Genomic DNA, 144,179 nt, shown 5'->3' with positions numbered 1-144,179 from the left:
CTTGCAGAGTCCATGGCCCAGAGTTAATATTATGAGGATTTGAAGACTTCTGTAGTGTCAATGTGCATATTTAAAATGCACATGCACATTTTTCTCTGATGCCTGCCTACTTTTTAAAGAAAACAGGCTTCCTAGGCTTCTGTGTGTGTCAGTGAGAAAAGCTGAGCCAGTGTATACAACCAATGATAGAAGAAAACGTGCTTGAACAGATTTGTTTACAAAACAGGGCCCAGCAAAGTCTGTCTCTTAGTGCCACAGCAGGATCCATCCAGCAAAACAAACACACAGGAGCCCAGGGAGCAGCTCTTCCTTCTGACATAGGTGTGGTTCACCTGGGCAGTGTGCTACAATACAATCATGTGGCTCTGGCTTGCACTGGGAATATACTACACATTCCAGTTTATAATACACATACACAGCCACACACCTGTTTATAGAACAATAGTTTCAACTCTCCTTCCTCTGTGGCATTAGTCTCAAAGTTATGTCTGCAGCACTAGTCTCTTCTCCATCTTTAACACACTTCTATCTGACTAGGAAAGAAACAAGAAAACATATATATTTATTTATTTTACCTTTACGGTACAGCCGTCCAACCAGGCTTGAGAATCCAAACCCTGGAGACTGCTTTCACTGAGCCAAGCCAACCTGCCACCCAGTCTAGCCGCACTTGTCAATGTCTGCTGCTTCTGTCTTCTCTCCCATTCCTACTTCCTATAATCATTTCAGACCTCTGTCACTTTGTTCCTGGGTAGTTGTGACAATGAGCAACTGTGTGGTAGAAGATGCGCTAGGTGGTAGAAGACTGGTTCTTGGCCCAGCTCTGCCACAAGCCATGTGACTCCAAGGGGGTTACATTAATTCCCATGGGCCCCAGTGTTCTCCCCCCCACAGCATAATAACCCACTTTAAAAAGGCCCCACTGTATCAAGATCATTGCTGACATAACATGCATATATACACTTGTGTATATATTAAATGTTTTTTTTTTTGTTGTTTTCTACAAATATTCCTTCAATCAAAGAATCAAGAAGGGCTATTTTGAGGAAGATTTAATGGGACTTGTAACGCAAAACCTCAAATGAATTCTGACTTAACTAAAGACAACTCTGGAATATAAAGTGTGATTGTTGAAAGCTTGCTTTTTCTAGTGACTACAACCTAATTTAAAAAAATGAATTAGTCTCCCATGCCAGGAAGAAACCCAAGGAGGCATGCCTTGAGGAGACTCAGCGTTAAGTCAGTAAATTCTGAGGCACTTATTGTAAGTGATCAGAACACTCTCAGCGAGCCTCATTCCTCAAGAGGCCCTCTCTGATACTGTAAGACGGCTCCCCCTTTGAAAAGCAAATGTATTACTCCTTGTTGAGAAAAATCCAGAGCTGTGATCCACATGCTATAGTTCTGAATCCTTTTCATGTCCTTTGTATAGCTTTATCAGTGCAAAATTCACCTGTGAACATATGTGAAAGCCTTTCTGGAATTTAGAAATCTGAAACTGGAGCCTGAGGGAGCAGAAGTGAGATACCAAGGAAGAGGTGGCTACTTGGCAATTTGGAACTTTTAACCATGATTCCAAAAGATTTTTAACACAGCACTGGCTTTCCAAAAAAGAACTGTGTAGCCCTGACCCACAGGCAGTATAATGATGCTGTTGAAGTGTCTATTAACCATGGCCACCGATAATGGTATTCTCCCTTTGCAGACTGAACAGTCACTGAATGTGCACACAGCTAGGGCAGAGTGGGACTGCCTTTCCATTTAGTCCCTAGAAGCAGTGAAGCCTGTGCTTGAGACGCTCTGGGTGGAATGCTTGTTTTGGAGACCATTCAGCGGATAGCATTGGGTTTCCTCCATTTAACCAGGTCACCCAGGCATGGAATGCACAGCTCTGCCAGACAGGGAGCGTTGTGGATGCCTGAGAAACAACAGCTTGCCCGGGCTACTGAAGAGAAGAGAGGCCATGGTTTCCTTTTTCTCTGTTTTGAATGGCAGCCTTGACGTCACAACAGCTAGGAACTACTAGAGGGACAAATAACAAGGCACAAGCCAAAAGGGCCTTGCTCTTGTTGCAGTGGCAGGGCCCTTTTAAACTTGTTCTGATACCTTCTGTGGCTGCAGTGTTGGCATGAGTGGAGATGAAGGCCTGGAGCTTACACATAAAGGCAGTCTCTGGGCTGGTGAAATAGACCTTTGGCTAGTGCTAATTGCCTTCGAAACCTGGATCAATGACAGTTCCTGAATTAAACTTGTTTCAGACAGCACAGACTTCCCAGGGAATGCCTGTGGGATTTTGCTGATGGTTCAGTCACTGGCACTTTCCCTGAAGGCTAAACTTCCTGTATTTAAAAGCAGATCTCTTTTAAGAGCGTTGGCACATAAGCATCCTGGAAACACAGGAGCTCATGAAAGCTGGCAGTCTTTGCAGGACTAGGATAGAAACATCCTTTAAGAGGTTTTATAATTTAAGTTTGAGCACGTGAACATGTGCATTAGCACCCAACTGCAGGTGTCTGAACAAATGGGTGAGGGATGCTGGATGCTGGCAGGCTCCCCTCACCCTTGTCCACCATTGAGCTGCCTGTATAAGTCACCAGAGCAGTTTGAAAAGTATGATTACAAAGTATGTTTACAAATTATTTTTGGCTAAATGAGTGACAGATAATTTATTTCCATTACAAATGCAATGCTAACCCTAGGCATCCTGACAATCTGCAGACTGGATCTCAAAGTTTCATAGGAACAGAAAAGAACTTTCTGTTGCCACATATGTGCTCTAAGTCTATCTTTGGGGCACTAGAAACTTTCACAAAACCCAAACCCACAGTGCTCAGGGTTCTTTGGGACAACTTCTACTGAAAAACCAGAGGTTGAAAGGGATGTCTGTGAGGACTCATGCGCGCCATGCTGGAGGAGCGGGGATAGAACACAACATACCCAGAGGCAGTGGAAGCACCTGCTCTCACTTCTGTGCTCTTTCAAGAAGTTCAGTGAAAGGAATGAGGCTTCTGAGATACTTGGCCCCTTTTATCAGCTCTTTCCTATCTTAATTAAATGAGCACTCCCAAATCACTTTTTCCTAAGGTCATCATGTCAGTCTTGCTTCATGAGAATGATCTGATATTGAGACTCACACACTTTCGAAACAAAAGAAGATAAAATTCTTATCCAAGACTCTTTCTTACAAGGCCTACAAAAATAGAGTATTACCCTTCTACTGCTTCCAGGTGCTCATGTCAACCCATGTCCTCTATAGGTATCTGGGGCCTACAGGTGTTTGGCCTTTGGATTCACATGATTTTACCTAGGTAGATGGCAGCAAACCACTGTCCTGTTCCTGCTATCTAAAAAGATCTGAGTATGTTCATCGATTAAACAATAGAGAAAGTAAAGCAAAAATGACCTTTTTTTTTTTGTTGTTATACGCAAGAGGTTAAACTTATTCTAGCCCTATTTGGCTATTATATTCAAGAGGCAAGTTACTGTAGCCAAACCCTTGTTTTTATTTTATAAGAGCTTTTTACAGTTTAAGAACTATAATTAAGTTTCCTCTGAACTGACTTATTAAACCTAAGTTTTCAAGAAGAGAATGATGGGATTTCTCAAACTATTATGTTTTCAGAGGGGGGACAACTTGTTTTTATTGTTCTAGTATAAGGGATAAGACAGTAAGTGGCAAAAATGTTTTTAATCTGTATTCTGATTAGTATTTTTTAATGTTCAAATTCTTAGTTATAAACTGTAGTAAACAAGCAGACATTCATTAAGAAGCAACTGCTGAAAGGGAGATATTTCAAAGAGCGGAAAAAAAAAAAAAACATCATGTGATTAAAACCCTACACACGTCTTTACTCCAAGGCAAACACTGTGGCCATCTGGGTGTTCAGAAGGTGCCGACCATGGTTGGGATCTAGATTTGATTCATGTCATAAAGCAAGCAACATATTTAATGTGTGAAGACCAGAAGTCCTAGAACCCCATGGAAAAGATGGTGGTGACGTATGCTGGTAATATTAAAATGAAAGGTTTATTTTAAAATTATTTAAATATGCTGATTGAGAGCTGGGATTGTGGCTCAGTGGCAGAGTGCTTGCCTCGCGTGTGTGAGGCAATGGGTTTGATTCTCAGCACCACATATAAATTAAAAAAAAAAAAAGGTCCATTAACAACTAAAAAATTATAAATAAAAGAATGAATAAATAAATAGGCCGATCGATTAAACCTCAACACATAATGCTCTAATGTTTCACCCTTCATGAGAAATGCTGCAAAGATCATTTTCAGCTTTAACAAGTTCCTGCTCTAATTTTCTCTTCATTTGCAACTCCTTTTGGATCTTAGTGCTAGTTGCTTTTAGTCAGAAGGACTAAAAAAGATGAGATTTGTTCCTAGGGGACCCAAAGTCAGACCCTGAGAATTTATACCCTGGACATGCAACCTTTACTGAAAGCTCTGTTTTCTCTTGCTTTCCTGGGGACTGAGAAGAGCCTGAGTTCCATAATCCTCCTTTTGGGTGACAGGAAATAGGAAATGTGCTGTGCCAAGCCACTTCCAGCACACATGGAGGGCTTGGGCAAGCTGACCTGCTGTCCAGGGCCCCTCAGCAGGGCAGCCTGGTGGCTTTCCTTACATCACATGCTCTCTTACTGCCAGTTCTGCATGAACACAGGTTCAAACCCATCTCCAGGCTGAGGACGCTGATGAGATTTTCCTGTGAATTTTCTTTCAGAACTGACAGGCATTGTAAATGCCACATAAATGAGCTCTCCCTGTACCAATCCCTCTTTTGTACATGGCAGAGATAATTATATTCTAGATCAACTTACTTGTAAAAAAAAAATAATTTTTAGAAAGTTTTTTCCTTCTCTTTCTCATGCCCCACCCAAGGCATCATCTAATCTTATAATTCACACATGAGAAATTTGTTTGCAGGGTCTGTCACTTGAGTGTGTTAGGGAAACTAACTACCTATCTATTTATCTATCCTTTATGTACTTGACAAAAACAAAACAAAACTCGCTATGGTACCAGTTTCCAAGGGTGACTGCATAGTAGACCACTTTACAGAACCAAGTCTTTCTGCCTGTGACGTTACCCCTTGTAGGTAACAACAGAAGAGCCACACTGCCCCGGGCTTGTGGATGTGCGCGTAGCTGACAGGTGCCAGGCTCCCTGGGCTCACCGAGACGCGGGCCCGGCAGTGGGTGAGCCTTCCACTCCTGACTGTCATCACTGCTGCTGCTGCTGTCTGCGGCCTGTCTCTTCCGCTCCTCTGCACGCTTCATGAAGGCATGATGGAAGGAGGGAGAGGCAGGGGAAAGGCAAGGTAGGAGGCAGGGGACAGAAAGAAAGGAGAAGGAGGGAAGGAGGGAGGCACAGAAAGGCAGAGCAGCCACTACACTGGTTCCAGTAAACAGGAGTACTTTTGCAGTTTCATCTGTTTTTCATCCCTACAGTTTAAATTTCTATGGAAACTCATCAAAACTTGTCATAACCCATGACCCTTTAACATTAAAATAAAATCCTTATTTATGGCAGAGAGGAATAGAAATAATGAATGATCCACTCCTAGGCCTTTCTTGTTTTACCTGCCCAGCACCCACCACAGCAGCCAGGTTCTGCACTGCCCCGTCAAGTTCTCTGGTGTGAACACAGGACCGTGTGTAGGAGCTGTGATACATATTCAGCATTTTTTCCATTTTTTTTTCATTCAACATGTCTTGTAAACACAAAGCTCAGACTTTAACTTTGGATATATTTTGCAAAGGAAGAATTCATTCGTAAGCAATTCTCCTCATTTTTACCATCTATATATACAGAGGTTTCTGGTAATGACACTTTTCAATTGGGAGTCATTTATTACCAGTGAGCAGGGTCACTAAGATAGGTCATGTCACTGAGGGAGGATGCTCATGAACCCCCGGAATCCAGGTTCTGGGGGAAATGTAATATGCCAAGGGTTCTTCGTCAAACCACATATGCTATAATGTCAGAGACTAGGGCAACCACGCCAAAAAGACCTCAGAGGTCAATGAGTCCCATTGTCCTCCCTATCCAGATTTCAGAGCCAGATCAGAGGTCAAGGGACCTGCCCAGGCCTCCTGGCTTCTTGTCTTGTATTCTTTCCCTAGCAAAACCAACAGCACTTTACAATCACAGAAATCATTAGTCATTAATTAATCATTAAAACTGTAAGAAATCATTAATCCTTGCAACAAACAACCCATTACTGCATTTCAGGTAAGGAACTGGAGGTAGAAAGTGGTGACTTGACTGGCCCAAGCTTACACAGTTCATCACTTAATCAGGCACAGTGGTGGTGTACAACTGTAATCCCAGTAACTCAGGAGGCTGAGGCAGGAGGAACCCAAGTTCATGGTCAGCCTGGACAACTTAGTGAGACCTGTCTCAAACAAAAACTTAAAGGAGAAAAAAAAAAAAAAAAAGGCTGGGACTTGAAGACTCCTGGGCCAGGCCAAGGTCACATGGTTTAGCAAATCTCAGCAACTGACTGTCATCATGAAATGGGATCAATGTCACCTGTCTTCTCACAACTACCTAATGCCCCTCTGTCAAGGTAGTGGAACATAAACTTCTACCATCTGTGGCTGTCCTGGGAATCATGAGAATCAACAGCAAGAATGCATGCTCTCTAGAATCCTGATACTAGGTGTCTCCTATGATGACCCTCCCTCAAAGATCCAAACCACACCAGGCCACTCAGCTTCCATTCTGCTGAAACTCCTCTCTCAGTTATGTTTCTCAATCAACCCATCAGAATGCATCATTGGCTGAGGGACGAGTCTGTCTAGCAATCTTCTGGTGAGAAAGGTGATAAACCACTGCCCACACTCTCTGTCCTTAAGCAATTTATAACTCATACAATTCTTCTTTCTTTTCCTGGATATTTACATCTTTTCCTTGACCAATGTGGCTTTTTCATAAATGCAGGATGCTAATTCCATTATACAACAAGAAGGACAGGAAGGTGCCAATTCAGGTGGCTGAGCTAGTTCACCTGGGTCCTGGCCTGAATCACTAGAGTGTCACCAAAATGTCACCTCCCCATTACACCCTCCCAGTGGCAGTTAGCTGAGAGCTGCAGACTCAGGGAAGGATAGCATGCATTCCAGCTTCGTTTGCAAGAGACCTGTAAGCCCAGCTGCAGCTGTAGCTGCAGCCTTGCAGCCGCAGCACAGGCTTCACCCTTTGGCACACCCTGGTGAGAGACAGGATCGGGGGCCAGCAGTCCATGACCTAATCCTAGTGCCCACATGAATTTGTTAAAGGCCCTCAGAGAAAAATCATGTTTTCCCTGGCTGGGGCTTGGCATCCTTGCTTTAAAAAGGATTCTTCAGTATTTACTGCAGTAAAATTAAGTACTTTCAAATTTCTGCCAGATCCCCTGGAGATATATGGTTTATTAACAAAAAACAAATGTGACACTTGAAAGCCATGCCCACTCACTGGGTGGCTGCAGGCAAGAACATAAACTGGCAGACATCATTTTCAATGAGTGCAGAGTGGGCACCAGGTAGGGAGGACGTGCCCCATGAGGACTGAGGCCGGGCTCAGCAGCAAGACTAGGTACCATGGAGACAAAGCCCTCTGCTGGGTTCAAGGTAGAAAAACTTAAAATGTGATCTCAAATGTCTGCACTTTTAAAGCTGAAGGACCTGGGATAAGCCAAGAATTTAAAGAAGGGCAATGCCACACGGGAGCAAGGACACAGCTTTTAGAAGCTGACCCCATGGATTCAAATCCCAGGTCCACCTTTATGAGCTATGGTTTCCTCATCTGTAAATCATGAATAAACAGAACATACTTCTCACAGATTGGCTGAAGATTAGAACAGTTAACACAGGCAAAGTAGGTACTCAGTAAACATTAGCTAATAGCTAAAAGCTAACGAAGCACTATAATAAAATATAATAATTACATGCCCTATGCGTTTCATTTGACAAAACAAATTTATCTACATGGTTTCATCTGGATCTCACAAAACTCCCTGAAATAGATACTAATCTGAATACTTAACCTTCACCCCACACTTTTCTCCATTTTCTTAGAAGCTCCTATTCTCATTTCTTCCCTTGTATGTCACATTTCAGCAAAGTGACTGTGCAGATATGCAAACAAACACATTTAAGAAATAAAATGTAATCCCTGTTTATAAAACAAAACAAAACCCATAAGTGATGGGTTAACAGCAGTCAAGAAACAGCTAGAGAGAGAATGCATCAGACACTGCCGACGTGCTGATACCACCACCCCAGAACTCTTCCCAGAATCAGACTGAGCAGCCACCTGCTACTCACCAATGCTCCTGGATTTCTCAGACATCCCAAGCTCAGCATATCTAAAGCACAGCACTTTGCTTTTCTCTCCCTCTTCCCATAAGTAAGATAGTGTATAGATTGGAACATGGTCATATACTAAAAAATTACAGCCATGTAGATGAAGGAACTGCACCTATACCAACAATACAGAGGAATTTCACAAATGTAATGTGGAGAACAAATCTCAAGCTACTAAAAGTCCACAATACAGAATAAAACTATTTTTACATATCTCAAAGTATCTTTAGCAATGCATATTTATGTGATAAAAATATTTGCCTTAAAAATCAAGAAAATTATAAATAAATTAAAAATTTTATATAGTAGGGAAAAGCAGGAGAATGATAGAATCTATAATGTGCAAATTCTTAGGTAGTGGTTTGCTGACATACATTTTTGAATTATGCTTAACGGTCCATGTTACCTCGAGCGTCCACTTATATGTTACCTATGATCTTCTGTATGTATATACCAAATATAAATTACAAAGAATTGCTGCCCACAAAATTTGTACTGAAAGTAACTCATATTTGAAAACAATGAACTGAGAAAAGAAAAAAAGTAACTCTTGCTTAATAATATGAGGAAATTAATTATACTAATCAATTGGTGATAGAATATCATTACTTTAGCAAGGATGAATAAAACATAATAAGTGAATCAACAACAACAACAAAAAAATGACCAGGTTCACAGATCAGAACAAGTGTATTTAATTCAGAATCTTCCCCCTACTTTGCAAGGCTTTCTTTCTTAAAAGCAAAATTAACTGGTGCTACTTGCTCAGTATTATTTGGCAGATGGACTTGGACTGCTGGTCTTGGCCCTCTGGAGGCCAAGGCTGCCCAGAAGCCCTGGTGCTCTGGTGTAAGCCAGTCCCTAAGCTACTCTTCTTTCTTCCATTAGCACTGACTGCAGAGGTTTGCTACAGCAAAACCTCTGTTCCTTTTAGAACATCTCAGTTGCAATTCTTAAAATGAATACAGTATCTGAGGTGATTTTAAAGGAAGTGGCCGAGCTCAAAAAAAAAAAAAAAAAAAAAAAAAAAGAACCACCAGGCATGATGTGCCTTGTTTATCGATCTGTTTGAACAGGCATTAAAAAAGAGCTGTATATTTCTTCTCCTTTTTATGTAAGAATTGGATCTATGTGAATGGCCAGGGAGGAGGAGATAGTTTGGTTTAGATTTGGCATGTGGTTTAGGAGAATAAATGTCTTTGTAGCTGGTCCTAAATATTATGGTAACTTGGACTGAGTTAGTCTCCAAGGGAGAAGTTGCCACATGTTAAAACAGAAGCGACTGGGCTTGGCAAGGCAGGGAATGAAAGAATTACAATTAAAGCAACACTATCTCCATCATGGCAGATCAGCTTCCTGGGAGAGCCACGGAGCAAATGGCTTCCTCCTCCCTCCACGTTTGACCAAATCAAGCACCGTCTTTTCAAATCTGTCTTCACCATATTCGAATGAACATCAAATGGTGGAGTTAATTTATAATGAATTCTTAAAGAGAATTCTCTCCCTCCTTACTAATAAATAAATCTTAAAATCCAGAATAAAATTCAAAAAGAGGGGCACCAGCAAATATTCTGAGTTTGGGAAAGTTAGGAGGGAACGTTTTCCAATACATTAATTTTATAGCTCCATGAAATAAGATTGCCTTCCGTTTGGCTACATATGCTACCACCTCTCATTTAAATGTTTACAAATTACATTCCAACTGCATCGGTTTCACTATTTTGAGTGGTCATTAACCAATCACGAGTGGCCTTGCTCTGAAGCTTCTCAAAGCCCACAAAGGTGGCCATCAGGCATAAAACAGGCTGGTAATGAGTTCTTACTAAAGTTTCTACAAGGCTTTGGTTTGGATATCAATTTCAAGGTGATTCACACTGATAATGATGGAATTTGTAGCTATTTTGGTCATTATAAAAGGCAGCATAAATGAAACAGAATAATTATGTACACAGACCCATGTATTCATGTATTTAAGGAAACACATTGAGCCTAGCAACTATTCTTCTAGACCATGCCATCTTTTTTTACAGGGAAAAGAAATTCACATTATTTACTGTAGCTCTGCTAGGAATCATCTTCATATTATTTGCACAATTAAAGATAAGAATATAAGGAAAGTAGAGAGTAAACACTGAATGCCACCTAATTCTGATTTACATTTTTTTGGTCAAACTTTAATAATAATTTATCATTTCCCAGAGGAAAAAATAAGCTTATATCACAGTACTGAAGAGAATTATCATTGATATCCAGTTATGAGAATCAAAAACAATGAATTTAAGGGTAAAAAAATGCTACAAAATATAAACAATACAAATTTCAGTTTATATGGCTCCCTGTGTATTGTCATATATTTTGTTTTAAAAGCAAGGAGATATGTTTATGAAATTGGTGACAAAATAAAGTAGGAGGATGGATGTGTGAGGAGAAGTAATGAGATGATTTTGGAATAACAAAAGGAGAGAGAACTTCAGGAATGTTTAAAAAAATATATAATCTGAGGATTTCGTCAAAGCACTGGTATCACTTAGGTGTTATCCTAGACCACTGAGAAGTACAGGCGCTAAGATGGATCTGGCTGTGGGACAGAGCTGTGGAGAGGCCTCACCCGGGCTGCTCCTGGGAAGGAGAGCTAATGGCAGGGCACAGAACTCCCTGACTACAGCCCAGGCAGGTGCGCTCAACTTGAAGAATGGATAGAAAAACGTCCTCAAACTGTAGCTTGAGGGCTAAATCCCCACGAGTCCATAGTGTCCTCACAGGTCTGTGCACTCTCCCTGGCCCTGCAGTGAATTACAGAAGGGATGTGGTGTTCCAACACACAGCCATTTGGACATGACCACAGAAGGCACAACGAGCCCATTAGTCACTCTACACACACACTGATAACATACCAGGCACTGCGTCTGATAGAAGTGAACCCAGTGAGCAAAGTCCATGCCCTTACGGAGCCTGGCTCTACCAGGCAAGAGCAGTGGGCTCCAGGAGGTACACTGGGGCATAGCAACGTGTCTGAGAGCACTGGCTTAGGAGTCATTCCCATGAGGTTGAAACTCCTTGTTCTGCTACTTAGCCTGGAAATGTTATGTAACTCCCCAATCACTGCTTGCTTTATATATAACACGGGGAGGGATCAGCCTACCTTCTTTGGGCTGTTGGGAAGACTCAAGGAGATGTTTACAAAGCACCTGTAATGATACCTGGCACACAACAGACCTAATAAATGCCAGAGAACCAAGGGACACAAATGAACTTTGCTATCTTCTTCCCCAAAAAATGTGAGACAAGAAGCCAACCCACATTACCACTCTGTCCTATTACTACCTGAATCTGGGCATTAGATGACCACTAGTGTCAGCCACAGGAAAGTGCAGTGACCAAAACACACCTCAGCAGGAGGCCTACAATGTTGCTGTAATAAGAATGTTGTTTTTTAAGGAGAGAAGTAGCAGTAGGCAGCCTCTTCAAAAATAACTTACAGCGTTTTCTTTAACACATTATTGCACCATAATGAATGTTCTGGACATAGCTCCAAAGGGAGAGATGGACACCCTAAGCTGAGCAGTAGCAGAGTGGTATAGTTAGGAGCACAACCTCTGCAGCCACACTGCCTGAGTCCCCTCCCCACCCAGTCCCTGCTCTGCAGTGAAGACCATACTGCCTATTGGGTATCAGTGTTTAAAATCTACAAAATGGGGATTATGTTATTATGTTAGTCCCTATTTCATTGGGTAGTTCTAAGAATTAAAATTACTAACACCTGTAAAGTTAATTACAACAATCTCTGACAGATACCAAAAATTCTGTATTAGTAATGATGATGCATGGCAAACCCAGTAACGTTATTACCTTGCTGATAAAAACATGGGACACAAATAGTAAGAAATCAACTGAACTACGCCAGAGGACCCTCACACTTTCTCTTGGCTCTCTTGCCAACTTTCTGCATCACTGTGGGCATACCATGTCCCTTCTAATTTCACTTTTCTCATCTACACAACAAACAATATACAGGTAACTGAGAATGCGTGGAGAAGTGGACACAGCCGTTTGCTAGTACAAGTTAGGCATCTCTAATCTAAAAATGTAAAATCTCATTTTTTTTGAGCACCATGTTGGAGTTTCAAATTGGAGATATTCGAGAGGGTTACAGTCTACACAAGTATCCCCAAACTGAAGGAACCTGAAACCTGAAACACTTCTTGTCATAGGCATTTCAGATAAGGGACAGTCAACTGTACATAATTCAAATTTCTACATCTTCTTATCTGTATGAGTCAAGATTCTCCAGAATGGAACCAATGGGGTGTGTGTGTGTGTGTGTGTGTGTCTGTCTGTCTGTCTGTCTATGTAGAAAGGTGGGGAGACAACATTTATCTTATAAGGAATCCACCTGGCTCATCTGATTACGGGGACTAGAAAGTCTAAAATCTGCAGGGCATGCCAGAAACCCAGGAGAGCTGACACTGCAATCATGAGTCTGGAGGCAGAATTCCTTCCTCCTCATAGGACTTCTGTCTTCTCCTAAGGCCTTCACCTGACTAGGGAAGGTAATCTGCTTTACTCAAAGTCTATTAAATGTTAACCTCATTTTTGAAACATCTGCATAGAAACATCTAGCCAAATATCTGGATAGCATGACCAAGCTGGGCTGAAACAAAATCAGCCATCACACTGTTTTTTTTTTTTTAAAAGAAGAGGTACTGAGGACAAAGACTTTTGACCATAAAGAAACTTCACTTCCTGTTTCAGATAATATTTGGGGTCAGAGAGTCTAGTAAAGTGCACTTTCCTTAGAGGTGAATTCAAAGTCTGCAGAATGCTTCAAACCAGCATCCAGAGGATGCTGATTCTGGGCAGTAGGATGAGCCACTGGGAGGATGCATACAGTCCCCAGGAAAGACAAGGGGCAGAACCAGGGTCCATGCACAGTGCTGTGAGTGTCAGGTGGATAACAGGAAAGGTGGGTTGTAAAGCCAGGAGAGCACCCCCAGCTAAAATGGCTGCCCAGTCCACTGTCCTGTCACAGTGGACTCCATCCCAGGCAGTTCCAATGTCCCACAACTCTCTAGGCAGTTCCAATGTCCCACCTCTTGCATCTCTCTAGCTTCTCCACACCCATAGTGTCCACTCATTCAGGTGTGGCTCCCCTCCTACCTGTATTATCAGGACATTCTGCAGACTCCCCACTTCTGGCCATTCACTGACCATGCTACCCACAAGGGGACATCAGGCTGGGCTTCTTCAGGGAAAGCCCACTGCAACTCCTGAACCACACTCTTCAACTGCTCCCCAGGGATTTATTAGGCTGAGATCATTTAGTCTCTGACATTTAAGGTCCTCCCAGAGCTCACCTCTGCACACGTCTGCCATCTATCTGATTGTCTTCTTACTCACTTCTACACATTGCTGCCCAGCAACTCCAGGTCAGTAACTGCCCGTTCTGTATGCCAGTGCTTCCCGTCCCTACGGATGCCTCCGCTCAGATCTCCTTGGTCAGGGACATTCTCTCCCAGGTTCTCAACTACCTTTCTTCCAATATCTGCTTCAAATGTTCCTTATCCATGTGGCATTTCTACATCTTCCTGCTACAGATTAGATTTCCTTTCTACAAACTTGTGGCAGGCATTAACTTTTTCTTCTACCTTTTATTATACATTTATCCCCTCCTCTGCCCTCATTCTAATTATTTCCTCTGTGCACAGAACCTTAGCTTCAAGCTCTCAAGGGCAGTGTCAGCTCCTGGTCCACAGGTCCTGTTGTGGAAAGGCATGCAGGTCCACCTATGGACCCCAGACTCCTGCTGAGCACTAGCCTTCCCTGTCTGCAGTCACGCAGCACGGGCTTCCAATGGTGCCCAGCACTGAGCCACACTCAAGTGAGGTCATCCACAAGGAATGCCAACTAAGCCATAGGATAGAAATTCTGTCTGTCTGGAGTGTAACAAAGGGGGATGAGAAGATGCCTTCTCCCCTACATCCAGAGGTGCAAGACACCTTCAAGTTCACTATCTCCGAAAGCACTGTACATCTTAGCATGTAAAGTATTTAGTGTGACACAAGTACCCTCTTTTCTTTTTGGTGTATGTGGGTACTGGTATTTGAATCCTGGGGCGTTCTACCACTGCACTACATCCCCAGCCCTGCCCCCATTTTTTAACTTTAAAATAAGACGTCACTAAATTGCTGAGGCTGACCTTCAACTGTGATCCTCCTGCCTCAGCCTCTTGAGTTGCTGAGATTACAGGCAGGTACCACAAGGCCTGAAACGAGTACCCAATTTAAACTTTCCAGGTGTGGTGGCACAAATCTTTAATCCCAGCAACTTGGAAGGCTGAGGAAGGAGGATCTCAAGTTGGAGGCCAGCCTTGGCAATTTAGCAAAATCCTATCTTAAATGAAAAAAGAAAAAGGGCTGAGGATGCAGCTCATTGGTAAAAGTACCATGGGTTAATTCCCAGTATTGAAAAAAATTTTTTTTTCAAAAATAATCTCCCTTGGAGAATACAAAGTTATTCTAATAATGTCCAAAACCTTTTTGGACCTCGTATTTTACGTAGCCATGATTTCTTTTTATGGAACGAAAGTCTTTCAGTGAATTGAGAATTAGAATTTCAGAAACAAATCCTAGTCTCCTCAACCTTAAAATAAAGAAATTTTTGAGGGCATTCATTTCCAAAATTCTATTATAAAAGCTACATTAAAAATCATGAATACAATTTGTATTTTCCTACCAAGGCTTAAAATTTGACTTTCAGGCCAGCTGGTTCTAGAAACACCCTGGTACTGACCTCTGCTGTGGCACCTGTCAGCCAGCCTGCAGTGTTACTTCCATATATGTAATTTGCTCCACTACATGGCATGCTCCTGGAATGACACGTCCATGACCTGCACACGCCCAAGTGAGGTACTTACTCCTGGGATGGAGCAGATGGCCCATGGAACGCTGACAAGAATCAGTGACTTGCCAGGTGCAGTGGCACATGTAATCCCAGAGACTCAGGAGGCTAAGGCAGGACAACTGCAAGTTCGAGACCAACCTCAGCAACTTAGTGAGGCCCTAAGGACTTAGGGAGACACTGTCTCAAAATAAAAAATAAAAAATGGCTGGGGATGTACCTCAGTGGTTAAGCAACCCTAGGTTCAATCACCAGTTTAAAAAAAAAATCATCAGTGACTTAAATCTGTGGTTGGATCATCTATCTTATCCATCAGAGCTTACTGTTGGATCCTCCTTCCTCCTTCCTGCCTGGAGGACCAAGTTTCCCACTATTGTGGATTAACAGAGAAGATGGAAGACTCTTAAAGCTACAGCAGATGTAAACTTCTCAATGAGTTCCTGGCAGAGGGAGTATCATGGTGGTGAAGTTTAAATTCTTCCCAGCCAACACTCACTGGCATGTCTGTCTGTCTCTTGCCATGTGAGTCAACGGTATTACTTCAGAATCACACTTCAGTTTATTTAGTACTCTTGAAATAAACACAAAAGGAAAAACTGAATCCCTTTAATCATATCTTTAAAAAAGACAGTCAAAAATCTACTTAAATATCTAACATTATTTCATGAAAGGAAATAAAAATGCCAGGAAGACCTGCCTATTCAGCACTGTGCCCTTCACCAAGGGAAACCCACATCTCCAGTGTCGTCAGTCACACAAATGGAGCACCAACATCTTCAGAAACCTGCACATGCCTGTCCCAGACTCAAAACAAGTATATCTATGTTTCCAAGAAAGTTCATTACAAGTTGGTAAAAAATTGGGAAAAAGAGTTCTAAATGAAATCATACAGAACTCTCACATTTTGTTTCACATAGATTGTAATGGGTTTAAGTAATATCACATTTCCACATCATGAACAGGAGTTCTATGATCTGGCATATTGTGGCAAGTTCATACTATTGCCTGGGAGCTAGCAGAGTCATTTTAGATGACTCCATATTTTACATAAGTATATAAAAATATGATATGTCAAGAGCTTTGTAATGTTGTGAACAACCAATAAAAAAATAAATAAAAAATAAATATTAAAAAAACCCTGAAATTAAAAATATCCAAAAATTTTAGAATGTTTCAGTTCCAATACAGTTTTTATGGAAGACAAAACATTACTTCATATTCTCTTAACTAGCTAGTTCTAAAAACAGCACATATTTATTCCATTGATGGGGAAACTGAGGAAAGAAAACTTTTTTCATTTTGCTAAGAGAATTCTACTTCTCAAAAGCAATTAAGCCATGGCCCTAAGCTGGCTAAATTCTCCTGTAACATATTCTCATGAGACAGTAGCTAAAAGGCTTATTGCTTAACTGAAGGATAAACAATGTGAATTATTCCGGTGATTGGTTCAAGAAGCTGCAGCATAGCACCGAGCAACTTGGACATCTGTTCACATCCTTGCCCAGGTTCTCCCCTGAGATGGCAGTATGTATTGTAAATTAACAGGTACCCTTGATTTTGTAAGAATAATATTCCTGTACACCCCCACACAGACTGTACACAACCATATGCTGCCATCTTCCAATTGTACCCAGAGGAATGTGAAAATCTTTCCATGAAAAAGTAAAATCAATAAAAGTAAAGCTCCCCACTTTCACTGCCAATAGTGTCCTCGGTAACAAAAGGGACAGAGACAGCAACACAGAGATTACAATACTCTCAGACCTAATTCAAGCGGAATTCTAAATGGATAAATGCACGTTATAAACTTTTTGTCACAAGTGCCATGCATGCTTATGTTACTATTCATTCTGAGACAGGCAGATCTTCAATGACCTTCTGGGTCACTGACTAGGGAGAAAGCTGGCTATAAAAAAGAGTGGGAGAAAAATAGGGGGGGGGTGTGTGCTTCCTTCCACCCCAGACCCCCTACTGCCTTGAATGAAAGAAGACAGATGGCGGCCACCTTCCCCTTTAATTAGGAGGGGCAGCTCACAAGGGAACAGCCCTGCGCACTTGGCACCATCTTTAACAAGACTGTTTCGATAGTAATGCTCTGCTCACTCACCCTTGCCTCAAACTGCTCTTGATCTTTAATTTACAAACTGAATCTCTGTAAATTTAAAAAATAGCTTTGGCCATACCAGTATATTAAAATTAAAAAAATAATTAAAGATGTTTGCTGAATTAATAATTTAGGGACATTCAAATGGAACACAGCTACTCTAGGTCCTATCACCACGACTTTGAGATACAAGGTGAATCCCTCTGACACTGACGTTCTAACTTAAATCCACACAACATTCCACACTGGATTTAGAAGACCCCTGCTTCTACTTCTTGATTCTGCACCAAGTCATGCTGCAGCTCCTTCTACCTTCACAACATTATTATTCAAACAGGAAAAAATTCAAGAACAGTCTGTGGCAAAATCAGTCTGCTTTATAAGGAAAGATAAGTTAATTATAAATCACAAAGACTCTGCATTTCTATTTGTTTTGCATTTTCAAAACCACGGAACTTTGTATTAAAAATTATAGAAGGCATGTAACATCTCCGGAGACAGGATCAGCACAAAAAAACAAAGAGAATGGAAGCCGGCCGAGTGTCATATTTAGGCTGGGGCTAAAGAACATCTGTGTAGGTGAGAAGCCTCTTATTTATCTTCTGGAGACAAATGAACACTTTCCCATCAATCTACAATTCACAAAACTTTCTGACATAAAGCTCAGTTTCTGCTGACTCAGATCTCTATATATTTTTGTCCCATCTTTAGGTTAAGTGTTTTTCCCCATCATCATTATATAATGTATATTCCCTCTGCTCCTTTCTGTTTCCTAACAGGTTATTTAATTCCAGCCTCCTGCCCATGACCCCTTGGCACCTGGCTTCAGCACAATTTACACTTGGGGCCCCTCTGCCTTCACATCTGCCCCGGGGACAGGTATCCTTGCTGCTTCCAAATGGAAATCAGAGTGGCAAACTGGGGCAGTCTTGATAAGGAGTTCCTGGCCATAAAACAGTCTTGACAGTGTCACTGCCATTTATCTAATGACACAGTTCTTGGGTTATTTAAAAAAAAGGAAAGAAAAAAAAAACTTTCTGTTTTCTCCTTGATAATACATTTCAGTCTTTTGCTATCTATAAAAAGCAAGCCAGCATGCTAGATATGGGAAAAGAGAGAAAAGATAAAAGAAGTCATTAGCTATTTAACAAACTCCATTTCTCACTTTCCAATGAAGGGGGAAAAACTTGGCATTTGCCAGATATTAAGTGTCTAACAATGTTAGCAAGAAAAAACATGCAGAAGACTAACAAAGAAACAAACAAAACTTACTTTGCGTTCCAGCACCGTGAGCAGATTGGGCATAAGATGACGGCAATTCCTTCCTCAAGGCCCCTGCTTTCGTTTTAAAAGCTCAGTGTGTTCTCACACCCAGGTTTGCCCTGGGACTCACAGCGCCTGCGCTTCTGCAGATGCCCCAAGTTCACAGTTCATCTCAGAGACACTGCAGATACTTCTGGGGACCAGGAATCCCTGGGGCAGACTAAGGCGACCTCTGGGTGCCACGTGGCACCACTGCTGTTGTTACTACACTGACACACACACCCAGGACACCCACTTGTTACCTCTGGAACCCTGCGGCCAGCAGATGACTGCTATCACGAATGCCCAGAGACTCAAGCCTCTGGCATTCTCAGGTTCAAGGTTGGAAAACGCATCAAGACAAGAGCCACGCAGTCAGCAGTATTCTGCGCCATTAACTTTCTTGTTTACGCCTGTCCAAATAAGAACCAAAGGTATAAAACTCAAGGGACTATCTCACTATTGGTTGTGACTGCTATGTGCTGTGCTTTGAAAGGACTGGGTCCCATCTTGCCCTCTCAAGGTACTTTTAAGAACTTTAGATCAGAAGTATTCTTATTTCCTTCCTATGTGGGGGTCAAAAAAAAAAAAAAAAAAAACAGAAAAACCAACTAAAGACAGAAAAAAAAAATCAAAACCCCAAAACAGTTCTGTTTAAAAATGTTAAGCATTACTAAATCTCATCTATTTTTTTAATCTTAAAACACACAACACACATATAAATGTGAAGTTTGTTTTGAAAAATTACTTCATCCATGTACTGTCCAGCTCATAAAAACAAACCTTCGTTTCCAGCAAAACGGGACACTTTGACCTTGTTTACTGCAGTGTTTTGAAACTGCTGTCTTGTAACTCCTGACATCACTGGCTGTGCATTAGCACCTTTCGGGCTGCTGGCCGCACATGCTGCTACCCCGCTCTTCATGCCCACGGCAAATACCCACACAACAGTAAGGACGGTAGCATTAGCCATGAGCCCACAAAACTCATCTCCCTGGCCACTTTTACAGGAGAACAAAAGCACTATACAACTGATACTTTTTAAGCCCCAGCATCCAAACCTAGTCCCAGTCCCATTCTTTCTCCTGACCCTCCCCCTGCCCAAGAGACAGGCTTCCTTGTTCACCACTCACCATGACTGGCAAGAATTCCTGCCACACAGCTTTCCTCACAGAGGATCTCGACCTACTTTTCAACAATAAAGAACTCCCTCAAACTTTTCTAAAGGAGAATTTGTTTTATAATATTTTAGAGCTTCACAGAGGACTGCATTTCTCAGTTTGATAAATCCAAATTTACTGATATTTTTCCTTTTATGGAACGTGATTTTGGAGCTGTATCTTTGTTGCATTTTAAAAGAAATTATTTTCTCCTGTAAGTCTGATACCTCTCTCTTCTGCCATCCCCAATTCTTAATCTAAATATGTCTAAATCAAAGCAAAGGATAGTTGTAGCCACTGGAATTAAGTCACAATTACATCTTGGCAATATCTGTAACTTTCCTCTTTATGTAAAACAAAATCTCGGTCCTACAGTGATAGTCTGATTTTATAGAGTAATTAAAAACCTATGTTAACTATCTGATATCAACTGATGGCAATCTTGTTCCTGTACTGAAACCACTAAGTCCTTGCAGTCATCAAGACATAAAGAACATAAAATCCACCTTTGAGCAAATATAGCCCTTGTCAGAGGGGAGGAAAAATACCAGGGTTAATAAAATCAATTAATTCGGGCTAAAGAACTACTAACAAGACCCTCCAAATGTCATGCTGTTACTATGACAACTTCAAACTGCTTTGAGTACATGTGATACGATTGTAAGATCGAGATAAACGGGTCATCCTGCTTGCTACAAGTTACTGTCACTAGGACCAGACAGAAGAGGATTCCACAGCCACTGGCGCGTCTAAAATATCAGATCGTTACCTTTTGGGAGCTGTTGTACTCTTCACTCGGCTTGTGAAAAGAGTAGCAAGTAAATGACTCTCTCAGTCCTGTGACTGTTAGCGCCCCGCCATCTATCTAGCTGGCACATTATTTTTTATAATGAAAGCAAAGTCCAACTCAATCTGAAAGGGAAGGAACCAAAAAAAAAACAAAACAAAAACCTCTAATAGCCTCTCATCGCCAAGTACAAATGGGCAAGCACACACTCACTCTGATGCTTAGGGGTTAACAGTGAAGATGAAAAGAAAACATCATTTTCCCCTTAAAATCCCTGCTCTGAGGTATTTAGGCTGATTTACAGTTTACGTAATCTTGATGGCTCAATCAGGAAGTGAAAATTTTAAGTGCGTGTGCTATGGACGGGAGGAATCATGTGACCCGCAGCAATGAAAATTATGCCCCAGATAAGTACACTAAGAAAAAATAAACTTAATAGGAGTTTAAAAATAGGATTTTTTAAAGAAATACCAACCCATGAATATATTATGGCTTTTGAGAAGCAATAATTTGTTTGGAAGCCTTGAAAATAATTCCCCGGGACTGTTTTAAAAATATTACAAGATCAAAGAAGTGCTCAGTGAGAAATTAAAGCTTAATTATCAAAGGAATTATTTCTCTGAAGATCATATCCACTCAAGGCTTATGTTAAATGCTACTTTTCAATGCTATCTGCAGATCATATGATACATAACATCATTAAATAAAACAGTTTCAGCTACATATAAACACTTTTGCTTTATTTAGCATATAGTGGTATTAATTCCTGCAGCACAAAAACTGCTTAGTTTTATCCAGACTACACTCTAAGTTCTACAAATTTCAAAAGGTCATTGTATCATATTTAGCAAATATGTTCTCAAGAAGAAAATGTAAAAGCCCTAGAAATTTTCATTTGAGCTTGTGACAGACCACCCCTGGATAGTCTGAATTATTCTTGTGAGTTACATAAGTTGTGGTGCCGATACTGGACCATGTGCGTCCATCTACACTAGAAATCAAAAGGTGGGAGATGAAGGTTAAAACACCACAAGTGTAATGGACTGACTGGCTGATAGACAACTTTATATTACAGAAACTACTTAAGATATATTTTGGGCTACTTTTCTAAAACAGAATATATTAATAAAAGTATACTGAAATTAAAAGTTTTGGCCTCTGGCTGTTTTCTCAATGAAATTTCTGTTACTAATATGTTAATAAGTAATAATATATTAATACCAATAATAAAAATTTAACAAGTATTTGTAACTTCTAGTCATTACTGTTATCACTTTAATGCATGTTTCAAAGTAGTGTTCATAGTTTTATTTTAGCCTTTTAAAAAAAATTATAACAGCTCTGGGCAAGTGACAGGGTAAGGTCAGAGACATGAACCCATTCTGAATTTTCCTGATTATTAGTTCATCTTCCTTTAATTCTTAAACACAAGCAGTGGCTGGAGCAAAGAAATTATCAGCATATTCAGTAATCTTACAGAGAACAATGTTACAGTAGATCAAGAAAAGTCAGGGAATAAGGAGCATAGATTCTTCCAAGGTGGGGTATTAAATAACATCTGTCATCATCTTACTAAACTTGGTATCATACTTGCTGACCTCATTAAAGAAAGATGAACTGGTCATCAAGAAACATCCCAACAATCACCACAAACCCAGCTCTGCCACTTGCCTAGACTTTAATTCAGAATGGTTCTGAAAGACTATTCTTCTCAACTCCCTCATTCCTTGAGTCAGGAAACTGGCAAAGTTAGGAGATTCTGCTGTGTTACATAGATAGTTGACTGATAGCTGAAACCAGACTCAAGATTTCTCAATTTCTGGGCTGGTGTTCTTTTCACCAAGTGCTGCCTTACAACTTGGATCTGAGATTCAAGTAACTACCAATGAGCCAAGCCCTGGATACTTCTCTCTCATTAATAACTGAAGTGGAGTCAAGACAGAAAGCTTCACTCTGGCCCGCTCTCGCCTAGTCCCCAGCTTTTACAGGCCCACGGACCCTCATTCCTGTCTTTACCTCCTGGTCCATGCTGAGCATCATGGCCAGGAGGAGCAGGGCAAGTTCTGGGCAAGGGAGAGCTTGTTCAACTGTGAGGGTTCCAGTCCCTCTACCTGGCTCCCTCATGCAGCCACCTCATTTTCCCCAATGGAACAACCGAGGCACTAAAATAAGGAAGAGCGCGTATTTTAGTTCGCACCACAGCTGTATAGGGAATACGGATAAACACAAGAACCGAATAATATTTAAAAAATTACCACTTCATAATATTCACCAAAACTAATTCTGAGAGTAAGAAGTTAAATGTAAACTGGGCATACTGATGCATGCCTGTAATCCAAGCAGCTGGGAAGGCTGAGGCAGGAGGATCAAGTTCAAAGCCAGCCTCAGCAACTTAGTGAGACGCGGTCTTCAAAATAAAAAAAAAAAAAACAAAAAGGATTAGGGATGTGGCTCAGTGGTTAAGCACCCCTGGGTTCAATACTCAATATTAAAAAAAATAATAAATAAAAAGTTAAATATAAAAGGACAGAAAGGAAACTATTTAAGTATAAGGAAACATTTCTGAATTTAAATGGGAAAGTTAGACTCAGCTTTATAAACTGCAGTGGAAAAGGCAGCACATGGCAAAGTGAGCTGAGTCACCTACTACAAATGTCAGATGTTAAAATCCAGCAAACACAATCAAAAGGAGAGCAAAAAGTAACATACCTGTAATGGATGATATATAGTCTTTGCAAAGGTAAAATATGCTAACAAAAATTCACACAAAAAGTCAATTAGTGGGAAAAACTTTGAAATACACTAGCAAAAACCAAGATTTTTTTCATCAGATTCACAAAGATGAACACCAGAAAGAGCAAGCCACTGAAGGAAAGAAAGACCACCAAGGCCCAAAACAGCTTTGACTCATGACATGTCAATAAATATCACCTAAGGAAACACCCACAGCCATGCAGGGAAATAACAAGAATGTACTTCAACATGAAACTGAGAACAACCTGAACATCCAAAAGTGGAGGGACATTCGGGACAAAATACATCAGAGTAAACCCACGTGCTTAAACAGGGGTTTTCCAGGAACACTTAATGATACTGGAAATGCTGGGTATTAAATTGCACATAAATGTGATGTCAATATTATTAGGGAGAGGGAGGGAGGGAAGGAAGAGAAACGGAGAAGGTGCTAAGGAGGGAAGAAGGCCAGGAAGGAAGGAGTGCACAGAAGAAGGAGAGAAGCTAGCTTTGAGATGAGAATGAAAAATAATACATTAAAAAGTTTATGAAGCTGGATGTGGTAATTCCAGTGGCTTGGGAGGCTGAGACAGGAGGATTGCGAGTTCAAAGCCAGCTTCAATAACAGCAAATAAATAAATAAATACAGTTTATGAAGGGGCAGAAAAGAGAATTTACATTTTCCATTAACCTTTATAATCTTGAGATGTTTGATATTTCCTATAAGAAACATTCTTTTTATAATTGGAAAAAGGATATGTAAACTAATGAATATCCTATAAATATTTCTCAGCTCCATAAAGTTGTTAGTTTTTTTTGTGTGTGTGTGTGTGACAAGGTATGCTTATATGATATTTAATATGTAAAATTTACATTTAAAAACATAAGAATATGAATTAAAATATAAACAGTGGTTGCCTTTATGCAGTGCTATTGTGTACATTATTTTTCTATACCTTACAAATTATCTATAATTGTCATGTTGTTTTCATAATAAGAAAAAAAACCCACAAAATCACAATTATAGGACTGCTGAATGAAGAAGTTTTACTACTCATAGTTAAATTTCAAAATACAGAATATCAGTAGACACAAAAATCTGCCCTACTGCCAATAAATTTTTTTTTCTTCAACTTAGAGAAACCCATGACACACCTTCAGAAAACAGTAGGAACTGGTGGGTGTGTAGGAGGTGGGAACAAATCATATTTCTTAGCTGTCAAACTGTTTTCTCTATGTAGCAGTTCAGTAAGAGTCTTACTGAAACATGAGAATCTTGATAGTAGAAACATTACAGATGCTCTCCAACTTACGATGATTCAATTTACCATTTTTCAACTTTATGTTAGTGTGAAAACAAAATGCATTCAGTGGAAACCATTCTTCTTGCATTCTGATCTGTTCCCCGGCGCTGGTGAAGCTGGGCACTGCAGCTCCCTGTCAGTCATGTGATTATGGGAGTACCTCTACTCTCCAGTGCACTGTGTTGCTAAGCTACAATGTTATGCAGTTTAGGGGTACTAAATGCATTTTTTACTTACACTACTTTTAGCTTTTGATGGGTGAATCTGGACAGAGCACCAGCATAAACGGAGGAGCATCTGTACTGGGAAAAATGGCCCAAAGGTCACAGGCAAAAAGTAGTAAATGGACAAAAGAGGAAGGCAGGAGTCCATGAAAGCAACAGAAATATCAAGAGATTAAGATGCAAAAGTCATTAGATCCAAAAGAATTTGAAGATTGGAACTCACTTTGTACACCCCCACTCATAGTGATACTACTATTCATGGTATCTAAAATGTAGAGCAACCTGAGCGTTCATCAAACACACAACAGATGCTACAAGGATGAACCTTGAAGACCTTATACTAAGGGAAAGAATCCAGTCACAAAAAGACAAATACTGTGTGATTCTATCACATGTGGTACCCAGTCTAGTCAAATTCATAGAGAAGGAAAGAAGAATGGTGTTTTCTTCTTTCTTCCACAAGGGAATGGAGATTTGTATTTTAATGGATATGGATTTTCAGCTTTGCAAGACGAAAGGAATTCTGGAGATGGACAGTGATGACAGTTGCACAGTAATGCCATTGAACTACACGCTTAAGAATGGTTAAAATGGTAAATTTTATGTTGTGAATTTTACCACTAAAGTTAGAAATAATTTTAAAAGTATATATATATATATTTTACATGAAGAAACACTCTAAAAAGTGTGTGTACACGCATGTGCATGTATTTGTATATCAGAAGAAATCAGAAGTCAAAGTCTTGCAGGAGGTTCCTGATTTGGCACACATGAAAGTTTGAAGAATATCAATGGCACAGGAATCAAAATAGATATCGTTTCTGATGCTTAAATTTAAAAAATGTAATTATAGAAGTCAGCCCAGAAACACAGATCAAAAGTGAAAATAAGAAGGAACACTGTGTTTAACTTGAGAAGACTATACCATGGTTCTCTGTGGTTTTATGAGACCCTCTCATTTCAGCCAGCTTGAAAAACTCCCGCAACTTGGAAAGAACCTACAAATCCAAGCAACATCATCAGCTAACAGGAAAAAACAGAAGCACGAGGGAAACTCTGAGTGTCCAGAGAATATAACCTACACCCATGGTACACTATTCTCAAAGAATTAAAGGACTTTGGAACTGGACAAAGGTCCTAGGGTAGAGAGGTTTCAGGATCTAACACGCAGAGAGGCTGCTCAAGGTTGCTCAGTAACACAAGACTCAGACACACCCTGGAGGATTAGTCATGTTTTGCTGTTTATCTCTTATGTGGGTAACATTTTAAAGGTAAGAAACATAGAATAATTGGAATGTTCTTGCTACAAGTCACTTGGCTTAGTTGATTTTGTTCAAAAAATGTCTACTGAGTTCACAGGACGTAACTACCCCTCTGAAACTAAGCTAGGTGCTGGATGGTGCCTAAGATACTGCTATTCTCCTGGTAAATGGGCAGCTGCAAGTTAAAAGAGGTACAACGTGCTGTTGCACAAGTAAGAGGGGCTCTAATCTGGTTGACTAGACTGAGGACGGAAACCTGTAAGTGGTAATGTTTCAATAATAAGAGCAGTCAAGGGGCTGGGGCTGCAGCTCAGTGGCAGAGTGCTTGCCTGGCATATGTGAGGCGCTGGTTCGATCCTCAGCACCACATTAAAAATAAATAAATAAATAAAGGCATTCTGTCCATCTACAACTATAAAAAAAAATTTAAAATAATAAGAGCAGTCATTGTCACCAACTGGGATCAGTTTAGAACCTGTTGAATATGAGGTGCCATGCTAGGTATCATAATGGCATCTAAAAAGAAGCATGGAGCTTAGAATGGACAGAGAGAACCTGCAAAGAGCAATGGGCAGAAAAAGCCAGAGCAGTGGGACAGGGTCATGGAAGACCAGGAGAATGTATCAAACACTGATTATTACAAAGAGGTCATGGAAGATAAGGACCCTAATCTATCTAACAATCTGACAACAGGAAGCACTTTAGGGAGCTTAGCAGGTTGGCTAGAGCAGGATCCATTTGGTCACAAGTGTAGAAGCCAGAGGAAAACAGCCTGAATGTTGGGCAAAAGCACAGAAATGGAGATAGCAAGAGAGACGGTTCTGGGCAGGGGTTGTGGCTCAGAGGTAGAGTGCTTGCCTGGCATGTCTGGGGACCTAGGTTTAATCCTCAGCACCACATGAAAATAAGTAAATAAAATAAAGGTATTCTGTCCATCTACAACTAAGAAATAAAATTAAAAAAAAAAAAAAAAAGAGATGGTTCTTCCCAAAGTGGAGGCCTGGCAGAAATAAATGGAGAGGTAAATAAAAAGGAGGGTGATAATGACAGGTTAAAATTTTTAAAAATGGAGAAGATTGGAGGTTGTTTCAGTGCTCAAAGGAAAAAGTCAATGGGGATGACTGGGGTACAGTCAGAGAGGAAAACCTCTGAGAAGGTGAGATTGGAAGCAGATGGGGCCCAGAGCCTTGAGATGAGGAAGAACACTCGTCCCACCCCCCGGCCAACACACACACAAACACAAGAGCAGGCAAGGAAAAACAGGCAGCTGCAGACAAACCATGCCGAGTTGAAGAACCTGAGCGGGTTCATCCTCTGGATCCTCTTTTCTCTGAGGCACAGGAGGAATCGCCCACCGAAAATGAGTGTCAAAGAATGGATCACATGAGTGGAACTGCTACTAGATGAGAGAGGGCCAGCTGGCACTGATCAGCCTCCACAGACAAGAAGTTACCGTGATGAATAGGTTTCTCCCACATGTCAAATCACAAGTGCCACATCCCATCCTCCATGTGTCTGTGTGGGGTTTACCAAACGCTAAGAAAATAAAGAAAAACTCACCTGCGCTGAGCAGGCCTCATGAGAAGTCTCCTCTTCAGTACAGTAAGATCTGGCAAGCCGGCTGTCATCAGGAAATCCATTTTCCTCAGCCTCTCACCTCCTACACAGAACAAAGACAAGGTGTCCAGTGCCGGTGTGCAGAAAGACAACAGTCTGCAGTCAAGCTGGTGTGTATGGGCAACCAAGGCTGCATGATTTCATGGTCCATGCTCGCTGGAACTTCTGGTTTGATCTGAGTTGGGTTTTTGTTTCTGGGGTCATCAACCCTGATACATGTGAAGGCGTAACTACTATGAAGGCCAGACTCGTCCCCCTGCCAGGGCGGTGCAGAGGTGTCAAATGGGGAAAGGCCTGTCCTGGCCATGGCCACTTCTCTCAGGCACGGCTCTTATTCCTGCTCCTGCCAGGAAATGCTCGAGAGAGCAGAATTGAGGCCAGGAGCTGAGCACAATGATGCAAGTCCAAACACAGGCTAGGGAAGGCAGCATTTCAAGTGAGTGGATGTTGTATTTTTCCTGAGTGTGGAAAGGCATGAAATACATCTTTCTTTATAAAATCCTTCTGTAGAGACAGAATTCCTGTAATTAACATAAATCACTCCTGGTATTTTCAAGACATACATCTCCCAAAGAACTCAACAGAAAACCATTTAATTCTATATCCTTTTGGGTGAGAATGATAATACAACGGTAAAACCAGATCAGTTCAGCCAACTGTGGAGCGCTGCCACAAACAGTGAGATCTCTGAATTGTAGTGTGATTCTTTGGCTTTCATGAACCCTTTTTAAAAGTTTCATTTTCCTGTGTTCTTTTATTATAAAAGTGGGATAGTGTTACCAGGTACCAGCCAACAGGTACATGTGCCCGGCTCTCAGTGCTCTGCCTGTTCCAACCCGCCCTGCAGGCAGGTACGCTCCTTCTTCTCCCCACTAACGGAGAAGCACACGGAGGTCATTCCTTTATCTCTGGCCAGCAGCAGAGCACATGTGCCAGCCCAGGCTGTCCAGTCCCAGAGTCTTGTGCTAACCACTTCACCACACCAACATACCACAAAATTACCACTCAAATTCTGAATTTTGGTTGTCAGAAGAGAAAATCATCATTTATCCTACCTCTGTGCTATCATTATATCTTCAACGTCCTCCAAAGGCCCATGTGTTAAAGGCTGGGCTTCCAGGGTGGTGTTATTGGAGGGCAACTGAACCTGCAGGAGGCGGGGCCTTGTGGGAAGTCCTTAAGGGGATGCCCTGAGACAGATTATGGGACTCCAGCCTTTTCCTCTTTCCCTTTACTCCCTAGCTTGTGACATAAGCAGTTTTGTTCTGCCATAGGTTCCCAACATAACATGGTTCTTCATCATGGGCCCAGAAGCAATAAGGCCAACTGATCATTAGTGGGGCCTTCAAAACTGAGAGTAAAAATAAATCTTTTTTCTTTATAATTATCACAAGCATTTGTTACAGTGACAGAAAGTTAACTAACACACTCTTAGAATAATAGTGGTATATTTCTTACTCTCTTAATCCTTTGATTTTCAAATCAAGGCATCTGTTAAAAGAAATAAAATTTTCTTATATTCAAATTAAAAAAACTGTACTATATTTAAGTAAGTAAAACTATACACAAAAACTTTTCCAAGTAGAAATTCTACCCTTAGAAAAGGCTTGTTTAAAGTCGGATCTGCTTTTGTATATAATATGTTATTAAAACAATTTTTTTCCTCACAAGCTTCTTTACATTATGAAAAACGTATTTTCTAAGTGTCCTGGTTTTGTTCTGGTCACATTTACTTAGAATGAATTCAAAATCATTCATTTTTCAAAGCTGCATATACCCAATTTTTCCAATATGAAAAATAAAGTTATAAAAATATTTAGTTTTCCTTGAAGTTGCCTGCAACCTCAGGCTGGACCTTAGTTTTTATGATATGTTTCTGTGCAGATAAGAACAACATCATATCTAACATGGGAATGCTGGAACTTCTGGGGGGCCTCAGCATGGTTAGCTTCAGAAAACAAGCAAAATAATGTCTTCCGCCACACCCAGCTTCTGTCAGTAACCTGAGACACAAATATTCCATGATACACAAGTAGAAGACTATGCCAGTCACTTGAGGCTTATTAAGGCTGGCCAATGTGAACTGTTATTTCCGAGACTTTCCACATGTACAGACCTGTGATCTATACATTTTTTAGGTTCCTCTGAAATAGACCAATGTACATGGACAACCGATTTTCAACAAAGGTGCCAAAGCAATTCGATGAGGAAAGTGAAGTTCCTTCAACAAATCAACTGAGAAAGTATATGAAAAACAACAACAACAACAACAACAAAAAAAAACCTCTGACCTCTACCTAACCTCTACCTAACAAATTAACTGGTGACAGATCACTACCAAAACTGTAACTATTTTAAGAGAAAGCACAGAATAGCTTCATAAACTTGGAGAAAATAGACAATATTTGGTTAACAAAGAATACTCAAAAGAAAATTTAAAAATTTTTAATTAAGTTACTATGATAGTAACTCAAACCTGTTCACCAAAAAAGTCACTTAAAGAAATAAAAGGTAGGCTTCAGACTGGGAAAATATATTTGCATGAAGATTTCTGACAAAATAATTTTATCCATAATACGTACACAAAGACTCCTACCAATCAATAAGATCTTTTTTTTTGGTGGCACTGAGGCTTGAACCTAAGGCCTCATGCATGCTAGGCAAACACTTTACCAGTAAGCTACATCCTCAGCCCTAATTAGAATTAAGAAGAAAACAATGCAATTTGAATGTAGACAAAAAAAAAAAAACAAGCAAAAGATTTAAATAGACACATCAAAAAATATATGTAAATATGGTCAATGACTACATGCTATTAAGCAAATGCAAACTAAAAAAAAAAAAACACAGAATGGAGATGCTATTACATTTCTAGTGGAATGACCTAAATTAGAAAAACCATTATGCAAATGCTTACAAAAACTGAAGCACCTAGAACCCACATGCATAGCTTCTTACTCATTGCTTATTGCATGTAAAATGGTACAATTGCTTTGGGAAATGACTTGAAGATTTCTTATAAAGGTAAACATACAATTACTATTAGCAATTAAACCTAACCTAAATCTAAAAAGGAATGTGGGTAAAGAGAACTTGTTGATAGCAGCTTAATGTTTATAATAGCCAAGAAATTTTAAAAAAAAATCTGAATGCTGGTCAACAAGAGAAAGGATTAACAAATTAGATCTATCAACTCAGAGGAATATTTGGCAATAAAGGAAGAATGAACTGACCTTAAAGGTGATACTGGCCCCTACCTCTCTCTACCCTGAGGTGATAAGCTTTCTCTATCATGCACTTCTAACCATGACATGCTGCTTTTCCATAGGCCCAAAAAGCCAACGTGTCAACATATCTCTAAGATTGATGAGTCACAATAAACCTCTCATCCTTATAAGTTGACTCTCTCAAATATTTTGTCACAGTAACTGAAAGCTAATACACCTGGCTAAAAAATATTTCAGATTTAATTGCTTTGATATACTTCTAATAAATCAACTAGTCAAAGAACTTCTCATTTCAAGATGGTGATCAGGGCATATGGAAGACTCCATTACAGTTGTAAAAAGGTATATCAATCCACCACAATAAAAAAAAAATATCAGGGGCAAAGGAGCTTTCCATAAATATCTGGATATCGGAAAGATGAGGGAGGAGCACTGCCTGATGAGATAAGCAGAGGCAGTTCACACTGGTGGGCTTTCCCAGATGTACTGCTGCTGTGGAGGCAGACCAGTGACTGTATTCAGGAGAATCCCAATGAGGTCCAAAGAAAACAAATACAATACAGGACAGAAGAGACAAGCAGGATAGAAAGGAGATTAATTGAAAATATATAAGCCATTATTCCTTCCATGCCCATTTCCTGTGCTTATAAGAAAAGACTAAGGTTTACATGTCTCCAGGCAAAAAATAAAAATAAAAAAAGGCAGATGATTCTCTAAGGAAGCTCGATAAATGTCTGGTGAGGACTGAACAGTGAGTGTGGTTATGAGAGCCCCCAAATCAAGCTCTCTTCACTCTGACAACTGCTAAGTGCCAGGCCTCTGGAGGCCTCATACCACCCAAGGTAAAGCCTGCTCAGGACAAGAGGCACCCCAGACACACAGATTCAAGTCAGCCACAACACCACTTCATTTTAAATGTGAATGAACAACCAAAGAGAAATATAGATTTAGAAAGCCTGTGATATGGAAGAGAAAACTCAAATAAACACAAAAAGACCTTGGAAGACATAGAAAATTCAAGGGAGCAATTTTTTTTATATAGTTATTGAGGTGAATCTAAAACAAATGAACTTCCTCATAGACATTTTCCATGTTAAATTAACTTGTTTCTCAGGTGTGTTACTGACTTGTCCTTCAGATTTGATGCTCAGTCTGATTGGGTAGGAAGGCTGGGAGCAAACTCCAATGCCCTGTAGCCAGGGCTTTTCAAGGGGACAGTGCCTCCCCCAGGAGGACGTGGTGGAAACATGTGAGGGTGTTCTGGTCATAAAATGATGGCTGTTGAAGGGGAGGGAGCCAGAGATGTTACATGTCCTGCAGCGCAAAGGATACAAAGAAGTGCCCTGTATCATTCCGTGTGAGTTTCATTTGTCCTGTTGTATAATCAGTGAAAAATAGTTTATCATTTTTTAAGCCTATATTTTACTCCATTTTTACATGAAACACAACTTTGTATGCTTTAAAGTGTACAGTCAGGCTGGGGATATAGCTCAGTTGGTAGAGTGCTTGCCTAGCATGCACGAGGTCCTGGGTTCAATCCCCAGCACCACAAAAAATAACACAAAAGAGTATACTCATTTTCATTCTGTTGTCCACCTATATCTCACCTCTTTCCCCCCTATACTTCTAATATGAAAAGCTTCCCTGAAATTCAAGAAAGTTAAGAAACATCTATCTTAATATGTAGTTAATTAGACCTGAAAATTGTTTACATATGAAATGGGAAGTGTTGTTTATATTATAAATTGCTTTTCTTTTAGTTTCTCCTAGTTTACCTTACATCTAGGGTATTGATGTTTTAAAAGCTGTGTCCACTTGTTAATATTATCATTGAATTTTATTTTAGAGTAGTAAATGGGACATGACAGGCTTTGGGACTAGGAGCATTTCAAATCAGTGATCCAGTCCCTCTCTCTACTTGAAGAAGGACAGTATGCAAACCATCCAGATGGAAGGAATATTTATCTTCTTCGTGAAACTCTGCAGGGAAGATTTCACAAATGTCCATTACTAGCCCACTGATATGGGTTAGCATTTGGAAGTCTTCCCCTTAAGCTGTTTTAGACTTTGCCCATTACTTCTTCTTTATGGGAGTCTTCATGTATCACTTTGAAAACATGACCTTTAGTTACCTTCTCTCTAAAGGCAAGGTGAAAACGGGTGTTAGGGGAATTTTACATGGCATGCTGTAAGCTAGCAGAAAAGGTAAAAATAGACTCTGGTTTTCTTAGCAGTGGGGCATTGTGCCACTGCTCTTGCCACAGACACATTCTGCACGTGCCATTTCAGATTTCTGACAGTGGTATAGAACAGTACATCTTAGGTAAGGAACTGTCTGTCAGGTATATTCAACACTATTTCTTCTGTTGAATTAAGGATGATTAGTGACACCATGCAGAATATAGAGCAGAAAGTTCCAGCTTTCTGACTTTTATTTAGGGTAAAGTTGCTCCAGTTTGAAAATTGCTAACATCCAAATCTGGTTAATTAATGACAAAAAGGGAGTTTTTCATAGAATTCTACAATGCTCATTTCCTCCAAACAAGACTTAGTACATTCTTTCACATGTGGTCATTACAAGAAGGGGGGAGCAGTTTACTGTAAATGCCTTCTGATGCAATTCCACCATCTCTTTCAAAGGCAGGATTCATCCAAGTAAGGCTTAGTCACGTCTTCAAGAAAAATGCCACTGCACTGAATGTACACAGACTAAACCACATGCCTAAGGAGAAAGATGAGCTGATTCCAGGATTAGAAAACAAACCCAGAGAGGGGTGGTGTGTGTGTGGGTGGGATTTGGGGGTCAATCACATAGCTTCACATCAGAATGAATTATGTGGTATGTCCAAAAATTTGGCCTTCAACTCAGGAAAAAGTCTGACAGATGTGTTACAATCATTGTTTCACAAATCACATGCATGCAAACAGATTTCCTCTTTGCCTAGCTTTTAAAGCAATGTCCTAAAAAAGAATATAAACCTCAGTCCTAACCCAGGAACTTGTGTGTCATTAGCATCCCAGCAACTATGGCTATTTAATTTCTAAAATTTTGAAAAGGTAATCCTATACTTTAAAATTTGAAACTGAAACTACATTTTTAAGAGAGTGGATTCCACATGAAGAGGGCGAGACTGGGTAATACTATAAAGCAGTCTAGATAGAAAAACTTAAAAGACAGTTCTGAGTTCTTCCTAGTCAAGGACCAGTTCTTCCAAAATCTCAAATCTACCCAGAAGAAAAATAAAGAATGATCTCTACGGTTTACCCTTACCTAGATCACCAAGAATTCTTCTCAGGACCAGACGCACACATTTGTGGTCATGGAGGAGTCAATGCAAGCCCAGGAGTCACAGAAAACTCCAGGCTGCTGGCAGTTGGAGCCTGAAATCCCCTTGATGAATGAACCGCACGGTGATACACACATTCTGAGCAGGCTATTGGCTAAGGGGAGACAAGGCGTGCGCAAAGCTGATTTGCCACCTTCAGGGCAAGCCTCTTATAACCCATCTTAGAAAGAGGATGGATACACTACGTCCAAGAGAGTCAAAACTAGAGAGGGTTCGTTTTCCTGTGGCATTCTCCTGAATTCTACACAAACCACGAGGAGAACAAACCACAGAGTGATCTGCCTCCTTCAACAGGCAACGCCAGCGAAAAAAGAAATGTGATGTCGACACTGGCAATTTACAAATAAATCTCATACCACTGCCAAAGTTTGTTCGTGTTGCTCAGATATAGGTGCATGATTTTACGCCAAAAATTGTGAGCCTTGGTTTGGAGGCTCCATGTTAACTCTGCCAAAAGATGATAAAACTTTCAAAAGGAAACTGCTATGCTGATGATTACAAGAAAAAAAAAAAAGAATAGTGTAACTGATCTTTCTACAATTGGAGGTTTTCAATATGCCATCCGTGGGCCACCTGGATTAGATTTACCTATGACTGGACTCAGAGTCTCTGAGGTAGCACCTAGCATTTCAGGTTGTTCTTGTCTTTAAAGTTTGAGAACTCCCTTTTTCTGTTGCTAGAGCTGAACAATTATCTCAATCTTTTTTTTTTTTAATTATTCACACATTTCTGATTCCTGTTGAAATCAGGAGCAACAAAAACTATAGAACCTCTTTAGAACAACTTGTGGCTGTAACTCCAGGGAAAAGGACAGCCAATCTGGGTCTGCCTGATCACCTCAGCCCCTACTGCTCTAGGAAGAGAGAAGCTCAAGCTGAAGGAAAGTGGAAGATGCAGCACCTGAGGATGAATGAGCGAACACAAGCATCACCTTAAGGGATGGTGCAAGTGGAAAACACAAAGCGCACTGCCAAAACAAAAGGAAGACAAGGGTGGGGTGGGGGGTGCTGGCTACTTCCTGTTCCAGGCTTGGCATCAGGAACTTTATGCCTTGCCCAGAAGTGCACAGTGGCATAGACCAGGTGCCTCATCGCCAGCAGGTTCACATGGGCTGCCTTCTCCACAGAGGGCTCAGCTGGATCCGCATAACCTCACCTCAACAGCCAACAAACCATGAAGGATTTTTAAATATGGAAATGTTTTTGGAATGGAAGCACCTTTCCATATTTCTTATTCTCATGCCTTCTTTGTTCAGTCTAAGGTTATGTGACTTTTCAGATTTCAGAGTAGCTTTACATCATCTCCCCTCCTTTTAAACCAGTTCATTTCAAGTCCAAAGTGCTGGGCAAAAACCTCGTCACTAAAATACAGATAGGAAAATGTGATGTGAACAGCACCAACAGGTAGGAAAATAGTTTTTTATTTAAATAATAAGAGTTTAATCTTTTTCCAAGAGGCATGATGTTTCTGAAGAAACTTTCTGGATAAGGGGAGCTCAACTTAGAAAACAGTGTATTTATGAACATTTTTCCAAATGCCCCTCTTGTTTTAAGAAAGATAATTCTGGACTCTGACATCCTTAAACAAAAAGGAAGGAAGTTGACTTTTAACTCTTTAGTATGAGTTGATCTAGTATATTTGGTGTTCCAAGTATTGTGCTTTACAGGAAAAAAAACAAAACTGCATCTGTCAGGGTAGTGTTCTCAAATTTTGCATTAGGACTGAGGCCCTTTGTGTTCCCCTGTTGCACAGTCCAGATGAAAGCAGAGCATTCCTGACTGATGTGGCAGGCCAGGGGACCCTGTGTACACTCTGTTTTTACCTATTCACACACACCTATGGTAAAGTTAACTTGGGCCACAGTGAAAGACTAAGAACTAACAGTAAAGCAGAACAATTATGACAATATACTATAATAAAAAGCTATGTGAATGTGGTCTCTTAATTTCTGGAACTTTCCATTTAATATTTTCAGACTAAATTGACTACAAGTTACAAACCAAGGACAGTGAAACTATGGGGAGCTACTCAGTCAACTTTTTTCTACAAGCATGGTTAAGAGAAATACTGGCATCAAAGTAGTCCTCAACTACTCAAAACATACCTACACTTCAGGGGTTTAGGACTGAGGTCACTCCCCACCCCCAGGAATACTGCTGCTAAAAACAATAATCAGGACCTTACACAAAATGATTTCACTTATAATGTATATATAATACCATATATGTGAAATGAAATGCATATTGTAACCATGGTGCAATACTAGTAATTCTATAAGGAATAAAATATTAGAAACATTAATGATCTTTCCGTTTACAACTGTAAGGAGGAGGAGGATTTAGTAAGAGGAGAATGAACCAGACTGAGACTCTTAAGAGCTTTCAAACTGATGATGCTAGTATTTACGCTTTATTTTGCCCCAAACACACTGTGTTCTTTTCTCTTAATATGATGACATCATTACTCTTGACTTATAAGCTGTTGCAGATACCTTTGAAGGTGCTTCAAAATTAAACAAGAAGAAAAAAAAGCTTAGAAAGATTGACTAAAAATATATAAGAAATGTGATAAGTATATAATTGCTTTAGAATGAATAAGACTACAAGAGGCAGAAAAAGAAGAGAATGTAATAATCAAAGTTCCCCCAATTTGACAAAAAAGGTTCTGTGTTGGATATATGACCTGAACCAGGGTAGCCTGACTGCTTGTGGGGTGGAAGCTACCAGGAGCTGACCAAAAGCAGACAGTGTGAGATCAGCCACATGCGTGACCGGGATGTGTGCAAGGCAGCATCTATGATCTGGGAAGCTCCGGGTGGTAAACCTGGTAACAATCTGCTCATCAATCTTGCAAAGAAGTAGCTATTTGGACTGGCTGGTGACTCAATGAGTGAGAACCCAGAGTCAGGTGTGGTGTGGTGTGTGGTCAGCTTCGTGGTCTGAGAGCATGAAAAGAAGCAAGCTCCCAAATGCACAGCGCTGGCCAAGAAGGGCCAAGCCAAACCCCAGGGAAGCCCAGAGTAAAGAAGCAAGCCCTCCAGAGCTCCATTCTAACAATAAAGCCATTCTTGTGCACAAGATTCTCAAACTTTATTGGAAGGAATGGGAGGGATAGAGGCTATCACAATTCTGAAATTTTTGTTACCATTAACATAAGTTTTATTAGTTTTATGTATTTTTAATATTATGAACATGCCAAAGAATCTGAAATAGAATAATATTTAAAGATTTTTTAAGTGACAATATAGGCTTTGATCTTACAAAATAGATGGATGACATTTAAAAATGTGTGTGGTGGGGATGTCAGGCAGGTGAAACCCAGTTCTACAAGCAGGGCAAAGTGTGTAACAGAATGAAAAGGAAGGGATTTGGGCTATAACTGAAGGTATCCTTTCCTCTTTGGTTCTTGAAAATATTCAAATTAGTCTAATATGTGGTAATACATTACTGGATTGCAAAATAAATTCAGTGTACTAAAAGCAGCAGAATTGAAACAAAAAAATAAGAGTTTATCACACTCAGTGTAACTACATTTGTGTGTGTTGTGTGTACTTTTTCATGATGTAAAATAGTCGTTTCTGCCAGTTATAGGAAAGAAAATGGTCTATCAGGAGAGATTAAAAATCATGTTTGAAATGAGGTGGGTGGATCATGTATAGATTTAATTTTAATTGGGGCTCTGTCATACGTCCTTATCTTAGAAACTAATCCACAAACCATGGTTCATTTGCATTACACTTCTCAACAATTCTAAAGATATCACGCAAATCATTGTTCACTCACTGAACCCCATCCCTGAGGGGTTATGGAGACAGGATAAAAATCGAAAATGCAGAAGCAAAAAAACAAACACCCCGCCTCAAATCCGTTAAATATTAGAGCCGTATAATAATAGCTAACATGTACTGAGTGTGTATTGTGTACTTAAGAGTGTTCTAAGCACTTCACACATCATTAACTCATTTGATCCTCTCAATAATCCTAGAAAAGTATATGTTAACATTATCCCTGTTCTACAGATAAAGACCCTAAGAATGAAGTCAGTTACTTATGAGGCAGAGTCCGTATCTGGACCCAGGAAGTCCGGACCCAGAGTTCTACTCTTAATTGCATGGTATCCTGGGCTGTTAATACCACACCCATGCAGAACTGACAAGAAGACTGAGCACTGGTAGGAAGAACATGAAGCACTACTTCCTGGGCTTTGCCAGCCAGCCTTGTTCCTCCCACCAGTGACATACAACACACAGTCTATGCAACACAAGACAGCCTTTGCCACATTGTTCCCGGAAGCATTCTGAACATGCTTCCCAGCAAAAAGTAGTTCAAATTCCTTCTTCCCTGTCTAGAAAATTTATAAGATGTTATGGGCCCTTACTGACCTGTAGTAAACCTAACTCTTATTTAAGAGATAAGAGGCATTCATTCAGGTTTGGTTCTTAAACTTCATATCAGTCAATCATTTCCAGCATCTCCTTCAGGTCTTACCTTTACAGACTAGTGGTCCTGTAGCTAGTGCAACTGCGGCTAGTCTGGCCATACAGAGCTCTTAGGGGTACCTCTGTTCTTTCCCCATGCAATGTTTCTTAGTGGTTTCAAATAGGATTCCAGGCATAAAATATACTGAGACAAGTGTTTCACCATGTTTCATAAAAATATGAAAAGATATGTGCCCAAAGATTATTTTCCAGTCTCATCCACCCACCCTTGTCTTCAGGTTATATAGTAAACCTTATAACAGGGTCTACACAGATAGGAAAATAAGCAAAAATCAACACTATTGTTGGTAGCCTGATTCCTTTCTGAGAAATCTGGTCCTTGAATAAGAACCTTAATTTTTAAATGCTGAGTAAATATAATAAGCACTTGCCTCTTGTATAAGCCAAGTTAAAAATGGCCAGAGCCAATAAATTTTGGAACAAAAGGAAATCAATACTTGGGTTTTCATTTTTTGTCTGACCACTATACCTTGGTCACAAAATCTGAAAATTTTCTCATGAATGCACCTTTTAGCCAAATATAACGTCTTTCAAACTTGTTATGATTAAAATTAATGCATAAAATGGCTTGTACCTTGTGACATGGAGAATTAAATTTTAGAATAATTCAGAATTTTTTCAAAATTTAATGAAATATTCAAATAATTAAAAAATCTGAGGCTTCAGTAGACTGTGACAATGCTTCACCATACTTTATATATTTATATACACACTCTCTAAATAATTTTATTAATATTGAATACAAAGAATGTTCAACATTCCTTTTGAAAGATACAGTTAAGATAGGGTATGGTCAAAATAAAATTTCTCATTGAACAATACTGTCTACATGTCAATGTCAAAGTCATCTAAGAAGCAGAAAGAGCTGGGTGCCGTGCTGCATGCCTTTAATTCCAACCACTCAGGGGGCTGAGGCATGAGGATCTCAAGCTCAAGGCCAGCCTCAGCAACTCAGGGATACCCTCAGCAACTTGGTGAGACCTTGTCTCAAAATAAAATGTGACAAGGGCTGGGGATGTGACTCTGCGGTTAAGCACCCCTGGGTTCAATTCCCAGTACCAACAAAAAAGAAGCAGCATCTGGAAATATGATGCTATTGTCCACCATTATAATACTGTTTAGGTATATTTAGGTTACTTCTTTTAGTGAACAGATTAATCTGTATATTTCTACCAAGTATTCATTGTGTCTAAAACCAATACTTTCTGCATGGCTGGGACACATTTTCTGTGGTTTTGAAAAATAAAAGGATGATTCAATTATGTACTGATCTAGTCAGTCAGCTTCTAAAAAATAAGTTTTGGATAAGAATGGTAATGTCTGCACTTAACAATACAAAACGTTTTACAAGTGGTGGAAACACACTGGGACTTTTTTTTTTTTATGATGATGATAATGCTTGGTTTTTCCTGCTCCCATCACCCTGTTTCATTAGGGCCCTGGAGAGCAGGAGCACTCACTTGTAAGACAGTCCAATGGTTATGGCACAGGGGGAGGGGAATCAAATGCAAAACCATAGCCTTGGCAAACACAACGCATTCAGACAACACATTAGTGTTTAGCATCAAAACTGCGTCTATACCAGCAAAAAGTGTTGCAGACAGTAACCTTCTAGACAGCAGCATTTTGTCAGTTGAAGGAACTTGGCAGAGGCCTTTCTAGAATATAGAAATTAGAGGAGTTGTTTCCTGAGTAGAATTAAGGGTACACACAACTGAAAAAGACAGGGAATGTCTCAGGAAGCAAGGGCTCAGTATGTATATTTACTCTCACTGATAGAGAAGAAAGTTGTTCCAGGCTTAAAAATGATCCCATACAACCTTTACTACCACTGAGGCGAAGTGGGGGCTTGTCTTCCTGTTGGTACACATGTGAAGCTGTCCTCAAGCTAGCCGAGTGGAAATCAGTGAACCGGTGTAAGTAGGTAGGCTTTGCTTTCTCTTAACACTTTGCTAAAATGAACACTTTATAAGCAGTATGTTTTTTAAAACTGCATAACAGACTGAGCCTTAACATTCATTTTTGAAAATTACTAAACTTCTAGTTGAGCAGGTACTATCTACCGGTCAGTACTAGTTTTGCCCTTTTATAGCTCTGTGGTCTTGTGCAAGTCCCATCTGCTTTCAGAGACCCAGTTTCCTTGTCTATAAATTGAAAAGCTTAAACATCCTCTCACCTTCCTTCCAGTTCAAGCTTAAATGGCTATATAAAAATTATTCTGTAACTTATTTTCTCTCTCAAATATCCTTGACCTAATCTTACATTAATTTCACTTTAAAAGGGGTGTGTGTGAAAATAGTGGGGGAGGAAGGCTTGTCAAAATGGATTTAAGTGTTAACTTTCTGCAGTCTTGGACATTACAGATGTGCAAGCAGCTCTTTAGACTTTATTCATCTAGCCTAACAAAGTTAAGACCTATTGAACAAAAACTCCCCATTTTTTTCTCCTCTAAGCCCCTGACAACCACCATTCTACTCTGAGTTTGACCATTTTAGATAACATCCTATAAGTAGAATCAGGTAGTCCTTCTGTGACTAGCAAATTTCTCTTAACATAATGTCTTCAGGTTCATCTATGTTGTCCCATTTGGAAAGACTTTCTTCTTTAAGGCTGAATAATATTCCACTGGGTGTGCAGGGCAGGGATGGGGAGGATACACATACCCTGTTGTCTTTATCCTTTCATTCACTGATGAACATATAGGTTTCTTCCATAGTTTGGTTACTGTAAATGATTCACAGTGAACACGGAAGTGATCTCTTTGAGATCCTGATTTTAATTCTTTTGGATATATACTCACATTGGGATCACTGAATCCCATTTATAATTGTATCCAAAACAATGAAACACTTGGAAATAAGCTTAACATTTAAAATACTTGTACTTGAAAACTATATCAGATTAACGAAAGAAATTAAAGGTGGCACAAATAAATGGAAAGATATACCATGTTCATGGATCCAAAGATAATACTGTTAAAATTCCTATTACCCAAAGCAATCTACAAATTTAATGCAACCCATATTTAAAACACTGAAATTCAAGTGGAGCAACAAAAGACCCCAATAGTCAAAACAATCTTGACAAAGTATAAAGCTGGAGGCATCACACTTTCTGACCTCCAAATGCATTACAAAGCTACAGTATTTACACATGATTTTAGAGTGGACAATTAAAACAATATGGCAGACATACAGTATTTACACATGATTTTAGAGTGGACAGTTAAAACAATAAAGCAGACATACAGGCCAGTGGATGAGAAAAAAGGCCAGAAATAACCCAAACACATATTACCAACTGAACCCAGAAAGAACAATCTCAAATGGTATTGAGAAAACTGGACATCCACATGCAAAAGAACAAAACTTAGAATCATCTTACACTCTACACACACACAAATCAAATAAAATGAGTTAAAAGATTTAAATGTAAGTCCTGAATTCATAAAACACTTAGGGGGACACATAGGAGGAATGTTTTATGTCATTCGTTTAAGTGATGATTTTTTAAAAAAAATATATGACAACAAAAGCTTCTGTAATGAAAGTGAAGGCAGACAAGCGGGACCCGACCCAGCTAAAAAGCCCTGCAGAGACAAGGAGGTAACCAGGACCATGAAAAGGCCACCAGATATCTGATAAGAAGCTACTATCCAGAACACATAGGGAACTCCAACAACTCAACAGCAGAAGCCTACCTAATGACAACTGGGCAAAGGACTGGATTTCTTCAGAGATGACATATAATTACCATTGAGTACATGAAAAGGTGCTTGACAGGTTCTTCAGGGCAACATGAAGCAAAACCACAATGGGATATCCCTTTTACACCTTTTAGGATGGCTTTTATTAAAAAAAAAAAAAAAGTGCTGAGAAGGATGTGGAAAAATTGGAACCCTCGTGCAGTACTGATGGGAAATATGCTGTGGTACCATCTGATACGGCACTTCCACTTCTCCATATACTTTTCCTAATCATTAACGTAGGCACACCTGATATACTGATGCACAAATACCATGTTGGTTACACGCATTTTAAGTAGCAATGATACTTTTAATTATTCTATTTCTGAGGACTACACAGTAGATCCATAAACTGCAAATACTTACTAATACCAAATTATTAAGATAATGCTCTGAAATTAGGAAAACTAGAGGTTTTTTTTAAACCTATTATGACTTCTTAGTATTATCTTTGTATGGCTATCACAGCTAACCAGCTATGTAAAACCAAAAGCTTTTTAAAACTTTAAACATTGTCACAATATTATTTGGAGCCAGTTAGTACCAGATTCTGATGAGACTATGGTCATGATTTGATTCCCAGATAGGTATAACCTACCCCAACAGTTTTCCATATCATGCAGGGGTCTGTAAAACTGGGATGACAGTAGGGCTTCTCCTTATGCTGTCAGCCAATGCCTAGCACACAGGATATATTCACCAAATATCATCAACATGATTGTTTTCTTTGCCAGATTACCACCAAAAAAAAAGTCAAATAGATCAAAACCCCTAACCATAAGAAACAACTACCAGAATTCACGGAGTACTTTAAGTACCTTTGTATACAGCAACCACAGGAGTAACAATGTATTAAAAGTACTTACAAAGTACATTATTTCAGAGCAACAACATAAATACTTAAGATCTCAGCATTGTTAAGCACTGAAGTTCAAAAGCAACAATTTTTAATATACCATCTCATCTGGTTTTGGGCTATTATTTTCTTTTATTCACCCTTTTTCCTTTTAAAAAAAGTTACTTGATGAGGTCCTTGTACTTTTCACGATTCCTCTAGTAGGTTTCTTGGTAAAAGGAATAACAGTTTCTATTTTCACTTTAGTTTCCTTCTCAGAACAAGAAGGAAAATGGCCGGAAAAGTTGGAAAAGTCTACAATATTTTTTAAAAAATATGTGCTTTTATTCTCGTTTGGGGTTATTAAACTCAAGAATACTTATTTTATGTTCCCAAATATGGTGTAGATTTCTGCCATAATTTGTCCCCTTGAATCACCATTCCTGTCCTTGGCCCTCCTGCCATGCTCTGAAGCCTGGGCAATCCTGTCCCTCCATCCCTACCTCAACCTCCTGGTGTGGAGCAGAGAAAAGACAAAGGCTCCTGAGCCAGAGCTGCAGCAGGGGTGAGGCTTTAGCTCCCTCTTCTGTATGCTCTGAACACTATTGGCAAAGGGGACTTACAGACATCCTCGGTGCTTCTCTGCTGCTTATGGTTTGGTTAGGCATAGGACTGGAGGTCACTCTTAGAATATCGTCCAGAGGGCTGGGCATACAGCTCAGTTGTGGAGTGCTTACCTCACATGCACAAGGCTCTGGGTTCAATCCCCAGCACACACACACACAAAAAAAAAATCCTTTCAAATTAAAAAAAAATCTAGCTAAAGATTCTTTTTAGAAGTTCTTATGTTTTTTTTCCAGCATTTAGGGATACAAATAAAGTGATTTTGAAGTATGTATTTGAAATCTCTCTAACATTACTTCTCAGGCACCTGGCTCTTACCTATGTTGTGCTAAATTTTAAATTCATCAACCCAGAATGGAATGGGACAAAAGAATGACCCACAGCTAATACCAAAATTTTAGGGTAGTTTTTAAATTACTTGGAAGAAGTAATCAGAAGTATGAGGAAAAAGTAGAAGGGTGTCTCAAAAGGCTAGAGGAAAGACAATGCCAAGGGAAGAGAAGAATGAACTGCAGTGGCCATCACAAGGTCAAGGAACTGAGAAGTTCCAGCTAAGGGCAACTTGCGTGCGAGGCACATGGCCCTCTTGGGAAGGGCAGAGAGGTCTGTCTGCAAGGCTTTTATATCAGAGCTGCTTGCTTGGTTCTTTGAGGACAGGACTTATCATCACTACTGCAAAACTCTTTCCTTTTCTGCTTTTCCTCATCTCTACAGAGGCTCTCAACCACCTGTTAGTCCAGCTCCTCTGGCCTTTTCCTAGGACTGTCTTCCAACTGCCCTGAAATGATCCAACTGCCAGATCCTCTGCATCTCCCAGACCTTTCTACACCCTCTTCCAGGAAGACATGATGCACTGTCTGTATCTCAAGACAAACTACATAAATGCAGAAGACCTTACACAATGGATTGGTTCAGTTAATCTTCAAGGTAAATGGTGAGCAAAGGAGGAAGAATACACCTGGGGAAGAGATGTCCAAGGAGTTAACATCCCTTACTTCAAAGCTAAGAAGAAAATGTCAGAAAATTTTACTATTCTATTCCCTTAATTTACTGGAAAAAATTCATGAATCATTAAAAACTGTCTCATTAAAAATCAGAGGGAAATCAAAATGAAATCCTAATGTTTTCAAAGAATTTTTAGGGGTACAGGGGTGCTCTACCACTGAGATACAACCCCCACCCTTTATATTTTGAGACAGAGTCTTGCTAAGTTGCCACAGCTGGCCTCAAACTTGCAATCTACCTGCCTCATTTTCCAGAGTCACTGGGATTACAGGTGTGTGCCATCACACCCAGCTTTTTTTTTTCCTCAAATGATTTTGATACAGACATCTTGACATCTAGCAGCTATCAAGTCTGCTTTATTCTTCTCTCAAAATACATCCAAATCTGAAACACTGTGTAACAAAGTAATCCAATTGTAATGTGTTCATCATTAGCACTAATACTTGGCTAATTTTCAGTGAATCTGCTGTATTTACAATGACACAGAAAGACTTTATTAATCATAAGTAAAATGAGAGCATATGAGAAGACCAAATGAGCAACTCTGGCTTGGCTTCAACAACAAAATATGTAGAAACTTCTATGACTACTCAAATGAGGTTTTTTTTAGAACAGAAAACTAGGGTATACTGTCTTGCTTACTCTCTGTCAACTTTAGAACTATCTCTCAAAAACAGGTGAATTATTGGTTTAGTATTGCTTAAGAGAACCACTTTACACATATAATCTTTACAATTTGTTGAGCCCATGGAGTAATCTTAGGTATGCATGATTATAATTCCTTTATGAATATGTACCTTTGAAATCAATTGAGAATTTTACTAAATGGGTACTGCAAAGAAATTACTATGATATTCTGACTAGAGCTTTGAAGTAAAGAAGCAATAGACTTTTTTCTGTTCTTTTTAGTTATACATGACAGTAGAATGTATTTTGACATATTATACACACATGGAGTAAACTTCCCATTCTTGTGATGGTATGTGATGTGGAGTACACTGGTCATGTGTTTGTATATGAACAGAATGAATCAGACCTTACTTTCCCATCTTTCCTATTCCCATTCCCACTCCCTTCCCTTCATTCCTCTTTGTCTAATCCAAAATACTTCTACTCTCTCTTATCTCCCCCTTATTGTAAATCAGCACCCGCATATCAGACAGAACATTCAGCCTTTGGTTTTTGGGGATTGGCTTTTTCACTTAACATGATAGCCTTCAATTCCGTCCATTTACCAGCAAATGCCATAATTTCATTTTTCTTTATAGCTGAATAATATTCCATTGTGTATATATACACCACATTTTCTTTGGCCATTCATCTGTTGAAGGGTACCTAGGCTGGTTCCCTAGTTCAGTTATTGTGAATTGAGCAAGAAGCAATACATTTTATATTTTGTTTTCCAGCACAAGACTTGTAACTAGGACCAAAATGGACCTCTCCTACAACAAATCAAGCTGCAAAGCTACTCCATTTAAAAAGTAAGTTCTTAACTATCTTGGAAGAGTAAAGTATCATTTCCAAAAGTTTTAAGTGAATCCAGGCCTGTGAGTGTTTTATTTCACAGTCCCATTACAAATATATGAAGCACAGGACTCAAGGTTTTACTATGGTATCCTTCCTCTGTCCCCACTGCCCCATGTGGTCTCAGTTCTTATCAACATACTATGAAAACATAAAGGTCCTAAAATGTAATATTCAGATCAGAAAAGTAGTGCAACACTACATTTGGCCAGCAGGTGTCTCTATGCAGTCCATGGCACCAACCAATATAGACCCTATGGTTGCTCTAACTGCAATACCTGCACATTTAAGTGCATGGATCATGAGATTGGTCCATCAGAAGAGTTATGCTTCTGAGAAACTGAGTATAGGATCTAAACATTATAGGACTTAATGAAAAATGAGTTTTGAAAATGCTATTTAACATGCAAGATCTAACAGTACAGACAGATCTATTTCATTTAAATGATAAGTAACAAGATTCTTGGCTCTTGGTCAGGAGGAGAACATCAAAGTTCAAACAAAAATAAGGCTGAGGAGGGACTGGTATGGGAGAAAATAGAAACAGAAGCTGTTTCTGTTACCAAAGGAAGGAAAGAGTTCAGTGCACAAATAGAGCTGAGGCAGGTCTGAGGAGTGTGGGGGACACAGATTGAGCACATTGGTGCAGGACATGGGCAGAAGGGCATGAAAGTGTGTATTCCCACCACAGCACTAAAGTATTACAAGTCCGTCAAAGGACAACTCACTGAAGAGTATGAAGTACAATGTGTATGTTATGACCCGCCACAGAAGAGAGAAAAAGACAAAAAGTGACAGAATACAATAGACTAGAAAACCCCCATATGCATAAATGTATGTGCTGGGTCCTAAAGCAACCTGTAGTTCCTCCTGTGGGTTCTAGAAGAAAGGCCTGAGAGCCATCAACCTATTCAGTGCACCCCCAGGCCCACCTCCCCTAAGTTAATCTCATCCACTATGAAATCTCCAAACAAGTTAACAGCTGAAGGGGAGACCTCAAACATCTAACTGCCATGTCAGACCATGGGTCCTGCTTCCAGCATCTGTACCCCACTCCAAGTAAAGAGATGCTGAAATGCTGAAGGAGAGGGGTCAGGGAAGGCAGAAAGGCTGGACAGGAGGGGACGGCAGCATCTGCAGCATTCCCCAGGGCAGGAGACCCAAGTCTCTGAACAGAGGCCAAAAATATGCAGGAACTGGTACAAATCCAAAGAGATGTCAAACAGAATTAGTAGAAAGGCAGCATTCAACATTAAATCCCATTACCAAAAGGAGTACTCGACACATGGTATGCCCCTTGTTAGTGTTAGCTGAGCGTGTCAGGAGGTCTCATTGGCACTAACAGCTCTATGACGTGAAGCTGCTACCAAGGCAGGTTCAACAGTTTGCATTTCCTACTCCAAGTTATCCCTTGCCACCCTCAGGAGAAATGGGAGTGCTATTCTTAATGTCACCCTTGCTGTCATTAGTGACCATCCCTATGCAAGTTCCATGGGCACCTGTAAACTAAGCTGCTTCGTTTCCCAATGATAGTTAACTTTAAGAATTTTAAAGAACCTTGTTTTATTTCAAAACTGAATCTGATCTGACACTAAGAAGGTCGTCATGAGTGGATGTTCAAAAACAAAAGCAAATGGGTGCTCAGAGATCAAGACGTGAAGTTTCTCAGGATCATTATGACAGGCCATAGAGGGGCCACGTCAGAACTTCCAGTGATGTTCATGGCTTTAGGGGCAAAGTTCATGGTTTTGTTGGGAATTTGTGTGTGTTTCTGGGTATGTGTGTGTGAGTATAATTGGTGTGTTTGGGGTTTGGGTACATTTAAAAGAACTTATTAGAATAATAACAAACATTTATATACTATTGACTATATTTTAATGTGCATAACAAATATATACATAACTCTTTGTTAATTTCGGTTACCTGCTCAGTGCTTTATTCTGTTCCATTAAAAGTACTTCTACTTGTTTCATTTTTCGGCTGGAAAAGACAAGGAGAATACTGTTAGTGGCCAGCACAAATGCATAAATTTCACATCCTACTTTGCTATTTTCCAAATCTGGAAGCATTAAACTACAGTCCATTATTCTAGCTGTATCATGCTACTGAGATTCTAACTAGAACCATTATGAAGACATTATCCCTGCATGTATAGTAACAGGGGATTTGAAAATCAGACACCTTAGAGCTTCAATGGAAATTAAGCTGACATGGTAAAAAGTTAGATGCACAGAAAAACAATTTAGAATAAGATCCCCCTTGACTCTGGACCCTTCTGTGTTTAATACAATTTTTCGAGACATACTGTCTCTGAAATTCCTTTTTTTAGGTAAGCAACACCTCCCCATCCCCAGCTGAAATAACTGCAGTTCTAAAGCTAGGACCAAATGGTAGATGCATTTTTTTAAAATTTGCTTAATTTTTTAGAAACATTCTAATGGAAAGCATTTTTCAAAAAAGGGGGTGTTTTTTTAGGAAAGGCACCTGTTCAGAGAGACTGCTCTGGGTGACATTCATCCTGCAGAACTCAGGACTATCCAGGCTCTACCCCATACCTCTGCAGGCTCCAAAAGTCTATCTCACTGAAGTTCCAGAATTGATCATGTTTATCAATACCTACTCATGCTAATGAAGTTCACAAGAACTGACAAAGACATAATGTCTATGTATTCATTTACAATGAAAATGCAACTGTCAGGGCTACGGTTATAGCCCAGTGGTAGAGCGTTCGCCTCTCATGTGTGAGGCATCAGGTTCGATCCTCAGCACCATGTAAAAATCAAATAAAAGTATTGTGTTTAAAAAAAGAAAGAAAATGCAACTGTCAAGGCAGCCTGGACACATGCTCCATCTAGTTTGATCAATAGATTCCCAATTCTTCAAAGGATAATTTCCTGAGAGCCAGCAAATCCCAGGACAGTCAGAGACTAGGCCCATCTATGTCAGCAGACTGTTTAGTGAGACTACTGGAGCAACCCCCAGCTCAGTGCTGGGGCCTCTCTCTTCCTCCACGGCCACCCTAGTCCAAGCTGCTCCTGTCCTCCTCCTGGACAAACACAAAACACCTCCAGCTGTTTTTCCAGCTTCCACATTTCTCCCTCCCCATCTATTAATCCACAGTGTGTCCACAGAAAACATTTTAAACTATAAAATGCACCATGGTTCAGCCCTGCCTGCACCCCTCCAATGCTCTGGGTGTGTCTCCTGATAAACTCACTGGAGCTGACACTCAGGCACAATCTGGCCCTGCTTGCCTCTCTAGCTCCTCCTCATGTTCCTCTCCTTGGACACCCTCTCACTTTAGCCACACTGGACTACTACTGCTCCCATGAGACACAAGGGTCCCTCCACGCCAATGATTTTGCACCCCTTATTTCTTCTTGGAAATTATTCACATACTCTGCTACTATTCTTTCAAAATCCCCCCACATGCCTACCTAGTATCCAACCTGCAGATCCTAGCTCAAAGTACATGATCCCACAAGTAGGACAAACGACCCTATTTTAAGCTTCAGAGGGCCTTGATCTCCTCCTCTGTAGCCCCTATCACAGTTCATAATACATACTTACATAACTAGTTAAGTTTATCAATCTCACTAGACTATATATAAGCAGCTCCATGAGGATGACGATGAACTTATTTCATTAACATGGCTCACAACATGGTTGTTCAATATGGCTTACGTACGGCTCTGGGCTATTAGAACCCACTGTTTCCATCACCAACACTGGGCTAATTCTACCAGCAGACCATGTGGGCTTTGCCGAGTGGGCACCATCCTCCCCACTGTGCCCACTCCAGGAGCACTGGTAATGAGATAGGCTCTGTCTACACTGATGTCTATATAGATTTTTTGTTTCCTATACTTAGATGAGCAAAGTAAATCTTAAGCTATTAAAAGAGAAATTGCACAGAGTTCAAGACACGTTTAAGTAGCAACTCTGCAGAGGGGACTCTGGCAGTGGGTTACTAAGAAACACCATCAACAAAAAAGAAAACACACACATCAGCCAAAGGAAGCCCTTAACAAGACAACACTGGCAAATGGATGTGCACACTCTTTCAGAGCAGGACAGGAAAGTTTGCTTCAGGCACTGCCACAACTGAGGGGCTGGGCAGAGGGGAAATGTGATGGTCCCTAGAGAAGCGCCCTTTGCTACACCCCCTCCCTTCCCCAGGGCATGGCACACAGGAGACTGGGGTATGCTGACTCCGCTATTTATCCATTTGCCTTACAACTCAACAATTAATTGGCATTTCCCAACTCACTGCATAGAATTTTTAAATGGCTCACAGCTGCGGCTAATTTTTAAAAGCTGTTCCTCCTAACATTTCAGTTCTCTTAGGAGATGGAATGAGAACACAACTGGTGGAAAGAAACCCTACAATGCAAGGGACTCTAAGATTCATATCTAGTCATGAGGTTAAAGAGGGCCAATTCCATTCATTTATTCAACAAACAGTGTGTACTTCAAATAAGCCATGCATGGTGCTAAGTGCTGGGGACACACTGAACAAGACAGAGCCCTGGAGGTAACATTCTGGGAAGAGACAAACAATGAATCTGTAGGAAAATCATAAAGCATGTTAGCTGACAGCGCTATGAAGAAAAGCAAGCTGTGTATGGTGGGGCACACCCACAATCCTAGCTGCCTCCAGCCTGAGGCAGGGGAGCACAAGCTGGATTGTTTTGATTTTGGAGTACTGAGGATTGAACCTGGGGTCCTCTACCACTGAGCCACATCCCAGTCCTGTTGGTTTGATTTTGTCTATCTAGACAGGGCCTCACTAAATTGCCCTGGCTGGCAACCTGCAATCCTCCTGCCTCAGCCACCTAAATTGCTAGGGTTACAGGCATGCCCTACTGTGCCTAGGAAAATTCTAGGCCAGCCTAGGAAACATAACGAGACCCTGTCTCAAAACAAAACTTTAAAGAAGGCTGGGGGTGCCGCTCATGGTAGAGTGCTTGCCTACTCTATAGGAGCTCTGGGTTCAATCCCCAGCATTGAAAAACAAGAAACAAAGAAAAAAGCAGAGGATGACACATGGGAGTGAGAGACAGAGAAAGATAAGATAGATAGATAGATAGATAGATAGATAGATAAAGAGTGTGTGTGTGTGTGTGTGTGTGTGTGTGTGTGTGTGTGTGTGTAGAGGGATAAACACTTAGTCATGATCAAGGCAGGCCTAAATGAGAAACTGCCCTAGGAGCTAAGACCTGAAAACAGTATGCAGATATTTTGGGAAAGACTGTTCCAAGGCAGAAGGGTCAGCAAGTGCAAGGACCACGAGGCTGAAGTGAGGTCTGCCTGTCCTAGAGCACACAAAGGAATCGGTAGCAGGAGGTAAGGTCAGAGGTTAAGTAATACCATGGCCCCAAACCCTTTGGCTTTTGTCTTGGGAGCCCTGGGATGCAGCTGTGGTGTTCTGGGCAGAGGCACCGTGAGCTCTGGCTGCTGTGCTGGGAACAAACTGGAGAGAGGGCAAGGGAGGAAGCAGTAGGACCCCTCCCTGGGCTACGGGGACAATCCAGGAGTTAGGGATGGGTGTTGCTTGGGCTACAGTAGCAGCAAGGGGATCCTCAGAAGTCCTTGGGCTCTTCCTGGAATCTGAAGGAAATGCCCTGGGGCTAATTCTGACTCCCTTAAGGGCCGATTCCAGGGGTCCTCATACTTTCATCACTGCTACAGTCTGTATCTTGGTCTCCAAAGGCCCATGTGTTAAAGACTTGGTCCTCAGGGTAACTCTAGTGCGAAGTGGTGGGACCTCTGAAAGATGGGGCATTGTGGGAGGTCCTTAGGATGTTGGGGGTGTGCCTTAAAGGGAACTGTAGGAACCTGGCCCCTTCCTCTTTCTCTCTTTTGCCTCCTGACAGTGAAGTGAGCAGTTTTGCTCTGCCCACCCACCCCACCATGATGTGCTGCCTCACCACAGGCTTGAAACAATTTGGCCAATTGATCATAAATTACAACCTCCAAAACTGTGTCAAAATACACCTTTTATCTTTGTAAGTTAATTATCTCAGGCATTTTGATATAGTGATGAAAGCTAGCTAACACAATCACTAGTTGTATTTGTTTTAATTATCACTTTTACAAAAAAAAAGATTTTAATCTAGTACAGAATACATGATTATCACAGATAGTGGAAGAGATCAACAATAAACAAAAATCTCACATAAAAGAATTGAACATACAAGTACTTCCTATATTGGGTCATCACTATATATTGGCATTTTTCTTTAATTCTAAAAAATAAAATAACTCTTCTCTATCTAAGGAGAAAAACCATTCTAGTCATCTGGCCATGGTGGTTAACAACGCCATTAACACACATTTTTCCCTTTGAACATCAAGGGACATATAGCAGAATAAACACCAAACAGAAGTCACCAAGCATCAGGTCCATATGGTCTAATCCTGAAATGGTTTGGCTGTCTCAGTCTGGGGTCAGCTCAAAAGCAACGCTTGGGACATCCTTAAGGAAGTCACACTTTTCTGCACTAAGACTTGGTCCCTGAGGAATGCATGATGATTGTGATGGAAAGTAAAATGCACATGGTGAAATTCTCCAAAATCTGTCTGTTGATGAATGGGAGGGGGAAAAGAAAGATTCAGGGAGGTCCCTGCACACAACTGTCATGAAAACCGTTCTGTTCTAAGACAGGGACTCAGCCCTTCACCACTGACGTCAAGCCATGGAGGATCTCACCAGCTCAGTAACAAATCCTTGTCCTTCCCCAAACAGACTAGTTTAACCCTTTTGGTTAGCCTGGTCTCAAAACCAAATTAAACTCTGAGTTTCAATTAAACTCCCTCAGCTAATGTGTCCTATTTGTTCAGTTTCCCTCAAACTGTGGCAAGACAGGTAATTGCTCCTGGAGAATCAGGGTTCTGTAAAGTCCAAGCCAACCCAGACTGGTGTCAGGGCAATGCCCAGCAAAGAGGCTGAGGCCTCTGCACAGTGGGTGGCAGGTCCACCTGCATATGAAACACCAGCCCCTGAACTCAGTGGACATTCTCCATAAGAGAAGGGCATACTCTGGGAAGAGTTAATGAAGGCCTTTATCTTGCTTTATAAGACTTATTTTAAGAATAGCTTCAAAATATACATTTTAGAATTGTTTGCTCAAGTTTTGTAGCCTAACATCGGTTTTCTAAATTATCTCAAACTTATTTTAGTACACCTATTTTAAAAACACACTGTACTGGTAAAATAGAAATGGGCAGTATGGTTCAGCAATTGGCCACACGTACATTTTTATCATAGGGCTTTCTTCTTATCTTCCAGGTTTTAAAGTGGCCTGGGCTGTGTGACAGAGAACACGAATCTGCTTCCAGTTGACAGCTACTCATGCCAAGCCTCAAAAATCCCTAACCAGACTATGGCTGGTGCTGAGGAACAGGACATCTGGGGTTACTCTAGATTTGAGGCTGTATGTACACAGGATCTCATTTTCAAAATGAAACCTTTTTAAACACACTTAATTTAAATATATATATATATATTTTTTTTTTTAAATTAAGTGGACACAATACCTTTATTCTATTTTATTTTTTTAATGTGGTACCAGGGATCGAACCCAGTGCCTCATGCATGGTAGACAAGTGCTCTACCACTGAGCCACAACTCTGGCCCCTAAACATATTTATATTTTTCCAGCCCTTATTAAAGGAAACTAGTGGAAAATAACGTGGCACAATTCAAGGTGAGTGTTTGCTGTTCCCAAGTTTCTCAGTTAGCTACAGGATTCACCTGTAAGGCAAAGGCCCCCAAAGGCCTGTCCCCCCTCTGTGTCCCACATAGCTGCTTGCTCACCTTCCTTGCACCCCATGGAGGAGACACACTGACAGGGTAGGTTGACAGAACAGGTTCAGCCTTTGCCCACCCCATCCCACACTGCCTCTCACAGGAGAGGCCTGATACACACCTGTTCTTCTGCAAAGACAACACCCCGCACACCTGCTCTAAGAAGAGGGCTTAACTAGGACAGCAGGATTCAGTGTTAAACAGGAACTGTAAACAAGAAAAACATTACATAAGCCGCGAGCAGTAACTAAATGAGGAGCAGCCCGACGCAGCTGCCACTTCAGGAACGCGGCCCCTCTTTGCAGTGCCTCATCTCCCTGGGAAACAGACCAGAGATGCCCTGCAGCCACCCCTCACCCTGGTGAAGCTGAGGCCAGAGCCTGATGTGCCCCAGGGTGAAGGCAAGGAAGAGATCTCTATTCCCAACCACAAGACCCAAAAGAGACTTCAGGGCCCCTTCCAGAGGGCCTCCCCCATCAAGTGCGGCACCCCACAAATCATTGCCTTGTGTTGTGGGTCGCCCTCCTGGGCTTGGCAGAAATGTATACACCACAAGGGAAACAAGGAGCACTTTGGAAAATAAACCAACAGGGAAGGGGGCACAATCCTTAATTGGGGAAAAGAATGAAAAGGTCTTTTTTGTTTTTAATATGAAAATGTGTGTCTAGAATTGAGAATGAAATGAAATGACCAGAAAGACTGGTGAGCTGAGGCTGGGCTACAGCGCTGATTCCAGCCAGAACCGAGTCCACATGGGCCTGGGCGTGCTCTTGCTTCCATTCCGCCCACCCACAGCTTCTGGGGCAAACAAATTCTTGGCTGAGCAGGTACATGTGGGAGGCCTGGTTATTTTCCAGCCATTTAAGAGCTTTGCCCGGAACTACTTAATCAGGATTTTTCAAGGTCATACATTCAAATATGGCGCTATAAGCCTTACAAAACAAATAACTCTGGGGTCCACGGGGCAGGAAGGTGGGGAGAATGAGGAGGGCAAGAAGGAATTAACCCTTCATGTGATCCAGCTTTCCTATCCACTCTTACCTCACTGCTGTTGCAGTCAGAAAATTGGCAAATGCGTGGCTAAAAGAAATAGTAGCTAATTTTGATATCTAATGCTTGCTTTGTAGCAGACACAATTCTAAGTGCTCTGTATGCATCTGACCCTCAGCCATCCTTTGAGTGGGTACTACCGTCATCATCACGCCAGTTTACAGAGGCTAAGTGACTCACCTGGGCACCACTGCCCAGCTACTGCACGGGGCAGGCTCTGCATCTGCACTGTGCTTGCTCTATGCTTCCTCTCTGTGCCCTGCTGTCCTGCCTTTCAAAAGGGCAGAATTGTAACAACGGCCCTTTCCAGGTTACATACATACACACACACACACTCACACACACACAATATTCCTAGAAAGGACAGCACAGCACCAATCCTGCCACTTCATAAACCACAAAATTTAGGAGCCTACAAACTGTTAGATTAGGATCCAGCCTGGTAGAGAGTAAGGCTGCTGGGAGCTACACACTTTGTGCTGTTGGCTACAGGGAAGGCTACACTCTTATCTTTCTAAAAACGACTAGTGATAAGAACTCGGTGGTTTCCAGGCATGCTGTGCACCTGTCCAGTTCTGACTTGTTCACTACAGGGTGCCTGGAACTCTCCAGGACCTGGCACAGAAGTGGGTTCTCAAGATGGCTAGCGTGGGCGAATGAATGAATGGCTGAGTGAATGGCTGTGATTCTTTCAGATGTGGGCTTTTGGGGAAAACTCATAACACATGCAGGTTATCAAAAGAGCAGACAAGTTGGGCAAAGTTATCACTCAAAAAGTCCAAATCGGAGCAAGTAAATCACTGTCAGTATTAATTTCTAAAAAGACTTCTCAAGTGTGTTTAAACAATTTAATGTGGAAAATGGTACTTTTTGAGCTTAAAAATGGATTCCATTTTAAGACACATGTAAGCTACTATGTTTAATGAAGATGGGAATCTGTTTAGGAAGGTAAATGATATGTCTACATTTTCCCCTGAAATCATACTCTCGCAAAATGCAACATGCCCTACGACACCAATCTTTTCTCTTAACAGTCTCATATGCAACTCCTGTGAGTTCCTAGAGGCCTCCCAACCATCTCTTCCGGGGAAGCTTCCCTGACTTCCAAGCCAGGGAAGCGACCACCTCGTATTCACTGGAAGGCAGGTTGCTTTCTTTCTTTCTGTACACAAACGCACACTCTGCATGACTATTTTTTTCATTGTCACTAACTGGTCCCCAACTCCATCCCTGTATTCCATATAGAGCCAAACATTTTTTCCTAATGTAACTCAGGTGCCCAGTCAATACTCCTACAGAAATACCCCAAGGATACCACAAACACCTGTTTCTAATGTTCAAACAGTTTAGATATTTTTTAAAGCTCTAAGAAATTCACCCTGAAGCAATTTACAGGTGAACTTTTCATGAACTGCATATCATTACCCGTTAATGTGGCAGGTGCCTGTGAGCCCACAGGGTGGTCGCCCTCCCTCCCAGGAGGCTGCTCTGCCCACCTGCTGCACACACGTTAACTTCTGTGCCTGCAACGCTGATAAGAAAGCCAGAGCCCTGGCTGGATCCTGCGCAAAACACCTGTGTGCAGAGCAGCGCCTCAGTCCTGCAAGCAGGCAAACACAAAAACACGCCTCAGTGAGGGCCGCCCTTAGTGCCAGCCAAGGCCCAGGGCATCCACAGGGCCTTGCTTTCGTGGCGCGGTAAGAAGTCCTTTGTGACAGGGTCCCACCTGAGAGAGGGCAAATATTTATTCTAAGAATGAGATGTTTCTTGTGTGACTCTGATAAGGACTGTGAATGACTCTTTCCTCGGTTTAGTCACAAGGTTACAGTCTTGAAACAAGCATTTCCTACCTGAGACTGGGTGGACAAAGAAGAATCTTGAAATCTGAGGGCAACTTATTTATTTTGATTTTTTAATTTGTTCTTTTTAGTTTTACATTACAGGAGAATGTAGTTTGACTATATATATAATATATATATATGGAGTATAACTTCCCATTCTTGTGATTATACATGATCTGGTGTTTCACTGGTGGGTATTCAAATATGAACACAGGAAAGTTATGTCTGATTCATTCTACTGTCTTTCCTATTCCCAGCTCCCCCTCTTCCTCCCTACTCTGCCATGTCCAATCTGGTGAACCCACTCTTCCTGACCCCTGCTCCACTGTGTGTCAGTATCGGAATATTAGAACAATCAGCCTTTGGGTTTGGGGGAGTGGCTTATTTCATTTAGCGTGACAGTCTCTATTTCCATCCATTTACCAGCAAATGCCATATTTCATTATTATTTATGACTGAGTAATATTCATTATGTATATGTACCCCATTTTCTTTATCCATTCATCTATTGAAGGGCACCTAGATTGGTTCCATAGTTCAGCTATTGTGAATTGAGCTGCTACAAACATTGATGTGGCCTTGTCAGTATGGCATGCTGAAGTTATTTAAAACAAACAAACAAACAAAAAAACTCTTCTATGATTTAAATTATCTGTAAGAAGAGCAGAGGCAGGATTCCCAATGAAGACACTGACAGGGCTCTCGTGGAGACTACAGTAAACATGGTTTTTGTCATTCTGCAAAGACTGCTCCAGATGAGCTTGTCATGATGGTGGAACAGGGTCACTAACAGAGCCTCCCCTCTGACTGGACCCCAGGGCACTGGGCAGGTGTGTGTAGAGCAGCAACCACAAATGAACGAGGGTCAGAAGTCCTTCTTCTTGGCCGAAATCCCAGCGACTCAGGAGGCTGAGGCAGGAAGATTCAGAGTTCAAGATCAACCTCTGTACTTTAGTGAGACCCTGTCTCAAAATAACAGCAACCCTAAGTCTCACACCCCCAAGAGTGGGGTTGAGAGGCCCCAACAAAGGTGAGAGCATATTTTCCACTCACCTTAAAAGCTGGGAATCCCCACCTGATTTGATTTGATTCAGAAAAATGATTTAAATCAGGTTCAGCCTAAGGTCACAGAGCTAGTAAAGCACAACTAGGATTTAAATCCAAGTTTATCTAATCCCAAAGCCCTCACTGAGGTGAGCCATGCTGCCTCTGAGAGTAAACTTGTTCAAGCATGAGTTCCACTAACAGTGGGTCACTGGCAGAGTCTTCTCAGGAGGAAATCAGTACATAATTTTTTCAATTATTAATATTTACTAAGTGAAAATTTCTATTTCTTGGCAGGATTATTTGAATGGGCCAGATCAATGGGACTGCATTTACTATTCTTCCCTCCATAAAATGAATGTCTGGGAGATTATAATCCAATATGAAGATTTTGCACACACAAAAAATAACAATTCAGGTTAGCCTTCAGCATCTGTTGACATTTGTTCAGACCTGACATAAGGAATTATAAAAGGTGGCTTGCTTGGGTTAAGTCCTATGAGTAACTCAGGCAGCTATGCAGTTTTGCAATCCCCATGTCCACTAGCTGGCACTCAGCCAAACCTGGCCTGCTGGTGTCTCTACCTACCTAAGCTTTGAAGGTAAATCTGATACAAGTTTTATCAATACTTAAGATATGAGGGTCTTGATGAGAAATCTCCGAGGACTAATTAATTTGATATAAATCAAAGAGCTTTTTATTTTCAAGTTACATCCATTACTGTGGTCCAGATTTCCACTAGTGACTTAATGCCACCACCCAAAGTCAGTCGTTTTAAATTATGATATACTTCCTACTCATGAGACGAATGGCTGGAGTTAAATGTGAAAGGATGCTAAAAGGCCTTCTATTTATCCTGCTGGAGGTCAATGGCAAAAGTGAAAGGCCAGTACCAACCTGCAAGGGATCAAGCAGACTTCCCTCAGCAGTTTTCCTGGGTACAGACTTTGGGAGTGTTACTAATACCAAAGACGTGTGTATCCACATGACCTGGGAGTGTGTCAGCAACAAAGAGTGTCAGCTCTGCCCAGCACAACAGCATCCGAACCTGCATTTATATGGTCCCAGGAAATGTGCACACATGGGGCAGTTTGAGAGTACTGTGCTTCAGTATGTCACCAGTACCAGAAATAATATGTTTAAGTACAGTCAATTCTTGGTTCTGTGACTTGAATAATTTATTAGGCCTTTCATATTTCAGAGGCGGCGGCCAACCTGGATATTCCATCCCCAGCCACCATCTCATGGCCACCCCTCTAGACAATCAGGGACTGGCACAGGCAGTGTTCCACAGCGTGTTAATCCAACAGATTTGGGGAAAGTCTGTTATATATAGTAGAAGATCATCCAAACAACTATAAATTACCTGGTTCAGACTTCAACTCACTGGAGAAAGAGGTCAAGGGTGATTCCCCCACCCCCCTACTTTCTGGTTGTGACAAACAAAAGAGAAGCCTGTACTTAAAAAAATAGTTCAACTAAGAGATAAGTGAATTAATAATTAGTCTTACTCATAAAAGAAAAGTCATACTAATAAAGAAGTGGGCCTGAAACATCACCACAGCAAAAGCAAGAAAAAGAAAATCGTGGGAATCAAAATCCTTAACAAGAGTTAAAGAGATGAAAGGATGGGGAGGGAGGAAGGCACTGCAAAAATAGAGGAATTGGCTTATCAGGGAGTTCTTGGAAGTGCTGAATGATCAGGTCTGAGTAAGGACTGATTTTCATGTACTTGAAAGAGGGCTGCTCTTCACATGACAGCGAAGACTTTCTACTCTCTCCTATCAAGTGCACACTAACTTCTAAGGCTGAGATCCTTAATTTTGGGGAAAAGGGGTCACAGACCCTTGTGAGAATCAAGAAAATCAAGCCAAGAGCCCCAGAAACACAGGACCACAGACGCAGTTTTAGCAGGACCGTCCACAGACTCTAGCTGAGTTATCTCTATCGTCTGGTGAAACAGGTCTTATTAACCGGATTTCACTGTCTTCAGAAAAGGAGCTGAGAGCACGTGGGTGGCAACCGACAGGATCATCAACAGACCTCTCTCTCAGAGGTCATACCTCCAAACCCACTTCTGACTCTCATTTACAACCCAAAATGGGACTGCTGAGGCCTGGGGGGAAGGAAACGCTTCCCTATTTACCCAGGGTCAGATGGCATTTAAAGGTGGGAGAGAAAAGACCTAGGGCCCAGAGAGAGCAGCCCTGCCTGCCTCAGACAGAAGCAAGTAGTGGCCCGTGGAGCCTCCTTTCTACAGAACTCGCTGCTGCGGTCTGGATGTGGTTGTTCCCAAGGGTTCATATCTTGTGTAGGAAGCTTAGTCCCAAGTGGTGATGCTGGGAGTTGGTGGGGAACCATTTAGAGGTGGAGCCTGACAGAGGGCACTGCCACTGGAAGGGGCCAAGTGGTTCTCAAGTAGTTCTCCTGGGACCCTGGTTAGTTCTTGGTAGAAGGCTGTCAAGAAAAAGAAGGCCGGCCCCTCCCTACTTTCTGGCTTCCTGTCTAGTCATGTGACCTATCCCTTTTACATGTTCCTGACATGATGCCATCTGCCATTAGACCCCGACCAGAGGCTGAACTGATGGGGTCATTTGATCTTAGACTTTTGGTCTCACAAATTGTGAGCTAAGAAAATCTCTTTTCTTTATAAGTTATCCAGCCTTGGCTATTTTCTTACAGTCACCAGAATGGGCTAATATACAAGTCAAACATTCCAAGTAAGAGAGTATTGCGTTTCTATGTAGAAATCCATCTTTTTACAAATCTTGAGCAATGGGTTTCACACCCTCTTGATGGGTTTCCTCCCAGGAGTACAGCCCCTCTCTAGCTCTTACAGAGTCTTCTCAGAGCAACAGAGCTAGGCTATGGCTGAGGAAAAATGGAATGAAACGCCAACTCAGCTTCTTGGGACCACTCCTTCCCTTCAGAGGAAAAAAAAAAAAAAAATCTCTCCAGGAGCAGCAGTTACCATGGCCCTTATTTCAGGATTCTAGCCTGGATATTCTTGTCTGCTCCTGTGAAGTCTCTGATGCTAGTTTCACAGACTGGAGGTGAAGGTCCAATTAAATTCAGATGATACAATTGCCCAGCAAGCCCAAGGCACTCTATATAGTTCTGCATGATTTAGGAGTACCAGATTCTCCGATTCCCCCTCTACTTCAAAGCACTTAGGAAAAGCCTATATTCAGAGAAGGGTAAGGAGCTTTTCCATATTATATTTGATTATTCAACCACTAAGACAAAAAGCTTCTTGCTAACCTATCTCTAGGGATGGTTACCAAGATAATTTGTCCAGTCTCTGTATTCATGGGGAATATACCACTTCAGCTCTCAAGTTGGAGTCCTGTAAACCTGGCAAAGTTTCTTCGAAGATACTTCCTCATTTCAAACATCCCTGGTGGGAGCCACTATGCTTGGGTCAAAGAGGTGGGCATCGAAGAACCCATGGAGGCACTTGGCCAGTCTGAGAAAGTGCTTTAAGTTCAATAACTATAATATAAAAAACTATTCTAAAAAGTAGAAAGTGACAAGTCCAAGAAAAGTTCATATAAATGTGGAAGGTGCTCAGAGAAGTACGAGGTCATTTTTGTGGGGGAAGGGGAGAAGAGAGAAGTGGAGTAGACATAAGAGAACCATGAAGAAAATGGGCACTGGAGCTGCGGCTCAAACTCCAAAGAGAGATGAGCAGCAACGCCAAGGGGAAGATTAAACTGGACTCACCTTGGTATTCACTCTAAAGCAGGAAAGTAGACTAAATACATCACATTCAGTAAGATCTGTATCCCTGACAACAATGGCAAGTTCATGTACTTGTGTTTTATGAAAGGATGCTGAAAGGGGAGTAGGGCTTGTAGCATTTCTTAAAATATTTACTTGGCTCAAACATAACTGTTCCACGAGCAGTCTGGGTTTACAGTGCATGCTAATTAGATCATCTTCTGTCATTAATGATCTTTATTATGTCATAGGTATTTGCTGCCCAATCATAAAACTTTGTGTGTACTTCATATTCCAAGTGACTATAGACAGAATCACAGTCTTATCAGTTTTACTCCCAAACTAAATACAAATTTATTTTAATCTGTTTACCTATACATTGAAAGGTTCTTCTTTAAAAAACGCCTTCATATTTTTAAAAAGGCAAATAAAGGAAAGGTGCCCAGTTACTCAAGAGAAAAGATAAGAGGAACCATCTACAAGCAGAACAACATGAATAAAAATATAAAAGGCAAACTTCACATTACAATAAAATATTGGATCTACTTCTAAAGGAAAATTTGTTTCTCTAGCAAGTATGTCAGCAGAGAAATTGAGCCAGCTGTAATATGCCTTAAGCAATGAAAACCTGTTTTTTCCTTTCTTTTTGTCCTTTTTAAAAGACAACTTGTCACAGTGAGACTTTTTTTTTTTTTTTTTTTAATAACAGCATCCATCCTTGTGACAAATGTTTGCCAAGGGTGTTGGGGGAGGAGGAGGAGGAGTGGTGGAATAAAAAGGCCCACCAGGCAGGAGAGGCCGGCCACAGCCAGACGCCATCTGCTGACGACAAGGGGAAAGGAAGAGGAGGGAGGCCTGAGAGCATCCAGTCCACTCATTCTTCAGCCCATTTATTCTTTTCATTGATTTATTTTGTCTTCATTGTTCTATTTAGTTGTTGATACACCAAACAGAATTTAAGAAACACTGATATTCTGTTATAGAAATTCTTGCTTTGGATCATGATGCTATACAGGGGCTTGACAAAAGCAGATAAGAGCGAGCCACATTCTAGAGGAGACAGGCCTTTTCAGGCCACACTGTGATAATGTGGATTCTCAAAGCGATCATCAAGTTTTAAGTGAACTGAATGTGGCCTTCGTATAAATTGTTCACAACGTGGGGTTTCAAATTTTCCAAGAGTTTGTCCTGTGAAGATTTTTTTCAAGAACAAATGATCCACAAAAATAGTGGTACCCACTTACAAAATATCTATTAAGGAAAAAGAAATGTGGATAGATCGTAAGTGATCTTCAAAGAAGATGTAGCCAAGATTTAGTGACCTGGTGATGGCCCTTGAGTCCTCTGAAATGCTCTATTCAAAAATTCTCATGACACAAATAAAAAGGTTATTCCTTAGGAGAGGTCCATGGTGTGGTACAGAGAATGCTCAACTGTCAGCCAGAAAGACCTGAGTTTTAATGCCAGTCCTATCAAGAGAAACTTGGAATTTTCATTCCTGTACCTCAGCTTCATCAATAGCAAAAGGAGAGACACCATGTTCTCTATTTCCAGGAAAGCCTGATATTTCTATCAAGCTTACTGGTTAATATCTATCTCTCTCTCTCTCTCTCTCTCTCTCTCTCTCTCTCTCTCTCTCTCCCTCCCTCCCTCTCTCTCGCTTGCTCTCCTCGCTCTCTCTGTCTCACACACAAAATAAGAACCCAGATTGTAGACAGTGTCTTCTCAAAAGACAATCTCCAAATTAGTCCTACTCAATCATACATTAACAAGAAAAACTGGGATCAAACCACTCTCCTGAATTTAGTGTTTACCAATCCTATGAACATCTTTATATGTTTGCTACTTATTTATCTGTAAAAATTAGATAGTGGCATATTCCTGTACTAGTCTCCTTATAAAACTGTTCTAAAGTTTGTCTTGGGCATAAACCTGGAAAGGCAGGATGTAAAGATTAACTCATATTAAACAACACAATCCTATATCTCACTTAGTCAGAATTGCTTCTTGAATTAGAATCTAGTCTTAAATTCCAGTTCCTGTTGGTTTCTGACTTCATTCCCCAGTGTCCCACTTGTAGTTGATCCCTTAATACTTAACACTCGACTCAGCTTTTATCATATGACCCTGCCTCCCCATTTTGATTAGGGATCCTCAGGTCCTACTATGCTGCCTTGATCAATGTGGCCTCAGGAGTCCTTTAGCTAGGTACAGGCTTGCATGGGGGTATGGATGGCACCCCCACAGAAAATCCCCATCTTCCAACTGCAAAGGCCACTACCTGATCCTTCCAAGTCACCAAATATTTATTGAGTTCTTACTCGAGGCAATGCACATACACCTAACTTGAATATCTGCAGCATTCCAATATTATTTGATTTCCCTCTATAGACTAAGTAAGCACTGTAGACCAAGATGTTCCAACTAACTAACAGATGGCAATTAACTGAGTTACTACTGTCTGGCTGCTAAGGCAAATCCTTTCTCCTAACTCTATGGGAGATGAGAGGATGCATCAGAAACTAGACTTTGGAAATTGTGCCCCAGAGTTTATCCTTGAAGGAATGATTTCACAGAAAGCAAGGCAGTGCTACAGCCTCAAGATAACTTCCTTTCTCCAGGCCCCTGGGAAGAAAACCTGAATAAGGTCCAGTGTAGAGTTTTCATGCTGATTGCAGCAACTTCAAACGTAGACTTGTCAACACAAAGTTTTGGTTGTAACAAATAGCACCGTTTCGCTGGAAGACTGTGAACAGTATTTCATAAAAACCTGAGAAAAAATACTCAAGAGAGAACTTCACACAAATTATGTCAAGTGATATTTTGACAATAAATAAAACAGAGAAAGAATCAACTTAGAGATCCAATTTCATTTTCAGATACATTTCAAAAACTGGGTTAAATAAAATTAAATTGATTTCTCGACATTTTAGACTTTTTTTTTAAAGAGAGAGTGAGAGAGGAGAGAGAGAGAGAGAGAGAGAATTTTTAATATTTATTTTTTAGTTCTCGGCGGACACAACATCTTTGTTGGTATGTGGTGCTGAGGATCGAACCCGGGTCGCACGCATACAAGGCGAGCGCGCTACCGCTTGAGCCACATCCCCAGCCTCATTTTAGACTTTCAAAGTGCTAAGTGTGCACTGTGAATTTCCAGGAGAGATATTAGAATGCTGAATTTCCCCAAATTTATTTAACAAAGAATCCTTTTTCATAAAGCAAATCCTGCAGATCCAGTGTTCCCAGGAACATACTGGGAGGTTTCTTCTGTTCTGATCAATTAAGTGCTCCACTCTCCGAAGACAGAAATTGAAAGGACATGAAGGGTCACTTGGGCACCACCAGAAGGAGCCTTGACTGATGATCCAGATACCCATTTCCACTGCAGGTCCTGCTGCCAACTGGTTGTCTGCACTCCCCAGACCTGCTGGGCCCCACCTGCCCTCTGGGCACTGGCCGCCAGCCTCCATTCACCCCAGGCCACCCAAGCCCTGCCACACAGCCACAGCCATCTCAGATCTCTTTTATGTTGAGGATCTCAGAAATGCTGGCTGCAGAAGCTGCCCCCGTGACTTACCAAGTAACAAAACCTTCCTTCCAGTGTCATCCTAATTTCTATATCAGGTAGTAAATATGGGGAATGTTCTAGAGTTACTGCATTTTAAGAAGAATATTCCAAATTTTCTTGAAATTTTCTTTGATGTAGATGTTGTTGGAAAAAACCGAGACAGTTCAACACTCTCTTCAGACTATTCTCTTTTCACAGAAATGTCTTAAATTAGCAAATGCAATTAAGTAAATACTGAAAACTGGAGGAACAATACAGGTTCTTTGAAATTAAGAACAAAGTTTTTCTGATAAATATTACTGACTGAAATACAGTTAACATGTTTGTCACTTTTAAAAAGCCACAAATGAATTTCTTTGAAAAACCCAAGGTCTGTTTAAAAAAAAAAAATCCACAAAATTGGGACTCTGCCAAAATGTGAATGTTACAAAACCATGGGCCACAGGCCTTTCTTTAGATTTCACAGTAACTACTAAGGCAAGGAAGGAGCTTTTAGGGGTGTGAAGACTGAAAGATCAAATGTGGATTCAAAGGCCGGCTCCACCTGGAAAGGTTTGGAGCAAGTTATTTAAGTTTTCTTTAACCTTAGTTCCTAATTTATTGAATGAGATTATTAAGAGTTTTAAATAAGGTAAAGCCAAATTTGCCTGGCAGACTAGAACCTATATTTGTTAGCATCAGGTTCGCCTAAGAGTGATAGGAAACCTCAAATATTACCAGCTTAAGCAAGAGCTGTTTTTCTTTCTCTGGTAAAAGCGCAGGAAGCTGTTAGGGCACCCCACCTGTTCTGCTGCTCTTCCACTCTACCTAACTTCATGGTCTAACTTCATGGTCTCAGTAGCATTCACATTCCAAAGAGCAGAATGGGAAAGGGACAATAAAGGGCAAAAAGCTGTCCCTTGAGGAAAGTTCCTGGAAACTTACATCCTGTAAACCAGAATTCAGCCACCTGGCAAGGAGCGCCAAGCACCCTGCTGTGGAGTAGGGATGGGCCCCTGTATCAGGATGGGTGTGGGTACTAAGGCAGCCAGCAGGCTCAGCCACAAAACCCAGTATGGGCCCCTCACTTGGGTGAAATGGCTGCATCTTTCCAGGAGTAACTCAGCCCTGAAAGGCTGGATTCCTGAGCTGTACAGGTGGTTAAGTTCTGTGAAAATCAACCTTGCCTTTAGAAAACCCTACCCGAGAGTACCAAATATGTCCAAGAGTTTAAGTCATCATTTCTTAAGTTCTGTTCTACAGGTATGAAGAATGCAGCATGTAAAAGGTAATTTAATACCAAGGACATTTTTTCCCAAAAATCCATTAAATTTTTTGAAGAAAAACAAACAGTATGTCCTTTTCAGTCTAAGCAGTTTAGGATACGATTTTCCCTAACTGGTCACCCACCCCTCTTAGTTTTCTTTCCTGCGGGAAGGAAAAAAAAAAAAAACTCAAAAGAACAGATCCTGGCTATTTGCTTTAATAGAAAGAAATTAATTTTGTTGCATTACAGGGTTCAGTTTTCAAAACTCGATGCTTCATTTTTACCCTGTGGGCACTCCATTTTGATGCTGTGCTCTCCGGGAAGAGATGAAACACGGAGACCTGGCAATGGATAAAAGCAACTCTGTCCACACTCCCACACTGCTGGCCCTTCCCACCTCTGTTACTGCAAGGAGCTGTGAGCCAAGGATGGCTGAGGAGAAAAGGCAGGATGGACCCAAGGCCACGGAGTGACTGTGGGCGGTGTGTCAGCAAGCTGCAGGGCATCACTACCCAACTCAGGCCCCATCAGCACCAGGGCTCGTTTTCTTCCAAGACAAGCTGAAGCAGGGTGCCCCAGACCTTGAACAATTTCTTGTCAACTTCATCTTTCTGTTCTAATTATTTCCAATAATTTAAGTCATCATTCCTTAAGTTCTGTTCCACAGATATTAAAAATGCAGCATGTAAAAAGTAATTTAATACCAAGGACATTTTTTTCCCTGAAATCCATTAAATTTTTCAAAGAAAAACAGTTTTATACAGCTTTCTCTGCTATTCAATAACCTTCCCATACACAAAGGTGTGCCAGACCCAAGTCCCTGTATACCAGGGAGTATCAGGACTCAAGTGACAATCACAGGAAGCCAGCCCTGTTCTTACTCAACTGTGTTGATTCTTTCTGTCCTAAGAGACCCTAAGATGACTGTATCCTTGATTTTTATTTTAAGGATTTAAATTTTTTCTTCATTATTTTATCAACTTTTTTACTAAGTAATTCAAGTACATATTTATGAGTTACATGAAGAAATGGGTACACAGTGAGAATCCTTTTACCCATCTCCCTCTTTCACTTTTTCCCTCCCCAGAAGAAAGTATTTTTACTGTTTCCTATGAATCCTTCCACATCATGAATTTCCTAATGTACACAGTGGCATAAATACATCCTGTTTTGCATTCTGTTTTGTAATTTTTTGTCAACACTCTTTCTAGGCTAAAGTAAACAGTGGCATTTTCTGTTTCAGATTGGTGCTATTTAACCATGTATGGACATCTACAGTCTCAAGTTATATTCTGGTGTTGAAAAGCCATAGGCATCAATTTTCTTTCTCACAATTAACTAACTATGCAATACTAATTCTCAACAGTTAGAAGACTTGCACCTTAGAGGAAAGTATCAGAACCTCGAATGAGAAGGGTATGAAAATGCATGCTCTTCACTCACTCCCAGAAATCCCAATCTCCTCCTGGGGACACTGACTATGCCTCACTCATGGGAAATGCAACTGAATCAAATGTCTAGAGCAGCACTGTCCACAGAGCCTTCTGCCATTGTGGAGCTAGTCCCCATCCACGCAGCCCAACACTGCAGCCCCCAGCCGCACATGTCTAATGTGCCCTCGAAATCTGGCTGCTAGTTCACCAGAGGGGTTCAATTTTTAAATTTTTAATTTAATTTAAATTTCAACAGCTACATGTGCCTGGTGGCAATAGACTAGAGGACAGGAAAAGACATCAAGCCCTGTTATAAAACAGAGAAACAATAAAAACTGTGCGTATATGACTATGCAGGGTAAGCACAGAGGATTGAGCCCAAGTACATCTTCTGAACCATCTTTTCTTAACATACACAAAGCTGAGTGGACTAGTTCCAAAAATAATTTGTTTAGTTAAAGTTGGAACAGGCATTAAGATATGCTGCAATTATCTTTAAAATCTGAAATTAAAATTGTTTAAATTTACCAAAATTCTTCATTTGATTATGCACTCGGTTTTAATTTTTTTCCTGGCATGACGTTGCAATGTGGATTACATTAAATTAACAGTTTGTTAGGTGAAAAAAAACAAACTGCGGAACAGTATGCACGACATTATGCCAACTGTGTGTGTGTGTGTATGTGTGGATATATATGTTTTTTTATGAATAGAAGCCATTGAGACCAATTCAACACAGCACTCTGGAAGGGTGGGCATGCCCTGTGTCTGGGCTGTCTGTGTAGCAGCCACCAGCTATTGGGCACTTGAAATGTGGTTAATATGATAGAGGAACTTAATGTTCAGTTTTATGTAGTTTTAATTAATTTAAATACCCCTAGTGGCTAGTGGCTTATTAGATGGCACAGCTCTAGAAGGAAAACCCCCATGCTGTTAAACAGCTACTGCCCAAGGGACTAGGATGGTGGAAGGAAATAAACTTTTACTTAAACTTTATATACCACTGAATTGTTTGGATTACTGAGTTCAGCACAACTGGTATATGTGATACATTAAACAAACAGGAAGGGGAGGTGTCTGCTTGAGTTGATACTACAAAAGACACTGAATGTATTTATTACAAAACAGACTGGGAGGCTTAAACAATGACATTTATTGCTCATAGTGCTGGAGGCCTCCGTAGGAGATCAAGGGCCAGAAGACTCAGTGCCTGGCGAGGCCTTGCCTTCTGGTTTGCTGAGTCCTACAGCACACAGAGAGCAAGCATGCAAGCGAAGGGTTAATTTTATGTATGTGAATTTCACCTAAAAATTCCTTAAAAAGAGAGGAGGAAGGCCAACAGCCACCACTGAAACACTGAACCACACAGAGGGCCGAGCAGACACTGGCTCCACTCACCTCTCTGTGGGGTGATGCCCTGGTGGACCCCTTCCTTCCTATTTTTCTCAACCAAGCTTGAGAGATTTCTTTCCCCTAACAAAACCTTCCAGAACTCATCCTGAACCCTCAGGGCTGTGAAGGAACCCATCTTCAACAGGTCTGAGCCCGACCTCTCCAACACTTTGCATTCCCAATTCCATCATCTGCTGCTCTAGAAGTTAGCCTCTGTTCATGTTTCTTCATCTTGGATGCCACCCCCGACTCCCCCAAGAACTCTCACTCAGTGTTCCACAGAAATCTCACATTGAGGGACATGCCATGTTCCTTTTCCACAATGCTGAGGAGATCCCTCAGGAAACTGCCCCCTTGACTACCCTGGCTTCAACCAAACAGGGTGGTTGCCTCTGGACATCAGTGTCATCATCATGACTATAGTCAATGGACTGAAGAGGCCACTATTGGACTAAACTGACAAACAGTTGGATTAGATGAGTTAGCTGATTTCTCTAAGGTATTTTACCATCATACAGAAACCCTGGTAGGAAAATTAGATTAAAAGGCAAAAATAAAGGAACAGAGACAAATGGTTTTCTTCAGCCCTCCCTGACCCTATCTGCCACCTCCACTCCAGCCTCCTATCTGACTGTGAAACCCTTTTTTCATAGAACATCTACTGACATCTCCCGCTAGTAACCCTCTCATCCCTCCCTTTCCCCATCTCATTAAATAGCACATCCTTCTACCTAGTTCCTTGATCTAAAAATCTTGACATTATTCTTGGTTCTTCTTTCTCTTAGACCTCACAATCCATCTGTCAACAATCTGTACCTTCAGTGTCCACAACCCAACACTTCTCCCACCTCCCCCTGCTACTAGCTGGTCACAGCAACTGCTGCCACCTTTCACCTGTACCACACATTTTCCTTTCTTGCCACCCAATAGTACTCAATGACCTTTGAAAACTGAAAGTCCAACACTTCTTTCCCACAGGTACAGGGCAGCACATTACCTTTGAAAATTAAAAAGTCCAACACATCTTCTCCTATTCAGAAAAGTCCCAAGCCACTGGCAATTAATAGCAACCAAATCTCACCTGCCTATCAGGGCCTACTAGGCCTCCATGAATTGCCACTGACTATCTACCTCTCCAACTTCATTTCCGAATGCTCTAATGCTGCCTCACCTGTTCTCACCTCCTGGCATGCTATGATTCGAGTGTCCCCCCAAAACTCATGTTGAAATTTAAGCCACATTATGAGGTAACAAGAGGTGGGGCCAGGTGGGACCTTTAAGAAGTGGTCAGATCTTAAGGACTGCTTAGTGGATTAATCCACTCATTGGATAATGGAGTATTGGGTTTAATGAGTTATCTTGAGACTGAATCTGTTAGAAAATTTCAGTTTGATTCTGTCTCTTATATGTGCCCATTGTGCCATGTGATGTCCTGTGCTGCTCTAGGACTCTTCAGAGTCCCCAACAGCAAGAAGGTACCACCAGATGCAGCCTTTCAACCTTGGACCTTTCAGCCTCCAGAACCATCAGATGAGTAAACCTTTGTTCTTATCAATCACTCACTCTGTGCTTTCTGTTATGGCATCAAAAAATGAACTGAAACAAGACCCTAAACTTGCAATTCTCTGGGCCTGGAATGCTCATCCTCACTTCAATTGATTGTCACCTCCTCACTGAGACCTGGGGACAGTCTAACAGCAGTCTGCTCTGATATCCCCTCTCTCTTAACCCCTCTACTTGGTATCATGTTTCTTCTGGTGCTTTAACACCTCCCACACTAGAACAAGAGCTCCAAGTGGGCAGGGATGTTGTTTTGTGTCTTCAGCACACAGGGCAAGACCAGCTAGTAACAATGCCCAGTAAGTACCTAGGGAACACACGAATAAGTCAACCCCATAGGACAGTCTCTTGGAGTCATCTGTGAGTTACTTGTTTATGGTAAAAGGAGCTGACCTGGGAGACCTGAAATGACTAGGGTAAAAATATACAAAACTGGAGCCTGGTTCATATCAGCAGTGTCCAGCCCAGGAGATAAGCTACTCAGGTTCCTCAGAAGATGCAGGGGGCTGACCAACTGCAAGAGAGGAAACTGGACAAAGCTGCTATCTTCAGTGATCCCAAAGTGGCTCCTGTATGGTCTTGATGGTAGATAACTACATATTTTCCCCTTTACCTGTAAGACACCTAAAAATTTAAACCTGTTTTAAGGCACATGTTTGAAGCCAGCCTTTATGAAGGGAAGAGTGAGGCAAATAAAATATTTTAGTGATAACAGTGGAATAAATAAAATATTTTGGTGGAAGTCTGTTCCATATGAGAACCATAGTTATAATAAATGCATTACATACTGAATGCCACTTGTATGAGCTGCAGGCAGATTAGAGATACTGCCATACCAGAAATCATTCTGTAACCATTGGAGAAATAAAATTACTGCACAACATATGGTTTTTAGGTAGATAGTTCTCTAACATCTCACTTAAGGCTAATATTTAATATGGAGTTTGTTCTTATATTTTGAATTCTGCATATGAGCAGCCCTTTGAAGGAAGTCAGGAGAACACAGAGAAACTACTCATAGTAATTAAGAGCTCAAGTTGGCAGTTCCACCAAACCCATGCTATGACTTGCTGTTAAGTGACCTTGAGCAAATAACTGCACATCTCGTTGCCTCAATTTCCTCCTTCGTAAAAGGAAGACAGTATTGGCCTTGCAGGATGTTCTCTTAAAGATAACATGAAACAATGTAAATAAAATGCTCAGTACAGACTCTAATAACCTGTATGATGTTGTAGTGGAGTTACCCGTTTAGGTGTCTCTCCCTAATGGCCAGAAGGGCAATGCTGGTTCACTCTCATGATCTTGGCATCCCAAATGCCTGACTCTGGAGCCAAATAACAAATGAATTAATTATGCTCACAAAATGTCCCTAGTTTTATGTCAAAGTCAGCTGAAGAGTTAAGCCTAATGGAAGAGAAAATACTCAGAAGAGCAAAAAGGCAAGCAAGTGGTGGTGGCAGCACTCAATAGGGGCCAGTGGGCAGTGGGCAGCAGCCCTACAGGAAGGAACAGGACAAACTGCCACCCACAAATTCTCAATACTGCACAAAATCCCTGATGAGTCACGCTCAGGACAACACTTCAGAACACTGTTAACAGTAAAGTTGACCTATCTGGGAAATTTCTGCTCATTTCTAACCAGAGAGTTGCAGTTAAACTGTCCCCTGTATTATCTGAAGACTATACCCCAGGGGCTATTTCGGCAGAGTGCAGAGAGCAATTTGGCAGTCAAAGGAGAGAGTTATTGTGTGAGCCTGGTGCCACGGCTAGCTTAAGATCACACAGAAAAGCCCAGGGCCACCCAGCACACGACACTTACATGCTTGCAATACAAAAGAGCAGGGAAGGGGCATGCCACCCAACACCAGTTCCTCACAGAAGGAAAGGGACACACATTCAAAACTGTTTTCCTGGGGTGAGGATGTAGCTCAATGGGAGCGCCTGCCTAGCATGCATGCAGCCCCTGTCTCAATCCCCAGCACCTCAGAAACAAAAGGAAAATATTTCCCTGCACTTAAAAAATAGACATCTGTATCACCTTTTGACAAGTCCGACAGAGATGAAAACATCAAAGATGACTAAGAGCAAGCAGTGAGCGCATAAGAAAGCAATCCAGAAAGTTCCCAGGCTATGAAAGGGGTTTGCTGGCAGGTGGCAAAGAGGGTCCTACTGCAGGAATGCAGTGGAAAGAGGAGGGAGGATCAGATGCCCTGGGGAGACCACTTCAGCATGCAAGCCTGTGAAGAAAAGCAGAAATGGCCCATCAGATGAAGACGAGCAAGTGTGGGTAGACAGGGGCGGGGGGCGGGGGGTGTTTTAAGTTGGGGGTGTAATGGCAGAGGTGAGGGGGTCCCTGTGATGGTCTCTGTTAGCTCTGTGAAGTAGAAAGTAGGTCATGTGCAGAAGGGAAGTAAAAACAGAAGCAGGAAGAATTTTGAAACGCATGGACTAGGCCTGCAGCAGTCACTACAAAAGACTGACAGCGAACCAGAGAAACACGGTGCACCTGCTAGGGAGCACCCAGGCGGCCAGCCCTATGTGAACAGGTCCCAGTCTGCCCTGCCATGTGACTTTCTCCAGCAATGGTCAGCAGCCCAGGAGACAACACAAGGACAAAACGGTCAGGAAGTGGAGGGTCTTGGTAAGAGAGTGAGTTAAGATGTGACCCACAGAATCTAAGTTGGCTAAGGAGGGAACTAACACCTGAGTAAGCAGCAAAGGATCCCATGGGACGTACACAGACGGGGTCTACAGAGTGGGGGTCTGGGGTGAGTGGGGAAGGAGGTCACTGGCAGAGAGGCACTCAGAACCCCAAGCAGTCAGAGAAATAGATGGAGCAATAAAATCCAATCAAGTTGGGGCAGAGCAGACAATGAGGTAGGCATTCATGGTGAGTGGGAGAAATGAGAAAGTCAGCAGGTTACTAGTTACAAGGTGGGCAAAAGGGTGATGCTCTGAAGAGCAGACTTACATGAAAGTGGAAAAACAGTGACCCACCACAGCCATGCCACACACAGGTCCCCATCCTACCTTCTGAACTGTCACACGTCTGTGCTGGTAAAACCAGTCCACCTAAGCAGGTAATTCCAGCAAATTTTTAATCTGAAAAATTCCTATCAATGTGTCCTCTTCTTTTATACAAAATAAATGTTAGTGGTCTATTTATAAAGGTTACCACGGATTTCCCAATAAAAAATCTTTGGGGAGTGAAAAATTCATTTTAAACTTTCAAAGTGGGTCACACATCTATCTACATGCTTTCAGGGTAAATTAATATTTCTACTAAATCTTTAAATAACAAGATTTTATTATATCTTATACTAACTGGAAACAAGGGTTTGCTTGAAAACTGGAAATCTATGACTTTGCCATTTATATTGAAGATGCAGGGATCTGATTTTTTTTTTTAACTATCTCCCCATCATCCAATATTTCATCACTGATTCAACCCATGGACTCATATACATAATGCAGTTCTGTTTTTGTTTTTGTGGTACTAGGGTGAGCTATATCCCCACCCCTGGCCTCAAACTTGCCAGCCATCCTCCTGCCTCAGCCTCCCAAGTCATTGGAAGGTCACTGAGAGTAAGCAGAGGCATGCATCACTGTGCCTGGCTTAGAATGCAGCATTTTATGTTACTGAAAAAGTATTTCATGGAGAAATGTGGCTCTTCTACTCCTCTGAATAGGCTTTTTGTCTCCTTTGGGAAATGTCATTTATATCCACATCTCTATTTTTTATTTTCCCAGCAGGATGTTCCCTGTTCTTTTAGAACACTCTATGAATAGCTCTGTTATTGCACTTCATACATTGGAATGTCAACCAAAACAAGCTTCATAACCTTGGGCAAGTACTTACCTTCCTCCTTAAGTCCCTGGTTAATTTACTCATGTGTAAAATGAAGAAAATAATAAGACCTTCATCAGGCTCTTTCAGCAATCCATGAGCTAATGCCTGGAAAATAACTGGAATCATGCCTGGCATACATCAACTGCTATAGAAATGTTTGCTATTATTATAATATTTATTTTCATGTCTCTCTTCCTGGATTTGTTAGCACCCTCAAGATACAGACTAGGTCTTAATCTCAATGCCTACTACAGTGATTGGCAAATGGGAGACATTCAGAGTTTGAATTTAAGAATCAACCAGTTTTTTGGCAAGTTGTATTCCATGTATGTACGATATGTCAAAATACATTCAATTATCATGTATAACTAAAAAGAATAAAAAATTTAAAAAAGGAACCAATTTTTATCTCACAAAGGAAATGAAAATCTATATTAAAAATAATGAACCCAAGTACTACCTTATTTATATTCATTTTGTCTGAAGAATGATTTCAGACAGTTCACAGAGGTACAGCCTGATGTTTGAACTAGTAACTTAAACGCAAGACATAGAAAATTTTCACTTTTACTATAGAAAAAAATCTAGAGCCTGGCTCCAGAGTCAGCTATGGTAGTTTCCTTCACAGATTCAGGGTATCTAGGGAGGAGGGCAGAGAATAAAGGTAACAAAGCACACCCATTTAACCTGCCACCATTCTACAGCAGAGACCCCTCAAAGTCGTTGGTGACAGAAAGGGAACAATGAGGACACACAAAAAATTTCAAACTAACTATTATTCATCAAGCCCTCAGATATGGGGGTGGGTTGGGGAGGTGGCCCCCTTGTTCTCCAATAGAAAGCAGTCATTTTCCATAGCTTGTCTTGACTTAGGACCAAAAACCTCATCCTATTCAAAATCAGCACTGCTAATATTTTAATATTCCAGCTCTTTGCAGATATGTATTATTTCTAAACCCACTGAAAATGAGTCTATCATCAGCTAGTAAGACTGGCCTCTTTTCCTAGGACTTGGGGGAAAAAAAACAACAAAAAACCAAACATCTTAGTCACCAAAATGGAATTCAATGAATGTCCCAAGTTAATGACTGGGTGTGCTAGTGATTCTCAGAGGAACACAGGTTTTTATCGCACCCTAAGGTCAACCAAGTAGAAACCCATATAAAATGGTTGAGGTGAAGAGTCAGAGGAGAATCTTTAGCAAACTGAGGTCATTTCTACTGTTGAGTCCCTCATTCTTATCCATGGATGATGGCCCCTCTACACTTTCCAGGGGACAGTAAATTTCAGAACAACCTGAGGTGAAGTGAAATGTATAAATACAAATTCAAGCATGAACATGAAAAGAAGAAACACACTTAACAAACTCTTCTCCACATGCTGGAGGATCTATTCATGACACCAAATTTGGACACAGGTACAGGGGAACTAATACCTGCTCTTCCTATCAGTGGAAATGCAATCACTTTGAGCAATAACTCCAGTTCATTTTTTCCAAGTAAGCCAGCATAAAATGTACATAGAAAGCATTCCATTCAGAGAAAATCAAAAAGAAAAAAAGCACAACACACACACACACACACACACACACACACACACACCCCTACACACACCTTAATAACAGCATGTGCCTTCTATATAATTCACTGTTGGGTAACATAAAAATTTTGTTAGTTCATGGAAATGTCATGTTAAGTAAGTTTTTTACAAAAAGGCCTAAGGATCAACCAGGAAAATTCAGGAAAAAAATATTTTTTCATGGTTGGTTGTTGTTCGTCAGGTTTTAGATGGGTGGAAGGACTTGTAAATGCCTGAAGAGACGGTCTCAGCTGCCTTCCAACTTCCCTGATATTTCATATTTCTTGGAATGTTCTCAGGAAGAACAGAGGCCCATGAAGGACTGGCCGTGGTGCTGGGGACCAGGCAGAGACCATCCAGGGACACCGTTTTCCGTATGTCAATTAATAGTTTCTTCTCATTTGGGCAAACTTCCATTTGGGGCGTTGTGCAAGTCGGCTTGTAGGCTCCTGACTACTCAAAAGGGTTTGTGTCACATGTCCCTGGAGGGACAGAATAGGATAACTGAATAACCCAAGTATAAAACCCCAGTCTCTCAGAAGTCATTTCACAAACTCAAGAAAGGTCTGGAGCAGCATAGGTAGCACTCACAGATGTTTTCCAACTTTTTTATATTATACTAATTTCAGGATGATCAATTTTATGATTATTAGGTAGACCACAGCTCTTAATTCAGCATGTTTCCTCCAGAATGGCTCAACTTTTATCATTTTTTTTTTTTTTTGAAGATGACTTCAAGGTATTAGAAACTGGCCTCAACACTAATTGTAAGAAGCATACCTGCCAGACTGGAGCAGTAAAAACATGTCCTGACCCATGAGCAGGAAGGACGGGAGAACCTGCAGCTAACCTGAGAGGGCTCAGTTAGTTTGCTAAAAGGTAGGTTAGGAGAAATTTTGTATCCAAAGTTCTTTACTTGCTGGGAGTGTGCATGCACACATATACACACACAGACCCAGAAAATATCCAAGATCTCATAATTAACAGGCCTTTAACCTATCTGAGAATAGTGATTATTTTTCTATAGCTTACCTGAAGATACTCATTCTTGCACATCCATACTTAGAAAAAATGAGTAATATTAAAACAAAGTAATGGTACATGGAACAGACATAAAGTTAAGATATAAAACATGCAATAATATCCTACATTCTATACATATATGAAAACTAAGAAAGACTTATTATAGTACGTGTGGGAATCCCCCACATGCACCAAAGAATAATTTGACTGACCGAAAGTAGAACTGAAGGCCAAGGAAAGGATTTCCCCTGTGGTTGATTAAAAACATGATTCTTGTTTTGAGTTGCCTTACTAAGTGGTCATGAAGTGAGCAGAAGACCTCTTAAAACTTTTTTTTTTTTTTTTGGTGAATTTTTTCCTTTGGTACTGGATTATAAGATTGGCTTAAAGACAAACAACACTAATGCCCTTAAAATGTCTGCAATAAGTTCACAGTAACACAAATAAGAGGGCACATTAGGTTCAAATGCTCTGAAAAAAACACTTCAACCAGTCCACCTTAATGATGTTCACAACTATGTGAAATGCATGCCTACCAACAGGCCATCTCTGGCATCACAAAATTTATCACAGAGAATATCACAGGGTTTTCTGAAACACTAAGTTTCCAAAAACACATAAAATGATGGTACAATAAACAAATACATCATTTCAAGAGCATTCGGATTATATGCTAACACAGTCATCTATTCTTTCATTCTTACTGAGAATGGATTTGAGGTAAACATAAATAAAGTCATTTGCACAGAAAAGAGTTATCAGACCAAAAATGACTTCATTGAGAATTTCACCTCAGAAACAATTTTAAAACAGCAAGATTTCTGAAATCTTAGCTCCTCAGGTTAAACCACTTTAAGGTGGAAGAGGCGTGCAGTAGGCTAAACTACTATGGTGTCAGAATCAGGCCAGGCAACATTAAACTAATAAATCTTCAAAATAATTTTATTCATAGAAATATTTCCACTAAATTAATTAGAAAAAAACATATTTTGGTGTTTACTAGATAAGCTTCAGAAATGGATAAGTGTTCTGATTAGCTATTGCCCATGACAGTGAGAGAAATGTGCGGCTTTCTTATGCAGAAGAACAATCTGTGCAACCATATGAGCAGAATGAGCAGCTGATGCAGTTTGCAAATTATGAAGATTTTCATGTAAAACTAAGAAACCAAAGGTACAGAGACTGGAAGAAAGAGTCAATGTACCTACTAATTACTTCAAATCCTTCTTAGAGGTCTGGGCAATGTCTATCTATTTTTGTGCTTAAGGCTTTAAATATAAAGTCTATACATTCAGAGTCCAAAAGAAAATTAGGCATAGTCTAAAATATTACAGGGTGCCAACAGGTAATTAACAAGAACTTTTAAATTGAGATTACACTGTGCTTAGTGACTTCCAGAGAGTAGAGTATGGAAAGAGGAGAAAATAAATTTACAATGTAAACACCAGGCAAACACTAAACCCTGGTCAAAAGATCAAGGTCAAGATCCACAGAGGTAAGTGACACAGACAGGTTGCTACTTTCATGTGGATGTGATAAAAATGCCACTTTACTCTGGTCTTCCTCCCCCAAACCCACACCTTGCCTAATAATCCAAAAAAACGCCAGAAAATCCCAAACTAAGGGACATTCTAAAAATATTTGCCTTGTAGTCCTAAAACTGACAAGGTCATCAAAAACAAACCCCTGAGAGACTGCCCCAGACCAGAGGAAACTAAAGAGACATGATGACTCCCTCTAATGAGATATCCTGAGAAGAGATCCCGGAGCAGGAAACAGATACTACCCAGAGCTTCTGGATGTTTCCCTTGGGTCTGAGGGTGGATTGTTAATAGTAATATACCAGAGTTTGCTCCTTACTTATGACACATGTATTGTGACAATGTGAAAGTCAGCAATAGGAGTAGCTGAGTAAGAGACATATGGAAACTTCTGTATCTTTGCAAATTTTCTTCAAATCTGTAATTATTCTAAAATAGTTCATGCAATAGATTTAAACTGAGAAACAACCTGCAGCACCAATGTACAGTACTTCAGATGAGCACTGCGGCACTGGTTACACCAACAGGGACAGGCCCAGACTGGGGTCCTGACTGTTCTGCAAATTGACCAATGGACACCCTGGCCAAGTTGGAAACCTGTCTTAGATCCAGGAGACCACAGATGGCCGTGCATACGACAAGAACAAACATCTCAGAATTGCCTCACACCCCCATCTGAAGTGAAAAACAGGCAATTTTATGCAACAACAACAACAAAAAAGACAAAGCCTAAACAGGCTGGCCACAGGCCATCAGTGACAACACATGACAAAGCAGCCTTCAGACTTCACTTAGCAAATACCACTGCCAGAATCCAAGCAGGTGCAAAGAAGTGACCCTAACTACACAGGGCTCTGTATCCTACTTCTTCACCATCCATAAGGGACATCAGGAGTAGGGACACACAATTCTCTTAAAGCTTTATGGAAGAAAGTAGCCCATGTGACATAAATTATCTATTTTTAAGACTGTCTGGTCAGGAAATGCGTAGTACCATTTCACCATGTTTTGTAAGGAGGTGGTGAGCCTTTAAGTGCTAATTGGTACAGAAAAATATTTTGTCTTTACAGAACAAACGTGGCAAGATAGTGTTTGGTGCAATAGATTTATTTAACTGCCTTGAATTTCAAACCAAAAGAAAATCTGGGGATTTATCTGCTCTAACCAAAAAGTTCCAGAATTTATAAACTAGATGAATGTAGCATGTATGTAGCACTCATCATTCAGGCCAGAAAATTAAAACAAATGTCTTTAAATGTTTTCAGAACATCAACACACTGTCAATCAAAATCATAATAGTTTTTTGGAAACTTGGCCAACTTATCTGAAAGCTCATCTGAAAGAAAAATGATGCAGAAATAAAAAGATGCAGAAAAAAAATCCCAAAGAAACAATAACGACAGTAATGATGACAGCTCTCTGCCACACAAACTCATTCCACAACTCCAGTAATTAAAACTGCATGGCAGTCATCTAGGATGGGCAGATGCACCAGTGGAAAGGAATGAAGCATCAGGTAATCAATCACACATCACGGACTGGCTCACTATTCAAACATTCATTGAGTACCTGGGTAAGCACCGCACTGTTGATAGTTGCTGAGAATGGTCAAACTAAACTCGGAAATCAAGTCGGCCAAAAGGATGAAGATCTAAAAATTGGCAACTATAGAGGAAAAAATTAAGTGAGGTATTTTTCTCAAGTTTTACACCTAAACACATCTCATATAAATAACTATATAAAACTCCTAGCATTCCTAGAATATAGCTGAGGATCTACATAAATTTCATGATGGAAAAGATATGAATCCTAGAGTAATCCATTGTGAATTATGTTCTCGTACATGTCAGTAGGCGCATGGTTAAACGAATTACAATCTGGTCAAGTAAGGAGTGGCTAAGTGGACATCAAATTGTTGATGAAGAAATCTATTAGCATTTAAAATGTCAGTATTGAATAAAAAGGGAAGTTATAAAAGTATACACATAGTAAATAGACCTCCATGTAGATATTTAGAAAGACATAGAAAACATCTACCCCAAGAAGAGGTCAATTTTTCTCAAATTAATCTATAAATTTAATGCATGCCCTCAATCAAGTGAAGGCTTTACATGGAATAATTCTGAGTTGTATATGGAAGGCAAAAGGCAAAGATGAGGGACAATTTTAAAGAAGAATGTGGAGAGGGGGTTTAAACCAGACAATAGGACGTAACAAAGAAATGAAGACATAATAAAGCAAGTGTGAAAATGAATCAGGAAAATAAGAAATAAACAAGCAGAACACACAAAAAAATATTTAGATGGACAAAGATGGTATGGTCTGCATGCACATGGTACAGGAACAGTCCCCTGCTGGATGTGGGACACTAAGACCACAGCGGTCATGGGAAAAACAAAACCATAGATGGGCTGTGGATGAAAACTGAGAAAAGCAAAACCTCATAACTCTTAGTAGAAAACAGAGGGAGGAGAATATTATATAATGTATATAATATGACTTTGACCCAAACAATAATTTAAAAAATAAGACACAAAGAAACAATGCCCACAAAAAGGAATAAATAAGTTGTACTGCATTGAAAGGAAAATCTCATTCAACAAAAGACATTATTTAAAAACTGAACAACCAAGTCTAGAACCTGGAGAAGTTATTTGTATACATACAGACAACAAAGAATTGATATGCAGAATAGAAAAATATTGCCTACAAATTAATAAGTATGAGATACCAATAGAAAATTGTTACATGATTAGAACATGTACCCAAATAGCTAGTTAATGCAAATTCTCAATTTTATCAGGAATGAAGAAAAGTCTAAATAAAAGTACAATGAGATACTATTTCATACCTGTAATACTGACACAATTAAAGTCTAGCAATGACAAGTGTCCACAAGACTGCTGGGTGAGATACAATCTCTTCAGAGAGCAACTTCCTTAGGGTAGGGTCACTAAATTTGAAGTTGCACATGTCCCAAGACCCTGGAGTTTCCTGATTATATATCCCAGATGAACTCTGGTACATGCAATAAGGAGGGAAATGTGAACAAATGAACACAGCCACATTTTTTAAAATATTTTTTCAGTTGAAGATGGACACAATACCTTTATTTATTTATTTATTTATTTATTTGTGGTGCTAAGAATCAAGCCCAGTGACTCCCATGTGCTAGGTGAGCACTCTACCACTGATGATGAGGGCTCTCTGCCACACAAACTCATTCCACAACTCCTCAGCCCCACATTTTTTCCAATAGTGAAAAACTGCAAGAAACTAGGTCTGTCATTAGGAAAATGTATTTAAAACCAGTGACATTTATAAAACTTAATACTATAAGAAGACAATTAAAATGAATGAATTAAGAGTTATAGATATTAATAATATAAATAACTCTCAAAATCATAATATTGGGTAAAAACACAAACTGGGACAACATGTAGAACATGGAAGCACTGGGGTGAACGCGGAGCTGTGCGGCTGGGGTCCCCCAGCTTCCAGGAGTGCTGCACCCAGAGACCTCTGTGGAAGAGTCCCCCGCATCTCACACCCCTTCTCCGGGGGCAGCTTTCACCCAGCAACAGTCAAGGTGAGGCCATGAGGCCTGGCTCCCACCCCAGCTTGGGGGATCCTCAGAGGCTCCCTACAGGTTCCCCAGAGGCCTTTCCTGTGGCCACACTGCAGCCCAACTTCTCCCTCTGCCCTACCCTGCCTCCTCCTCTTCTACAAGCATTAGTCCCAACATCTCTCAACAACCTTCCTCCATCTCAATCTTCATAGCCTGTGCTTCCCTGGAACTGACTTGCAATAAATACAACTCACATCTTATTTTTAAAAACCAGCACACAGCTTGCCGTGAAACACTGCCACTTGTGTTTGAGAATAAATGCACAATTAGTAATATAAAAACATGCAGGGGCACGTTCACCTCTGGAAGAACTGCATACCATTTTAATTATTACATTGGATAATGTACACACATATGTTAGTTACAGTATTCCTTATGCTTTCTTTGTATTCCTGAAATATTCCATAATTTTTAAAAAATATCACTGAGAAGGAGCAGTGTGCCCCTGTCAACCAGCATCTACCTTCTTTCTGCTCCAATGAACAAGTGGATGGCATGCAGTAGCAACAGAGTCTCAAGGTATTCCTGCATTTGAAACAAGAACGAATCTCTTGGTGAAAGCAGAAAAGAGAAAGGGAGAGAGAGTGCTAAAGAGCTAAAGAGTTCTTTTTTCCTTTCTTTCATTTTTAAATGTGGCAATCTTCAAAATTATTTATCATCTTTATAAATCTGCAACGCCTCATGGTGTACCAACAAAGATCACTTGAAATAGGATGCTAGACGGAAATCACGTATAATTTCCACAGCAATTCCACTTATCTTTCTTTTCCTCAAGAAATTATCGAATTCCAAGTAAATGGCAGTGAAATCATAGGGACAACTTTGATTCTGTCAAGTTTTACACATAATGGCACCATGATTTGACTAGAGCATTTGACTCTGAATTTGTATGGTACATAATTGCCACAAACAAACCATGGAGAAAACTTCTAAAAAGTAGGATTCAAGAGTAAAAGGAGATGCCTAGAATTATTCTTTCTAAATTTAGAACATGTTTCAATACAAAAACGTGTTATGGTATAATATAGTTGTATAAAGTACAAAGTGCTCATGATTTTTCTATGTGTAATGTAAATAACAAAATATAGAGACTGCGTGAGATTTTTCAATTAAAGAACACATTCACATGAATATTAACATAACCGAGACATAACTGAATGTTTCTCCACGTTTACTACATAATTCTGCAATGGCCAACTTCACTGTTGAGCTCTAATTTTGGTTTCAAATTTTTAAATTTCACTGTGTAATAAAATGAGTTCCACAGCCCTAGGGTTGGGCCATAGGAACAGCATTTTTCCTCTTTCCCACCCAACCTTCTGAGCTATGTATGATATCAAAACATCACATGAGAGGATCCAGAAGCTCAAAAGAAGAGAATAAAAACTGGAGGGTGAGGTGGTGGGACAGGATGAAAAGGTTCAAAGATGCTTTTTCTAACTTACTAATTTGAGGCAAACAGGTTTTATATAGATATCCAAAGCATCAAGCACAAACAACCAATCTGTGTTTAGCCTATCATTAGTTATTCAGAACCAACTACTGAAAAATTAAACTTTAGGTACCGAATGTTTGATATAAAATATTTATAGACAAGAACTGCAAAGGAGAATAAGAAAAAAAAAAGTCAGAATTCTCAGACATAGGCAGCAACTGTTGTTGAGTAAGAATTAAATATCTTCTTTTCACCGCTGTAATGTTCCAGGTATAACACTGTCAAAAACAAACCAATCAAACAAACAAAAAACAACTCTTTTTATTTCTGGTTTTCCCAGTTATCTTTCCATTTCTCAATTTTCAGCCACTTCTTAGGAATCCAAACCTCAGCTCAGGTTAAGACAACACAGGCACACCCTCTTGTGGTAGAAAAAGAAACTGCCTGATCATGCTGTACTCCAGCCCAAGGGAATCCTTCCTTTCTACTTCTGAACCAAGTCCTTGACTATCTGCATTTTATAGAAAAGGAAACAGCCACCTGAGGCCAAGCAACCTATTTCCTGGTGGCATCAACCAGAGAACTGGGTCACATTTCAAGGCTGTTCACTTCCCACCACAGCTCCTGACCACAGGGTCTATTCATCTTGTAATTTTTGATACCAAATTTCCAAGATGACATTTAAAGCAGATATTAACCACATATTACTAAAACATAAACCTGAAGCAACAGGGAGAACCTAATTTTAACTTCTACAGTCTTGATGTAGTTTCAAAGCAACTATTTCAGTTGTATTTCCAGGTTTAATACAGCATATCTGTGATCATTAACAAAACAGGAAAGTGAATAGTGGGCAAAACGTTCATAAGAAAGTTCTTTTTCCAACATTATCAAAAAGTATATGAACAGGATTCTATTTTGTATATCACCAATCTACTTGTTCCTAAAAGTATGCCCTTAAAGGGCAGGCAGAAATAATTAGAATTTCCAAAGTAATGAACAAGTCATTTTCATTTACATCCTCATGTCAATGGATATGAACAAGGGGATTAATACTTTGTATTAATGGCTTGTGCCAAAATTTTTTAACTCACCGATTTCTGAACACCTATACATCTTCCTCATGAATTTATTTATTTTTTTTAAAGAGAGTGAGAGAAAGAGAAAGAGAGAGAGAGAGAGAGAGAGAGAGAGAGAGAGAGAGAGAGAATTTTTAATATTTATTTTTTAGTTCTCGGCGGACACAACATCTTTGTTGGTATGTGGTGCTGAGGATCGAACCCGGGCCGCACGCATGCCAGGTGAGCGCGCTACCGCTTGAGCCACATCCCCAGCCCCCCCTCATGAATTTATAAAAATAAAAGAACCTCCCCCACAAGGTTGTTTTAAAAGTTAAATTAGCTAAAGGATTAGGGAGTTTTTTTCTAATATTTACCCTTCTTATTCTCTTTGTACCAAAAGAAATACAAAAATGCCTTTTATTATGGAGATGGAAAATCAAGTAGAGAAAAAAATTAAAAAGAAATAACTAAATTCACAGACAATCTTTTTTTCTACTCTGTAAATATCCCAAAGTGTCCAACAATGACTTCACCTGTGAAACTGATCCTGCCTAACCAGACTGCCATGTCAGTAGACCATGCTAGCTGCCACTTTCCTCCCAATGCTCTGTGTATGTCCTCCCCAAAGCTGGAAAACAAGTGGGTCTAGGAAGATCAGCCTTAAAAAGCTCACTCATGTGCTATACTCCCCTGATAGAACTCCAAAGTGAGTTGTGCTTTCCTAAATCAATAAGCAGAACAAAGCCCCCGGGTATCTTGTATTCCCCACTTCAGTGAAGGATACCACCACCTGCTCAGAAAACCAAGGCAGAATTTGAATTTTTCTCCTATATTCTCCATATCCCACCTGTCACAGAGTCACATCACTCCTAGCTACTGAATCCTGATTCTATTCTCTCTTCTTAAATCTAAGACTACAGCTTTCAACAAAGCCCTCAACAATCCCCCTCCCAACCCTAGACTACGGCCAAGTTCTATCATCCTTGGGAGTTCAGCTCTCACTTTCCTTTGGTCCAAGGCCCCCAGCTCCTCTGCACATATGCACACTCTCCTCTCCACTCAGGGAGGTAAGACACCAGTCCCCTCCCCGAGTCCATGCTTCTGTCATCCTTTCACCTTTATCTTTAGGGGGCCTAACAAATATGAGTGCCCTATAAATCTCTGTTGAATAATGGACTTGCTTTGAGGGAGGAAAAAGGAGAAAAAGTGCAATTTGGCTAAATAGCTGGTACTTTATTAAGAAAAATGGCTTAGGAATTTCATCAAAGAATTGTTTGTTTCTGGGGCTGGGGTTGTGGCTCAGTGGTAGAGCGCTTGCCCAGCATGTATGAGGCACTGGTTTGATTCTCAGCACCACATATAAATAAATAAAATAAAGGTCCATGGACAACTAAAAAATTATTAAAAATTGCTTGTTTCCAAAACAGATTACACCCCCCCATTTCCATTAGTCTTGGGCAAAATCATGAATACAATGTTCTAGAGTCATTAATTTTTCACTAAAATTAGGAAAGTTTCTATCAGAAAGTCACTGAAATTCAAGCTCCTACTTTAGGTATGAGGACATTTAGGTGTAAAGTCATACAATCACTAGCTCCAAGGAGTCTTCATTTCTGCTCTGGGGCAGAAAATGGCCAGCTTCAGCAGGAACTGTCCTGAAGGTTTCCCTTGGGTACACTCTAGTCTCCCTAAAGAATCTTATGCCCCTTATTGATGTTATGTGGGACTGTACACAGATAGGTGGATACCCAAGGGCACGCCTCTCTGTGTCTAAAAAATAAAAGGTGTTAAGCCAACATCAATTTTCTCCTGAAGAACTGAAAGGTGGAAGATAACCCACCCCCCCCCCACAAATCTGAAGTATTTTACAAGAACAGAATCATCTGAGCATGTTGGCACATGCCTTGTGATCCCAGAAGCTCGGTGGCAGAAGTGGAAGGATCACAAGTTCAAATCCACCCCGTCTCAAAAAATAAAAAGGGCTGGAGGTGTAGCTTAGTATATAGTGTCCCTGAATTCAATCCCCAGAAAAGCAGATAAATAATAAATAGAATAGAATCAAAATCTAAGAGGCTACAATTCCTTCTTTGAGGAGTGTTAGCAGCTACCAGGCATGATAGCTGCTGCACCATCATTCTGCACCAACGTTCACAGCATGGGAAATATAGCTATCACTGGAACCTGAATCCTAGGAAAGACACCTAGTAACAATTTGTATTACAATTAGAATACAGTGGGGCACAGTGGCACACACTTGTCATCCCAGAAGCTCATGAGGCTGAGACAAGAGAATCACAAGTTCAAAGCCAGCCTCAGCAACTTATGAGGCCCTAAGCAACTTAGTGAGATCCTGTCTCAAAATGAAGAAAGAAAAGGGCTGGGAATGTGGCTCAGCGGCTAAGTATGTCAGAGTTCAATCCCTGGTATACACACACACCAAAAAAAAAACAAAAAAAAAAAACGTAGAATCTGGTGAGTATCTGACATAGAACCATCATTCACTGAGTCTCAACAAAGTATATCAAAGCAACCTACTACAATGAAATTAGCAATATAGCCCAGTTCCCTGAATGGTCATCCTTCACAGAATTTTAAGTTTTTGAGTAGCTACCCATTTTTGGTGACTTTATTGAGGAATGCCTACATGCCACAAAAGCCACCCATTTTCAGGGTAGGATTTGAAGACCTTTTCTAAGTTAACAGCTGTACAGTCACCATTAAGATGCTCTCTCTACTCCCACAGTTCCTCTCCACACCCGTTTATAGCCAATCCACCACCAGTACCAGCCCCAGTGACCACTGATCGGCCCATGGTTTGGCGTGTCTTCAAACTTCCAGGTCAGTGGTGTATCACAGCCAGTCATTTTTTGTGTCTGACTCCCCTCACTTGGTATACTGTTTCTAAGGTTCATTCATGCTGCACATTCAGCATCACAGACCAGGACTCGATTCCCCTTTGCGGCTGACATGGATACAGCACATTCTGTTTATCCATCCACTTGCTGATGGATGTGGACTGCTTCTAGTTTTTGTCTAATGTTAACAACACTGCTGTGAACATCTATTTGGTTTTTGAATGGGTACAATTTTTATAACTTTGAGATATAACTGATAAACAATAAATGGCATATATCAAAAATATACAACTCAGTTAGCTCTGACTTATTACATACCATGAAATGACAAGCACAATGCAGACAATGAATACATATATCACTCCCAAATGTTTCACTGCATTCCTCCCTTGGGAATCCTCTTCCCTTCTTTCTCAAGCCATCTCAGGCAACTACTTATCTGTTCTCCATCATTGCACATCAGTTTGCAGTTTTTAGAACTTTATCTAAATGGAATCAGACAGTATGATGCTTCTGGAAGGTGTCTGACTTCTTCCACACAGCATCATTATCCTGAGATCCACACGCAATGCTATCTGTATCAACGGTCTTTCTCCTTTTTGTTATCAAGTAGCATTCCATTGTACAGATAAACCAAAACATGTTTATCCATTCATCTGCTAAAAGACACTTAAATTCTGCACAGCTTTTGACAATCACCAGTAAAAATGGTGGTTGTGCCTGCATAGTTTAGTGGTCAGCCAATGATCTGGGCAGTGGTTGTGCCCACACATCCTACATCTAATAGGATTCCACATGCTCTGCTGATGGAGCTGTACTGGGGTTGATAAGAGCATTCATCAAGTTGTACCCACTTATCCTTGGCTTTCAATTTTTGCTGGACTTTCCTGACCTGAGCTGCCAAGGAAGGGATAGAGGGCTCATCTCAGTCCTCCTAGGGCTCTCTCATTTCCAGAATCAGCCTACTAAATTTCTGGTTGTAGCAAATCTGTAGGTTTTCCATTATGAACTGAGCATGCCATTTTGAACAAGAAAATAACCCTCAACCCCACTCCAAACAGAGTCTTTGTTGGCTTGTAAAACTGTATTTTTCATTAAACGAGGCAGGGGGTGGAGGAGAGCAGGAGCCCCAAGCAAGAAGGCCACATATGCTCCCATTTTTCTTACTCAAAAGCTCTAGCATATTCGTAACACTTCTCAATTTACTGTCCTCCTTTCTGGTCGATAATCCAGTGCTCAGAAATAACAGTTTTGAACAATCTTGTTCAGTTTTCTACTTGTTTTATTGTGAAAGAAAACCATCCATCCTCTTCATGTCATCATTAGTGGACAAGATGACCTTGGCTACCCATTTTTAACTTCTAAATTTACACTAACATAAAGTAGGATTATAATACAAAAATAAAGTGTGACTTTAATTCCACTTAAAATATCAAATATAGAAATGCTCTCCAGGTCTCTGAAATCTACAAAACATAACTTGAATATTTTCCTTTAAGACAGCAACTCTTCCACAGTATCAGCATGCTAACACTACACTAAAGTACCAAATATTCCAATGTTCAGTCATTCTGAGGCTCCTGGGAGATAAACTGATTGATTGCTTGGACCTCAGGCAAAGTTCTTGACCACAAGGATCTATGATGGACCCAACAGGATGAATTCTGTGGTGTCATTACCAAAGCCTGACACAGGCAAAAAGCAAATTTTTGCAGATTCTATTAGCATTATTTTGTTCTATAATTACTCAACCAAGATTCTGTCACATTCTTCTTTTCCCCAGTTTTTTCAAATACAATGACAAAATCCTCAAGCCTCACTTGCATTTAACACCACTCCTTCCTGGTTACAAACCAATGATTTACAGCTGAGTATATTTTTTCACCTGATACCTCATTTGATCTTCCTCAAGGCTGCATGTGGTAGCAGAGCAAATATTATCCTCATTTTATCCCATTGGTACTGAAATTCAGAGGGATTAAGAGTTCCCAATCATCTATAGCAATAGCATATGATTTTGACCTTCCCTAGTGACTACTGGTGGTCGTGCCTACATAGTTTAGTGGTCAGCCAGTGATCTGGGCAGTGGTTGTGCCAACGCATCCTACACCTATTAGGCTTCCACATGCTGGAGCTGTACTACACTAGTCTAAAATCTAGATGTGCTAACAATGTTTCATTGTGTAACTCTGGATATGTCTCCACCTCAATTTCTTCAAATGTTTCAGTAACTTCTTCAAAGTAAGGAAAAGATAACAGAAGCACATTTTATTCTTCAGGGCCACCCAGAATCTGCCTTCTACTCCAAACTAAAGAAAACTGCTGGGGTCAGAGCTTTCCCCAGAGCTGGGGTGCCTTCCCTGGCTACTCTCTGTAAAGCTGGGCTTGGACTTGCCTGCAAATCCTCTTTATCTCGCTTGCCTGGGACCATTTTTTGTTTTTGTCCTTTAGTCCCAGAAATACAACTCAATTAGGGAAGAGAAAAATATGATAAATATTATTCTTTAATTTATCAAAAATAAAAGGAAGGAAAAAAATTAGCCCTGAAACACCAGATTGTTCAATACTTTCAGTTGAAGAGAACTAGTTTTAATACATGTTGCCTTAGATTTTTAATTATAGGATATGACTGACAGTGCTGAACAAAAAACAATTGAAAAAACTGAAAAAACAAAAAAGTTGATCTTTGAAAAAAATAAATAAAATTGACAGACCCTTAGCCATGCTAATGAAGAGGAGGAGAGTGAAAACTAACATCTGTGATGAAAAAGGAAATATTACAACGGACACTACAGAAACACAGAAAATAATTAGAAATTATTTTGAAAATTTGTACTCCAATAAAATAGAAAATAGAGGCATATGATATGCCTAAACTAAACCAGGATGATATATACAATTTAAACAGATCAATTTCAAGCAAGAAAATAGAGGACACCATCAGAAGCCTACCAATCAAGAAAGTCCAGGACCGGAGGGATACACAACTGAGTTCTACAAGACCTTTAAAGAAGAACTAACACCAATACTCCTCAAACTATTTCATGAAATAGAAAAAGAGGGAACACTTCCAAACACATTCTGTGAAGCCAATATCACCCTGATTCCAAAACCAGACAAAGACAAATCAAAGACAGAAAATATTTTAAATGAATATAGATGAAAAAAATTCTCAATAAAATTCTGGCAAATTGAATAAAAAAACTTATCAAAAAGATAGTGCATCGTGATCAAGTAGGGTTCATCCCAGGAATGCAAGGTTGGTTCAACATACGGAAATCAATAAATGCAATTCATCACATCAGTAGACTCAAAAATAAAAATCATCTCAATAGATGCTGAGAAATCATTTGATAAAATAGAGCATCCATTCATGTTCAAAACGCTAGAAAAACTAGTGATAACAGGAACATACCTAAACATTGTAAAGGCTATCTATGCTTAAGCCCTAGGCCAACATCATCCTAAATGGAGAAAAATTTAAAGCATTCCCTCTAAAAACTGGAACAAGACAGGGATGCCCTCTATCACCACTTGTATTTAACACAGTTCTTGAAACTCTGGCCAGAAAAATCAGACAGACAAAAGAAATTAAAGGGATACAGGTAGGAAGAGAAGAACTCAAATTATCACTATTTGCAAACAATATGATTCCAAATAACCTAATCAATAAATGGGCCAAGGACCTGAACAGACACTTCTCAGAAGAGGATATACAATCAATCAACACACACATGAAAAAATGTTCAACATCTCTAGGAATTAGAGAAACACAAATCAAAACTACATCCTTCCCCTGGTGTCTAGAATATCAGAATGTCCACTCAATGTCCAGCCTCAGGTCACAGGCAGCCCCTCTTCTCTATCTACTTTCATTCCTTTGGTGGTCTCAACCCCTCCTATGATTCTGAATTACAGCTAAGTGCTGATGACTTCAAGTTTCCTCTTCAACCCTGACCCTTTGCTGACTTCCAGACTCTGCCTATTTGGCGTTTCTGCTCAGATGTCTACAGAAGCCCAAGTGCTCCTACTGCTATTCCAAACTGTTCCTGCAAACCCCTTTCCCTGCCCCATCTCAGCAACAGGCAACTCCACTCTTCAGCTGTTCCAGATGACACCTTTGAGTCCTCCTTGACACCCCTTTCTCTCATCCCATATCCAGTTTCACAACATATAACTAGAAACGCCATCATTATTATCCCACCCCTTTGTATGACCTCAGGCACCACTGTTTTCTCATCCTGGTCACAGAAACAGCCTGGAATCAGGTGTCACTCTGCTTCCACCCTTGCAAATGTTCCTATCCCACAGGATTCAAATCATAGCTTCAAAAAAAAAAAAGAGCAGGGGGCTGGAATTGCAGCTCAGCGGTAGAGCGCTTGCCTCAAACGTGTGAGGCACTGCGTTTGATTCCCAGCACCACATATAAATAAGCAAATAAAATAAAGGTCCAGCAACAACTAGAAATATATATATTTAAAAAACAAAGAAAGGATCAAGTCACTGTCTTCCTAAAACCAAATATTCTTCTCATCTCATTCGAAGTTCAAGCCTTCACAACAACCACTGCTTATATGATGTGACCTTCCATTTCCTCTCACGTTCTCCTCTTCTCATGTCCCTCACCACCCATCCCCCGCCTCCTCATCTTCCAGCAGGCCAGGCAAGCTCCTGCCCTGAGGTCTCTGCACTCTCTATTCCCTCTGCCTCCAACACCGTCCCCTAAATATCTTCAGGCTCTTTCCCTCACCTTCTTCAAGGCTTTATTCAGATATCACCTTTTCAGTAAAGCCTTCCCTGAACATCCCGTTTATCACCGAGTCCCCAACCCTTGACTGCCTCATGTTTTTCTGAAGACATTTCTAATCTCTAGTGTTCTTACTGTACATTTACCTATTGATTTGTTCTTAGTCTTAGTGTCTCCCTGCTAGAAGGTCAGCTTCACAAAGCAGGAAGCTTTGTTCACTTTGTCTGCTACCATATCACCAGTGACGTGGCAGGTATTCAACAAATACTTGGTCAAGCAAAGACTCATATTCTTAAAACAATACAGATTTGTACTAATTGATCCATATGCAGACCACAAAGTTGAAGGAATACAGACTGCTAAGTAATGTATGACTAAGGATGTTGATCATAATAAGACCAGTTCTATCCAAAAAAAAAACATAATTCAAGTCACAGTAATTTTTGGGGGGTATGCTGGGATTGAACTCAGAGGCATATGACCACTGAGCCACATCCCCAGCCCTATTTTGTATTTTATTTAGAGACAGGGTCTCACAGAGTTGCTTAGCACCTCACTTTTGCTGAGGCTGGCTTTGAACTTGTGAAACTTGTGATCCTGCTGCCTTAGCCTCCCCAGCTGCTGGGATTATAGGTGTGTATCACCAAGTCATAAGTAATTTTAATTATAAAGCAGAGACATAGAAAAAGCAAAAGAAAACAGATAAATTAATTTTAGTGACGTTTTAACACAAAATATCCAAAATATTGTTTCAACATGTAATTAATTCAAAAAATATTAATAAAATATGATTTTCTTTTAATATTAAGTCTTTCAAATATGGTATATATTTTATGCACAGTATATCTCAAGTAGTACTAACCATATTTCAAATGCTTGATAAGTAAGTGTAGCCAGTGGTTACCATATTAGACAGCATAGATCTGAACCACAACTAAATAAATCCATTGTGGTATAGATTATTTATAGATTTATCCACTATTTTTAAGATTCCAGGACTGGGGTTGGGGCTCAGCAGTAGAGCACTTTCCTGGCATGTATGAGGCACTGGGTTCAATCCTCAGCACTGCATATAAATAAATAAAATAAAGGTCTATCAACAACTAAAAAGAAAAAAATTGTTTAAAAAATTGATTCCAAAACAAGGCTCTGATACAACCTCAGGGTATACTAGTTTTGTCAAAACAGTCTCAAAGGATATAGCAAAAGGGTAATAGCTTTTATTCTGAGAAACCACTTACATCAAGTTAACTGACTTGAGTGCTTTACACCTCACCTGGGTGTTTTGACTAGTAAGAATGAACAGCCTTCTTCTTTAGTCTTCCATTAAGAAGCAAAGTTAAATCTAGAGAGTCTATAATCTTACCCACATTAGCACACACACACACACACAAAAATCACTATCTTCAAATAGAAAGAACTATTAAAATGCAATTTCCACTAAACTAGGTTAACTAAAATTCATCCTTCATTAAAAGACAATCTTTATAGAAATACAGTTGCGGTTAAAAAAAATTAAGTTGCCTTACTGATATATTGGACCTCTAGACTCTTTTAAAGTAAGTGAAATAAAGCACTAAGGAGATTGCTTTGAAGTGTTTAATATATGCATTTGAGTCTTTGCTATGTTTCTTAAAAGCTGAACTATTATGTGTAGAAAATATTTTCATAACTTTATCAGAGGATTAATTTCTCCCAGGGTCCCATTATTTATAAATACTCAATAAGAATTATCAGTGTAACTGCCACCATTTTTCTACAAGTAAATTTAAAGAACCCAATTAAGTGCATTAGATTTTAAAACTTTAAATTTATAACATGTTACTTTTTTAAAAAGCAGAACCCAATTAAGTGCATTAGATTTTAAAACCTTAAAGTTCTATCATGTTACTTTTTTTAAAAGCAGCATCTACTCACTGGGCTGTGAATAAGATGTTATCAATCATCTCCTGCAAACTGGCAGCTCTGAGCTGGGCTCCATGAGGCAGAGAAACTCCAGATGGCGAACACCTCAATCCTCCTAACCCTGAAAAGCATGAATAAAATGCATGTTATGAGAAAGAAAACTTCTAGCAAGTGACTACCTGGATAGGAAGTAATCTCTGCTTCCTTTTTTCTTTCTTTTTTTAAAATGAGGACTCAGAGTAAGTTAATTCATGGCCTTGGAGTGTTGGGAAGACCCGGTACTGCAACACTTGGTATCACAACTGTTTTTCTGTTTTAAGAAATCTCAGGGAGATACCTAAGTTGCCACAATAAAATATGCATCCTGCACTGTGCCCTGTTGGATTTCCTATCAGTCTGATAACCAAGTAACTAATGACCCAAACTAAGACCCTTTTGAAAGTGGAAAGGGGAAAAAATTTACTTATTGACCAAGTAAACTGATTTGATGATGTTGATTTTATTCTAAAAAATAAAGCAAATGTGTGATTACTACATTAAAGCTAAATTTTAAAGGTTTCTTTCTATTATATGAGCACTAAAAACATCATAAGCAGATTAATCTTGGTATATAGTCATGCACTATAATCAGTTTTCTTAACACAGAATCTGTCTCTCACGTCATATCACCAATATTTTTCCTAGAAAAATAATTAGTATATTCTCATTGTTTAATTTATCACAAAGTTGCCACATATTTTCAAAGTTTCACTTTAGTTGAATACAACTTTATGTCTCTACTGGCATTATCTTTAACAAGAAGATGCTCTTGACAGGTACTGAGGAATCACTGTAAGCTCAAAGCAAACTGCTAAACAAGATAATCTCAATTCCACATTTGTACCAAAATGGAATATTTCAGCTTAGATTATTTTCAGATACTGTCTTTTGCATAAATTGGTAGGTTTTTCTTCACTTTTGCCCCTCCAATCCATTCAATAGAACATACTTCATCACAGGTAGTTTTGTCCCCTACAATGCAAATCTCCCCCTATCAATTCTTCCCTTAAGTTTTCAAAGGCTTACTTGCTCTGAGGCTACAATCTACAATCCCTAACAGGGCCTTCCGACCTGGTCCTGGTCCTGGTCCTGGTCCTGATCCCTTCCTACCTCCCAGAACACAGTGGTCTGCTGTCAAATCCCTCAAAGCACTAATTTCTCCCCTGCCCCAGGGCTTTTGCAGGACCTTCTCAGTCAGGACTATCTTTTTATCCTAGATGCCTTCCTATACCCCCAATTTAAATTATACCATGCTACTTTCCTCTCTCAAAAGTATTCTATATTTTTTCTATAAAACTTTCATCAAACCTACAGAAAACCTATAAAAACTCCATGAGGCTGAGGCTATAGCTCAGTGGCAGAGCTGCTTGGCCTAGCATGTGTGAGGCACTGGGTTTGATCCTTGGCACCACATATAAATGAACAAATAAAATAAAGGCATTCTGTCCATCTACAACTACAAAAAAAAAGTTTAAAAAACTCCATGGGCTGGGGTTGTAGCTCAGTGGTAGAGCACTCTCCTAGCATATGTGAGGCACTGGGTTTGATCCTTAGCACCACACAAAAAAAATAAATTTAATTAAATAAAGATACTGTGTCCATCCATAATTTAAAAATATTAAAAAGAAAAACTTCATGAGGATGTAGAGATCATACCTTTAGCCATCTCTTTTTTTTAATGACCAGAGATAAAATTAATTGTGCACTTGCTGTGTGTCAGTATCTCAGCTAAAAAATTTATTGTTATGCTGTGACATTAATCCCAAAAGTAACCCAATGAAGCAAATACTGTATTAATTCCAAATTTACCAGAGGCATTTAGAGGAATTACTGCCTACGGCCACAAAGCAAGTAAGTAAATAGAAACTTAAACTCAAATGTTTTAGCCAGCTTTTTCTGCTATAACTAAAAGTACCCGATCAGAACAATTGTAGAGGAGGAAAAGCTTATTTGAGGGCTCATGGTTTCAGAGGTCTTAATTCATAGGAGACTGGGTCCATTCCTTGGGGCTCAAGGTGAGGTAGAACATCATGGTGGAACAACATGGCAGAGGGAAGCAGCTCATATGATGATCAAGAAGCAGAGAAAGAGAGAGAGATCTCCACTTGCCAGATAAAATATATACCCCCCAAATCACACCCCCAATGCCCCACCTCCTTCAGCCACAACTTACCTGCCCTCAGTTACCACTCAGTTAATCCCTATCAGGGGATTCATTCAATGATTGGGCTAAGACTTACAACCCAATCACTTCTCCTCTGAACCTTCTTGCATTGTCTCATACATGAGCTTTTGGGGGATGCCTCACATCCAAACCATAATATTCCACCCCTGGCCCCCAAAAGCTCACTCTCCCATTTTATAGGAAGCTCAAGAGTTCAGTTCCTCTTCCCATTTTCACATGAGCTCATTTTAGTCAGGCCTCTGTCCCCACTGCCCGCCTGCAGGTACTCTTGTTAAAACGGCCCATGACTTTCATCTTGAAATACCCAACAGCCAGACAGGAAGACAAGCACTGTAAATGAATTAATTTCATCAATTTAAACTGTTCATCACAACCATTATGAGGCAGATACCACTGTTACCCAGAAGAAATGTCCAATGAGTTCATTCGCAGCCACTTGGGCAAAAAGCAGCTCAGATCATTTCACTAAACCTAATGGTCAATTTCCAGTTCTTACTAGACCTTTCAGTGGTACCGACAGCTGACCACTCTCCTCTCTGAACTCTTTCTCTGCCTGGTTTCCAGGCCACCTCGTTCTCCTGATTCCCTTCTACCTCACCGTCTGTTCCCTAGCCAGAATTCTCATTTTTCCAACTTCTGCATGCTATGACCCAGAGCTCCCAATTCTCACACTTCTTACACTTCCCCTTCCTGGTCACTTCAACAAGTCTCATCACTTTAAATACCATCCACAAGAGCCTAGACCTTCTTCCCAAATTCAAGATGCACGCATTCAGCCACCTACTTGGCATCTCCCTAGATGTCTAATAAGACATTCCACACTAGGCATCACATAGGGCCAGACTGCAGATGAACCCCTTGGGCTGACACACTATGACAGGCTTCCCCATCTCAGTAAATGACAGTACAATCCTCAAGTCATCCTGAACTTTTCTTTGGCTCCCTCTCTTAAAATACACCTAAATCCCAGCTCTTCCTCCCCACTTCCACCCACTCTGCCATTCGCACTTCCCTCATCTCCATCTGGAATACTGAAAGAGCCTTCCAGCTGGTTCTTCCCTTACCTTTCTGTACACTGTTTTCAAAGTGAAAAGCCAGTCTGGTCTTGGAGAGACAAAGTCAGATAATGCCACTCCTTTGCTTGAAACTCTCCAATTGCACTCCTTCTCATTTATAGTAACAGTCGTGCCAACAGCACATGACTGGCCCCATGCTGCCTTCTCCCTTGCTCATCCCACTCCTGTCCCACCACCTTCTTGCAGCTCCTGGAGGATATGGACACACTTGTGCTCATGCTGCTCTCTCTAGAACATGCTTCTCCACAGACACCTGCATGGCCCACTCTCACCCACTTCAGGTGCCAAGCTCCAGTGACCACCTCCCTGGGAAGCCTTTTCTGGCCACGCGCTTACATGCTTCCCTTTACCAGCATATCATGCTTTACATTCCCTAACCCTGATTTCCTGTTGTTTAGATTCATTCATTCGTTCTCCTCGAGGTCTCTCTCTTACCCACCCCACTTTTCTCTTCTCTATGAGAATTTAAGCTCCTCAAGGGGAAAATTTTTTTGCTTCATGCAATCCTGTATCCCCCTGGTGACAAGAACATGCCTAGCACATAACAGGTCCCTGATTCATATTCAATAACAAAGGGCTGGAAATGATATGTTAATCCTACCATGGGTAGGCAGTTCAACTCTTGTCTCCAGACCTACTGTTCGAGCAAGTTCCTGGAGAGCACAGACCATGTCAGTTACAAATTTTGCGCAATAATTGCACATAGTCTTGTCACTGTTAATTATATCTGCTTCTCGAATTTTAGTTTCCCCTATATTACAAGAATGCTACTAACTTGAGGAATTAAGTAGAACACTTTAAAATATGACCTTCAGGTCTCAATGATCAACACTTAACATTCTCAACTTACCCCACAATTGCCTGACTGCTTCCTTCTTGGAGGGAGGTGTATGTCTACTTAGTAATATTTTACCTGTGGTTCTGACAGAGGATCAATATCCAAAATATAAAGAGAAGTCAAAAAAGCTTAACACCAAAAAAACCCACAACCCTATTAATAAATGGAAAAGTGAGCTGAACAATACTTCTTGAAAGAAGAAATACAAATGGCCAAGAAATCTATTAAAAAAAAAAAAGTTCAACATCTTTAGCAATCAGGGAAACATATATCAAAACTACACTGAAAGTTCATCTCACTTCATTCAGAATACCAGCCATCAAGAATACAAACAATCAGGGCTGGGGAATACAAACAATCAGGCTGGCTCAAGCGGTAGCGCACTCGCCTGGCATGTGTGCGGCCTGGGTTCGATCCTCAGCACCACATACAAATAAAGATGTTGTGTCTGCAAAAAACTAAAAAATAAATATTTAAAAAATTTCTCTCTCTCTTTAAAAAAAAAGAATGCAAACAATCATAAATGCTAGAAACACTGGAGGAAAAGGAACACTTCTACACTGTTGATTTCCAATATGGAAATCAGTCTGGAGGTTCCTCAAAAGACTAGGAATGGAACCAACCTATGACCCAGATATACCACTACTTGGTATTTATCCTAAAGAATTAAAGCCAGCTTAGTATAGTGCTACATGCATACTTATATTTTATGGCAGCACAATTCACAATAAAACAATTCACAATAAACAAACTTTTGAACCGCCTAGGTGTCTGTCAGTGAATGGATAACGAAAATGTGGTTATCCACACAGTGGAGTTTTATTCAGCCACAAGAATTAAATTATGTAATTTACAGGAAAATAGATGGAACTTGACATTATGTTAAGTGAAATAAGCCAAACTCAGAAAGTCAGGGGTCATATGTTTTCCTCTCATATGTGAAAGCTAGAGAGGAAAAATGAAAAGAAGCGGGGGGTGGGGTGTCTCATGAAAATCAAAGGGAAATCAGGAGAGTATAGGGAAAGGACCAGAGGGAGAGAGGAGAGGAAAATACTAGCTAGAAATGATATTGACCAAATTATATTGTTAATATTGTATACATGTATGAATATGTAACAATGAATCCCACTGTTATGTATAATCATAATGCACCACCAACCAAAAAAAAACCTAAAAAATATGCTGCCTGTAAGTATGGTCTTAGAGCTACACCAGAGCTCACACTGCTCTTATTATTTGCTGCACTGTCTGTACAGAGACTTTGTAGCTATGCAGATGCTTAAACAAGGCTGTAGGAAGAAAAGTGACCGAGAGTCTAGCTGTGGCTCTATTCTTTCTGCAAGGCTCTTCTTTGGCCCTTGGAGTGCAGCTCTAATTGTCTGAACTCTCCTCGAGGTACAACTGCTCCACAGCCTAGTGTTTTCAACTTCCTCTTCACAACCAAGACCATCTGCCAAGAGCTACATGACACTCACATAGAGACAGTCTGCATTCTACCTTTAACCTCCAGACTCTAAGCCTCCACTTATTCTTAATCCATAGTGTCCAATGAAAACATTTTATCAATCTTTTTATCAAGCTCTGTGTGCTCAACTAAATTTCACAGGTAAAACTGGAGCAAGTTGGATTTTGGCCCAAACATTTTACTCTTGAACACTATTGAACCTTGTTTCATTTCACAAAGGACTGAAAATCATTTGCATTATCATCAACCCATAGTTTAATGAATAAGCATAGATAAAAATTAACACTAAGGAAATTAAGATAGGAAATATTTATGATCCCAGAACACATAAAAATATTATCTATAGGACCTAGTATAAAAATTCTAGAACAACAATATGTTATCAATAACATAAGAAATGATGAAGAACTAAACTTTCAAAATCCCAGATACTTAATCCACATTATCATATTTAATCTTCATAAAAAACCCTTTATGATAATAGGTATATATCATCACACTTCAAAATTACCCAAGTCAGCTCCCTAAACCCCAGGAGCACATCTTATATTGCTGGATAGCTGTGATTTGGCCTAAAAATCAGAAATTATTGGTCAATTTTTACCATTATGAGCAGATGATAATTAATACCTTACTAGAACTGCTGTATCTGGTATACATGTAAAGATCAATCTTAAACCTCCAGGGCAAGTGAAGTTGTAATTTTCTTGTTAACTCACCCTAGTAGGCCAAAGGAATACAGCATTCTTAGCAGAAACTGCACTATTATGACCATATTGGAGTTTTTCAGTTTAGATTCTCTTGGGAAAGACAGATAGTTGGCTATATTTGTCCCTCAAATATCTCAGGCACAAGCTGTTTTTTCCATGTCACATTTGTTGGAAAGACAAGTTACTCCCATTATAAAAACCTGTATTAATGAACACAAGCCCTGAAAAAAATAAAGCTTCTATTGTTGCCCTTCACTCTGAACATGAAGTAGACTTCTGTGTGGCCAAAAATATTAGCCCAGTTCTCAATAGTTCCATGAAAAATGTTGTTTGCTTCCTTCCAAGTTTAAAAGCTTCACATTTATCATCAAAATGAAATATCTCTACTGTAATCATTTGTTAGAGGACCTGAAGGGGAACAGAATAAAACTGGCCCCCATTCAAAAACCATATTGAAAACATCTAATATTTTGCAAAAAATAAAACCTAACAGTCCAAGTAACAAAGGCAACTTTTTCTAAACTCTTTTCTAAGCACCAAACAGCACAGCTGTGGACTCACAGCCCCCTGAACTCCTTTCCACTCGCCTGCCGCGTGCCTGGAACGTGCACCTCCTGACTGTGCCTTCAGAGAACCTAATCACGTGAGCTGCACTCCTAGAGCCTTTACGCAAGTGTGGTTGAAGATATTTTTCACTAGGTTTGTTAAACAAAAAGATCCACGTGATAAATTTCTGCTCAAGTTTAGTTCCAGGAAATGTTTGGTTTCTGCAGATGTTTACAAGCTTCTGGTTGTCAGAACAGGAAAACTATAGAATTCTGTGCTTCTTTCTTTCCCTTGCTTCAGCAACGAAAAAGTGTAGAATCCGATATACTATCCAAATCTTTTCAACATCCACATAGAACACTTAGTCCTTTGACTTTTCTGGTAAAGGGTGATCGTATTTTTTATAATGTTATTCACCTTCTGGCCTGAAATGCACAAATTACTTTGTTTTCACAAGCATGAAAAACTGCAAAATTTAAAATATAAAAAAATATATACAATGTTGACCCGTTTAGAAGTTCCAAAATAAATGGAAGAAAAAAAAAGCACTGTGGTGTTTCCTCACAAAGATATATATATATATATATATGATATATATTCATACACATACATACACACACACACACACACACACTCAGAATCACATTCTTTGTTACCCAAAAGAACTCTTCTTCCATAAAGAGACAAAACAGCACACTCTACTATCTTTATTCAAACCCTCTTTGTTAGTTGGGATAAAATACTCAAACATGCTCATTGGTTGACTTTCCCCAGCAACACTGAAAATCCTGAAAGGTTTTACAAACTGCATCAGTAAGAGGTTCTTCAAACACTATTCTGAAAATTTAAAACATTTTAGAAAAACCTAAACTGGCTTTATTACAGGTGTGCATTATTAGACATTCTACAGCAACCCAGTATAGATTACCTGGGTGGCTGCTGTCAGGAGCAGCAGCAGCCAAGGAATGACAAGTCCTTCAAACTATGATATTCTTAGGGACTAAAGAGACGTATGTCAATCAAAATCTTAAAGGTATTTATTCATTATACTATATGTATACCCCACCTCCTCAAGAATTAGAATAAAATCACAACAAAACTTCAGATAAGAAAATAAGCATTGTAGGAAGTTAAAATCAGAGCCTTAAAAATCTAAACAAAAAAATTAAAGTATACAAATTTATAGTACAGAGGGCTACTTACACTGAGTCATAAATTTGACACTACATTCTCTGATAGACAAAGCAAAAAGGGGAAACCAACTCTGTACATGATGGGAAGATAAGCATAGGGGAGAAATATAACTTGTCCTGGTACTCAAATATGAGAAGTATTTTTCTAACAGATCACTCTATAAGCAACAATCTGGGGTCTTCAATATTGTCCCTGAAAGATATACTGACTGTCCATCCAGAAGTCTCTTACAGTAAAGAGCATAGACCATAAAAATAGAAAACCCTAATAACTTAGATAAATAAAAAGTCTAGAGTCCGTCCACTGGAACTTTCTATATTGGTGAAAAAGTTGTATCAACATCATCAAATATAATAACCAGGAACCATACAGGGATAATGTGACTAAGAAACTAAATTTATTTATTTATATTGGAGACAGAATGCAGGTCCTCACACACTACCACACTAAGCTATATTTCCAGCCCTCAATTTTTCATTTTATTTAATTTTCATAGTCATATTAGAATAGTAAATATCTACCCATTAGACAGTAGAGCCTAAAATTTTAAGTTCAGTAGCAAAAACTATTTTGATGCTGGAAAATGTATAATAGAATATGACAATTTTTTTAAAAAGATGGCATGTTTATGTTCAAAGTTTTAATATTATTATTTATGTATGGCTGATGAAAATAAATATTCTTTTTTTTAAAGAGAGAGAGGAGAGGGAAAGGGAGAGGGAGAGGGAGAGGGAGAGGGAGAGGGAGAGGGAGAGGGAGAGGGAGAGAGAGAGAGAGAGAGAGAGAGAGAGAGAGAGAGAGAAACTTTTTAATATTTATTTTTTAGTTTTCGGCAGACACAACATCTTTGTATGTGGTATTGAGGATCGAACCCGGGCCGCACGCATGCCAGGCGAGCGCGATACCGCTTGAGCCACATCCCCAGCCCAATGAATATTCTTGTAATGGGCAAAATTAGAGATTGAGGGTGATATGTCAGAGTTTTAACCTCAGAGAAGCCCACACAAACATTTTTTTCTGCATTTTGTTTGCAGGCACTGGTGGCCATGTGGGACTTCAAACTGTAGATATACGTGGGACTTCAAACTATAGATACATTCTGAGATACCCAATTACCAAAGGCCACACTTATCTATGCCACCTATTCAGGAAACACAGAAGAAAACAGAATAAAAGCAGGTCAGTTTCCGGTATTTTTCTCCTCATTGGAGGAGACCTTAACAAATCAACAGGCCATCCAGGAACTATTTCTCTGGCATCCAGACGGCCACTCAGGTGCACAGCTGTGCCAGCTTAAAAGCCTCACATCCCAAAGAGAAACCAACACCATCTAATGGTCTCAGCAGAGCTTCCAGAGTTCCCACAAAAGACATACCACCCACTTCTGAAAGGGGAGTACACCCAGGGAGGCTCAGCTTCTAACTCAGGTACAGTTCTTCTCACTTCAAGATACATTTACCCAATAAAGGTCACAGTTTACCACAACAATGTTGCCTAGCAACATGGCTGACTTTCCCTTTTTATCCAGCCAGAGGGAATGAGTAGTAAATTCATCCAAGTTGTCCTTACAGAATGATAAATGGTTTTTCTCTTCTTTGGCCACCTTCATATTGAAAGAAAAACCCAAAATATCAGAAATAGGAAATAACTTGGTTAGCTTCATAAAAAAAAAAACCTAACAAAATCACATTTAATTGTTAAATAAAGGAGTATTTCTTTTAAAAGCTAGGAAATTCAATGAAGATGACCACAATTATATCTTAATTCAATAATGTAATAAAAGTTTCAGTCAATATAATAAAAAAATGAAATATAAAAATGCAAATAAAACTGTCTTTACCTTTAAGTGTTAACTGTTTATTATAGAATTATGTAGGAAAACTATTAGAATAAAAAATAAGTTCATCAATGTTACTGAATATAAGCTCAATATATGAAAATTAGTAATCGTCAAGCCAAAAGTCAGTTTGTTATTTTAATAGAAAAACTACCACTTCAAAGTGTCAAATGAAACTATAAGCCTAATTTCAAGTCAAGAAATACACTATGTTTATGGATGAAAGACAGTAAATATCCCTAACTTGTACTGTAATTCAGTATGATACTAATCAAAAATCTCTACAGGTATTTTCATGGATCATAGTTGATCCTAAAATTCATAAGAAGGGCCAAGGATATCCTTAAAAAATTTGAAAAGTCAGGCAATTTGCCCTTCAGGTATCTGAGATACATATTAAACCATGGCAAATAAAACAGAAAGGAAAATGGAAAACAATACAGCACCCAGAAGAAGACTCATAAGTGTTCAGAAATCTGATATGTGACAGCAGAAGAAATGCCCATCAGTGGGGAAGGAGTGACCTGGGATTCCTGAGACACAGGCCATCCGTAGGGAAAGAAAACTGCATCCTTGTTTCATAACACAGAGAAATAATTTCCAGGCTCATTAGAGACTTAAATATGGAAATAAAACTTTGAAAATTTTCACAGAAAAGTTTCCTTGGGATAATGAATGATTTTTTATATAAAATGCCAAAAGTAGAAATAATAAAGTAAAATGCCAATAAATGTTTTAGATAACAATTAATCAACAGAGTGAAAAGCAACTAAGGAATAGGAGAAAACCCATATAACAGATAAGGGGTTAAATCATCATCGTCATCTATCCCAGCTCCAGAAACTGTCTACTATCAATAACATCAGTAAACATAGTTTAAAATTATCAGTCACCAGGTATTATGTTGGTTCCTAAAAACAGAATGGTGAACAAGAGGAAGTTCCTGTTCCCATAGAGCTCATAGTCAACTGTGGTTCTGACAAATAAATAAACTATTACAACAGAGTGGAAAGAGGGCTGGGCCATCAGGGAAATCTAAACAGGCCTGAAGAATAGGAGTTAGCCAGATGCCTCTGTCTGCAAATAAGACAAAATCTCCAGTCAAGCAAGATGTACTATCTTCACATAACAAGAAACCCCAAGGAAGAGTGGCTCAACACTGCCAGCATAGGCACAAGTCCCAACTGTCCTTCTGTTCTTCCACCCTTAGTGTGGGAACTGGCATCTGCCTAGCTCCCTTCACGGCTGCAAGATGGCTGGTGCTCAGCCCACAGTGGGAAGAACTTCCCACGGAACTATCTTATCAGGAAGAAAAACCTTTTCCAAAGCTCCCACAGACTTTTCCATGTGCCTCATGGCCCAGAACTGGGTCACGTGCTCATGCTCAAAGCAATCAACCAAGGATGAAATCTTCCTGATAGCTGAAGACTGGGGCCTGAGCCCACCTTCTCCAAAGCATGCAAGTTTGCAGAGCGTGTGGACATGCAGAGTAGAGGAGATTTTTGAACAAACTGTTAAAAGAGGGCAGTGGAGAGCTGCAGAGAAAAAAAAAAAAAGCCAGGAAAGAGATATTTCCCTTGCTTATGATACTGCATTTGATGCTAACAAGATACACAAAAATAAGAGATCACTGTCCTTAAGCAACAGCATACACATATTCAGAATTGTAATAGAAAAAAATTACAAATAACTGAAGTTAATATACTGGGAACTAAATAACACAGGGCTAGGAAATCACAGAGCAACAGAGGTGGGTAACCCACAGGCAGTTCTGAAAAGAGAATTATGATGTGACAGAGAAGTTAATTTGTATTTAAAGGCACAAAAGTAAAAACTCAGGTCAGTTTACCTGTAAGAGACTCTGTGGCGAATGCTGAGGAGATGCATGTGCACAAACAGCGACCATCCCGACATCCACCATCCAGCAAGGTGCTCACAGCTCAACAGATAAGGAGTTAAATCATCATCGGCATCTATCCCATGCCGAGTAGCTGACTGTGTGCAGGAGCAATGCAGGCTGCCATATGAATACTATTTGACTTGAAGTTGCCTATAGTTTCTTAGCAGAAGACATCTATAACCCAAACTGTTCTGATGAAAACTCCTGTTTTCAATTAATAGAATGGACTGGACCAACATGAGACAGAGTGTGGTTGATCATAAGGCTATGGAAGCATCCAGGCATGCTCACTGAAAACCAAAAGGAAGTACAATTCTAAAAGGCAATGAATGGTTTGCTGCCTAAGTATTTTGCCTATTGTTACTTATAAAGAATGTCACATGCATCTGAAGAAGTACTCTGGTGTATTTTAAACTCATTTGTCACTGCATTAAGAGAAACAAGGGGGCTGGGGTTGTGGCTCAGTGGTGGAGCGCTTGCCTGGCATGTGTAAGGCCCTGGGTTCAATCCTCAGCACCACATATAAATGGGTAAATAAAACAAAGGTTATTTTTTTAAAAATTAAAATTTAAAAAAAAGAGAAAAACAGTACATCTTTAACTTATTAATCTCAAGAAAACTTGCACAGAACTTCAACTGCAATATCTTTCCTGGGTTTCTTTTCCAAGTCCCATGGAAAAGATGCAGGACAAAAACTCAAGTCCACCAGAATTGTGGTCTCTGTGGCCTCCTAGAGCTGGCCATCCAGAATGACAGTTTTTGTGTATTTAACACCTGAGACAGTTCAGGAGCGAATACTTCTATTGACTAAATAAGAGTGTAGACTTCCTCCGTTCTCTACTTTCCTTACACATGTGATAATGACACCCCCCAAAGCAACATCTCAAACACTACACACAATGATACCAAGTCTGAGTGAGGCAAACAGAATATCTACAAAGCTAAGCTATTAACATTTCCATCACCAACATTATCACTTCCTGTAACAATCCATGCAAAGCTAGTTTCAAGGACTCTTTTCTGCTTTATTTTAGTTTGTTTCAAACAAGATTTTCATTGATGTCTGATAGTATCCTGTGCGCCACCTAGTCTTCATGGCATGCCTCACAACTTTGCTTACCCCATTGTTTTATTAAATAAAAAAAATGATTTTACTCCTAGGTACAAATGGTGTTTAGCACATCAACAGTGTGACTAGCCACTATACAAAGTAGGTAGCTAGTGCTGATACCTTGCAGAAGACTCCTACTTGACTGAACTCTTGTTGACAAGCAGGCTTAGTCACACAGAAATGGGGCAACAGAGACACTCCCACCAACCCAAACAGAGACTAGGCTGAGTGCTGGTTGGCAATGTCATCCACTAAGGACGGGGTCAGCACAAAGTATCCCAGAGTCCATTTAATGGAATCATAACATTTTAGATACAAATGGCTAAGTCTGGAAAGAGTTTAGGAATGAATAAGTGGTAAGTACCTGAATCTAGGCAAGCAATAAAAAAGACATTAATACCAGGGAAAACAAAAAGTTATGCTGAAAAGAAAAAGTATCTATAGATTACATGACTCAGCTGTGAAAATGTCTAAAAATAATAATGTAAATGCTGAATACCATTCAAAATTTAATTACAACAGTGACAAGAGAGAAGGGCTAGCTAGGCACATAGGGCAGTGTGCTTAAGACGGATTCATGAGAGGTCAAAGCTTATGGATATTTAATGGGTCAGTACCACCTGGCAGACAGTAATTACCTGTCAGATCATAAGAAAAATAAGGCCCAAAAGATAAGCTCATGCCTACCTGATATTAAAACCCATGTGCATTCATGTACACATTTCAAAAATAACCCCATTGTTTTATTAAGCAAAAAAAAAAAAACTGATTTTACTCCTAGGTACAAATGATGTTTAGCACATGAACAGTGTTGACTCATTACGCGTGTGTATGTGTGTCTGTGTAATAAAATATGAGGATGAAGAAGTCCTAATACTTTCTTCTAAGTTACTTTTCTAATTATTTACAAATATTTGCTTTATTTAGAAATAGTTCTTTAAAATATGTCTAATGAATTAGATACGATTAAAAGTGAAGTTCCTGATTTATCAAGAATGCAATGCTACAGTGAACCATTTTCAATAACCAGCAACTAAGTAATCTGGCACTAGATGGCACTGTACTGGATAATTTTTTCCAAAAAAACAAAAATTTTAACACAATGACATTCAAAATGATTTGTCAACTTAAAAGAATTATTTCAAGAGAAGGAGGTAAGATTAAATTATTCCTGTTTTTTAAGTTTATTCATGGCTTTAAAAATAGATATGACTTAGTGAAAAAGAAAACCAATTAATCAAGTTAAATATTTTTAAATGAATGTATTATCTTATGTAACTTTCCTGATATTTTCTAAGCAGATTTGTATGTCTCTCTTGTTTCCATTTCAACAAATGAGCACATAAATGCATTTAGGTCCAAGTGTGGCGTCTAAATATCAGTTTGATTGGGGGTAACTACACTTTGCAGAATCCCTTTCATCTGTGGCACTGGTTAGAGTTGACCACAAGAGAAATTTCCTTGAGAGTGTAAGGAGGAACTGCAGCAGCAGACACTTCTCTCGAAGGTCATCACTCTCTTTGTGGCTAGATACGGACAATGGCAGGTTCCAGCTTGTCCTCATATTCCTCAGCTCCATGTTCTTTCTGAACCTCCTGATGAGCCAGGTCTAGGACCCCTCACTTCTTGGTAGGAAGCACCAATGTGACTCTCAAGAATTATCTCCTAATGAACCAAGACACATTTAGCAATCTATGATATTTCACTAAATAACTGAAGTTGTCCTTGTCTAGCAGCTTCAATACATTGATGCTATTCTGTTAATTATACGGGATTATATAAACTTTTTCATTTCACATATTACGTAACTTTTTTTTCAAGAGTAAAGTACATCACAAGGCAGCCAGTGATCTATTTAAATATTTAGAGATATTTAAGTAAGTTGAGACCACAATGACTGAGCAAAATAGTAAGCTAAGGAAACGCAACTCCACCACTTCTTTATTATCAAACTTATCATGTAGTAGTTTTATTCATTTTGCCTGAAAATTTTCAAATGTTTACAGCCACATAGTAGCCAAACTCCTGAACCTGAGAGCCAACTAGATGGCTCCTTAGTCATCATGATACTCCAGACTTAGGATAGGAACCTGGGGTAGGACAGGTGCATGTAACAGGCTCAAAAATTGTGTTTCATTATAAGAACTCATCTGATGAGCTGGTGCATGCCTGTAATCTCACAGCTCAGTAGTCTTAGGCAGAAGGATCACAAGTTCAAAGCCAACCTCAGCAGCAGCTAGGCACTAAGCAACTCAGTGAGCCCCAATCTTTAAATAAAATACAAAATAGGGCTGGGGATGTGGCTTAGTGGCAAGTGCCTGAGTTCAATACCCAGTATGATATCCTCTTATCAGTATGAGGCTGATTTAACTCCCCAACATCTGAGTTACCACAAAGTTATACAAATTAAATCAAAGAAAACAAGAAATGTAATTTCTAGTCCATTTTGCAGATAACAAGATAAACTTCTGTGCCCTGTTGTTTTAGACATTTGCCTCTGGCAATCTAGTCTAGCGTCATATAATCTGAGTGACTGCTTCCAGAGATGACTCCCCAAACCTTGTCCCCTGAGTCCATAGGGCAGCATTCTGTTTATCTACGTATGTGGTCACTATTTACAGAGGAGTCAGGTACTGGAGTGTCTGTACCTTTAGGCCTCCAGCACCCCTCTGACATTAATAAAACTGTACCAATTCTGATATTTAGATGAGCTAGAGATGAAACTTTGCCTGGTTGAGAGAAAATGAAAACCTTTTTTGAGGTTATACATCTAGCACACATCAACTCCAAGAACTGAATCTGGGTCGGGTCTGACTGTAGAACCTAATTCTCAGCTATCAAATGATGGTCCATTTTCTCCTATTAGATCAGACAATTTAAAAATAAGGTCTGTAACCATTTCCTCCTTGTTCCTCCCCAAGCATGTAATATGCTTGCATTTAGTACATGTCAGCACTTCTGTTGACTAAACATATTCTGTGTTAGAAAGTTAAATGAAGAGCAATCTCCTTTTAAATAATAATTACTTGATGGGTACAATGGTACACATAGATAATCCCAGCTACTCAGGAGACTGAGGCAGGAGTATCCCAAGTTTGAGGCCAGTATGGACAGCTTAGCAAGACCCTATCTCCAAATACAACAGGGTTGGGGATGAAGCTCAGTGGGTCCACAGGGCAACATTCAGTGGTAGAGCACATCTGAGTTCAATCCCCAGTATAATAATATTCACTATTATTATTTAAATTGGAGCAGGAATAATAATAATCATTATTTTTATTATTATTCCTGCTCCAATTTAAACTAGAAAAGACTATGTTTCATAAAACTCAATAATGGTATAGACTATTAAGATGAAAACCAGTAACATAAACAGAGTCATGCAATCCCTATATCTCAAATTTCTCCCAGCTTTTAAGATTCAACTCCACTACAGAACAAGCACTAACAGTATCAACCTGCACATGCTGTACTCTGTGAACTGTATCAACTCCAGGACCCACTGAAGTCAAGTGGGCCAACCCCAGCTGTGCACTAGGGACAGAAGGCTGTGTAAAAACAGACCACCTTTCTGCCCAGTCCCCTAGAGATGATTTCACACTTGGGTTTTGTCACCCAAAAAAATAATTAAATTCACAGGAATGTTCTCCAAAGAAGACATCACATTCTGCTTTCTCTAGTCTGCTACTAAGAATCCCTTGCAATAAAAAAAAACAGGCGGAGAATTTAGTCAGGGTTGACCACAACACAAATCCTATCCATTTGAACTATCACTACTATCTGTATCACTCAATGATCACTGTAGGTTTGAATTATTAAAATGACTCTCTCGAGCCTCCTTGACCTCCCCCCTTCTGGCCACCAACTCCTACAAGTCCATGCTGCTGGTGAAGCCATTCCACCTCTAAAGCTCCACTCTCTCTCTCTGAGGCAGAGAGAAATCCTATTCCCTGGGGACCCCAGATCTTTCAGGTCAAAAGCTTTCTCCTCAGCTGCTGGACCCACCCCTAAGCAACTCGGGCCTCTCTCTTCCAGAATCTTCCCTGAGCATGATCTCAGTCTCACCCAGTTCTGTTTAGCATGGATTCTCATTCCTGTTGAAAGTCATTTTTTTCTACCACTCTGCCCAGAATCACCCACTCACCTGACTCATCAACAATCACATGCACTGCATACTTTAAAAATATCCTTTGCTATATCTTGAGCATTTTTATCCCTTTATATTTGAATAAAACAACAGTGCATGAACATTCGAGTACAGTTTAAGTCCCTTGGCATGAGGCAGGCAAATGCTCTCTTAGATTCTGACTTTCAAGATGAGAATTTTTTTTTAACCAGACGTTAATTAGTTGTTTTTAAATTAATGCAGAATGAACAAGAGAACAGCCTCAAGTCAGAGGAGGTCTGTACCAGCTACCCACCTGGAAACTGAAACCTGAGTATGAACCAAAGTGGGGGTTGTAAAATTTTTAATCCTATTAACCTTCAAGGAAAAATGAAAAAGAGAGTGGAGAGAAAGCACTATCTATCCTCCCTGTTTGGTATTATTGCCTGAAGGGAGATTTCAGGATGGTTTACAGTCCCTCTGATTTATTGTTCTTTGTTTTTATCACTACAGTAGAATGTGATCTGATCCACTCTGATGATCCCAGAGAATCACTTGTCCTTTTCCAAAGCATCCCCTGCAAGACTGAACCTGGCTTCTGGTTCTCTTCTTTCTTTAAACTCATTCCAGAAAGGGCTTCTGAGAATACCTTTCTAAAGTCAACACAGGCTTCAGATGCTGGGTCTAACAACTGGTCATAAAATGAAGGCAAAACTCACCATCACCAGAGCTCTCATAGCTTTCAGAGCAATGCACTGAACCAAGATGCAGATAAACTCCGTCTTCATGCCACAACAAAGGCCTCCCTCATACCTCCACGAAGGTCCTGAGTTCTGGAAATAACCGTTCTGTAAATGACTTTGATTACTTCTCAGGATCATCTATTCAAATAACCTTGATATATCACAGTCATTGCTTAGATCTTCAAACAAAAATGTTTTTTCACTGGCACAGTATAGAGGAGAGGACTCAAGAATTCAGAGAAACATTTGTAGATTAAAAACAATAATAGAAAGACAAGATTAGTGCTTAAGCAAAGCCAATCTCAGACTGCAGCTTTTGGCTTCAATTATAATAGTCACATTACTTGAGAAATATTTGGATTTTAGGAGAACCTTAAAAATTAATGGTCATATATTTTTCACTTTTAGAGTTTCTCCTTTCTATTTGTGATTATTTAAATAGACTCTTACTCAAGAAAGCATTTTCCTTCAGAAATCTATCCTATAAATCTACCAGTTTAGTTCTATGAATTATCCCCAGATCAATACCAAGTTGGAAAAATACACCAGACAACATTAAACAAATAACTATGAACTGAATTAATTAACAAACGTAACTTTCCACTTTGGGCACATGTTTAATTCTGTTCTTAAAAGTTAAATACTGAATAAAAATCATCTGATGTCATGAAGAGCCTTGTACATTTGTTGAGCACTAGGAAAATCTTAAGCACAATTTCATTAAATTGAAAGCAAAGAGACTTGACTCCTTTAAAGTCATAATTAGACATAAGACTACGTGGAAAACTGAAAGGTCATAAAAAGAATGCTGTGTCTAGTGTCAGGAAGTCCAGGATTCAAATCCTGGCTCCGTTATTTCCCAGCTGTGAGAGCCCACACAAGCTATACTTGAGCTTTCTGAAAGGCAGTTTACTCAGCTATGAAATGATAATAATAATATCACCTCAGAGAACTGTTGTGAAGATCCAATGCATCAAAATATTTGCAACCAATGTAGCTCTTGATATACCGTAAATGGGACATATGTAAACATACAAATTCCCTTCTCCCAACTCCTCTTTATGGTTGTGGAACAGTTGTGTTCTTGGGGAAAACGAAACAAAACTGTGTTTAAATATCTTAAGAATACTTAAAAGAGCCAGATGTGGTGACATAATCCCAGAGTCTCAAGAGGCTGAGGCAGGAGGATCTCAAATTCAAGGCTAGCCTCAGCAATCTAGCAAAACCCTTTGTCAAAATAAAAAACAAAGAGCTGGGGATGTAACTCAGTGGTAAAGCACCCTGAATTTGACCCCCAGTAGGGCATTAAAAAAACTGAGAAATTCTGATATATGATAAACACATGAACCTGAAAACACTATGCCAAGTGAAATAAGCCAGTCCCCAAAGGACCATTATTGCATGATTCCTGTTAAGATAGCATAAGAAGTCCCTAAAGTGGCCAAACAGGAACAGAAAGTGCAGTGTGCCATGTGGGGGCTGCAGGGCAGGCAATGGAGAGCTGCTAAACAGGTAGAGCTGCAGCTGGGAAAGTGAGAAAGTTCTGGATGTGGATGGTAGTGATGGACACACAAACACGGGGATGTATTAATGCCACAGAACTATATCATTAAAAATGGTTAAGATGGTAAATATTACGTATAGTTTACCACACACAGAAACAAAATACAGCGCTGTGTATTTAAAAGAATTATTTGTAAGTAATCATATTGCAGTTTACCTGTTCCAGCCCTCAGGCCAGAGAGGGATCTATGGGAGAAAAACCAGAGAATTCTACTGCTCAGGCCCTATCTCAGCCAGGCCCTCCTTGCTGGGAAGTAATCCACTATCTTCCCCTAGTCAACTCTCTGTCCCTACAATGGCTGTCCCAAGCATTTTTTCAAACCCTCTAAACAACCCATCTTACCTCCTCTTGCCAATGACCCTGCTGATAACATACAGGTGATTCTCCCTCAACTCTCTGCAGAGTCACTTCAAACCTAACTATTCACAAAAATCAGCAAGCCCATTTCTAAGCCTCTGAAGAGAAGTTCACACATTTACTTCCCTTATGGTTTTGGATTCATCCTCTTCTCACCACCCTTGGGAACATGCTTTTCCTTTGGTCTATGATTTTTTCTTCTTCTATTACTACTGTTTACACCACCTTATGCTAAAATAAAGACCTTTCTTCATCTGTAATCATCTGTAATTGACTTCCTATTTCAAATTGCTTTTAAAAAAAAAAAGTCATGCACACTCATTGTCTCTATTCATTAACATCCACTGCACTCAGCCTTTGGAATGAAGTTCTAATGCCACAACTTTTCTAGCCTCTGACCCTGGTCTCATTTTTACCTTTCATCCCATCTTGACCCCCTGGTAGCATCTTGTATTACAGATGACCACTCCCTCCCCTCGCCTTTTACTGTTCTTGGGTGGTTCTTTTCCTGTGTGCTTTTTTTATGTGGACGTGTCCCTAAGTCCTCTGTGTGGCACTCTCTCACCTTGCTCAGTGAGCTCTCCTTGGGTAAACTCACCCATTCACACCGTGTGACTCCACACTAGTCATCTCCATTTAGGACTTGACTCACACGCCAATCTTCCCAGCCCTCCCCAAGATGAATGAATTGCAAACTTCCTCAATGCTGACCACATGGCACTGCTTGTATTTGTTTCTTGCTCCAAACCCATTACTAAAACCTACCCTATGAAGCACAACATGATCAGAACTCTGCCTTACTCTGCTTTCAGTCAGGTCCAGATATTTCCTTTATGGCTGGTGCAGTCTTCTCTAGCTGCAGGTCTCCAAGCCTCAATGCTGAGTGACTGCACTCAGAGGGACAGCATGAGTATCCACTCTGAGGCTTGGGAACATCACTCACTGGTTCATGTTTATTAGATGTGGGGATGCACTGTCAAGGATGGCTCAGCCTTTCCTTCTAAGGAGCTACAAGTAGGTATTAGAAACACGTTGTAGATGTCTATTGACAGAGAGTCCCAGGATATTCTAGAGATAAAGAGGCATGAAAGAGGACAATTTACCCTACAAGGGTATGGCACTGGGAGTGGAAGAGGTAAGGCTAATGATGCCCCAAAGAAAATGTACAGGAAAGAGGTAGTGATAAGATGATAGGAGATGAGAAAAGGAAAATATATGAACCAAATTAGTTTTTGTCCACTGCCCAAGTCCAAGTAATAAAAGTCATGATAAGAGAATCTTTGCAAGTATATTCAGATCTCTAGTTGTAAAAATAAACAACATAGCCATTTCACACTCCCTTTTTATTTCCTGTCCCACTCTTACTCACAAACATGAAGGAAAAGCTTAATACCTACATAATGAAAACTAAGAACCTACCTGGCATTACTGCCAGTTGGCACCAGCACCCCTCTTTTCGCACTCCCCCTTGCTGCGGCTAACTGTGCTGCTCCCCAGCTTCCCTCCTTCTGCTATTCCTCTGCCACCCAACCCTTTTCATCTCCTCCCATGCTCACCGCCCAAGCACTCTGCAGCTAGACATCATCTGAGGCTGCCCTACTTATTCAAAGATGATCTGACTGAGAACAAGCCTATTTTTTTGTATGTGTGCTAAAAGGAACTTAACAAAAGTTCTTTGATGGGAGCATAAAGATTACTCTTTAATTTGGAACCATAGTAATTATTGCAATTGTGGTTTCGTTTCTCTAAGTCTTTAGTAGAGCCAAAGTGATTTTTTTTCTTAAAAGAAAAATAACTCTATGGGAAAAAATAAAATGAAATCATCATCACCACACCATGTAGTGAAGAAAACTCAATTTAATTTCTGAGTTTTTCAGTGTTTTATTATACAATTTCCTAGTCCATTTAATCTCAAATTCTTATAGAAACCTCAAGATATGTTCATGTCACATAAGAAAACTTTTAAAATATTTTCATATTTTAGGTCTCTTAATTATTTTACTAATTTGAAAACTCATTATACATACATGAATAGGTATATAACATAACATATTTCAATTTAGTATTTACATTTGTCATTACCATTTTAATAATATTTAATATGTACTCATTGCAAGTTCAGTTAGCAAACCATGAATAATAGAGTCATGCTTGAAGGCAGAAGGTAAAGACAAGGAAAAATAGGTGAGGTGGAACCTTGTGGTTTTAAACTCACACTGACTGGGGGAAAGGAGTGAAGGGGAGGGGGAGCCCAGGATAACTAAAAACAGTATCTGAGTGGTTAAAAAAAAATAAAAGAAAATACTAGATTTCACTTACAGTTAAAAGATTCCCTGAAAACACAAGTGAGGCAAAAATCCTCCTCCATTCCTCTCCATCCAAGAACTGAGCAGAAGTAGCATTCCTGGGATGCTTGGTGATGCTAAAAAGAGGTAAGAAGATATGTAAGTAAGTAAGATCTCAAAACCAAGAGATGAATGGCATGCCAGCCACTCATCCTCCCACCTCAAGCACTTTTTTAAAAGTTAATCATCGAATTAAATGTTATAATCCAATTTCCAAAATTGTTCTACTCCACTTAAACTGCTGTCACCTATAATAATCTTGCAGGCAAATGCATTCATTTCATACATCATTCTCTTCAGATTCTGCAACATCTGATGCTCTGATCATTCCATTTTTTTCATTCCTGCCAGGAACACAGCTGGCTCTTCCTTCTCTCTACCTTTACAGATCTGGTTCCCCTCCCTAATCGTATTCCAAGCCATGTTTCCACCCAAGGCCTGGTCCTTGGTAGTCTGCTCTCTCTACATTCCAAGCTCTTGAAAAACTGAATCATCATTGCTGGAGTGGCAAGAAGAGCCTCTTTGGTTAGTCATTTCAGGGTTGTGCATTTTCAACTCCTTAGGAGCTTCCCTGGAATGTCTAAGACCAAACAAGTACCCTTATCCCCTCAAAACTGGTCCATCTTACCACAACTGTACTGATCATTCTGCAGATCCTCTTCACCCTCTTCCTGCCCCTCGTCCTTGTGTGTATGCCCTGGTTTCTGTGTCCTACCTCTCCCCTCTCACTACACCCAACTACATCCATCATCAATTGACTGACTTCCTCCCTGGAATCTACCTCCTATTTCTTCCCTTCTTCAACTCATATTTGACCTTGCTACCAGATTCATCTTCCTCTAGGTACCCTTTCAACATCATACCATCACCCCTCTTCTAAAAGAATACAGTATGGTGGTTTAAAATCTATTCCCAGATTCTTCAACACTCCCCTTTGCAAAAGGTAAAACCTAGCTTCCCTCCTCTTGACTGTGGGCTGAATTTATAGCTTTTCTGAGGAAAAGGCTAGGTCAAAGAGGGCATGGGAGCTGCCTGGTTTCCTTGCACTGATTGATTTGGGGAGCAAAGCTACCATATCATAAGAATACTCACACAGTGAAGTAAGGGACTGAGGCCTCCCACCATGGCCCTGCACCAACCTGCCAACCATGTGAGGCACCATCTTGTAAGTGCTTCCTGAAGCCCCCACCAAGCCTTCAGAAGACTGCATCCTGGCTAACATTTTTACTTCATCATCAGACAAGACCAAGTCTTTAAGACCCTGTCAACCTGCTCCCATATTTCTGACCCATAAGAACTGTTAAGAGATGATAAATGCTTACTGGTGTTTTAAAGCACTAAATTTGGGGGTAATTTGTTACATGTCAGGGGATGACTAGTTCAGAATGCTCTCTGCTGCCAAGTACATCCAACCCACACTCTTCCGTTGGGCCCACACATTTATCCACTAACTGCGCTTACTTTATCCTTGAATACAAACATGACTTCAGTCCAGGCCAGTTATTTCACTGACCTCAACTAAAATGACATGACTTGCCTTCTTGATCCTTTCTGCTAACCCAGAGCCAGCATTTCCTTCTAGGCTCAATTCAAAGTCTACTTACCAGAGAATTTTTAGTGTTTTAAGTGTACATAAATAATCACACATATAATATATAAAATTACATTGCATCATTTAAGGTAAAAGTATGACTTCCAGGGTTTTGGTTGTCGTTGTTTTTAGTTGTTTGGCTTTTTAAATTTTTTTCTAGTTACATGGTGCTGAGGATCGAATCCAGTGCCTCACACATGGCTAGGCAAGTGCTATACTACTGAGCCCCAGCCCCAGCCTCAGTTACCTTTATATTTCCCATATTAATGGACACACATAAAATTTTAATTAACTTTTATGTTTCTTTAAACAAAACTTTGAAGATCTTGTGACTTTAAAACCATGTCATATAGTTTAGAGAGAGAATACGGCAGCATATATTACCCCAAACCCAAATGGCCTATGAGTAAGCAAGTATATTCCCTATAATATCATTTGGAAGAGAGAAAATTAAAAGCCACAGAAAGATAACAGAGGAAAACTTCAATCAAATTAGGGCACAATAGACTGCCATGGATTTATTTTTTAAAATGAAATAGGTCAACGAGTAGTAACCTGTTAAGATATCCATGGCTAAATGGAAAAAAAAAATGCAAGTTGCACAAAGAAAATGAAATATTTAAGAAAAAAAAATTTAGGACTGAGGATGTGGCTCAGTAGTAGATCACTTGCCTGGCATAGGCAGGGTCCTGGATTTGCTCCCCAGCAACAGAAAACAAATAAATAAATATTAATTTAAAAGAAATGTGGAAAAGTTTAAAAAACAAATGAAGTCTTGAACAAATAAATGACTTAGTTTGGACAGAATAAATTCATGTTATAAAAATGTGAGTCCACCGTAAGTTAATTTGTTAATTGAATGCAATCCCCATATATACACCAACAATTTTGTAATGAAGTAGATAATTAATACTGAACCTCAAATTGAAAAATAAATGAGCAATAACAGCCAAAAAAACGCTGAAGTGCTAGAGGAGCAGGCTTAGTCCTTCCAGACATTATATTATACTACAAAGCCTTGGTAATGGAAAGCATGGTCCTGACAGACGAACCAATGGATTAATACAGAAAGGTCGATAAAACAAACCCATGTAGAAATGGAGCTTTAGGACTGTGCATGACAAAGGGCAACATCTAAAATCACTGGTACAAAAAACTGACTCAATAAACTGTTAAAAAGATTGTCTAGCCATTTGCAAATAAATAAAATTAGATTCACATCTCTAACCATACATCACAATATAACTCCAATGAAACAAGAACCTAAACATAAAATAATGAAACCATATTAGTACTAATAGGAAAAAAATGGTAAGTTCCTCTTTAAGCTCAATGTAAGGAAAGGCTTGAAACTATGACTTGAAACCAGGAAAAACACACGACCGATCAGTTGATTAAACATTTTTTTAAAATTCTTTGTATGACAAAACAAAACAAAAAAAGATAAAAATGGCAAAAATATTTGCAGCACATCACAGATAAAGTACTACAATCCATAATATATAAAGAAGTCTCAAAATTAAAGACGACTACCTCAAAAGAAAAAATGTTATTTCACACACATATGTAACATGTATACACATACACATTTAAACACATGAAAACACATTCAATTTCATTCATAATAAAAGAAATGTGGGATGGGGGTGTGGCTTGGTGGTAGAGTGCTTGCCTAGCATGTGTGAGGCACTGGGTTCGATTCTCAGCACCACATACAAGCAATTAAATAAATAAATAAAAGCTCCATCAATAACTAATAAAAATACTTTAAGGAAAAAAAAAGAAATGCAATCAAAACTATACTGAGATGCTATTTCTCAACTATTAAGATTGGCAAAATTTGTCAGTGTAAAAAATTGCTCTTGTGTACAACTAAAAAACATATTTATCTTTTAAAAAAATTGCTCTTACCAGGCATGCTGATGCATGCCTGTAATCCTAGAGGCTCAGGAGGTTGCAACAGGAAGATCATGAGTTCAACTCTAGTTTCAGCAACTTAATGAGGCCCTAAGCAACTTAGTGAGACCCTGTCTCAAAATATAAAAAAGGCTGAAGATGTGGCTCAGAGGTTAAGCACACCTGGGTTCAATTCCCGGTACCAGAATATATATATATATATATATATATATATATATATATATATATATATATATATATATATATATATATAGCTCTTGGCCAGGCTATGGAAAAACAGCTCTCTCAAACAAAGCTTGAAAACATGGTCGTTCTAAAGCTGAGGAGGGAAAAGAACACCACAAGCAGCATTCTCCAGAAAAGGAAAGAGATGCTCAAAGACTGACAAGGATGTGTGGAAGAGACACAGAAGCCAGCCAATGTGGGACAATTTGAGCATCGAAAGATAACTTATTAGAAGGCTGGGGTTGTAGCTCAGTGGTAGACTGCTTGCCTATCAAGTGTGAGGCACTGGGTTTGATCTTCAGCACCACATATAAATAAATAAAATAAAGTATTGTGTCCATCTACAACTAAAAGTGTTTTTAAAAACAATAATACAGAAAGTGAGTCTACACTGACATAAATATACAAATCAGAGATAAGAGTAAGTTCTTCTTTGGAGAAGAAATCCAACTAATAATGAAGGAACGATGAAAATTCTAAAATCATGACTAGGTGACCCATCATAAGAATAACCAATTCAGGCAAGGGGCATCAATGGATTCTAAGGACTAGGCATCGAAATTCAAAGAGGAAAAGGATAGTAATAAAACCTAAATCTTTCACTTCATAATAGGTATTAGTTGGAAAGCGGAGAGGAGCAACTTTTCTGAGACAACACTAGAGAAACCTGGCCTTAGCCAAAGGACCAGAGTTAACATCAGGACTGGGCCCAAAGACATCACGTGCCTCCAAATCGATGCACTGAGAACACCATGTTCCTCCTGCAGCATTTCTACCCAAAGTGCAAAACCTGAATCCAGCCATGAGGAAACATCAAACAAACCAAAAGTGAAGGACATTCTACGTGATGATTGGCTAGTACTCTTCAAAAATGCCAATGCCAAGAAATACGGAAAAATCGTTCAGATGAAAGGAGACTATATATAATGTATGCTCTGAGAAATTTTTCACACAGGACACCTTAGGGATAATTGACAGAATCTGAATAAGGTCTGTAGTTAGATATTATTATTGTATCAGTGTTAATTTTTGAAACAGAGGAAGGGAGTAATAAAATGGGTATATATGCCTTTTTTTTTTTTTTTTTTTTTTTTTTGGTGGTGGTGGCGGCGGTGGTACTGGAGACTGAACCCAGAGGCACTCCACAACCAAGACACATCCCCAGCCCTTTTTTAAAAAAGTATTATTTTATTTCAAGACAGGGTCTTGCTAAGTTGTTGAGGCTGTCCTTGAACTTGGAATCCTGTATGTGTCTCCCAGGAGTTGCTGATATTACAGGCATGTGCCACCACACCTGGCTCAATAGCTATTCTCCTCCAATTATTTTTTTATTGCTGCTTTATAGCTGCACACAACGGTGGGATTCATCATTATATATTTGTACATGCACACAATATAATAATATAATTTGGCCAATATCACTCTCCAGTATTTTCCCTTTCCTCCCCCCCTCCCTCCTCTGTTCCCTCTCCCCTACTCTATTTCTCTCTCTTTGATTTTCATGAGATTCTAACTCAACACATTTCTTTTCCTTTTTCCTCTCCAGCTTCCACATGATAGAAAATATATGAACCCTCACTTTGTGAATTTGGCTTATTTCACAATATTCTCAAGTTCCATCTGTTTTTCTGCAAATGACAACTTCATTCTTCTTTATGGCTGAATAAAACTCCACTGTGGATGTATGCCACATTTTCTTTATCCATTCATCCACATGGACACCAAGGCTGGTTCCATAGTTGGCTATTATGACTTCTGCTGCTATAAACATGGCTATGCATGTATCACTGCAGTACAATGACTTTAATTCTTTAAGATAAATATTAAGAAGTGGTGTAGCAGGATCATATAGTGGATTCATCCCTAAAATTTCTCAAAAGAACCTCCATACAGATTTCCACAGGAGTTACACTAAATTTAGTGTTCCTTTTCCTCCACATCCTCTCCAGAATTTATTATTGTTTTATTCTTGATGTCTGCCATTTTGACTGGTGTGAGAAAAAAATCAAGGTGTGGTCTTGATTTTCAGTAGCTATTCTTTAAAAAGTTACATACAAACATAAAGAGATGACTTTTCTAAATAAAAGTAAAGATGAAAAGTATACATATTGATAATAGTGATAAATTACTCCTAAGTAGGGATTTGGGAGTTGGGATTTGGGAGATGGGAAAGGAGAAGACAGGATCAGAAGATTAAAACAAAAATTTTATACCCAAGTTTTACAGTTCTAAAATAAACTGACAATATTATGGGAGGTTACTATCTTTTATGTTTTATGTTTTTTGTGATTTCTCAAATGTTCAAGACAGAACTTGAGATCAACAGACTTCATTTAATACAAATTAGCTTAAGTCCATAATTCCATACCAGTAATTTCATGTTAACATTAGCTCGTTAAGATGGAAGTTTATGAAATTATTTTTCTCTGTAGAAAACAGTGTGTGTGTGTGTGTGTGTGTGTGTGGTGTGCTAGGGATAGACCCAGGGCCTTGTGCATGCTAGGTTAGTGCTCTATCACTGAGCTATAGCCCAAGCCAAATAATATAGTCTCAAAAAACTATGAGGGGGTCCTCCAGGAGGCAAGTTTTAAGAAGTGTTCATGGCACTGTTGTTCACAAAGGAAATATTAGCAAACAAAAAGAGAAACTGTGGCATATTCACACAGTGGAAAACTATACATCAATGAAAATGAATGCACTACAGCTACACACATCAGCATCATTAAATACTAAAATCTTAATGTTGATTAAAAAACATTAAAAAGAAAGAGGGACTGGAGTTGCAGCTCAGTGGTAGAGCACTTGCCTAGCACATGTGAGGCACTAGGTTCGATCCTCAGTACTACACAAAAATAAATAAATAAAATAAAGATATTGTGTCCATCTATAACTAAAAATATAAATAAATTTTTAAAAAGGATAAGGAAGAAATGGAAGAATAAATTCAGTGTCTTGTTTACATAAAGATCAAAGACAGGCAAAGCAAAAACCTTTGTTATATTTAGATATGTAATTCAGAATTAAATTAATAAATTAAAGAAAAGTGAAGAAATTAATAATACAAATTTGAGGATAGTTGTTAACTGCAAAGGAGAAGAGAGGAGGACCCTGACAAGGGGCTTTCATGAGGCTGCAAAGAGACTAGCAAAATGCTATTTCTTAAAGGAGATCGATGTTCAATTTTATTGTTCTTTAGACTATACATATGCACAATATGGATTTTGCAGAACAACATTATGTTGTAATGTTTTAAGTTTTAAAATGAGTAACTGTGAAATGATGTTAAATGAGAATAACTAGATGTGAAGGTGTTAAAGGATTCATTTCCACTTACCTGACAGTAGTTTTCCTAAATATGAATAAACAAATCCACCCCTGGCTGAAATGACAACTTCTATTCCCAAAAGTTTATTACATATTTAAAGCAAATGTCAGATGGCAAAAATAGGACAATGAGACTGTAACCTCTTCAAAAGTCACCCACTATGTGAAAACATTATTCCTAAAATATGTATAACTGCATATCTGTATGCACATGTTCTTATGTATACATATACTTTGACTTGTGTGTACACGTATACACACACACACACACACACACACACACACACACATGTCCTAGCTCTGTCTGCTTAAAGGGTTTCTAATACCATTCTCCCAAAAAAAAGAACCCAGGTGGCTCAAAGAAATGGTTGTTTCCAGAGCTGGGATAGGTAGTTACAAAATAATCCTTAATGGGACTGAGGGTATTGCATTGCTCACTGGTAAAATACTTATCTAGATATGTGAGACCCTGGTTTTTACCTCTAGCACTGCAAAGAAAGAAGTTGGGGGTGGGCCTTGAATGTTATGATATCAGGAGAGCTCAAAAAACCAGTAACAATAACAACAAAAACCAATGGGTACTTGGCACAAAGAAAAACAAGCCAGCTTAAAGGAGCTACCACTGGCTAAATGGTAATTAAGCAAAAATAATTAAGCACCTTATGAAACCATGAGGGGATAGGAATCCATGAAAATATACTAATAGTAAATAGGAAAATAAGTGAGGGATATTTGCTCGTTAAGAGTGTCTCCCTATACACAACTGACTGTTGCACAAGAGGAACAAAAAACACTAATTATACAGTGAGAAATCAGACTGACACCTTCCTTGCCCAGTGATCAAAATTAGCATAACCAGAGAGGGACAGATGGCCAGCATGTGCTTCCAGATGTCACAGCCTGAGACACACAACACTACCTATGCAGTATCCTATGAGAATGTATAACCTTGAATCAATCCATTAGATGAGGAAACAGCTGACAAACACAAAAATGAGGAACTTCCTGTTATTTTTTTAACAGACTAGTACTATGTTTTTAAAAAATGTCAATCTGACAAAAGACCTAGACATATAGAAATATTGCAGATTAAAAGACGTTAGATCTGAGACTTTTATATCTGACCCAAGGGGGAAATGTTATTAAAGACTTTATTATTACATCAACTGACAAAATCACAACATGAATAGCGGTTTAAATAGAAATACTTAAACAATATAAATCCATGAAGTAATAACTTAAGAGAATATTCTTATTTTCAGAAAATACACATGAAATATTATGAAACAAAGGGCTATGGTATCTTCAAATGGTTCAGAAAAAAAGTAAACAAATACCCAGAAATATGGAGAGAATAAGAGAACAAATATATAAACAGAGAAAATGTTAATGTGAAATTGGGTAAAACATCATTTTGGCAAACATTTTTTAATGGCTATCCTCTAAATGAAGCTATTCACAATTATCATAAAATAGATAAGATCAGAAATCTTCAAAAAGAAACTAAGAGAGCTTAAATATATTAACAATAACTTTATTCCCTAAGTATACATTTGAAAGAGGTGTCCCCAAAACAACCATGCTACATTTCAAGAAAAACACAAGCAGAAATAAGCTGAAATATGCACACACAAAAAAAATCTTTCTGCATAGTAGCCTTCTCTAGAGGCAGGCTGTGTGAGGCTCTTTATTTGGGGGTCTGAGCCCTAAACTTTCCTAAGCTTTGACTTTTTTTCTCCCATATAATGAAAATGATAATTTGTACCTCCTAGAGTTGTTATTGAAAAGATTAAAAGGAATATAGAAGAAACACATTTTATCCAAGTGCCCAACACATCATTATTTCTCAATTATATTCTAACATATCTGACATACAACTATGGGGTTTTAGAAACAGATTTCAAAGGGAACTAGAAGAATCCAGCACCATACTACCATAAAGAAGTTCTGATTTCAGACCACTGGCCCCAGTTTCTTAGGCAGAATGGCCTCTGAATGTAAAGAGCTCTCTAGAGATTAAATTCTCTTTGATGGAAATATCCATTGAGAATATTCAATTCTTGCCCCTCTAAACCCCACAGCAATCTTCAACAAGCCACAGAGCATCTTCTACTGCACGTGAACATGGAGTACTTCATCTCCCATAAGCTTTCGTGGCTTGGCTAGACTCCTGAAGTCTCACAGATGCCCACCAACCCTGAAGGAACTGATAAAATCAATCTCTTTTCTAGCAAAGTCACACCTGGGCCTCCTGATGAAACACTACAGGGTTCCTCTCCTTTTGAAAGCCTGCCTGAGCAATCAGTGTTGAAATGTTAACTTTCCAGAAGCATCTATAAGTGAACCATCTGTCTTCATTAACCACAAGATCACTAACGGGACACTGGAGTAATTCAACACTCAAATGATTAACAGTGGCTTTTCAAGAGAAGAGGAACTAAGAACCAATCAATAACTTTGTGTTAGTCACATGAAAACAGAAAATAAACTGTGGCCTTAACTCTAAAATTAGCTTTTCATGCAACATTATCTCAAAATGCTCAAAAAGAGTAATTTTAAAGGATTCGAATATCCTAGAAGTTCACTATATAATTACAGCTGTCCCTCAGTATCCATAGGGGATTGGTTACAGAACCCCCAATACCAAAAAACATGGATGCTCAAGTCTCTTATATAGCACAGCCTAAAATCAGGAACAGTGGTGCACACCTATAATCCCAGTTGCTGATGCAGGAAGATCCCAAGTTTGATCTTGGGCAACTTAGTAAGACCCTCAGCAACTTAGCAAGACCCTGTCTCACAAGAAAAGAGGGACTTGGGACATAGCTCAGTGGTCGAGCACCCCTGGGTTCAAACACATACCCAGGCCTAATATCTGCATATTCTCTCTATACATCCTCCTATGTACTTAAATCATCTCTAGATTACTTATAATACCTAATGTGATATAAACAGCTGTTCTACTATGTTGTTTAGGAAATAAAGTCAAAGTTCAGTAGCGATGTGATTCTTTTTTTTCCAGGTATATCCTATCCATGTTGGTTGAATCCATGGGTAAGGAACCCACAGATAGCAAGGGTTGACCATGTATAAAAATTATCATATAGACAAACTGCTATAATGCATAAATAATTTACTAATAACATAACATTCTAGTATTTATTCAATAAGGTTTTTCTTTCGTTCTTTTTTTTTTTTTTTTTTGGAATGCAGGGGAGGGGTTACAGGGACTGGAACCCAGGGGTACTTTACCATTGAGCTACATTCCTAGCTCTTTTCATTTTTGAGACAAGGTCTTGCTAAGTTGCTGAGGGTTCTTGAGGATGACTTGAAATTTGTGATCCTCCTGTGTCACTGGGAATACAGGTATGCACCACAATGCCTGGTTGATAAGGTTTTCTTTTAAGACCTTCACATAATCTTCAGTGAAACCCGAGAATATGTCTTCCAAAAAAAAGGGAAAGTACCCACTTGTTGCTAAATATTTATTTTATGTTTTCTAAAAATACTAATTACCTCAATATCAAATTAGTATCACTACATCTTCAATGTAAACTGAGTCCCATTTGCCATCTTCTATACTTTTCAACTAAAATAAAACTATAGGGCTAGGGATATAGCTCAGTTGGTTAAGTGCTTGCCTCACATGCACAAGGCCCTGGGTTCAATCCCCTAAGCACCACAAAAATAAATAAATAAAACAAACTACAAAATTCTTTGCTTTTAGAGGAAGATAGACTTACCCCTTTCTACAAGAGGAATATAAAAACAACTCTAAGATCTTCCTTTGTGCTTTCCCCTTCCTTTCTATATTTCCCCAAATTTCAACATTTTCTCTATGACTTTCTGGGTATCAGCCCCTTCAAATCTCCCTCTCCCCATTAGCAGCTCCCCAAAAAATACCTTTCTACACTAAGAATTCTTTCTACAAACAGCAAATTTCCCTTGTTATGGACTGAATGCTGTGTCAACATCTAATTCCTACGTTGAAACTTACCTTTGATGGTAGTAAGATGATTAAGATTTGAGGGGTAATGCAGACTAGATGAGGTGACAAGGGTGGAGCACTCATGAATGGGACTCTGGGATTCCTTTCCTCTCTGCCACCTTGAGGACACAGCAAGAAGGCACCATCTATGAGTCAGGAAGCTAGCACTCACCAGACAGGGAGGCTAACTGTGCTTTATTTGGGGCTTCCAGGCTCTAGAAATGTGAAAAATACATTTATATTGTTCATAAGCCCTTCAGCTTATGTGTGGTAGTTTCTTTCAGCAGCCCGGATGGACTAGGACACCTTATAAAACTGAGAAAATAAAAATTTTCCTCCATCTTCTTAGCTTCACATCTCCTCTAAATTTGATTAGGATACAATAAGAAATATTCTGCACACTACAAAACTAATAATAATCATAATAAGTCTATACCTGTTTATCTACTGTTTATGTTTTTAAAGTAACATAATTACAAGATTCAAAAAGTAAAACAGAATTCAAAAGGTAAAAAATGGTATTCAGGAAAAAATCTCCTTGTCCCCCAAATACCTAATTCTTTCTCTTAAAGACATGAGATGCTACAATTCATTTTCTATCCTTCCAGAGATTTTACAACCCTCTATGTGCAAATGTTTATAAATTCTCTTGCACATTCTCCTTTGCCTTGCTCTTCCTTAAGATTTTATCTTAAACAAGAAAGCATATCAGGATACAATGAGCTGCTTCTATTTTTATAGCTACATATGACTCTTTAAATATGTATAACCTGGTTTCTGTGGTTCTAGTCTCTGTCCCACCAATTCATTCAATATATGTTGTGCCAAATTAGTCTGCTTTATTTTAAATTAAAAAAAAAAATACACCTTCCCCAAATTTCAACATTTTCTCTATGTTAAGCCATATTACAGCAGCAACATGAAGCTGCTTGGGTGCTGTAACTGTTGCACCTGTGAAGGTAAGTCCTCCTTAGCAAGGGTTTAAAAGTGAAATGTGATGTCTGCAGCTAGCACTCAAGTAGTGAGTGAGGCCAGTGATATAAATGTACAACCTTGCCACATTGAGTTTACATGTTCTGGAAACCCACCCAGAGCATGAATGTGGGTGAGTATGGTGAAATGGTAACTACTGGTGAATCTGGATAAAGGGTATACAGGTCTTTACAGTATTATTTTTCTAAAGTTTTAAGTGTTTACAATAAATACTACGTGGTATTTCCAAGGGATTCTCCTTGTGTGCACCTTATACCATAAAATGTTCTTTTCCCAACTCCTGAGCCTAAATCTTAACCTTGCCCAGCCATATCCCTGAGCTCTCCCCAAAGGAAATGTGCATCTGTTCTTCAGCTGTTCTTAACTACCAGTCCTTCAAACCGCTTAAATGTCATGGTTCTTGGGTGTTCCCCTACTGCCGTGGTCCTCCCTTCTCTCTTCTTGCCTACAACACCCTTTGGGGCTCTCAGACATTCACTGAACCCCCCATTTCATGGCCTGTGCACTGAGAACCCCACTAGAGAGGAAATGACTATACCATAGACAAAAAGCCCTAGATGAGCAATTCTTTTGTAATACCCACAGCATCTGGTTCAATGCTAGGCGCATGACAGGTGTGTTCAAAAAAAGTATTTACTGATGTTGGGCATGGTGGTACATGCCCATAATCCCAGTGACTTTGGAGGCTGATACAGGACGACCTGAAATTCAAAGCCAGTCTCAACAACTTAGTAAGAATCTATCTCAAAAGAAAAAACTAAAAAGAGCTGGAGGTGGAGCTCAGTGGTAGAGCACACCTGTATTCAATCCCCAGCACCCCCACCACTGAAAAGGAAGTATTTATTGAATAATGGATTATTTTAAACAGTTAAAGAAAGGCTATATTCCTGAACAATGGGAAGCAGGTCTCAAAACTCACTATGATATCTTCTCAGAGAACATCTCCAGTCTCCTGGGCTTTTCTCCAATGCTTTGTTTGTTTGGTTGGTACTGGGGATTGGACCCAGGGGTAATTTACCACTGAGTTACAATCCCACCCCTTTTTAGTTTTTCTTTTGAGATAAGGTCTCACTAACTTACTTAGGGCTTTGCTAAATTACTTAGGCTGGCCTCAAATCTGCAATCCTCCTGCCTCAGCCTCCTTAGTTGCTAGAATTATAGGTATGCACCACTGCACCCAGCTTTTTCTAGTACTATTAATGCATCTTAAGTCTCTTATCCTTCTTTTTTTAAAAAAAATATTTTTATTAGTTGTTGATGGGCCTTTATTTTATTTATTTATATGTGGTGCTGAGAATTGAACCCAGTATCCCTCACATGCTAGGCAAGTGCTCTACCACTGAGCCACAACCCTAGGCCCCTTTCCTATCCTTCTTGACTGTGGCATCCGTCTTCTCTACAAAAAAAATTCAGAATAAGAATGCTCTCTACTAAAAAATAGGAATGAGATCTACTGAAGATAAAACACTAACAGACTGCACTAATACACAACAAGCAGCAGCTAAATCTCTCTAATTTTTTTCCACCCCTGGCCACATCATAGACTTGGGAGGCACCCTCAAATACAACCTTCCAATAATTCAATTCCAAAGAGTCTAAACCCCTATTCCAACATCTTGTAACTTACAAAATGTTGAAATCAAAGCTACTTTATTACTCAAATGCTCTTCTCATGCTGTTCTGCCAATTTTATATCTAAATCTCCTAACTTTGACCCTCTGCCCCAAAAGCACAATGGATAAGGAGGGGAACATCTAACTGTAGTCAATTATGCTACTAACCAGGTATGCAAATTTAAGTAAATTGTCTCATCTATCAAACAAGACTGAATTCAATTATCTCTGAAGTTAGACTTTTCTATGATCCTTGCTTATGGCACAAATCATAGTTCCTATTTAACACAAATTTGACTATTACATTTTGAAACCAAACTGTTACAGTTTAAGCAATTTAAAAAACATTAGTATAATCCAAATGATTTTTCTGTTTATGAAAATTTTCATAAATAGAAAGAATCCTAGCTGGGCATGGTGGCATAGGCCTGTAATCTTATCGACTCTAGGAGACTGAGACAGGATGATGCCAGATTCAAAGCCAGTCTGGGCAATTTAGGGAGATCCTCTCCAAAATTTAAACAACAGGATGGGGACGTAGCTAGATGTGAACTGCACCTGGATTCTATCCTCAGTACCATAAATTACATTAAAAAATCCTGAAATTCATTATCTACATGAAAAAATACATTAAAAAAATCCTGAAATTCATTATCTACATGATTACTATTACCTAAATTTTGGCAGAGTGGCCTTCAAACTTCCATCTGAACCTATTGGAATACCTACTGAAACATTCAAAAGACCTTGGAACTCTACATTTCACATGTATATTCCATTCAACATGAAACTGTTAGATAAACACTAAACTCTTCAGAAATACTTTGTACCTTTATAGAGTTTCACAGACTACAATCTTCAACATCAGAGTAAAAGTTGTCTTTAGCTTAGGACTGTCATTAGGCTAAAAAAGGTAGGCTGTTATTAGGCCATCAATACAAAAGCCAAAGGTAAAGGAGAACAGAAGAAACAAGGAAAAAAAAAAAGAAAAAAAGTTGGGAAACCAAGTGAGGGAAGAAGAAAAAGAACAAGTGGGAATACAGCTCAGTGGCAGAGCGCTTGCCTAGCACGTCTGGGTTTCATCCCTGGTACTGCAAAAGAAAAAAAAAAGAATAAATGAGGAGAGGAATGCCCCCAAACTGGCTGCCAGCACCGAGGGCATAGCAATATCCCACAGAACTTTCAGATAGAGTTCAGATACTTTTTAAGGTTTTTATTTGTTTTCTTTTTGTTTAGATTTGGACAGAAAGTTTACCCAGTAGGAACATGTTTACTTGTGTCTGCTTTTAGCCTTCAATTCTGGATCAGGAAGATTCTAACACTTGAAAAGTAACCCGGAGTCCACAAACCAAAATATGCTGGAGGTTTACCTGTAACATCCACGACTCTGCATGTTCCTCTTGAGGAATCTTGCCAGTGCTCAGGTCTCTTACTCGGGTCTCTTACTCCAAAAGAGCATGCTGGTGGGAAAATGTGTTTAGCAAATGATATGTATACTTATAAAATTCCAAGTCCTTGCTGGAAAACAAACACCGCCCTCCTATAACAACAAAAATACCGTCCGAACACAGGCACTTCCAGTAGACTCTCCGGATGCCACTGTGGCTTTCCACAAGAATGTAGGGCTGCTGTCTGGGTTAAGGGGCTGTAACCACTGGGACAAGAATGATCCCAGGATATCATGCTGCCACTATGTCCCACACACAAGAGCAAACACTCTGCAGTTACTACAAGGGTGATCTTTAGAAAGTTTTAGAGCAATTCCACTTTTTGGAATCCCAAATCTTTGATTTATTTTTTGTGGTGCTGGCGATGGAACCCAGGGCCTCACGCATGCTAAACACATTCTCTACCACTGAGTTACATCTCCAGTTCTGATCTTTCTGAAAAACATGAATCTAGAAAATATTCTGCAGATGATATAGAATGATTAAATGGGGGTACTGATTCACTCATTAAGCCTATAAAGTCCTTGTTGCAAACTGCTTTTTAGGTAGTAAAAGAGATAAAATGGCAAAAGGTAAACCCTTCTGTTCCTTTTCAAAAAGAATTAAATTAGCAACAGAAGGAATCTCAATTTAGAGTGGGAGCAAAGGGAAATTTTGGTATCTCTTCCCATGAAAATAGGAGAAGCATATACATACATTAGCACAGAAACTTCACAAACTGAAAGGCGTAAATTACATATTTCAAAGATAAAATCCCCCCAAAAAATGATGGCATTCATATTATATATTATACACACCTGTGTGTGTGTGTGTATATAATACGACATACGAACACACACATATTTCACTTGTTCCTACCAAATATCTGCATTTTCAGGCAAGAAATACTAAGACTGAAGAGCCGTCACTATTCTTCTGTGATAGAGCCTATATAAAGTAGTATAATAAAATTCTGAAAAGCTACAAAATAGGAAAAGTTAAAGAAATAGAATCATACTGAGGAAAAGGATTACTAAATGATCTTAGCACAGCAATAATTAAACTCTTTGGAAACAAAAACTAATCACAAATTTTTTAAAAAACGGAACAGTATGTGCAATGACTGCATAATACATCAATATAAATCAGAAAGCAAAAACAACTGCCACTGGCCTTGACAGTGGAAAGATAAGCAGCCTGGCGTAGTTGTGAACATAACAAAAATATTCTCAATGCCTTCTAACAAAAACTCCTCTCGGAACAGGACACAAGCACTCAAGGTCACAGGCCATGTACAACCGTGCAAGAGAAATATCTGTGTCTGTGTGTGTGTGTGTGCATGCACACATGCACACGGTAGTTCCAGTGCTAAGCAAGTTCCCAGAAACTCCCCAAGTGGTTTAAATACCACCACTGAAAGGATGTCTATAGAAGAAGGCTGCCTCCTGCTGGGAGATGAAAGGCAGCAGAATGTTCCAAGTTGAGTGGGTCAAGATGGGCAATTTGGGCTGGGGTTGTGGCTCGGCAGTAGAGCACTCACCTAATACAAGCAAGGAATGAGATCCTGGATTCGATCCTCAGCACCACATAAAAATAAATAAATGAAATAAACTGTGTCCAACTACAACTAAAAAATAAATATTAAAAAAAGGGTGGGCAACTTTTCCCAAGTGGTGGGTTCAGATTGGACTGCTGTGGCCTCAAGACAGATGGCAACAGTAGGCAGAAAGGTGCCTGTGCAACCCACTCTAACTCCAGAAGGAGGAGGGCTGGCCACACTGCAAACAGTCTGGTTCAAGTCCTGGGTCTTCTCACACTGAGCCTCAAAAACATCTCCCCATTTTCCATTCACAGGCATCCTTCAGAAATTTACAGTGCTCCTATGAGGGTCTGCAACCTAATCACCATGTTAGTAAACTCCATCTAGTATCTGAGCAGCAGAAAAATTTTTCTCCATCCATGTCCTGCACAGACGCACTCCCACAGCCAGTGAAAACCAGAATTCATGGAAAGACTGAAGCACACAGCACAGTATTCAAGCAGCCATTAATCACTGTTAAAGGTGACTAACACAATTCCACCTCAGTTCTATTTTCACCAAACTAAGATTGCCGAAGAACAGAAAAAGAACTTCTGAAAGGAAAAGAGGAGGAGGAAAATGTGGAGGTAGGACTAAAGGAAACCCACATGGGGGACTTCGGTCAAAAGCAGCCAACAGGAGAACCAAATGCCTGAGAAACCTCAGGAGTTGGGAGAAAAGGAAAAAAATATACACATAAAGTGTCTTCAACATGTTAACTCTCTAAACATAGGAGACTTCTTAATGGTCTTAAGGAAGGGGTCAGAGGGTCAAACCCCAGGGAGGACAGAGGGAGGGAACCACACAGTGACAATTGGCTCATAGTTGTCTCAGCACTCACTCAAACTGCCAACTCCAGCCCCAAACTGTCAAGTCGAAAGAACTCAAAACAGCTTCGCAGATTTAGATGTTAAGATTATGTCACAGATATGATTCAAGAAATGACCGCATTTTGATTCCTACCACCAAAAATAAAATAAAAAACTTGTAGACTTCAGTAGTAAATCACATGCAGTTCTTCTCAAAGTAACAAACAGATCAAAATTTAGAATTATATCCATGAAACCTAGTTTAAAATCAATTACATGCATACTACATCAACTCCACAGTTTTAAGGTTCAACCATTTCATAAAAGCAGCTTAAAAATACAGAATTTCAAGACAAAACTAAAACATGTGGATGTGAAACGCAGCGAGTCTCTGCCTTGGCCCAGCTTTATGGCCTATGCTGCCCAAATGGTTTGCTTCTTAATCCCTAAAACACACTCAAGAACAAGTATCATATGTGCTTTTCAGAAATCTGATTTGAGCAAGTTAACCATTATTAAAGCCATCTAAAAATGTAAGCACTGCCTGAGTTCCGGGCATAGAATTGGAAAACCCTTGACATAGGTCAAATGATAGTATCTGGTGACACTCATGGGAGATAAAAAAGGAAAACTCACTAATTTATTATTTTCTAACAAAAAAGCCTATGCTATTAAAAGTAGTCTTGATATAGTTAATACATCTTTTAAAAGTTTTAAAACATTTTAAAACTTAAAACATTTCCTCTTTCTCCTCCCATTCCCTACTCCTCATCTGCTCGACTGTATTTCCCTACTCTCAGAAAAGGTTATACATGTCCCCCCTCCCCCAAATTCTTCCTTATCTTTCCTCTCCAATAATCTACTCACCTTAGCATACATGGTCAAGCCCACTGGCTTCAACTGCCTCAGACCCTGAGTCCACCTGCCTCTTGGTCCCTAGGAGTCAAGACTTCACACAGCAGTTCCAGAGCACTACCTGCCCTCTCACAGGCCTTGGGCTCTCCACCAGCCCCACCTTGCTGAACACATATCTTGCTATGCGAGGGATGCTTTAAGACAAGTCTCCTGTACCTCCATTCCCCTTCCAAGAGATTCCAGTCCTTCAGAGCTATATGATTTCCCAAAATGCATAAAAAGGGAATGACTGTATCTGATGTCCAGGTCATCCCCTCTGGGCATCTCCTTCCTACACACCATGGCTCTTCCAGGGGGCAGTTATCCCAAGAGATGTCTGACTAAACACTGCAACTGTCAGCTATGAACCCATGAAGTTTCAACAACAACAAAAAAAAAACAAAACAAAAAAACCTATTTCTCATAAATCTTTTTATTTAGTAAGCCAACAATTATATAATGTGCTACATTATACTCTGTAGCCGTATCTTAAAAGGCTAAAAGGCACATGTTTAGATGTAATACAACTTTAAAAGTTTAAGGGAGTGGCAAACAGTTTGGTCACTTAGCAATATTATTAATATTTTAATATATTTTTACTGGATACTTGTTTAGTTAAGCAGGAATACCCAACTGGAGTTTTAAAAGAAATCTATTTTAAACTGCTAAATCTCGGGGCTAGGAATGTAGGCTGGGTAGCTGAGCATATGCAAGGCCCTGGGTTTAATACCCAGCACCAAAACAAAACACAACAATAAATAAATAAATAAGAAAGAAACTTAAAACTCAGTTTACCACAGCAAAATTTAAATAACATAACCTTGGAGAAATCAAGCAATGATAGGTGCTGCTACTTGAAAAAGGGTGGGGGTTGAGGGGCAAAGAACATTAGATTACCTAATAAAATGGTTCTTAAACCCTGGCCCTCAGAGTAGGTAACAGCAGCATTACCTGGAAATCTGTAAAAAAAATGCACATTTTTGAGCCTCCCTAGATCCACTGAGTCAGAAACTTTGGGTGGGTCCCAATAAGCCCTCAGTGGTATTGATACACACTGAAGTCTTAAGAACCACTGGTCCAATCCAACTGCACTCCCCGGAAATGAAAGAAATGACATGAAGCCAGTAACTTCCTTAAATTTTTCCATAAAGCTAGTCATTATAAACCATTCTCAACTGCCTTTCAAAGTAATTCTTAAACTAAACACCTGAACTCAAGCAGTTGGTCCTACAGATCTTCTGGGCAAGAGACATCTTGATTGTCTGCAGTATTTTTTTTTAATATTTATTTTTTAGGTGTAGAAGGACACAATACAATGCCTTTATTTTTATGTGGTGCTGAGGATCGAACCTGGGTCCCGCCCGTGCTAGGGGAGCACTCTACCGCGCTGAGCCACAATCCCAGCCCTGTCTGCAGTATTAATTCTAGTAACATTGCTAGATACTCACATATGGGCAGATAATTTTTTTTTTTGTCCTATGTAACTTTGCATGGAATACCTAAAAAAAAGCCTTCACATGACTGAGCTCTGCACAAAAGTAACAAGTCAAATCCCACAGGCTTTTTGTTGTTGTTGTTGTTTGCTTGGTTAACTTTTGTTGCCATTAGCAGTGTTGGGCTCTGCCTTGTTATCCTTGTGTTTTGGTTTGGTTTCAAAGGCAACAGTAGGAATTAATGGGACACATGGTTGACAGTTTGTTTTGGGGGTTTTATTTATTTATATTTTTGGCCCCAACAAAAAGTAATCACAAAGGACAAATGGACTAGAAATTGGTTAAAAGAGAAGTCCCTCCCCTCAAAACTTCACATTTTGTCTTAGAATGTATTCTATGACCAATTTTTTCCTTTGACAATAGATATGTACCTCCAGTTGTGTTTTACGTGCTCTATTAAAAAATTAGTTCGTTGGTGAACATGCAGTGGTAGAATGATAGGAAAACAGCATGTGTCACAGGAACAAGCTGTGGCAGATGAAGGCTAAAGCAGAGGATTACAAGTTCCAGGCAAGCCTCAGCAACTTAGTGAGACCCTGTATCAAAATGAGAAATAAAAAAAAAAAACTGCAGATGTAGGCTGGTGATAAAGTACCCCTGAATTCAACCCACTAAACATAAACAATAGTAAATAAATAAATGTAAAAACCATCTTTTGCCCTACATTGACACCCCCCACACTACCATGAAATTTAATAAAATCTACAATTTTCAGCTTTGGGGTTCTTGTTAGAAACAGATGTTTGATGTATCATATACCTTTTTTATAAATATTTCAAAGTCTAGAAGTCGTTATCTTACAATTAAACATCTGTTTCTATTTACATGTTAAATATCCTTGTGGGGAATCTATGACTTGGGTGTTAGGACCACCTCAGACTGCGATTTGAAGGTTTAAGAAATAAACGTTTCCATTCCTGTTCCTCATACTAAAGCTGTTTTCCCAATGTCACGCCATTCTAGAGCTAATATTTTCAGTCCTCTTTTAGACTCCATTGAAATATATAATTACCTTTGATTTTACAAAATCAAAATTTCTAACTAACGTAGTTTAGTGTGTGATTTTATTTTTCCTGAAGAAGTATCAAGGCCTAGTGCACAAATAGAAATGATGACTTCAATTTGATTTATACTTCCAACACTCTGTATGACCTGAGCACCAGATCTTCTTGTGACTATTTTTCAATCTGTCATCAAATGAGGGTAATAACTTGTGCTATGTATCTTACAGGAAAGAAATCAAAGTCACTGAGTTGACAGTGCCCCTGGAGAGGTCACACTTCTCCAAAAAATGGGGAGTCAGTATAGTTACTGGCCTTCAGCCTTTTCTTCAACTCTAAAAAGAAAACAATACTTCCAGGGAACCTGCCATACCACCAACTATACAATATACCCTCTGAAGCTAAACTGCAGGGATTAAATTACTTGAACATTATTCGATTCAACACATATTTATGAGCATTCCTATGTGCCAAACACTACACTAGGCACTGGAGACTCAATGACCAGCAAGACAAATACTGTCCCTGCCCCTCACAGTCTGATTAAACTATTAATTCAACTTACAGCACTTTCACTTTGTTTATACAACAAGGGCTCATGTCCATTTGTAAATAATTGCTCATATTCATAATTACTCCCAACCTCCCCACTGTATTCCTGAAAAAGAGACATGAACTTCCTGAACAGCTCAGAGAAGGGACAAACGTTGGCCTTGCAGAAGTCAAAAATATCATTCAGCAAGCACCATATGGTCTATGAAGGGGAAATATTAGTGTTAAACCCTAGAAGATGAATCAAGATCTTTCTTTTAGAGGTAGAGTATCTTAGCTTAAATGTTTATCTGTTAAATAGTTGCTTATTTAAAAATAAGCAAATCCTCTGTAATAGAGCTGTCCAAAACATTAGCAGCTGTATCAATCAGATATTCAGTTCCTATGTCATACTAGCTGCATTTAAGGTACTTAGTGGCTTCAAGTGACTAGAGGCTAACAAACTAGGTGATGTAGCTTTATAAATCATTTTGATCATCCCAGAAAGCTCTCCAAGATGGTGCTGCTCTACAAATACCTCTGTATACTGAACCTGAAAATTACAGTTAATGAAACATGATGAACCATCTGTGGTCTCTGCTATGGCAGTTAATGTAGTACCATTTCTTCCTGCCCAAATAAGGTGAAAAGTAGTATCAACAGTGAATATTTCACCAAGAAAATCCACACTGTCCAAATGGCAGATGAAGAGTAAAATTAGAAAACAAGAGAAAAACATTATGTTCAGCCCCCTTTTTTTCTATTCCTTTTAAAAGAGTGTCAGTAGCACTGTATTCTCATCCTGGGTAAGAATGTGCTTTTAGCTAAGTAGTTCAAAGACAAGGACGAGATGAGAAACAGTTCAGAATGAAGATGGGTGACATGAGCAAATACCAATACCAATAACATAACTTGAATGGAAGTAAATTCAATTGGGACATATGCAATAAAAGTTTTGTGACAGTGACACACAGATTAAAAAAAAAACACTGTTGCCCCTTTTAAAGAACCAAACTTAGAAGGGGTGTGCAACATGGAAAAATACCATATGCTGGGATAAATATGAGGTTAATACGGAGAAATAAAGATGATATGGAGAAGATATTTTTCCATGGTTTCTGAGGAGAAACCAGAGAAAATTTCCTCAAGGAGGTACCCAAAAGTGAAAGAGCAAAATAAGTAGAGCTATGCAAATGAACCCCACGTGGACTGGCAAGGCTGGAAGAAACTTGTTGTGGTAATAAGGGGATGGGAGGGAGAGAGGGAGCCCAGGCTGGTGACCTACTCCCACCCAGACCTCAGATACTCACATTCATGTCTGGTCTGCTTGGGCAGACCTTTAAATGTCCCTTACCAAAACTGCAAACAACATGAAAACCAGTTCTTAACGCTTTATAACTAATATACCATACAACCAACAATATTTGATAGCAATCAGAAGAACGAAAGGAAAATTCTTAAAAGACACAGTACCAGACTAACACAAACTAAAATCCTTTGTTTTCAGAGAGAAACTTGTTTTCTGTTTTACTTGAAATATCCCGAGGAGATATCAATGAATACACTTCAAAACAAATGAATCACGCATCCCCACCCCCCCACACACACACCAATGTTCCCCCAAGAGTTTGCCTGGCAAGGAAACAAATGAACCAAGGGGAGAAGTGAATTTTTTCTATTCAAGACCAAAGAAGTTGGGTTTTTGGTTTGTTTTGTTTTGGGGTTTCCGCCCCCATCCAAAACTTTCATGGCAGAACTTCTCTTACTCTGTACATTGCATGGCACTTTGGGGCTACATCCATCCTGTGACCACCAAAACCACACCGTGTCCACACCTTCTACTCATGTAAATACTTGGAAAGCATCTGCAGTTTCTGGACTCCTCCCCTCCGTTTTATACATACATTCAACTCAAAAACAGAAAACTATACTTGCAGGGAATTTATTCTCCTCAAATTATTGGGATCCTCTTGCCTTTCTTCACAGTATACTTCTAGAAAAGAGAGCCCGCAGGCCTTAAAGAGTTCACCAAAGTGATCCCTCCCTTGCAAACAAGTAAAACTTTCCAAACCAAACCCTTAACAGTGGAAATGTGTGTGTAAAAACTCACGTGGTCTTAGTTAAGTAAAGGTATGTAAGTTTTTTAGTTTTTGTTTTGTGGTGCTGGGGATTGAACCAGTACATGGGGAAAGTGCTCTACCAACTGAGCTAAATCCCCAGCCCCTGCAAAAGTACATTTTAAACTCTGGATTCATGCTTGAAAGCATGGGCTCCAAGATTGGCCTCCCTGGGTACTAGTCAGGGTGTCCTTCCAGATCAACTCTCACCTAACCTCCTAAGCTTTCCTTTCCCAGGCTGTAAAACAGGGACAACTACAGTGCCTGGCAGAGAGGGACCCCCCTTGGTGACATGTCAGTAACTGCTAATTACTTTATCATTAATTTTACTATTTCTTCCCTATGTCGTCCATTCAGCTCGTTCCCTCTTTAAGTTCTCACTCCTCACTATCCATCAGAATCACGGGTGGGAGTGTTAAAAATACACTCTGCCCAGGCCCCACCTGGATTTGGGTTCGGTTGATGTGGGGACTGCCTGGGTGTCAGAAATATGTTTAAGTCTCTCGGGTTGGTTTTAAGTGCAGTCAGGGTTAAGAACTACATTTTTCTCTAGGTCCTCACTAATAACACACACCTGTGAGGTCCCCTGGATTTCTAAGTCGATCAGCGCAGACCAGCGTCCAGCCCGGAGGGGGGGTGGGCGACGCCCGCCTGGAGGCTGTGACGACGAACCCAAATACCGGTCGCCGAGGACCAACTGCGACCAGTTCCAGAAGATCCTGCCTGGAGACGCCGTGGCCGGGTCAGTCGGGGGCGTCGACCCCTCCTCGCGCCCGGCCCCCTCCCGCCCCAGCACGTGACTTGACACGCGCCAGCTGCACGCGGTCTCCTTCAAAACAAAAACAGAGGAGGCCGGCCCGGCGGCGGGAGCGCGCGGGGGTGCCGGGGAGCGGGCGGGTACGCGCGCGCCCCCACCGCCACTGCCCGGCGCCGCGGCCGCGCCTCCGCCGCTCCGGGCGCCGCCGGCCGCGCGCCACGGCAGCCGGGGGCGGGAGGGCAGAGGGCGCCACCTTGTTTACTGCCCGGCCCCGCCCGCGCCTGCGCTCCCGGCCCTCGCCCGGAAACGGTCTCCGGGGAGCCGGCCCGCGAGTGCGCACCCACCCGCGGCGCGAACTCCGGCCCTGCGTGGGAGGCGCCCGGCCCAGCGGCCGAGCCAACCCCGCCGCGCCGCGCTCTGGGGGCGGCCCCGGCCGCTGCGTGTCAGCCCCCGTCACGACTCTGCTACGCACTTCGCCCCCAGCTTTCAGCTCCAGCGCTTCCGCAGACCCCCTCACGTGGCCGCCTCCTCCCTGACACGGCGCTCGCCGGCGTCCTGGGCTGCGGACCCCGGCGCTCTGAGGGATCCCAAGCTTGTCCCCACCCCGCCTCGCACGTCACCCTTCTCGGACCACCCAACCCACACCTTCCGCCCGGGGCGCGGGGCGGGGAGGGGGGGGCGCGGAGACAGCGCCAAGCTGTCAGAAGCCTACAGTTTTCCACATGACGAAGCTCACCCTCACCGTCGCCACTCACGCAGCAACCGAGCTGCACGCTGAAACGTACATTTAAAGCGAGGGGGGGGGTCTTGATTTTTCTCCCTAATCTGGGGGGGGGCAGAAAACGCAGTTCTACTCAAACGCTCGCTTTAAGACTCCCCACGTCAGTCCTACCAAATGCAAGACTCACGGACAAGAAATGCCCACCCCAAACACCTGCTAGGTAACCTGTCTTCTGGAAACCTGGAGCCCCACCCACCCCGCCTGCGGGGAGACCTGCGCCTGGGGTGGGGTGAAAATGAAAAGGTCTAGTATCCTGAAGTCACCGGGACTGCGCGGGGACAGACACCCCTCGCCCCACCCGGGAGCGCTCGCACCCTCCCGTCCCCCATCTCCAGAGCAAACCCAGCCATCCTGCGTCCCTCCGGCGAAAAGCCGGACCGAGTCAAAGGTCTGGGTTCCAAGGGGGTGCTTTTATTCCGGAGAACCCAGACCTGGCGTCCTTTCCAGTAAGCACGCCCCCCGCCTTATTTCTTGCTGACAGCAAAGGTGGGGGACGTGGGAGAAAGGCTAGAGTTAGCTCTAGGTTCGGGATGTTGGTCTCCGCGGAGTGAAGAGGTGGGATCTCGAAATGGAAACAGCCCCCCCCTCCCGCCGAGGTCCCTCCCCCCCCTCCTCCTCCTCTTCTTCTGTTTACCTCAAGTTTGAATTTTATCTGCGCAACATTAGCTGGAATGCGGACATTGAAAAAAAAAAAAAAGAACACTCGCTCTCTACCCGGCAGCAGCTCGGAGGAGCCATGTGGCATCCAGCCACCGCAAAGGGGAAAAAAGTGCTCTTAGCAACACAAACATGGCGAAATAGCTCCGACATGCCCGTTTCACGCCACAGTCCTACCTTCCCGGGCTCGCCAGCCGAACATCCTGGCCGGGAACTGCAGACCCTTTCCCGAGCCGGCGAAGGGGCCCAGGGGAGCGCGGGGGTGGGAACGCGGGGCGTGCGAAGGGGGAAATTAACGAGACTCCACGGGGGAAATATCTCGAATGGACTAGCAAACCCAGCTGCCTCTCCGGGACTCTGGGGACCCCTTTTACACCCCTTGAGATTGCAATAGAGAACAGAGTTCTCGTCTCCAAGTCCTGCTGGACCCGCTTTCCCCACCCTACCGAACTTACCTTCGGGCAGAACGCCCGCCGCTCGAATCCCTTTCTCGTTCCTTCCTCCCGAACGAGACGCGGCGGAGAAAATGATGCGCACGTAGATTTGTGAAGCAAATTCTTCTAGAATTTCCCTTGGATGATCACGAGGAGCGATGGAGACGCTGGAGACAGGTGCAGGGCTGGCTGGGGCTGCCGGCTAAAACTTATTCTCCGCTGGTGGGCGGCGAGGTCCCCGGCCAGGGCCAAGGACCCCCGGTTCCCTGCCCCCCGGCGTCGCCCACTTGTCACGCCAGGCTGCTGCGTGCGCTCGGCTGCAGGGGAGGTGGCGTAGTTTCTCTTCCTCCCACCTCTTCTCACTCACTTGTTTTTGTAGCCGTGGGCTCCCCTAATGCTTTCCTCTCCACAATGTTGTTTCATTATATCATGTCCATCATGTGACACCGGAGAGGCCTCTCTATGGAAACTTAAAGGGGCTCCCACGTGACTGCAGCAGCAACAACAGCAGCAGGACTGGCGGCGGCGGCGGCGGCCGCAGCGTTTGTACCACCACTCACCGGGAGCCCCTCGCAGCATCCCGAAGGGGCTCCTGGCGCTGCAGAAGCCCAGATAAGGGAGCCACAGCATCCGGGAGCTGTGGCGTCGGTGCGTGCGTGGAGCCCGTGCTCATTACATAGCAAGCCGAACAGAAGGAGCGTCCTTAAATCCTTTCCTACAGTCACAAAACCCACGCTCTGTTAAAATGACATTTCGTGGCTCCTACTTTATTTCCTCCAAGAGCAATGAGTTTTCTATCAGGCCTAACTGAATATTACAAAGTCAGAAAGAAAAAGCGGATTTGTCTCTCTGCGAGTTCAGTCACAACATCAGTGGGAGAACAGAAATGCCAAAACAATAATAGCAAATAGAATCAGGCATTTGATACATAATTACCATCATCACCAGTTTTAAAGCATTCTGGAATTACATTCCTCTGGTAACTGTGTCGATGCTCGCAGGAGACAAATGCAATGCAGTTTTTCTCTTCCGCAGCTATATTAGGGCTTTGTTGCTGACAACAGTAAAAACTTGTTTGTGTCAGGAAGTGAGGTATGAAGATATGACCTGGAAGGTACAGACAAAACCAAACTAGCAGTTTTTGCATTACTTTTCTGACCACATTCTTTCAAATGGTGACAAGAAGACTGGCT

General features: G+C 40.1%; 1 long non-coding RNA gene and 1 other non-coding gene across 2 annotated transcripts; one reads left to right on the top strand and one right to left on the bottom strand.

Moving 5' to 3' along the window:
* Window positions 1-27,710: 27,710 nt before the first annotated feature.
* On the bottom strand, window positions 27,711-143,445 carry LOC113185604 (uncharacterized). Its single transcript, XR_003301146.2, has 5 exons — window positions 143,008-143,445; window positions 116,830-116,932; window positions 94,853-94,961; window positions 48,476-48,532; window positions 27,711-27,790 (listed from the first exon to the last, which is right to left on the bottom strand). It is a non-coding gene; the product is annotated as an uncharacterized LOC113185604 (long non-coding RNA).
* On the top strand, window positions 32,453-32,526 carry Trnaa-agc (transfer RNA alanine (anticodon AGC)). The gene has a single exon. It is a non-coding gene; the product is annotated as a tRNA-Ala (tRNA).
* Window positions 143,446-144,179: the final 734 nt, after the last annotated feature.

This window comes from Urocitellus parryii, chromosome 3 (genome assembly GCF_045843805.1).
Source record: "Urocitellus parryii isolate mUroPar1 chromosome 3, mUroPar1.hap1, whole genome shotgun sequence".
Classification (NCBI taxonomy): domain Eukaryota; kingdom Metazoa; phylum Chordata; class Mammalia; order Rodentia; family Sciuridae; genus Urocitellus; species Urocitellus parryii.
The sequence above is the reverse complement of the archived record's forward strand: the minus strand, read 5'-3'. Positions and strand labels throughout refer to the sequence as shown.